This window comes from Daphnia pulicaria, chromosome 8, assembly GCF_021234035.1.
Source record: "Daphnia pulicaria isolate SC F1-1A chromosome 8, SC_F0-13Bv2, whole genome shotgun sequence".
Classification (NCBI taxonomy): domain Eukaryota; kingdom Metazoa; phylum Arthropoda; class Branchiopoda; order Diplostraca; family Daphniidae; genus Daphnia; species Daphnia pulicaria.
In genome coordinates, this window is record NC_060920.1 from 6,599,214 (window position 1) to 6,714,694 (window position 115,481).

Genomic DNA, 115,481 nt, shown 5'->3' on the forward strand with positions numbered 1-115,481 from the left:
TTTTTCTTTTGTGTTTGTGCGTCTGTGTCGTCTCTCCTTTCCATCTTTCCTTCTTCTTCTCTTCCATCCAGGCGGACTAATGAAGATTGAGACGACGCAACAATAACAGCAACAACAGAAAAACAACAAACATGAGAAACAAAGGAGGAGGAGGAGGGGAGAAAGATGAAGTCTTTTTGCGAGCTGGGGGGGGGGGGATTTTTTCTCGGATTTTCTCCATTATATTTATGTTTTATTCGCGTGAGCTGTTTTTTTTTTTTGACGAGAAGCATTCTCTCCCCCCTCTTTTTGAGTGGATTCCATGTAGTGGTGACTGGTTAGTGACAGGCAGGAAGGTAAAGTGTATTGGAAGCATCCGGTCCGGATTACAATCGCTTTCTTTTGTGGAGGCGGTTGTAATCCTCGTTGCATCTATTTTCTATTACTCTACTTGTTCCCCTATGTTCCGAGAAATGCAATGTTTCCTTTTTATTATTTTTTTTCGCTTACCTCATTTTGACCAGTTGTCAGAGGAGAGGAAGTGACCGGAAGTCACGGTCCGGTCACGTGCTAGTCACGAATTGTTCATCGTTTTCAAGTGGAATGTCGATTATCTGTCGAGTGTTATTCAAAAAAACGAGTCGCAGAAATCAAGATGTAGTTCAGCAGGCTTGCAAAAATTTCCTCACACACACACACTACACACAGAAACATACACATACACACACACTGTGAAGATTACAGCACACACGCGGAATGGGGATGATGAATAGGTAAAAAAATGTGAGGAGGATGGATCACGGTCGACGGATGGTGGGTGACCGCCTTCTGCCTTCGCCATCGACTTTGAACCGCCGTGTCTTTACCATCTCGTCGGTGCGGCGCCGGCGGGCACCGACGCGCGGGCTGCCCCTTTGTGCGCAGACTCGTTATTTCGCTTTTAGGTTTCGCTGTATATACGAAGTAGAGTATTGAGTATACCTTTGCTACGTTCCATATCTTTATCTGATTGCATTTTCCCCCTCCTCCTCCAGCTGCGATACCCAGCGCACATTTCGGTTCACCTTTTCGTTTCTTTTTCTATTTTTACTGCGATCCAATTGGCCATTTTATTCCGTGTCCGGAGGACGAGAGTTGCGTGACGAGAAATTTTTTTTCTTCTTCTTCTTTTTCCCTTTTTTTCCCCATCGATTTCTCTCTCTCTCGTCTTTTGAAGCCGATGATTCGCTTGGTAATTTCATTTATCAATAACTGGAAAGGGGCGCCAGCAGCAGCAACTCATCTGGCGGCCATGTCGTTGGGTTGTTGTCTCTTCCGTTCATTAGAGCGGAAACTGCGTCTGCCGTGTTAAGAAAAACAGCAGCGGACGAGCAAATCATAAGGAAAAGGTCAAACTGAAAAAGGGAAAACAATAAAACAAAATAGAAAAGAAAACGGAATAACTGTACAAACTTTTTGTTTCGACACTTTCGGCCATTGCTCCGCGATGCGCGAAATTGAGTTGGATCTTTTCTCTCTCATGCACCCCCGAGTTGTTGCAGATGATGATGATGATGGCCGCGCATCTATCTTGATCGTTTTTTATTCCCTTTATTCATTTCCCCCCTTTTTTCCCTCCTACATTCTTTCAATCCTCCGCAGCGCCAGCAACTTATTTTTTTCTTTCTTTTTTCCCTTTCATCTTATGCCCATATCCTTCATCTTCGCCCTGGTGATCCCCAAGGTGCCACTACACAAACTCGACTACTGGCACTACACACTCCCGCTCTGCGTGTGTTTCAAGGGAGTCTAGTAGTATAGTACGTAGTACCCCGACCCCGGGCCGAAATGACGGATGGTTTCTTCTTCCTGGTTGGCTGGGCCTCTATAAGCTATTACAACCTTCATCGTCCCGAAAACTATTTTATTTCCTCCTCCGCCCCGCTTTTTCTGCTTCTGGCGTTTTACTGCGGGCCTTCGATATTATAACGTGGAAGGGACTTCCATCTTTTTGTTGCCAATTTTTCTCTCCCTCCTCGTACACGTTGAATTGGGGGAGAGAGAGACACGAGAGTTGTACTGCTGTGCTATTTGGAATTATTGTTTCTTGTTCTCTCTTTTTTATTCACCAACCAGTCGCTTGGGGAAACAAACAGACAAGACGTACAATACGTAGTTGATATTAGATTGTGTCTGCCAGAGAGAGACGAAGGAAAAGGCTCTACGCGCGTGCCAGCCGCAGGGAAATGGAGGGAGGAGGAAAAACAAAACAAAACAAAAAAATGGTTCGACTGGCAATCGACCGATGTGTTTCTTTTACTTGATTATAACATTCGTGACGACTTGTCTGACTCTCATTCAGTTAAGACGATGAAGACAGCAGCAGTCGCGGATGAAATGAGGTTTACATCGGCTAGCAGCAGCGGCGGCGGGATGTTTATTGGCTTGTGGCCGGCTGTGTGTTTCGTGCAGCCCATCGACTAAACAAGCCGAGTGGCTCCTAGCCGTTGATGACTTGTAAGCACACGCCATTGTGGCCAGCAGGCAACATACGTTATATACCTTCTCGTTTGGCTCCTTGGTGCCGAGAGTTGGTCTCTCTCTCTCTCTCTCTCTCTCTGTGTGTGTGTTTATTCAGCCTGTGTGTGTGTGGAGAGAAAGAGTAGTAATCCTCGTTTATATTTATATATACCGAATAGCTTTTGGGCTCTTTCATCACTGGAAGAGAAAAAAGCAACCCCTCTTTCTTCTTCCCCTTATCGCCACTCCCTTAATGGGAGTGTTAACTCTGCCATCCGGGCCGTATAATATACTCTGCGCTATCTGGGGGAGCTAACAAGGTCGACAGGCGGAGATATTCCTCGTTAACAAGCGTGTAACGAACCGAATGGGACTCTTGCACACACTCAAATGAAGACTAAGAGGGAAGGGGAAGCGAAAGAATTTCCGTCTCTTCTCATTACGTGACGTTGTGTTAGACTCTACTCGTTTTCTCTTGTTCCTCCTCCTCTTCTATTTCTTCTTCCGCGAGATGCTCCAATCCATCCATAATTTCTGGCTCGTAATATATATTTATAAAAATGTCTCTCCCCCCTGCAGTGTGGGTGAGTGGGTGGGTTTTCGTGTTTTTCTCGGCTTGGTTATTAGGTGCCGCATACAATAATCAAAAGTGTATTTTCTTACTGGAATCCGATCAATGTCACACATACCTCAATCCTTTTCACTCCTCTGAATTCCAAATGGAATCTAATAGGCTCGCCTTTCGCAAAGAAATAACCGGTTTATGGCGAATATTAGATTTGTCGACCCTCGTTTGCCTTTGGTCAAATTCGTTCATTGAATTTGACCAGCCGACCAATTGGCAATGGCTATTCATTGCAAGTTTTTGGTCCGTCCGCATACACTTGAGTATATCCAAAATGTCAACTAGAATTTGCGATAAATGAACGACCCGACAGAGAAAGTGCGTTCATCCGCCGACGGTGTAATTTTTTTCTTTCTGGTTTCAAATGATTTTGTGCGGTTTCCTTGTTGTTCTCCGCAATTTTCTATATAGTCGATGGGTGTATGGACTGGAAACATAAATTCCCTCGAGAAATCATATGACTTTTGATTAGGCGCCAGGTCCTTTCATCCGCAAGCCATCCATTACGTCAGCGCTCTACACCCGTCGACGTATTACGCTCGTAGTAGCCGCCGGAGTCAAAGAAAAAAAAAAAAAAAAGGTTATCTTAAAAGTGGAAAGTACTTTTAGATTTGGTTTATCGCTTCTTGTTAAAGTAGGGTGTACAAGGCGTATAAATATAAAGCGACTTTATGTAACGCGAGGGAGGGGGGGGGGCTCAGTTCAGCGCATCAAAAGCAAATCAGCGCTCGCTGCTTCAGACCCATTTAGGTGCGGATGTTTTGACGCTTTGCATCCTCCCGCCCGCCCTTTCATCTTCTTTCATGGATCCCCACCACCACCACCTACCATTTTCACAAGTTCTTCTTCTCCCACCTCCCCCACCCTTTTTCTTGTATTTGTTTTTGTTTGACGTCGAGTGGAAAACTTTGCTGGTAACAAGCGAGCAAAAGGATTTTGCCAGGGATCCATCGCGAATAGAGTTACTCCATCTAGTCCCTCATCTCAAATTCCCCAATCTTTGTTGTTGTTATCCGAGTCTCGTCTCCGCCTAATGATGTGAGCTCCCTCACGAGTTACTCCTTTTCTTTTTCTTACCTTTTCCTTCGCTCGGTCGTTGCCCCCCTCTCCACCCTCACGAAAAAAGATACGTGATATGAGAAAGAAAAAAGAAGTTGTATAGTTTTCTGGGCTATTGTTGGTGCCTCCCCCGAAATGGGATCGTATTGCAAGGATCGACTGCTGTACGTCAGCAGGTAAAAATAAAATAAAATAAAAATAAAATAAAATAAGGAAAAGAGCAGGAACAAGTGGCGCTAGTTGCTGTACTACTGCTGCAGCTGAAAGAGGGAGGCAGCCCCCCCCCCTTGCCTAAATATCCATCGCACTCACGAACGACCCTAATTGATTGACGTCACGGCGTGGGCGCATAGCTCAAGGTTGGCTAAGCGAACGTTCGCATTTTTATTGATGCAACAATCATCATTTATTTTGTCTGCTGGTTTCAACCGGCCGACCGAGACTGTGGGCGTGACGCCATACATAAAAGACGCGTCGCGACAAGATAACGCGCGGAGAAATGTCCACGTGTGGGACACACAATGGCCATTACGGACGTGCCGATCTAACCAACTTACCGACGCCTGTAGGCCGTGCCGTAGGCTTTTATCGATTGGCAAGGAAACAAAATTTCTCTCCCCCCCCCTCTCCAAAAAAGAAGGTGGACCCCCAAAAGAGACATGGACGTGTACTACCAGCACGATTCTTCTATTCCACTTTTCCAGGAACGCAGTTGCACGCGGGCGGATCTAGTTGCGGGTCTCTCCAAAAACTGGCAACAAAATTAAACAGAGCGCACAGGATGGTATCAAACGAGACTTTGATGCTGCCGGGCTCCCCTATTGAGACGCAAAGGTATATGGCGCGCACAAAAGGTAACAGACTGAAGATATGGTACTCCAGGTAATCACGTCGGAGAAAGTCTGCGGGCCATTCAAATCATCTTTTTTCCGACGAACCGTTCGTTGCTCGTCGGCTAACGAAATTCAATGAACCCGAGAGACTCTTCTCTTGGCGAATAAAAAGACGCCGAATGTCGACAAATGAAATTAATCGCTCAAAGGGAAACATTTCTTCGTACAGATTATTTCATCACTACATAGCGACTACAACAAAAATTGCGTGCGCGTCAGGATCGACAAGAAAAGAACATCTCTTGGCTCCATTTCTCTCTGCGATTTCTCTGGAAATGTTTCCCATTTTCTCTTGATTCGTCGTCGTTCACCTTTTTGTTCTCGACTGCGTCGAATAAGTTTGTCGTTCACGTGCCGAAGGGGCCCACAACGAAAAGGGCATAGAATATTTAGGAATGTTGAACGAGACTTTATCACATAATCAATAGGAGCGTGCAGGTTCATTAAAACAGTTGCATGTATGTATATTAAGGTTAGCTGCCACGTCTCGTTTCATTTTCGATAATGAAAACAAACTGGGCGTATCTCCAGAGACCAGAGGGGGTACCGGGGGGTGCAAAGGGTTTGGGTCGAATTCTTTTCTCGATTCTCTCGTTTCTTTCTTTCGGATATGTAATAATCAACGGAATAATAAACAAGAATCAACGCGCTATACATGCGTGCTGCCCTCTCTCTTCCCTGGCCAGGATCATGTTCTTTATCGACCATGATCCCCCCCCCCCGCACACATTGTGCGAGAAAATGGGTGCAATGATTTTCTTTCCTGTCGATATCAAAAGGATACTTGGTGAATATGTCTGGCAAATGCTGAGTGGGCGAATCAGGGGGGAGGGGGGAGATTGTAGAGAGTAGGGAGTGAGAGGTAAGAAGAAGCAGCTTCCGGCCAAAAAGGAAATGATGTCGAAAGAAAAAAGAAGAAAAAAAGTCTTAAAAAGAGAGTCTGGGAACGGGTCCACAAGGCATTTTGGAATTCTCTTTCCGTCGTCGTCGTTAATATTCCCTTCTTCTGAAAGTGCTCCTTTGGGTCGCATTCATTCGGTTGGACTTGGGCTAATAGCGCCATCTTTTTCTTCTTCTTCTTTTTTTTTCTTTATGTTTTCTTCTGTTTCACGGCCCTCTTGTATCCGTGAGGACACGGGGGGCCGCGCAACCCCCGAAGAGCAGAAAAGAATCGAATAAAACAAAAATAGCGCACGCAGAAGAATGAGAGGGGAGTTCACGGAAATATCCTCCTTATATAAAAGTCCCCAAAGTATTTAAGTGTCCCGATTCGATTGGATGACTCTGGCTCGCCGTTTGTCCGGATCGTTGGATCACCCGGAACGCTGGCATAAACAGCAGGTGATTTGTTATTTGATACGCCGTGACACAGCAATCATGAGAAAAAAGGGGCTACTAGTCTACTGCTGCCGCTCTGTAACACCTTTGAAGGGACGAGTCAGTATAAACAAAAAGTGTGTGCAACGATGACGGATTTACGACAGGCGCAATACTACTACTAACTATATTGTCTGGTTTTATTCTTTTTTGAAAGAGATCCTTTTTATTTATCGCTGATCGAAACAACCAGTAGAAAAAGAAACTACGTGCCACCAATTCCATCGTTAGTTTTCACGATCAACTTCTTTCTTGTTTTTTGCTATCAAAATTGACTCTGAATTCGATTTGGATTGTGAAAATCGAGCTATGTCAAATGAGAAATTATTGCGTTTTTATGATGGAATTATACATAGAAATCGAAAGTAAATGTTGAAACGAGTCGATCCTCCACCCGCTAGATGTCATTGGCAATGTTTCTGTGTCTGGAAAAAAATTTTAGCTGCCGTGTTCTCGAGTTTATTTCCTTTATTTATAGTCTGGAATAAGATCAATTCAGCCACATATTTTTGTGTGAGCATACCTGGAATATTGGCTCAACCGTTTATAGTTTGATATTAATAGCTTTAATAGTTTAGACAAGGGGGGGGGGGGGATGTTTCCCGACCGACTTATCTATTTTCTCTCTCTCTCTCTTTCCCGAGGGGAGGAGCCCCCCCCCCCAAAAAAAGCAACGAATCCACAAGCGAAATCGAAACGGTAGCGCTAGTTTGCAATGCAGAGATTAACGTCAAATCCCCCTTCGCTCTGCCTCTTTTGCTTTGGAATAATAATGCAAAGAGGAACGCGTGAATTCCGTAGGAGGCGGTGGTTCCCGTTGGGACTACGACGACGACGACCGGTTCCTCTATAAGCTCGGCTCTGTGATTTTTTTTTCCTCCCTCGTCCTCGTCGTCGTCGTCTCTGTGTAACGGAAGATGAAAGAAGATTAGAGTCGAAAAGTGTGCGGCATACGTTGCTGTTTTCAAACGTCACGGCTAACAACTTGGACGTGGTTGATTCCCTTTTCCTTCTACTTCTCTCGGCCACCGTTAACGAGAAAGAAAGTCGGGCCACCCATTGGTTTTGCCGGTCTGCGATATGCCTTTCATTATTCATTTCATCCTCGTCTTAGCAAGTGGCCACTCTTGTTCGTCATGAATAAAAAATTCGTCATCACTAGGCCAAAACAACCAAAGAAAACATCACAAAAAAAACTTTGGTTTGTCATTTGGTTTTGACCGACAGTTGGCTAATTGTTTCTTCATGTTGACGGTAATGAAATTCTAATCCGGCAGTTTCACCGGAACCACTGTTGTTTAACCCTCATATACACACATCCTTTTATAATCTGTGGGGGGGGGGATTCGTATACGATCAACTGTTTCGTGTTTTTTCCTGTTTTCTTTTGATTGGTGTCGTCTTTAGAGATTCAGCGGCGCTTCCTCCCTCGGTGACGAATTAATGATATTTTCCGCGTTTTGTGTTTATTTTTTTGAATTTGCATTCATGGCGTGTCGCCTGTGGATTATAGACGAAGAGGGGCTACCCCTCTAATACTATCTGCTCTGTAAGGCGATTTCTTGGGGCTCGAAAAGGCGCACTTACTTCGAAGAACGGTTCAAATATTTGGGCCAAAAAAGTGTATTTGTTACATAGCACAGAATACAAACTGAGAGCAAGAAGGGTTTGACTTATAACTGTTGCCATAGGTAGTTGACGAGTGAGATGACTAGTCTGACTCTGGAGGCTACGACGGGAGTTTATATACTCCCGTGCGGCCTGTGCAACGGCTGAGTGTGTCAACCGTAGAAGCAGGTCATTAATGGCGGGTGAGAAATATGAGAGGTTATTAAGAAGAGTTTAGAATTGAGCATGGTCATAAAAGGGAGTCCAAAACTGAACACGGTTATTAAAAGTGAGATTTGGGAGTTGTACAGTACACCGGGTGCGGGGTGACTCAGTATGTGTATCACCAGTCGTAAGGTGACTCCGGTTGCGTACAGAGCTGCGCATTACATACCTCTTTCCTTTAAAAGAAATGTACTGGTGTCTATACCACATTGGTTAACAAAACATTGATACATACGCATACTTTTAAAATGAGAATGTCAGTACGTGGCTGGATAAGGGCATGAATTGTTTGGAACACAAAACAAGATCCATTAATCTACAATTCCAATTACTGCGTATCAATAATGCTTGAACACAATAAAAATTCAAGATACATATCCGTTGGCTTGGTTATTTATGAATGCGTTTCTATTCCCTATTAGTAATGATGTGTGCTTTCTCGTCGATCTTTTCATAAGTTGCCAAATGTTATATTGTTCTTGATGAATGCTCTGCGTGGAGATCGTCTTGTATTCAGGTGGCGGGTGTCCGTGGTTATCCACTGATAGGGAAGTACTGATAAGCGTTATACCGTTGTGGGTAGGCTGATTTTGTCTTCCTCTTCAATATTCGTACTGTAATATACGTACTCTCCCTTACAGGGAGAGCAACGCAGACTAGTCTGAAGTAACTGGTATTACGTCATAGTACAAGAGGAGATGGAACTGATAGGGAGAATGAGAGGAAGACAGAGAGAAAGAATGAGAGGGAGAATAAGAGGTAGAATATGAGGGAGAATAAGAGGGAGAATAGAATGGAGAATAAGAGGTAGAATAGGAGGGAGAATAAGAGGGAGAATAGGAGGGAGAATGAAAGGGAGAATTAGAGGGAGAACACACTGGGACCCTGCACGGGAGTCACATTCATGACGTCACTTTTATTTAGCAATCACTGGGGGCCATACTGAAGTGGGCATTGCAGCATTGCTGTATATCAGTTCATTTTTTTTTAAATTCCTTTCACGGGCCTATGAGTCTGTAACCAAAGTTAGTTAGACATAATGTGGGGGAGGACATCGGATAAAAGTGGTTTTGGATTGCTCTTTTACTTTTCTTTGATGGTGATCCACGAACGATTTTGTTTGATTTACCGTTTATAGTTCCAATGAAATCTACGTTAAATCCGTGCCGTTGTCTTTATAATTTCTTTACGGATTCCAGTACCAGTAGTCTGTCAGCTGATGTGTCGATTAAACTTTTTTCAAGCTAAGTGATTTAATCGTTGTCATTGAAGATGTCGTTAACTGAAAGATTCACTTTGTCGCTGTCTCAGGGGCTGTCATCGATTGCATTATCCTTAATCAACGTTTTTGTTTCATTATTCTTCTTCTTTGTAATTTCTAATATTTTGCGCGCGCATTAACAGTAGCTTAAAATTTTCCTCTTCATCTGCGAAGTTTATGATTGATAACGCGTTATTCACTGGCTGCTGCTCAGGTTGCGTTTTCAGTTTGTCGTTTGGATCTGGAATCCTGTAGAGTCCGTTAACTTTCAATTTGTTTTCCAGATTTTTAGCCAATGACAATATCACAAACTTAGGCATAAAGCCCATTTAGCAAATTTTGCATATTTTTCTTTGATTTCTTCATAAATTTATCAACGGCTTGCAGTTGCTCAATGCTTGATATTTTTCTAAGGGAAAACAGCTATACTACATGCACAATTGCGTAAGCTGCTCTGTAAATTTCTCGACATTTATCTGAACTGTTACGAAGTTATAAGCAATGGCAAAACAAATTTCATTTCACGCCCATTTGTGTGCGTTTGGCTTATTTAAACTGATACTACACCTTAATGATTGGCGCATCAATATGAATATGAATCTCTTGCGAAAAGATTCAGATAGCGTAAGATTGGTGGGCTGATCAGGTACTTCGTTAAATAACTGGGAAAATTTTTAATTTTAAATGTCGTTTGTTTGTTTTTATATCTCATCTTCGGGCTCTTAAACTACGGATTACTTTTCCGTGTCTTCTTGTTAGTGGTGAGAATTTTCAGCAAATTAAAAGGCTAGTCCGAGGAGACATATTTATTGGCTAATGGTTTTTCTTTTCTTGAATTTTCTTCTTTTTTTCACTTGGTTACTTCGTGTTTGAATATTTCATCTTTTTTTCTTTCTTGCACTTCCATTACTTGTGATCTTCGTTTCTAACTTTCTTCTCTGATGCAACTATTCTATTACAACGATTATATAGGAATGAATCATCATATATACTACGAGCTGTTGATGAATTTTTTCTTTTATTTAGTTTTCTGGTTTCTGTTGATTGACTGACATTGTTGATTTCTTCCGTCGTTTTCTGATTTTCTTTAGCTTCTAACATGGTAACAGAGGATAAGACTCTATTTTATGTTTTTTTTTTTCATTCCTGCAACTTTTTCACATTGATGATTCTACAGTTTCTGGATAGGTTTTTTCGTTTAAATGGGGCCTATTCCAGACTAGGTCTGCTATTTCCAGTTTTAGTCCGTTAAGCAATACGTCTTTCATTGTTTCATTAGTCATTACGCAGTGCTACTACGTCTGCGTGACGAATTGTTGCTGCGCCTACGCCGTATGCAATTCTGTAGGTGTCGTCGATTCTTATTTTAAAATTTTAGATTTGGGAGTTGTACACCGGGTGCGGGGCGACACAGTAATAATAATAATAATGTAATAACAATGTATTTGATTTATATAGCGCACTTTCCACAAACGTGAACGTAAACGTGCCAAAGTACAGGAATCAGTACTTCTGAGCTCGCGACTCGGAACAAGTTCAGCAAGATAGGAGTGATCAAGACCATGTACACAGCGATAAGTAAGAGCAGCTATCTTAAATTCAATTCGGTAGCGAACTGGTAGCCAATGAAGTGTTTTGAGGTGTAGAGTAACTGACTCATACCGACTAGGCGACTAGTATCTTTCCAAAAAAATTTCAATACAAAATATGTAACAATAATCACATCACATAGACAATAAGAACTAGTAAATTTTCGCCGTGGAGTATGTTAGCTATGTATAGCATGGCATGTGATTATAGCACTCGAATGGTGTCTCTATGTGCAATAAGGTTCCGAGTCCGATTCTGGTATCGGGCAACATTTTTAGCAATTAAAAGGGTCTTTCTCAGGTACCGCGAAAAAGGGGGGGGGGGGGTGATCCTCAAGGGACAAGGGGTGGGCTCAGGGGTGGGTTAGGGGGCGGCCAAGGACGCTACGGAAGCCCGGTAAACCAAAAACTTTAAAGTCGATTTACTCAGGGATGCGTTCATTTGCACAAACTTTCCCATACACCATTCGAATCGGCTTAACAAGCTCTATCGAATGGCGTTAAGTGATTTGATTGTGATTGTTGATTTGATTGGATATTCCGTGCCACTCTAAGCCACTGCCAAGTGGAAGAGGAAGGGGCTTCTTCGACGGATGCAGTACAGTATGCGTATCACCAGTTGCAAGGGGATTCCGGCTGCGTACAGAGCTGCGCATTACAGCTCTTTAGTCTTTGGACGAGTTGATTTGCTTGATGCTTGCCGCAGTCTGCGCGCCAGGACGCGGAAAATTGTCAGATTGATAGAAAGTGGACGGAAGAGGAGGGCGGCCCAGGGCCGGGACTGATCCGCATCCTCACCACGTCTAGATAGATGTTGTCTGCAAAGGGGCGGACTACGGAGGCCTACTTATACATGTCCCACTATCTTTCTCTCTCTGTGTGTGTCTGATGTGTGTATGTGTGTACACGCCTCACAACCAAAGTTGTCTAGATTTTCACTCAAAGGTACTTAACGGACGCATCCCAAAGTTGCCAGGACTTTGGATTTCCACTCGCTATATACTTGTGTGTGTGTGTGTGTGTGTGTGTGTGTGTGTGTGTATAACTGTGTCCGGACTCTGGTCCGCTATGCCCGGGGACGGGCGCACAGAAAAAGTTTTTCGTATGTAACCGGAACGACGACGACGTCGCCGGTTGTAAACGAACGAGAGATGGTCCAAGTCCGAGAGAAGAAGAAGAAAAAAGACAACTAAGATTTTTATTTTTTGTTTGTTTTTTTTTCCAGATTTCTTTGAATTTATTGACTCTTCGACGATATTTTCGGGTGTTGGTAGTGGATGGGGTGGGGCTTGAAGGGCGAGTGGTGGATGGGTGGGAGAGCTCGAAAGGAGCTCAGCTCAGCACAGTATACAAAGTAAATGAGTATATATATATATTTATATATCTAAGTGTGTATCGAAATAGACAGACAGAGGGGATGAGATAGAGAGAGAGAGAGAATATGTTGATGTTGTTTGTTGCTGATGTGTCGTGTCTCTTGTTTGGATTCGCTGACACATGACACCAGCGCACACACACAAATTGTGCTGCGCCGGTTCACGGAATTGCTGCTCTTGAGTGGGGGGAGTGCCAATCATCATAAGAGGGAAGAAAGGAAAACGATGGGAGAAATTTTTTGATGAGTATATAGAAGAACTCTTGTTGTTGGGTGTGTGTGTGTGTGTTATCGTAAATCTATATATGATTATTATTTTGTCGCTTGGCTCATTTTACTTTTTGTTTTTACTTTTTTCTCCGGGGGTTATAGGGGATTTAATTGATACAGCAAACGAGTGGTGGAGAGGTCGAAGGGAACACGGGGGGATTGACGAAATTCTGAGAAAATTAATATTTTTTTGTGTTTTAGGTTTTTTTTTAATCCTTTTGGTTTCAAAATTCTATCAAATAACATTTTTTTGTTGTTGTCGGTTATAGAAGAGATATATTATATACCGTCGGTGATTATCAAATGTTCTCATCGCGTTCTTGTTCTCCTTCAGTCGAGCCGTTTTTAAAAAGTGGTGGAAAATACCCTTTGATGATGTACATTATACAAAAGAGAGTTAAGGATAGTTAAAGAGGTAAGAGAGACAAGATAAGATCAGAGATCAGGGGCATGGAGGATGGACTAATAGGGAATGGCCGCAATGAAAAAGAAACAAAAAAACAAATTTTTTCTTGAGGAACAAAACTCATCCGTCCCCCGTCCTCTCGGGTATCTTTTTTGGTTTTTTTCCCCAACGTTAGATAAAGAAATTCTCTAAAAAAACAAATTGAATCAATCAAACAATCAGATATTATAGTCATATAAAATATCAGAAACGGAGCCTCAAACATGAATCGGATCCAATTTTGGGTTGACACATGATAAAGAGTTTTACACGACAGAACAATTTCAACAGAATGCGGCCAACATTTCACCGTCGTCGTCATTTTTTATTACATTCAAATGGGGCGATTGGAAGGGCAGAATCCAAATTTCTTGGGGGTTTTCACGACACATTTTAAAAAAATTGAACTTTTATTTTCATTCGCGAGTGTCAGAATTGCGACTGCTTGTTTGCCCGGTCAGAGCTTAATTTCTTCCAACGTCTGCCCCACCAGCAAATGCGGGAATCGGAAAATGATTCAACCGCAAAGAAGAAAACGGAAGATGCGTTTGCGACTATATAACTCGGACAGGACGTCTTTCCTTGTTAACTATTTATGTGACAGACAAAGTAAAACGGAGTCAGACTGTAGTCGGTCACACAACCAAACAATGACAAACCACAGTGACGTCGAAAAGAACGCAGAGAAGATGCAGCGTCAGTAACTAAGTCAAACAAGAGAGAGAGGGAGAGAGAGAGAGAGAGAGTAGGCTAGGCTAGGCTAGTAGACGATGTCCAGACCAATTGTACCCAATCCGATCGATTGTTTTTCGGGATATATAAATATACACTGTATATAATAATAAAGGATGTGTATACACGCTATACTGTTATGTACACTCATTTTTTGATAGGGAAATAATGCTTCCGGTGCTGTTTAACGGTCTGTTCTTTACGAGGAGGGGGGCCCGGCCCGGACCGGCTCCATGTGCTTGTGTTGTGCTGCACGAGAGATTTCACGAGGACAACAAGGCATGGCTCCGAATCAAAATGTTTCTTTCGCTTTTCTTCCTACCCAGTACCCACCCCCCACCTCTCATATAAAAGAAATATGACTATAGCACAGCAGCAGCAGCAGTTACTACTGCCATTTGGCACGAAATCTGCGACACACTTGAATGTCACCGTTCTTTATAAAAAAACGAAATAAAAAATCAAAATTCATCAAAAGTTTTCCCTCGTTCCTTTCTGTTGAGCCACTCCTCCTAGCAAACAAGCAACTAATTTGTGAAGACGTTTACAACCACAGCTGATCGTTACGGTCTATATTGTGTAGTGGTGGTGGTGGTGGATGTGGAGTTGTGGACACGCTGGCGCCTATTGGAATCAAAGTTTTTTCTTCTTCTTTTTTTTCTTTTGAAATTCAAACTTTTCTTTTTTTCGTCCAACGTTCCGCTCAATGCACAGCCATGCAAATTCGTGTGTGACGGCCTGGCGCGTGCAGATATGTCGACCTCCTTTCTTATTTCTTCCCATATACAGTTTGGTTGATTAAAAAAATAATAAAAATAATTTGAATCTGCGTGTTTGTTTTTTTTGTTGTTGTCTCCTTTTCTTTTCTTTTCCCGAGGACACGCACGCCATGTGAGAATTGAAAGTGCCAAAAAATAAATAAGCAACTAACGGATAACAAATGAATAAATGGATTGCTCGTGTCGGCGGGCCGATCCGTCTTGATTCGCCATTTGGACGGGGAAGCGCAACTCCATTTTTTAATTCTCCTTTTCAATGTGTCTTTGTGCGTGTGCGTGTGTAACAGCGGCCGGATCTGTTGGAAAGAGAACGGGCACAATAATAACAAGAAAAAAAAAAACAACAACAACAACGTTTGACATGGCCCGAATTCTTTCGATTGACAATCAACAAACAAAATGTGTCTCGTTTCGCCGTGGAAGCGCCAGGGGTTGGAAGTTTGGGCCTTTAACGCAACTCATCGCACTCGTACGGGAAGTCAGAAAAGAAGAAGAAGAAGAGTCGAATCGCCTTCAAAGGGGGACGTGATCAAATCTTACCGTCTGGATGGAGACGGGAGGCGTCTGGAGGAATTGACGAGACGTGAGGAAAAACAAAAAATAAATACCGGCAACGAAGGACACGCGTGTGGTTCGCTCGACTCTGTCAAACGCACACCTCCCTCCTTCTCTCTCCTTCTCTCTCTCAATTCTTGATTGTTTTGTTGCTGTTGTTTTTCACGTTCTGCCAAACTTCTTTTCACGGGAAAATGAAACAAAAAAATGACGCGTGTCTGAAAAATAAAATTAAAAAAAATGTGAAAATGCCTTTTCGCCCTCACTGGGGTTGGGCGACGTCGTACAAGTGCGCGAAACATTCATCGATGGACACAAGAGGGAAACAAGTTGGATGCCACTGAGAGGTCGAGAATTATCAGGAAAGAAATTTCGGGGCGGTGGGTTCACTTGTCCGTCCATTGACGGTTCTGAATTGAATCAACATTTTGATATAAAACGACGAAAACAACACGGTCATCAATATGACTGAGGGGGCATTCCAAAAAATGTGGAGCTCAAAAGGATTGATGTATAAGAAACAGGGCACATGACGGGATAATTGTTCACCTAAAAAAATGACGCAACTTTTTTTTTTGTTGTAAATTTCAATTTTTTGACACAATTTGTTTTTGTTTTTCCTAAATGAAAACGTGAAATTTTTGGGTTTATCTTGTCACTTTTTTTTACAGGGCGGAGATGTGGAGAATGGTTTGCCGAGTTTCTACCGGTGGTTGCTGCTGCTGCTGGCCGCCACCTCCTCCGCCGCCAATTTGGAATTCCAGCGGCCCTTCTCCTCCTCCACCACCACCCGCCTGTTGTTGCATCATCGGCGACGACGACGAGGACGAGGACGACGAAGTTTCGTTGTGCCTCCGTCGAATGGCTACGTTGCCGCTGCTGGTGGACGGAGCGAATCCTTGACTGATGGGCCCGTCCGAGCCAATTGACGCTCCCATCAGCACGTCGTCCATCTGCCACAGATCGAAAATTGGAGGACAAACGATAAACAGAGGGACAATTTATTAAACCAGGTTAGTTGCGAACACTTTCTCATTCTGTACAATGTCCGACTGGCACTTGTAGCCGAGAGGCCGTCCGTTTCTCTTTATTCCTGACCACTCACACGACGACGGTCAATATAGTAAGTCCCGTCTGCTCTTTTCTTATGATTATACGACCCGCTCTATTGCCTTGTATTACGACCGGCCTTGTTTTGTGTGTGCAGTCGTAACGTTTTAGCGAACGGGCACCGGTAGAAAAGAGGTAGACGGTTGGGGGGTCGGGGCATATGGTTTACACAGTGTGTGCAATCGATTTGTTTTTCCCGTCGATATCATTTCCCTCCTTTATTTGTTTTGGAGATAACGGCCTGTGGCGCATCATCGTAAGAAAAAAGTCGGAATGCGCCCTAGTCTCTTCTCGCTCTGGTCGTTACGGGAAGTACACGCGTACACGGACGGGACTTGGGGGTAGGATGATCGAAGACGACCATGTCCTAGATTTTGTGTATCGAACAGGATCGAGGAAAATTTCCCGTTTCTTTCTGGTCCTTTTTGAGGGAAATCGTGAGACACGCGGAAGGGAATTTGTGGCTCACGCGACTAGCCCATCGCTGGGAGATGGTCGTCAACCAGCCAATGACTTTACTTGTCCCCCCCCCCCCTCCTTCCTCCTCCCAAATAAAAAAAACAACAACAATAACAACAGCGGCGTCTATAGCACAGTCCGTCCGTCTTGCTTTCCCCCCCAATGTCCTCCTTTGGGCCTTTGTTAAATTCCCCACCCCCACCCAACCCGCTGGAAAAAGTTGGGACCCGACAATATCACAATGATGATGCAAGAGAACAACTTGTCCAAACCCAAATCAAGTCACGCCACTTTATCATCATCTTGACGGGCGGACAAGGTCTAGCTGTCCGTCGTCTTTTTGTTTTTATCGCCGGTTGTTGTTTTTGTTGTTTTTTGTTTTGTTTTGTTTACGAACGTACCGCCAGGTGAGCAACGCCACCGCTGGGCCCGAGGACGGGCGGTGGCGACGCCACGGGAGAGGTGCTCGACGACCGCTGGTGGAGTGGCAGGCAGGTCCAGCACGAACAGCAAGGGCACATGGCCGAATGTTGTTGTTGTTGTTGTGAGAGCCGATCGGGCGACAATGGCGAAGAGGCGGATGACCGTCCTCCTCCTCCTCTTCCTTGTGGCTTGTTCCGCACGTTGCCCGCAGGCGACACCAGAGAACCCTGGCCTCCGGTCGGCGACGTCGACCGCGATCCGCCCGACCTTTGCATCGATTGCGGTTGACCGTTGAACGGATTTTCCAGTTCGATGAATTCACGATCCTGTCGACAAACCGAGAAATCAATTGCCATTTTCTTTTTTCCAAACTAGATGACTAGAAATGGTACTGGTACAGTGCCTTGGGCCATGTATAGTCGTGCACTACCACACTATCAATGTGCATCAATTTCTATTCAATTAAATGAAATCCATTGGATAGATTGGACTGTGGGGCACGTCTGCACTGTCGCCTTCGTGTCTAAGCATCAGACCCTTCTAAGTCTAGGCTCTTTTGAAAAGTTTTTCTTTCCTTATTCCTTTTCCTTTTTAGCGACTTCATCTACTTGTGTGCTGCTGCTACACATGTTATTTTCAAATCTCATCGGAGCCACTCTGGCGGATGCTCCGATCGACACATCTTCGAATGGAGCAACTTTGATTCTGCTGCTGGCAGACTTTGAAGAAGAAGAAGAAGAAGGTCGAGAGACAACAAAAGTCTCTCTCTTCAGCTGATTGATTTTACACTCGAGTCTCCAAGTCGGTGGAGACCTAATCAGTAAAGAAGCTGCTGGTTTGGCACAAAAAAAAAAACGCGAAAAAGAAACGCAGGTCGAAGTGAAGTTCACTTCAAAGACTCTCCTTTTTTATTTGGAGGCAGGCAGGTAGGGCGGAATCAACCCCCTTCAAACTACTAGTTCTTGTTTTGTGCTTCTTGTTAGATTTTCCTGGTTTCGCGATCGACAAATAACGACGACGGTCATATCTCGTCAGATCTGATTTCGGTTGCTGACTTTTCAGTTCGATCGTCGAGAAAGAGAGAGAGTCGAATAACGGGTGCAACGAGTTTCGCGTCAGTTTCCTCGTCGCAGAGACAAGAACAAAAGAGAAAAAAGAGAAAGAGGCTCTCCTTTGATATGCCAACGCGAATTCGCATGTCTATAAATTGGGGGGCGCGCTCGGAGTTATTTTGTCTGGCTGCTGGGCTGGCATGCCCATTTCGTTGTTTTGCGGTGGCGTAACATTTGTCCTCTGTATATCGACTAATAGAGAAGATGCTCTTGACGGAAGAGAGACAAGAAAGACAAGAGAAAGAGAGACGGTGCACGTAATGCAGCCGATAGATTGCCAGCGCTGGCCTATTATAATGCCCTATCGATTTCCGAATGACAAGGGGGGAATAGAACAGCAGAGGCACAACATCCTCGGTGGCTGGCCTGACTGCCTTGCCTTGCCTTGCCCCTGCCTCGCCCCGGCTCGAGTCCAGTCGATGTGGCAGTATCACTACTACTCGTCGTCTCGTCAAGAGCATCGATTTTCTTTCAGGCTGCTACCCTCCTATTTAGATGTACTACACACTACACACACTAGACACACACAGTGCTATGGGCGAGAGAGCCCGAGCTATTTCGTTTCCTCTTTTCTTTTTTTCCCATCTTCTTCTTCTTCTTCTTCTTCTTCCTTTTCTTTTTATGTCGACGACGGAAAAGAAGGGCCGGACCAATATGACGCACAAACGCCACATCTATTCCAATATTATAAATCCATATGTTGTTTGTTGTTGTTGTTGTTGCGGGCGCTGGCTCCTATATCTTTTTCCCGACCCAACTAGGCTGGGGCTCCGGTTTAGTTGCTGCTCTTGTGTACGATCTAAGTAGGACGAGTGTGCGGTTGGTGTAACGGCCGCCCAGCCATAACGACCCAATAGACTGAATCGTTACCGTTGTGGTTTGCTTGATCAATCCCTATGTAGAAAGCCTTATTCCGCTTTGCTCTACTCTGCTCTTACATACTCTGCCTGCAGCCTTTACAATGTACGTAATATCGGCGGGTAGATACATATATACACACTGCTGTTCTCTATTTTTTTTCACCCGTTGGTGGTTAGCTGGCTGGCGGGGTTCGTCAAGTCTAACCTTTCCACTTGGATCTATAAGTTGCTCCTTTTTTCCCTTCCGCACCGCTCTGGCTCGTATACTATATCGCCAATTCACTGGCTGACGCTTTGATTGATAATCTCATGCAGATGTGCAACTTTAACACTTTGTGATGGGCCGGCCGGCTGGGGGGAAGATTGAAATGTCGTTAAATCGAAGAATAGGCAAAGGTTTCGCAGGGAACAAGGGAACAAGGGCAAACAATGGCCGGTCAAGAAGAAATAGAAGAGAAAATCCGGGCGGAGGAGGAAGAGGAAGAAGTTTGAAAGTGGCGGTCGTTGCCGAGGTCGACGCAGGAAGAATTGAAATGCAAGACAAATTGAAAGGGGTCCCGAGATCCCATTCGTCAACGTCTTACGTTGTCGGATGTGTGTCATGGATCCCCCACCCCCTTTTTTTCGGCAGCGGGTAGGAACTAAGAAGAAGAAAAAAGGGAAATAATAAAGAAGACCAAAAAGGGGAACCCTTTTGTCCTTCCTTTTTATGTTCTTCATCTGTCGGTAGGAAACGATTCGACGAACATTTCGCTGCGCTTCACTTTTGGGGTTTCATTTGGCGTGACGTGGGATCGTCGGCGGCCAAGAAAACGACAGGAGGGGGGGGGGGGGGTAGCCGAATGACCGAATCGGCGATAACAATTCGATGATTTCCAAATTTACTACTCGACTGTGTACACACACTCGTCGCTGGGCTGCTGCTGCTGTCGTGGGCTCATTATTGATCACCAGCCGAGCGGACCGAGACGACGTTGTTCCTCGAGGTTCACCAAATGATACGACCATTTCAGAAAATAACAAATAAAAGTTTATTCTCGGATATTCCCGGAAACTTCTTCTTCTTCTTCTTCTTCTTCTTCTTCTTTTAACGGCGCTTCGTTTGGCGAGGAGCAACATTTTCGTACGTGGGTTGGGTCTTCCACCTTCCCCCTTTGACCGACGTGGGTCGACTGGCTAAAATTCTTTTGAAAAGGGATCGAGTCCTGAGGAACACGAGTCAAGTCAGTCTAGTCTGATGATATTTCCTCCACGGCGCCCAATGTAAAGGGGGGCCGGGGGCGGTAAAACAAAAGAGCGGCGTGATGATGGAAATGGAGCGACTCTGTGCAGATGACGGAGCGAAACGGGACACGGTCAGATAGTTGAGAGAGAGAGAGGCAGAGGCAGGCGTAGTAGTAGACGAGTCGTGTAGTATTATGCACTACTATGTACATGTCGAGAGAGAGAGACTGGGCTTATAATCTAGTGGTGCTGTTATATAAGGCCGCACTGGCAGATCTTAGAGAGTCTAAAGGTCGATCGATCAACATCCAGCCGAGCAAACGGCGTTTCACTAGAAACGCGCCTAATGAGATTCGTCCGTGAACACTGGGCATTGGCAGCTTTGATGCTGTCGGTCGGTGACGCTTTTGCCATGCATGGGGTCGGCATCAGCTAGTCTCTACCCAAGAAAAAAGAAAAGAAAAATAGAGGAAAGAAGAAGAAGAAGAAAAGAGCTCTGGGAATTGAAACCCTCAGAATCTCTCGCAGGATTTGATATGCCTGACGACCGTGCTGTGCTGCCTGGTGCCTGCCGGGCTATAGCTGCTGCTGCCTGTCGTGTGTGGTGGTGGTTATATAGAATCAGCTGCTTCACTCTCTTCTCTCTCTCTCTCTTTTCTCGGTTGTTGTGTCGAGGCTGTTGCCCTTTTAGCCCGGGAAATGTGATATTACAGCAGCAGCCATCTAGGACTTTCTGCTCACCATGGCCCTCCCCTCTCTCCGCTTGATGATTCATTTAACACTATAGGCCGCCGCACTCGGAGATTATTGCCCCCCTCTGCTCATTTGATATTTTTTCCCCTTTTTTTGAACGACTGGGTTTCTTCGCTTTGTAGTTAACGTCGCGCCTCAAATTGGACTATTTATAATTGAAACGGATCGACTTTTGAATTTGTTTGCCAATTAATACGAACCGATTTGCCCTCGGCTTTTTAATTTGTAAATTATTTTTTTTTCTTAAAAAAAGGCGAGAAAAAAAAAGACAAAACAACCGAAAAGTTTTGACGCCCAGAGGCATCCGAATGCGAGTAACTATATATGTAGTGCGCAGAAGGAGGGTTGTATACGTGTCGGATTGAACGGAGCAACCAATTGGAAACGCTAATAATATTGATAGCGCCCCTTTGGGCACAGACTCATTACCCGGGCAAGGGATATGAGATGATGGAACGGGCAGGATCGATAAAGTTCATCCTCGTTTTTTTCTTTTGATTTCCCTTTTAATGAAAAAAAAAAATGGAAAATAATAATTCAAAGACTGACCGTGGCTTTCTCGAGGCAGCGTAGCAGATGATGATGCTGTAATTCGAATATGTCCTCCTCTCGTAGCCAATGCTGATCGTCGGCGCCTCCGGCCCCGTTTTCGCCGTCGAGACCCAGTCCGGACTCTTGGGCCAGGAGACGCGACTCGACTGCCCGTTTCTTGGACAGGAAGGCGGCGCCCGAAGTGGCTTTGGCCAGCCGGATGCGAGCCAGTCGCGCTTTCTGTTTGATTGAAAATGAAAGGAAATCCCGGCAAATCATTAGCGGACGTCTAAATATAAAAAAGGAAAAAGGGAAAAAGGAGAAAGAAAAGGGAAAAAAATCCAATCCCACCCAATCCAATCGAAAAGCCCTTAAGCCCCCTTTTCCAGCATTAACAACTCAATGGATCAAATGGGTGGATATGTCGCTGGATCATTGAGTGATCAATCGTCCCGGCGATGATAGGTCGTCGTTGAAGCGGGCTGGATTGCTCCTGGCGGTTAGAGGAGGGACGAAGACATTGACGAACGATCCGGCCCATCGCAGCCTCTCGCAGGTGTGTCCGCCCCAACGCCGGTGGTGAGAGAAAGCGGAAGAAAAAGACAAGAAAATCCAAATGGAGACGACAACTTGCCTTTTGAGCCTTGCGCTTATCGGCCCGCTGATTTTGGTGGTAAATTCGACTGAAGTTGGAGACGATGACGGGAACGGGCAGGGCAATGACGAGCACTCCGCTCAGCGAGCAGACGCCGCCCACCACTTTGCCGGCTATCGTTTTGGGAACCATGTCGCCGTACCTTTTTCAATGGACAAAACGAAACGGAATTGATTAAAGAAATGATTACTGGATTATTCCGGATAGCGACGTCACATCACGGCTGACGAGTGCAAAGATATTATAGATATTAGATATACTCCGCTGAAGGACACACTGGCGTGTAGAGATTATGTCAAAAATTGTAATGAAATGCGTGACTGGGCTTGCTGGATCAGCGCCGGAATCATTTTTAGAAAAGGGAAAATAGATCAGGGGCAACCCTTTTTCTTTTTTCTTTTTCCTTAGATTTATTTATTTATACATGTCGGATGGGAAAGTTGAGATTCCGCTTGGATTCCGGTGTGTGTGTGTGTGTGTGTGTGTGTGTGTGTGTCTGTTTCGTTTTTTGGATTCGCTCCATTTTTCTTCTTCTTCTTTTCCTGGTTGGAGGTTTTCGCCTTTTTTCCCACTTTCCGCCCTGTCGCCCATCGCACACAAACACAATCCCGCCCGCCCGCCCTCGGTTGATTGTGTTGTGCTCAATTTGGTCGTCGTCGTCGTCGTCGTCGAACCTCGCAATCTATAGGCGTCGTCTAAAACATGGCAATATGAGGTCGAGAGAGAGTGAGAGTGAGAGACGGCCGATGGATTTTTTTCCTCTTGGTGAGTGTGAGAGGAGAGAGAGACAAGGACACGACGGGCCCTTTGTCCAGGCCACGATCGAAGTTGAATGGATCTCTCCTGTCGAGTGAAAGAGAGAGTGAAACACTTACGTCAGAGCAAGTAGAGACTAGAGAGAGAGAGAGAGAGAGAGTTCAGACAACAATGTCTCCGTCTGTCTCCCTCCTCTCTGCTGTGTCACTCGCGATGCATTCACCTCCTCCATATATTCATCCACCCCCGTCACCTCACGTTGTTTCACCAGGAAACTTGGCCAATTCGCGACACAAAGGCGACGAAAGAAAGAACATTTCACACACACATACACACACACCCCCATATGTATACAGTATATACTCCGTACAGACCGAAAAGGAGGTTGTCGAAGAGTATCGATCGGCACATGATGAAGACACACACCAAAGTTTTTGCTGCGATGAATATAACTCGTCAGACTGTTGTTTCGCCACGATGACGTTGCCTGATTTTATCGTTTTGACTTTTCTTTTCATTGTCGATTTTCTCCGTAGCTTGGCATTTTTTTTTCCGCGTCCCAGGTTCGATCCGTTTCCAGCCATCCAGGACCCGAGAGTTACCTGGGCGTTATCGGCCCAGACGGATGGGGATGCGGAGGTTCCGAGAGCCCCGCAAGTCAAGTGGGTCCGTGTGATGATGGAGAGTTGGATTGACTGGGGGAGGGAAAGGTCACTCGAGAGGATGCAGCACCACTCGACGTCTACAACTTGAGAGAAGCAAATGTGTTTTTGTTTTTTTCTTTTTCGGTCGTTTAGACGTGCTGTTAACTTTGTATGTAAATTGGATTGGAATCAACTGGCGAGATATCTAGGCAACGAAATTTGCGGAGAATATCTGCCGTGTGTTTCTTGTTTGGCAAATAAGAGTTGAGAGCTGCTGGAGAACTAGAGTGGAGGTGGGAGAATGGGTATTGATTGGACGTCGTCATGGTAACCCTTCCTTTCTCTTGTAGTATAGTACCAGACACTCTTTTTCTCTTCTTCTTCGCTTCTTCTTTTTTTCTTTTCTTTTTTCTTCTTCTTCATCTTCTTCTGTGATGCCTCGCTGTGTTATCGTTCACTGGCCTTTTCTCTATAGCTCTCTCGCTCTCTCTCTTTTTTACTCTTAACCTTTTATGATTGTTCCGCTTCGCCCGGCTCGCCCTTCCTCCAATCACGAACTTGGACACGCAGGACCCATTGAAACAAGTCCCGCGTTTCTCCTTCTCCTCCTATTGCTCATCCGCGCCAATATATATCGAAAACTTTGGCCGATGAAACCATCGAGCCGAGTTGAGCCGAGCCGAGCCGAGCCGAGCCGCCAAAGTGTCCAATCGCTTCACGCTGCTGGCCAATGCCTAATAATACTTGCCCTCTTCTTCTTTCTTCTTCTTCTTCTTCATCTTCTTCCTTTTCTCCTTTATTATTATTTTTATCTAAGCTCGAGTGTGTTTGTGTATCAATTCTTTACGGCCAGCACCGACCACTTGACGTCAAAAAGTCAGAGCTTGGCTTGCTTCTGCTTGGGCTTGGCCATCATCGACGGCCGTCACATCACAACGGGTTTTACGTTATTTCTTTGCCAGCGGGATGAAAAGGGGCAGTCCCGTTCAACCTTTTTTGTCGCAGCTAATAGCTACGCACGAGAAACCAATTTAGGATTTGACCAGGACCCCTCCCTTTTGATAAAAATTTTCGAATGCCCTGGCCAGAAGAATTACTGCCAGCTGGGCAATATTGATCAGACGATTCACTTTTTGATTTTGATGAAAAAAGAAAAGAAAAAAGAAAAAATGTTTTTTTTTTCCTTTTTTATTGAAAAGGAGGAAAGTTAGGAGGCGGGCCGATCCATCGTCCACGGTTGTTATTTTGAGGAAAGATTTATTTTGTCTTTTTTTTTTTAGTTTAGTTTGTGCTTGTATAAGGAGCAGCCCGTTTGACAAATCGGTCAGAAATCATAACGCGCAGCCCCACTATAGCACCACTTTGGCAAGATGGATCGAGTTATATAGAGCCGCTGCAATGAAGGAAGGGACTTGGCATCGTCAGACTAAAAATATGAAAAGAATCTATTCGGGTGAGGAGGTTATTTTCCCTGGAAACATGTCGGGATTGGCTCCTCCGTCCTCGGTAACGGCAGAGAAATTCAACGTCACCCGTCTATTGCGCCAGACGCTGTACACTATCCACACACGGCCGTGTTGTAGACTCTGTGGGACGGGGGGAGATTTTTTTCATCATCAAGTTATTGATTGCGAGACTCTCTCTCTCTCTCTCCAGCTATGCCGGGCCCACATCTCTCTCTCTCTCTTTCGTCACACACACACACACACAAATCTTTGGCCCGGGTTGCGTCGCCCAGCTAGTATATAGACCTCGGCTGATATTAGGAGCTCTCTCTTTTTCTTCACGGTCGCCGTTGTGTTGTGCACCGTGCACTATACTCTGTGGAAATATCAGTATTATATATATGGATATATCCAAATGTATGACGAACTGCTTTTCGACTGGTGAGCTGCTCTTTTCATAACCTATCGATCGCACAACAGCGCACACACACACGTAGAAAGAGAGACTCGAGTTGCAGCACAAGCACAGAGCTGAGCTTTCCTATTGTGCGTATTACATTTCTATACCTTTTTCTTTTTTTCTTCCTTTCTTTCCCACTTTTTTTTATTTTTTTATTTTCTATTTTCGTATGAGGTTTTTTGCCTCTCTCGCCCATCCAGGCCATTCATCCATCCAACCAGTCATCCAACGGCTCGTGTGCTCTTACAATGTTTGGCCCGTTATTTTTGTGTTGTTCAATTTCTATCCCCTTTTCTCTCTTATTTCTCTTATTTCTCTTTTTCCTCTTATTTCTCGCTGTTTATTGAACAGCTGACGTCTGTCTACCTCACTCGATTCGATAAAGGTCGCAAACATTTGAAAGAGGGGGGGGGGGGGGAAAGGGAGGGGGAAACTCTTTATTTCATTATCAGGCCTCCAGCCTCCTCCCTGGCCTCGGCCGCTTTCTATTTGGGCAACTTTTCATTGGAATCTCGAGTCTCTCCACAGCAGCAGCAGCTTTTTAGGGGAGAAGGGGAAATTGATTTTTATCTCTTTTCGAGTGAATTGAATTGCTCCACCTATTATGCACGAATTCAATAAGGGTCCCACGTTACAAACCCGTGGAATCTTGTTTTGCTCTTTACAAAAATACGAAGTAATAACGACACTCTTAAGGGAGTAGAGGAAGAAAGAAAAAAGAAAAAAAAGATGACGACGTACCCGAGAGTTGTCATGGTGACGATGGTGTACCAGAAAGCGGCCGGAATGGAGGTGAAATTGGTTCCGTCGACGTTCTTCTCTGCGTAGAACATGACAGTGGCGAAGATGATGATGGCCATGGCCAGCGAGAAGACGAGGAAGCCCAGCTCGGAGGCGCAACTCTTGAGCGTGTAGCCCAGGATGCGGAGGCCTTGCGAATGCCGCGAAAATTTGAAAATGCGGAAGACGCGGAAGACTCGCAACGTCACAAACGCTCCTGTTTGTCCATCGCCGAGGCAATAAAATAGAAATTTGACATTAGATTAGATTTGATCGCAAGGGGTGAGTTAGAAAATGTCCAGAATAAATAAATAATGATAGACTAGACGTGTTTAAACTCATAGTCGTTATTTAGGCGATTGCCCGGCTGATGATGGAGCCCCGTGCTGGCTCATTGAACTTAACCATCACGCACTCACTCGGCTATGACTCATTTGCAATCGTGTCTTTCACTCCCGCGGCTGATAGTCCCGCTCCTTCATCCCTCCCCGTTGGACAAGGAGGGGAAAAAAATGATGACGAATCGATGGAATTGGACAGCAATTTGACGACCATGTATGTCCTCCCTTCCGTTTCCCTCCTCTTTTTGGGGGGGTTAGATGTGTGCGCGCCTTGTCCGTCTGTGTTAGAGACTATCATCAAGTCGTCGGGCGCATCATCGTCGTACATTCTGCGTGACTTAACACGCCCTCCCCTCCGTACACACACACACACACACAACCGAATTCTAAAAAAAGAAAAAGAAATGACAGATGGTCCGCTCAATTCGAAATATCACATGACCTGCGGCTCCGAGTCCTAATATTTCTTCTTGGTTACAAATGACCCCGGAGTATAAAAAGAAAATTCTCCTTCCTCCGCCCTTCAATTACGTTAATCGAAATGGATTCTAGGAAGTACAAAAGTTCTACCGCTGATTACGGAACGGAAGGCGGAGGCTGTCTCTTCCGAGTAAATCTAGTTTTGACGATATCTAGTTATATCATATTATTCGGTTTGATTCGATTTGTTTAGTTCTATATAGTTTTTTTTTATTTAGTTTTTTTACGAGACCAATTCAATAAAAAAAACTCGGTAATAAAAAAAATCGAGTCAATTTTCGACTTATTTTCGTAATGTGGCAAATGTAAAACCAAGCCATCCCAGATTGCAGACAATACAATTTAGCAAACGGCACCTGAATTCGTGAAATATTTTTTTTTTTGCATTATTATTTTTGAGAGTGTGATAAAATATACAAGAAATGATTAAATAACCTATAAAAGGAAATAGATTGCACACTTTACAACTACCGTACACATCTTCCTATTTGGGCAGGTGTGTTTGTCTTACTTTTGTAAACCAGAGCGTGAATTATTTTATAGAGTAAAATGCTGGCAGAGGCAGATACAGACAAAGCTTTCTTCTTCAGTCTGAGGCCACCAAGACTTAAAAGAAAATGATGAAAGCGTCATTTTAGGCATCTCAGTTTTCTTGTCAAACATCAACAATGTTGTTTAATTATTTAGTTTTATATTTAGCTTATAAAAACTAGATAAAAGTAAATCATAAACCGCGCATATTATCTGCAAAGTAAAACTTAGTTTATTTTATTACGTACATAGAAAAAAAAATATTCAATTTAGCCTAGTTTAAATGTATTTTATTTTCGTAGAACTAAATTTGCAACAGTACTGCCTTGTCTTTGTTTGTGCGTGAAGCAGATGATCAGCCGGTCGGAAGTTCACACGCTCTTGCCCAAATGCTAAACATATGCACCAGCGCCTCGGTATGAATACACGCATATAATTATTTTTCCTTTCCTTTTGGGTCTCTCTCTCTTCTTGTTCTTGTCCTTATACAAATGCGGCGGCGGCGTCGGCGGTTGGTGCAAAGTTTGGCGTGCGCTCGATTATTACGATTTGAATGATGCCAGAGATTGCGTGTGCTCTACTTTGCCCTGGCCGCCCAATCCCCTTTCGCCTGTGCGTGTAATATCCCAAAACGATACGCGGAGCACTACTACTACTACAGTACTCCTACTACTATAGAGTAGTAGTATTACTACACGGTACATCCTATACAACACCAAACTCTGTTTTTTTCTTCCCTCGTCGTCTCTCGCTCTTGTTCGGCTGCCAAGTCCGGCCAGAAACATTGGAAACTAGGCGAATCACACGGATTGCAATAATCCATTTTCTCGAGTTTTCTTTTTTATTTTATTTTACTTTTTATTTCATTTTATTTTTGCAACTTTTGACGTGGAGAAATGACTTGAAATAGATTCGGAATAAAACGGAAGGACTTTTCCCTCGTTGTCGATTTCCCTTTGATTCGAAATAACAAGAGTGGACATCTTTGATATTTTGGTAACTTTCTCGTTTGATCCCCTCTCAATTTTCCACAGAAATTGGAAGATAAAAAGGAATTTCTGCGGATCTTTCGTCTAGTGATGTAGTGAAGCAAATGTTTTTACCTTTACGCTAGCGTACGTATCCCTTGACGCATTGGAACTTTGAGGTGCTACTTGTAAACTAAAAGGTTCGGACTTCGGACATGTTCCAATACCTTACCCTGTGATGCCCAGCTACTAATAAACTCGACTTTTACCTAAATATCATGTTCTGCCTTTGTTCTTGTTCCTTTGATTTGCGCCTCTTTGTTATTCAACTCTGTGCACAACTCCCGAAAGAGAAATTTCTTATTTTCTCTCTCGGCAAAAAGGGGAAAATGCAAATGAGGAGTGACGGCCGTTACGAGAGTCGATGCCTTTTGGCCCAATTGTCAATTCAAAACAACGGGCCGACTGCTGATTATTTCCCGTCGAGAGAAATTAAAAAGAATACTGCTGCCACTAAAACTCTATTCCTCCATCGACTCGACTCCTCTCGAAAGAAAGGAGGAAAGAAAGAAAGAAGACCGTTTTGTTAGCGCAAAGTATATCGTCTAGGAGTTTCGGTATATATATAGGCCACGGGTGCGTGAGTCGACTGAATGCAAGCGAGAGCCGCAAATCCAAACAGTTATATAATCTATGTAGTAGTACTGTGTTCAATAGCAACAGCAGCAGCAGGAGGAGACGCATTTAGCCGTTAAACCAAAACAATAGAAGGGGCCAACGAATAGAAATGGAGGCTTGCTTTACTATATACTGGTACATGTATATATACGCCCAGAGATTTACCGTCACGGAAAATCCCCTTGCGTCGTCGTGACCCTTTTGGTTGTCTCCCTTTTCTCTTTTATTTATTCGTAACCACCCCCTGCTCCTCCCGGCGTACAGCCTAGCCTTTAGCTCTGGGTTCGAATTTTCAGTTGTTTTTTCTTTTCTTTTTTTTCCCCAACCAAACGCCAATCCCGAGCGAAACCTCTTCGTGTTGGGCGCTCAAGTGAAACGGCAGTCGGACGACGGGAGTCGGCGAGTTGAGCTTGGGCCCTTCAGCCTCTCGCCTTGTCTCTCTGTCCATTTCCTATAAATCAGTGGCTAAAGGCAGTCGAGGCGGAATGATCCTGTCCCGTACATAAAGTAGCGCCCAATGCTCTCCGACTCTCTGCAGTCACACGAAAAACAAAAAACAAACGGCAGCAGGCGGGCAAGAGAACCAATTGATTTCATTTGATATAACCGCCGCCAACCGGTTGCTCTTTTTTGGTGGTTTTGTGTGGTTTGTATTCTTCTTCTTTTTGGCTTGTCCGCCCTTGACTCGGAATTGTTATTATTGTTGTCGCCATCTTTCCATTATGCCCGCTTCATGCTGCCCGTTCGACCTTCCCTTTCTATAAGGTTAAAAGATCCCGCGGGATCTACCCTCCACCGCATCTGAACTGTTCCGAGCCAGCTGCCTGCTGTTGCTCTTGCTCCTGGTTAGACGAGTGGAGATAAATAATTCGACGGCAGAGATGGGCGCTGGGCTAAAGGGGATGGAGGGTGTTTGATTACACACTAGCGATCGACACTGGTTTACTAGCAGTAGCAGCCGGGCGACTATATACATCTGCGGGAGTATAGAAGGCGACACACGCGCGCGTCCCCTGTTGGATATTAGATTTGCGCTGCTGGCCGGGTGTATAGTCCATCAGCGGTGCGATGTGACGTGGGTCACAGACAACGGGAAACCGGACGGATCTAAATTATACAGTCACGAGGATATAAGAGGCGAGTAAGGTGATATCGATTGTGAGCCAAGCGGGCGCCAACCATCCGGAAAGACTGGGAGAGACAATCCCCTCATGAAAAAAGGGTTACACACGGAAGACGGCCAGGATTTTGCCGGGAGGGGAAGGCGGCAATTCCTTTTGGGCGGGAGTACGTGAGTGGAGCGTTTTCGCGGTGGCTTAATGAAAACGAGCGGGTAGACTTTTGGCTTTCCTGTGCAGATATTGACACACTTTAAAGAAGTAGTGCAGCGGGTGGGGGGGCTCTTAACTCTTGGCGTTCTACACACGTAATGGCACAGCTTGAACCTAGCGCCACTGCCGGAGTGGCGCTGGAAAGAAAAGTAGTCGACTCGTCTAGCGTCTAGTATAGTATTGGTTGAGCAATTGGTTTAGTCGTCGTCGGTCGACGGTTGAGTGGGTTATTTCAATTGCGTGCACTTTTGCGCTTTGCCCGGCAGCAGCACAGGAGAAAGACGAAAAGAACCCCTGGGGCCATGGTAGAGAAAGGAAATATGTGTGTATGTATGTATGTATCGAGTGTGTTGTCTGTGTCGTGAAAGGGAAAATCGACGACATGTAAAGAAACACAACAGAGGAGGAAACGGGACGAGAGAGGACGAAAGAAAAAAAAAGGTGAAACGAAAACAATAACCAGGAATCGCTCCATCAAACGGGGCGGAGGCTATCAAAAATAGGCGGGGAAGGAGGGGAAAGAAAATAAAGCAATCAAGGAGGGAAAATGAAGAAGAAGAAGAAGAAAAAACAAATCTCGTTTTGATTCTTTTCTATCGCCACCACTGGCAGGATCAGATGGATTTTATACACGGCGGAATAATCGAGGAAGAAGAAGAACAAGCCATTTCCCATTATAGCCCCCTGGCATATATATATATCTACCACTATACTACTATACCCGTATCAAATAGAGAGGAGAGAAAGTGCACTTGATATATAAACGGGACCGCGCCGGTTGGCGTTATCTACGAAGGGGGAGGGTTTTATTGTTATTGTTTTGATCATTCCCGAAGATGAAGCAGACGGAGATTGCCGATGGGGTGCGGGTATTATAGACGTAATGACCATGAAAAAGGGACATGAAAGATAATGGATAATGCCGCGGAGAAGAAGAGGAAGAAGCGCATAATCAACTCCCTTTTGATATTCTCCTCCCCTTCGCTTATTATTATTACGATCCTCCCGCAAATGCTGTACGGCATCACCCCAAAAATCGTTTCATTCGACTATTCGACTATACTTTTTGATGATTTCCTCCTTTTTTTATTTGGTTTGAAAAAAAAAAGGAAATTTGATTTACCTGAGACATCGTCGTTTTCAGTGGAGATGCCCAGGCCAATGTAGTAGGGCAAAATGGCCACCACGTCGATGATGGACATGACCGAGCGCATGAACTTGCACCGGTCGGGAGCGGCGAATAATCTGTTTTTGAAATTTTGGGAAAAACAAGAAGGTCAGGTTAGAGTGGTAGTATCCAGTACTAAAACAACCGTGGGTTGCACTGTTGAGACAAAACAAACAGGAACAGGAAGTGGCGGGGCGCTGCTCATATGATTGTGTATAGCCCCGTTGGTTTCGTTGGCCTTTCCCACGCAGCAGGAAGAGTCGTCGTCCGCATCCGTCTATGAATAACATCACTACCGCTTCGCCCTTTTGTCTATCTATTATAGCACGCATTATTACGTAGTTGCTGGATGCCCAGGGATATTATCATTCATGGCGACTGGCAGCAGGATGGAGGGAAATGAACAAGAGCCGAGCATTGCATGTACAAACACACAGCACACACCATATCCAACACGGTGGGGGAAAGAGAGATAATAATGATGAGAGTTGAGTGGATTAGATATGCTCGCACACCCTAGACGCAGACTCCCTTTTTGCAACTCCTAGATACATCCTTTAGGGCTAGACTAGACTCGAGAGCTACCTGTACGCAACTACTCGTTCTGTATATACCTTAACGTCATTTCGTAATAATAACAAGGTTCGATTCAAGGTACGATCCGCTCTTATGGAATATTTTACCAAAATTTTGATGAAGAAGCAGCTCATGCACAACGGCCGACACCTTTTTCTTTTTGGGTTTATTTGCCATTTTTAAATTTTTTTTTTTTTTTAATTTCATTTTTCATAATGAAATAGACTTTTTTTGAGAGGGGAACATCATCGTGTTTACTCTGATTATGATATCGATCGCCGGGATATTATATATATATTTTTTTTTGGGGGGGGGGGGGGAGACTATATATAATAACTCCGTTGTGCGTTTGCTTTCCCGTCTTTCTCCCCCTTGTTGGAGTTGCCATGGCAACTGCTGATCTTTTTTCTTTGCTCGACGACGATTTCTGGTCGCCTTGGAGGTGATGGTTCGCCTCTTGTGCTAACGTTGCGCAGTCTGATATTCATGTTGCCCCTGCGTCTTTTTATATATTTCCGGGAAATAATTGCCGCGCCGCTGTGAGCAACAATTACGTGCGTATACAAAAGACGGTAGGGGGGGTCCATCTCCATATCAATGTTTCAAAGAGAGAAGAATGACCTTTCAAGTTCTAAATGAGACTACACTCGCCTTGAGGCCGTCTATACGGAAGGCGAGCGATTATTATTGGATCGCCCAATTAGGTGGACGCATCTCAAATGCCCCACTCGATCGTTATAGCTGCCATCCAATGAAGGGGCAAAGTAGAGAAGAAAACGAGTCGGCGTCTAATGCAATTCGCTTCTTCTTCTTCTTCTTCTCCAAACTCTGTTGAGGACTCGCAATTAAGTTTCTTTAGTTCTTATAGAGACAAGGTGCTGCTGCTGCCAGGGCGGTGCGAGTCGTTGCGAGTGCAATCGAGTTTCTTTGCTCATTTGCAGCTTGTTAGAGTTGCCATTGTCGCATCATCATCACCGTCGAAATCTCCTCGTTATTGAAAGAGCTTAACGTCTAATGCCGGCCGACCCCCATTTGTTGGGTACGTTTCGTTCCGTTTAAGCGCATCTCTTCTTTTCTCTTTTTTTCCTTTTTCCTTTTTCCTCTCCGTGAGTTGATTAGTTTGCCTTGCATTTCGGCCATGATTACGTATTGATTATCGGTCCGTTTGTTAGTAGACAAGCACGAGGAATGATGGGGCTCGTTAACGTTTGATGATGAGAGAAGCAAAGAAATGCCCGGGCGGCGGATGGGAAATATCCAGCTCGGCTCTAATGGAAAGGGACGGGCGACGGATATAGTTTATATGTCTACGCAGGTAATAAATAACGTACAAAAAGAAAGAGATGACATTTCACTCTGTGAATGTCAACCATTGAATGTATATATGGCAATGGCTGGCATAGTCCACTCGACTCTTTTTTCCTCTTTTCCTCTTTTCCTCTTTTCCTCTTTTCCTCTTTTCCTCTTTTCCTCTTTTTGCCCTTTTTGTGTCTGGTGGACAAAAAAAGAAATTGGCAACTCAAACAGAACCACCAACCCTTTTGGAGGTTTCACCTCTTTTCCCTCCTACGACGCAACAACAACAACAACACAGGGAGGAGGACAAAACGGGGGAAAATATATATTTAGTTTTTAAATAATTTCAAGCTTCCGCAGAGCCTGCAACTATTTGTGTCGCTACACCTAATGGGCCCTAATGTTTAAGGAAATGGTGATGGACGCGAAGAAGTTATTTTGTTTTTCTCTCTTAGGGTGGGGGGACTGGGAGAAAAGAACAAAACAATAGAGCACGTGCTTTGCTGTTGTTGTTTTTGCTGTATACCGTTTCCTGTTAAATCCAATCTGACTAATGGATTTCCCCTTATTTTTTTTTACTTTTTTACTTTTTGCTCCGGTTCCTTTTCTTTTTATGATTTAGTTAATACGCGTATTAGAGCTTATGGCCCCGGAACCGGACCTTCCGGCCCTGATATCCCGGGAGTAGTTGGTATACGTACAGTAGCTATACGTTCTACATCGGCGTTCGCCCGTTTGTTAGTCTCCTATAGAAGAGCGGCTGGCTATATAGTTTAGTTGCTGTGCTACAGAACAGCTCAGCATATCAAATGTAAATAGAGTACACATACACACACACATATAAATATATACTGTGTAGTTGTTGTATAGTGTAGGTAATATTTATGAAACGGCCAGTTATCACGCCATCGGCATCGCCTATAACCCCCGGACGGGGTTCTCTCTCTCTCTATGTACCAGTTCTTTAGAGTTGTTGTTGTTGTTGTATGGCCCACCCACGCTAAAAGCTCTGCGCATATAATATTCTTTTATATCCGACATCCCTCCACTTTCCAGATATGTGTGTTTTGTACAGCTACAAACAAAAGGCTACGCTGGAAAAGAATAATGCCAGCCTTTTTTTTCTGTCTTTCCTTCTTTCTTTGACATGGCTCTTTTTCTGCGACTGGCTGTTGTTTTTTGGGGGGGAAATTTTTGTTGTTGTTGTCGTTTGTTTGTTCGTTTGCTGCTGCTGTTGTTCGGGGGTTTTTCGGGAGTCTCCCCTTGCAGCTGAACGAAGAATACCAATGCCTGAATCTGAATATACTCGACTGCGGGTAGACTCTATAACCAGCGGAAGCCAAATCAAACTATTAGCCTGGGAGTTGTTTTCTTTCTTCTTTCTAAAGGGAGGACCCAAAGTGAATTTCCTCATTCCTCGTGAAATCCCCATAAAAGATTTGGAGAGAGAGAGAAAAAGTTATGGCAAACAAAATAGGGGAAAGGCCAGGTAATTGATGCCGTTATTTCCCGTTCATGTGTAGGAGCAATACGGCACGTGTAAGGGTCAAAGCGGCAGAGAAGAAAAGGGTAAAAGGGAAAAAAAATGAAAAACACACGCCACCAATCAATAAATAAATAATAAATTGTCAAGACGACGTCTATATGCGTACATATAATAATAATAGCACTGGCGGTAACTGTTGTTAGTCTGCGCTATAGACAAAATTGTCGCTGCGTGCATCATGGATATATATATATATATAATACATGGATGGAGAGAGAGACACCCACACACGTCTCCGTGACTCTTATTTTTCTTTCGCTATCAAATTTTCTCCTTCGCTTTTCCTTTTTTTAACTTTTTCTTCCCTCCTTTTTTTTGCACAACGCACGAAACGCTTCGTGTGTCTCTCCCGTGTTGCGTAGTTACTGAAATTCATTTTTTTCCCTTTTGTTTTACAGTTTTTGATGGAAATGAATTGTAATGTTATATTCCACCCCCGCCGTTACGAGCCGTGAATTGCTGCTGCGTGTGGCCGATGGCGGCCGATGTCACAAAATCGTCGTCGTCGTTGGCTTTGCCTTTTTGATTTCGATGAGTTTTCAGACTCTCTCTTGATCAAGAGTCTCTTAATGAGTTTGAATAATGGAACAGGTCGGGAGCTGAGGCCCTGCAACACGTGATTGGATTGGGTCGAAAATTCCAGTTCATTTGCTCTCCTCTTCCGCGAGTCGAAAATTCTATTTGACGTTATCGCCGTGTCATGGTCTCACCGATACGAAGCACCGATTCGGCCGGAGGAAAATTAAAAGGCGATGGCCTGTGTGCGCTGAGTTGTGTTGTGTGGGGTCCGTCGCCGCTTGCCTGGGCGCTAATGTCCGTCGCTCCATTTGGTTTTCATGGCGCCCCAGCACCGGCGGCGATACACTCCAACTGACTATGTATGCCTCGTTGTGATGTGCTGCTACACGGAATAACCTTGCCCTCAATGACGCAACGGTCCGCACCATCAACCCAATCACACACACACATGCAGGCACACACCACTGGGCGCCGTTTATCAAGCCCAGTTGGCTTCCTCCCGTCTATAAATATACGCGGGAGTTTGGACAAGTCGCTGGGCCGTTACTTTGGGAGAGACAAGGTCGGCCATTCTGATTCATCTCTCCATGTTTTCCAGTACACACAGACGCACACACACAGTAACTGATTGCCGTGTCGAAACGGCCAAAAAGGAATGAAAAAAACCAAACAAAAAAACTCACGTTTTATTCAATGCACTGCTGAGAAACTGCTCTATAACGGAGCTGTTTGTTTCAAACGGAGCCGCCACCACTGGCAGTCAATAAAGGCGCCCAAACAACAGACAGACATCGAGTCCGTCTTCGTCGATTTCTGGCGCAAACAAGAAATGCTTTGCCGATCGCCAGTTTGTTTTGTTTTTGTTTTATTTCGTGCCGGTTGAGCTCGGCGTTGGCTATATGGACTGCGAGATTGGCCGGTCGCGGACGAGACACAAAGGGGACGCCGAGAGGAAACAAAAGATGAATTAAATGCCGGGTCGTGGGATCGATTGCCGAGAGTCAAACAAACAATCGGCACCGACGACGACGACGACGGCCGCCGCCGTTATTGATTGGCAAAAGTACTTTGAGGGTCTAATAATTCCGTCGCGGCCGGTGATGGAAGTCGATAGGATGGAACTTTGATCTATTCCTTGATGACGTTTCCCTCTCCTCTCCTCTCTCATCTCGTTTAGCCATTTCTCATTTTCCTCGCAGATGAACGCCAACGATGGGAAGGAGGAGGATCGGCCGAGGTGTGTGGGAGGACATGTTGAAGGGGCGCCAAAAGACGTCGGAGGAGGAGCTGAAGAAAAGATACGACCCGGAGTTGCGAGTTGGGTCGGATGGGCTGAGGGGGTTGGGGGGGGGGGGGGACGCGATGAAACGACAGCCCAAATAGATGGCCAGCGACGTCATCATCATCTCTGCTGGCAGCAGGTCAGTTTCTTTTTGTTGCTGCTTTTTTTTATTCTTAAGCAAACTTCCCTCCCCCCTCGTTGACATTTATTGTCTGCCGGCCAGTGGCGGGGTCGGGAGGGAAAAAAAAGCCCGAAAATGAAAGAGAGCGCTCGGCACTCGTGTATAAGATGATGGCTCCCGCGGGAAAGTCTGTAGACATCAGCCTTCATTTTCTCTCTCTCTCTCTCTTTCTCTCTCGCTCCTTGTTTCTCTTTCTGTCAAAACGGAGGAAGAATATAAGATATGAATCCGGCTTTGGCCCCGGGAATTTCATCTCCCCACCAACGATGATGATTGCCAGTCTATCTGCTTTTTATTCCAGTCAGCAGAGTCGGGACTCTTCTCTCTCTCTGCTCTCTCTATTCTCCCCTCATCGCCAGATGTAAAAGTCTCTTTCAAGTTCTTGCCTCTCTCAAATCGCCATGTCGTACAGCAGCCACTTCTTTGATCTGCTCGTCGACCAAACTCCAAACTTGGCTTTCTATCTCATCGGATTTGTTCACTCGCCCGCCAATGGCCGTTTTTTCCCCCTTTTTTTTCTTTTTTTTCTTCATCTTGTGTGCGCCACATAAAGAAGCGCATATCTATGAAAGATTTATAAATATGTAACGTCCTTCCGCCTTACCCCCCCCCCCTCCTTTTAGGCACCTCAACTTGAAGGCTGGATGCTTTGAGATGGATGATGCAACTTGACGTCCTAACGAACGTATACACGTTACACGAGAGTCCGTTTCCGCTTTGCTCCGCATCTCCTTCTCTCTCTCTCTGCTGTATGTTGTGTATGGCGTAGTGTGTGCGGGAGTCGTTGTCGGCTGTTATAACAAGTCGACATCTGATGATAACATCGCCGACATGGATGTATAATGCAGAGTATAGTGCCGGTGTGTAGGAGCGGAGGAGGTTTACGATCCATCCCAGCTGAGTGATACGAGCCGCTAACTATTTGCCTAACATGTTCTCTGCTCTGCTCGATCCGTCACGCGGGAAATGATGGACCAATAAAAGAAACGGCGTAGTGAGACGGGGGTCATAATCTATCGAGTTATATGGCCGGCCAGCTATAGCAATAGCGCTGCAACATATTACAAAGCGACATGGAAATGAAACGGGCCGAGCTAGCCTGTATAGTCTAGCTGCCGGCCGTTATAACGGGTCTCATCGACTTTTGAATATTTTATTTCTTTTCGGTAGATGAGGCTATAATAATCATAATAATTACCTGAGCAAGTATTCAGCAGTGAAGATCATGACGCAGGCCGTGTCTAGGCAGAAGAAGATGATTTTGTATCTCTCGCCGCATGGAATGGATTCGCTGTTCTTGGACAAGAGCCGGCCGTCGGCGGCCAGTGGCATGGCCATGCCCAGGGTGCACGGCACCGTCTCGACGACGTTGGCCATGACGCTGACGGCGATGAAGAAGCCGGTGACGTAATAGAAGACGAGGGCCGCCGTCGACGTGTGCGGGTTCTCAAAGGCCCGCCACATTTTCTCGCGGGTGTTGCGCAGGTCCTGGGCCGCTTGCGAATTCTGTTCGTTGTTCTCGCTCAGCTTGTCGTCCATGATGCGCTCGGCGTTCTCCCGCTTGCGGTCGCGGTAGTCCTCGTAGCAGCAGTCGCCGATGACGTCCGGCACGATGCCGAAAAAGGCCAGCTCCTCATCATAGCTGGTCAGGCACTCGTGCTTCGGGTAGTGCAGTTTGCCCGTCCGGTAGTAGTTGAGGATGTGCCGGAAGATGTCCGGGTCGCGGTCGAAGAAGTACTCTTTCGTCTCTTCGTCGTAGAAGAATTCACGCTCGTTGGAGCCCAGCAGCGTGTCCGGGTATTTTTCCAGCGTGTTTCGCCACGTCTCGAACCGCCGTCCTAATTTTTTATTTACACCCAAAGAAAAAGAGAAATGAATCCAAATTATTCTCTATTTATAATTTTTAAAGCGGACATGAAAATGATGGCCAAGGAATATTCCAATTAATCGTAGCCATCACTTTGAGACATTCACGCCAATCGGAACGGAACGGGGCCTGGGGCACGTACAAGATGGATGGATGGCAGCCGCTATTTTTCTTATCCGTCCTCGCTATAGTATATCCTATACTTAAAAACCCCGTGGCAACCCCCCTCCATCTCTTTCACTTGGTGGCTATAGCCTCTTCTATAGCTCCTTAAAAGAGATTATTCCTTCCCTCCTGCGCTCCCAATATTTCCATCCGTCAATGTCGCATTTCGCGATACCAGCGAATTCCCCAGCTAAACGGAATTTTTCTCCTTTTTCATTTGTTGACGCGCGCATTGCGCGAAGGCAGCCTGTGGCGTGTCCCGTGCGGAACGAAACGACCGTGAACGGAATGTTTCCGACCTTCTTTTTGAATCGAAAACAACTGGATCGTCGTCTTGACGTCCCAAGTCTCAAATTTTGCGCGAAACGTCCGATTATTATCTGTCGTATAGTCCGGGTAGTAAAGTAAAGAGTCGTCGTATGTATAGTCATCAATCAGGATCGCCTTTTGTGTCACGTCTTACATGTCCGCCCTGGCGTATATGTGTGTGTGTGTGTATGACAATCTTGTCTAACGCGCGCGCGTGTATGTGTGGGAGTTTGGACCAGCAGCTAGACTTTTGCTTGTTTTCTTTTCTCCTGTGGATCGGGGGGGATCCATCCATCCGTGCGATGTGTGTCCTGCGCGGCGCACAGCACAGCAAGAGACAGCGCGGCAGTTGGTGCGGGTAGGAGCAGTTCGGCGACGGCCTAGAGGCGAAATGATGTGAATGAAGAGACTGGAGGAGCCTTGATGATGACAGATCGGCCCGATTAGGAGCCGACTGCTGGACCAGAGAGAAACAAACACGGTAATGGTGGCCAATGGCGGAGAATCTATCTATCGAGGCCCAATGCGGAAATGGAAGGGTCTAGTCATCCGGAAGAGAGAGAGGAAATAAATAGGAGATAGGAGGAACCCCCTCGTGAATATGGAATCATCGTGAGAGAGAGAGAGAGAGACGCAACCGGACTGTCAAAAACTGGGCTGGAGGATAGGGGGGCTGTTGCCTAGGGAGGTTTGAGCCAAGTAAGACACATCTTGGGTGAGTTGATGACTTGGTTGTTCATCAGATTCGCCGTGTGTGCACACACACACACAGAGACAAGTTCATCCGGTGCGATGCTCTTCTTTGGAGCTCCTTGACGTTTACAGTTGGGGGACACATCAAAAGGGACTGGCGTGCCCCGTGTTTGGTCACCACTCCTATTGGCTCGTCACGCAGAGACTCGTTTCACGGTCAATTCGTCCGTCCGCTGGATCTTTGAAGCTCTTGATGTGTTGCCTGGCTGGCTGGTTGGCTGGATGTGTGTGTGCGTGTGTGCCAAGAAGAAAGAGACTCGGATCGCAGGGGGGAAATGAGAGTGGCTCAGTAAGGATTGGATTTCTCAGAAGCGAATGAATTCCTGTCAGCGGATGCAAACGGATCATCACATAATGGACGGTATAAATAGCTGCACGGTGGGGGATCGCGGATCGACCAGCAAAGGCGGGCGACACGGGCGAGTTTTTTTTTCTCCCTTTTTTAATTTTAACTAAGCTCCTTGTTAGCAGGAGGGAGCGAGTCTCTAATAATCGTAAGTGATTGCCGGTGTAGCAACAACAACAACAACAACAACAAACGCAAATTTCTCCCTCTTTTGTCGTTGAATAGATTCTCTCAATTTCTTCCCTGTGTGTGTGTGCTGTGTGTGCACTTTTGATCTTTGGCGTCGTGCATCTTCTTTGCTGCCTTTCATATCCCGCCCCTTTTGTAGCCCAGTCGATAAAGAAGATAAACTCCCGAGTCGGCAGCCACCACCCACAACGACGACGACGACGACGACGATGGAGGAGGAGGATGCCGGCGGAGTCCTTCCGGAGAAGGAAAAAAATAGAGAAAAAAGATGAACGATATCTTTTGAGCTCGCTGCATATTCTAGTCTCTGTGTGTGTGTGTGTGTGTGCACAATAGAGTGAGAATGGCGTGGAGTGAGAATGGCGCTGTTATGTACACAACAGCAACTCGAAACTCTCTTGCATGTGTGAGGCGCTTCGTCCTTTTGCTGCACAAGCGAACAAATAAGTCTTATTGCTCAAAGTGGTGGATGTTCACACTGTTCAGCCTCCGCTCATACCATGGATTCACCACGATGTAATCTTGGCCTATTTTTTCCTTTTTTTTTTCTTTTGATTTCTTTCGTGTGCGCCTCAGCCGCAGTTATAGGATATGTGTGTGTGGCCTAGTCTCTCTTGTCCTCGACATCCTTCAAGACGACGACGTCATTTTTGCTGAGCATCCAGTAGTAACGCAGTCGGAATGCAGAGGCAAATAACCAACAAAAGTTTCACCAATCCCCAACAGGCGAGATGGATGAAAAAAGTTGACGTTTCTTTTTCTTTCCAGGGGGATATTGATCAAAAGACCTGTTGTTATTTCGATGCTTTTATAACAGAAGAGAGAGAGAGAGTGGGTGGGCGGGATTGGGTTTTATTTGCAGCAGGTGGTTCCTCCTCTCCCTGTCCCTCCTCCCCTTATCCATCTGACTGTATACGATCGAGTGACTCGCTCTTTATTCGCCATGGTTAAAGAATCCTTTTCTGATTTTCTCCTGCGTGTGACAGTCTCGATCCTTTTTCTTTCCTGTGTTAGGAATATCCAACTGATGGGCTGCTGATGTATGGCCGTTCGTTTTTCGCTTGGCTCTTTGCCCCACCCACCTCCCGCAGCGTTCCTCCCACTCGACAAAGATGGGCATCGCCGACGAGAAGGATCGGGAAACGATAAGGAGCGCGGACGCAACGAGAAATAAAAAAAAAAAAAAATAGAAATTTCCTTATTTCACATGATTCCACATGATTCATATTTGTTGTGATCCTCTGCTGATGTCGTCGTGATTTAGCGCCCCATTTTGGCTGTCTGTTGCGTGCGTTGCACTTTGGAGACTCTCCCTCCCAAAGTCTAAATTTCCCGCGACAGGATCGGTAGATCATCAGTTGGATCATATCTCTCAATTAGTAGCAGCAGCAACAACAACGTTGGGCTGTTAATATTTTGGCTCCCCCCTCCGCTCTGCTCTGCTCTGCTCCATATCGCCTACAACGAGCAGAGATATTATCCCGTGAATGATGTACACGCATCGCGCCCGCCTATCGTCCGACTGTCACCGACGTGTCTCGCTCAATTCACAACGGCGCCGGGAAATATGAAAACATCTATTCTAATAAAAAACACGTCTTTCAGCGCTGCCGCCAAGTTGTTTTCTTTTTCCTTCAAAAAATAAACAAATAAACAAGTTTTTCCCTTTCTTTGTCGACAATGGGAGACAGCGGTGGCATTTACCACACAGACCGTGTGAGGATTGTCGTCGTCGTCGTGGCGGTGAAATATTTTTGCGCCCGGCTTTTGTCCTCTGCGTCGACAGGCCACTGAGCCGGCAGACTCTTCTTTAATTTAGTATGTGGCGAACGGAAGGAAACCCAAGCGGCTGCTGGGGGGCCGTGACACAATGGCCAACTTGGTCGTCGTCGTCCTCGTCTACCAGCGCACTACTACATAATGAAGATGAACAAGTGTGTACATCTAGCTAGACTAGATGTTCAGCAGTCAATCTTAGTAGATCTAGTACATTCACATGAATCACGACCGAATAATGCAACGTCTCCAGCGCTCGACAACGATGGCGCGATATTCGTTTTGACGATGCAATCATTTCTGATATCAGTGGGGGTTATCTATCGACTGGTGTACTATGTGCCCGGCCGTGTTGTCGTGGTATGTGTTCATCATGGGAGGATGAATTGTTTTTACGCCCGTTTTATTGGCGTTTGAACGTGAAGACGGTCGGCGAGAGATGAGAGAGAGTGAAGCTAGTAGGGGGCATGCGTGGTCTGATCACGCTCGGCCTGTCTTCTCTATTCCATCCGCCATCCATCTCTCATTTTGTCTTCTCTCTCTATCTCTTCTATCCCCTTTTCTTGCCCGTTTATTTCTTTCTTTTTCCCTCGGCAAAGAACCGACCTCCTCCTCCGTCACTCTGTGTGCCTCCCGCCAGACGACGCCGAGTATTGATCGCCTCTTTTCTATATACTCCTCGCCGTGTGTGTGTGTGTGTGTGTGGCTGTGGCTGTGCCTCGGCTCGTCGGCTTTCTCTCCTCCAGATGCGCACATGAAATTCCGTCAACTGAATTTTTCCGTCGTAAATCGAAACCGGAGCGCCGAGCCGATTTGGTGCCAGTTCGTGGGGATAGAATGGCACTGGCCACGCTGAATCGACGTCTAATTGGAAGACGGACAAGCCAGGTCTGCACGAAACTCTCTCTCTATCTTCCCCCGTCACTTTTTTTAAAACAGACATCAAGTGGAATGATGACGCAATATTTTTTTTTCTTCATTTTTTCATTTTTTCGAAAAATGAAATAAAAATTGAATTCACAATAGTTCGTTTCCCTATTTTTCTGTTGGCTCAGCTTCAAGACACTAAGAAAACAAAAGCACGCGCCTGCATCTCCAGCATCTGTTGAATTTGTTTTGTCGCTGCTGCTGCTGCATTAGTTTCCATGTTAAATAGTCAATAGCCAAAACGTTGCCAGCCTTCGAGCCAAAACGATGAAAAATGGGGGGGACCCAGGAGGAAAAAGTTTTTCGCAGTTGAGGACTTTTGAGAGCTCATCCATTGTGGAGTAGAGAAATGGCGTCTCGCAAGGCAAAGAAAAAGAAAATATGCGCTAAATAATTTTCATCAATAATCCATCAGTAGGAAATGAAAGAAGTCGAGAGTTTTGTGTGTTTATTTCCACTTTTAAAGTCACTGGAGAGAAAAGAGAGAGATGGATGGACGGATATAACCCCGCAATATATAAGCGGAGGTGGCACGGCCCATTATTATGGGACCCTGCGTAGATCGCGCTTCACTTATAATGCAACAGCTGGGAGGGAAGCAGCAACTGCCGCGCGCGCGATTAAAATTAAATTTGGATTGATAATGCCCTCTTTTTGCTCGCTCTACTATTTATGGGCAAAAACAAAAGGGATCCAACGTGGCACCGACAAAAACTTGTTGCTCACGCGGGCCAGCAAGATGCTCGTGCATTGTACAGATATGCGCTACACTTTATTTTATTTTTTTGCTGCTGCTACTGCTTTTCCCGCTGCCGTCATACATTTATTAAAAGCCTCTTTTTTCCTTCTTTTGACTTTTTCTTTGCCTTTCCAATCCAATTCGGGCACATGCGGATGCGGAGTTTGGTTTCCCTCCCCCCTTTTTTTGTCTGCGCGGCCCATCAGACAGTAAAAGCCCAAGAGGATCGTCGTCGTCGTTGTCGTTCCACTTTTTCCCCTATGAGGAAGCGAGGCAGAACACAGAAAAAATAAAATAAAAGATCATTTATTTGTGTTCGTTGTTTTCTAGTTTGGTGGTTTTCTTTTCTTCCAATGTATCCGCAAATGACACACAAGGAAGTTGGAGGGGAAGGGAGAGTCTTTGGGCTTTTAGTGACCGACGGGGTGGGAATTGTTGTCGCAAAAGAAGAAGAAGAGCAGCAGCAGCAGGCCATCATCTGTGTTGTTGCAAACAAGATTTGTCAAAAGTCTAAATGGGCCGCGCCATCAGCTGCGCGTCGTCGTCATCGTCGGCCGAAATTGTACAAGAGTCATTCCATCACATGTATGTGATGATCCCCGGGTAAAAGAAGGGGAGGAAAAAAAGGTGCTGCTGCTGCTGGCCGGCTGCTAGCTTCTTTTTATGCGCTCTCGTTCTCTCTCTCTCGGTGCGGATGTGAGGGGGGGAGGAGAGAAAATGTTTAAGGGGCGGCGCAGAAGGCGAATAAAAAGTGGGTCGTTATCCGCTCACTCTCAATAGAGCGGCGATGATGTAGTAAGTAGCGATGGCAATCATCACGACGGGACACGAAATGGCGAAACATTTTGACGAGTGACGAGCGGCAGTTAAGGCCCCCCCAGAATGGACTCGACGGCCGGGCAAAGGCAACTGGAAGGAGTTTTTCTCTTCTTTTTATATCGAGATCAATGCGCTGATGGATGTAAGCTCTTTCATCTTGCACGATAGAGAGGAGGGCGTGGCCTCGGCCCAATTCTCCCGGGGACACCATCAGGCCGTTACACTCCGCGATGATATCCTTGGCCCGCCGCCGCCCGCCCGCTCGTCCGCCCGCCGCCGTATCTTTTGCCAACGGCAGCGCCGCACGCGCGTGTCTACGACGACGACACGTTTGGACGTCGGATGATGGAAGAGGAGGTCCGCGTGCGGGAACCAAAAAAGTGGACGAGAAACTTTGTGTTGTCCTGCAAGAGCGGAACAAGATGAGGGCGTGGTAATCGTTTGTGTCCGTCATGTTGTGCCTCTATTCCGGGCACTGGATTTTTTTGTTCCCCCTTCCCCCGTCCTTTTCCTCCTAGGGCAACAAGTGCGTGTCATTCTAATCAACCTGATGCTGGACGACCTTTTCTTTCTCTCTCCATTCGTCCGCTTCTCTCTGGTTTCTCTCGCCGTTCCGCTCCTCTCCCGATCGATAACGGCAGAGACAACACGGCGGCAGCAGCCGAGCGGAGCCAATCTCGTTTCGGCTGGATGTTGTTGTACGAGAGAGTCGACAGTGTGTGTCGCTAGAGCGGACGACGGGACGACGGCCGAATGCCAGCACAGTTCGAAAAAGATAAGACCCCGAGATTCGGGGATTTCCAACAGTTAAGTGGTGCGGATTGGAAGGCAAGCGAATTGATGCCATGATTCCTCCAGCATATCTTGTCCACCATTCCGGCGAATATCCCAGCCGCCGAGTCCACGACTCGATCGACAGGCCGCCATTCGATCGTGTCTGATGATTTGCTGGACTTGATTTAAAAGACCTCAGCTGGAAATGAGAAAAATGTTTCATTCTCCCGTTGTGGAAATAAGGAGAAGGAAACTGAGAGATTGGCCCGTCAGTTGGGAGGGAAGGATCGATTTCTTTTTTTCCTTTTTTTCTTTTTTTTATTCTTTTTGTCACGTCAAATCACAACGTCGTTGGATGGTGGGAGGAGTGTCGAATAAATGTGTGTGTGTATAACTCTCTTTCCAGCAGCCGCCCATTCGCGATTTGGGTGGGAGGGATGAAAGCTTTGATCAATTAAGGCGCCACTCCCGCACAGAAATCTTCTCTTCCGGCCTGGCGCCCTTTTTTTCTTATTTTTCAAATTAAAAAGGAAATTCCCATCGCTCGATTTCTTCCGGGCTCCTAGTTTTTTAATAATCCATTATTTGTTTGCCTGTGAAACGGATCGGCAACTTGATTCAAAAATTCAACAGACGGAATGCCGACCGGCCTTATATGCCATGTCATCAGGGAAATGTGTGTGTGTGTGTGACTGACTGCGCAAATGAATAAATTATTTTGAAGATATTCTCCGCCATCGCGTTGAGTCACGCCAGCAGATCCGTTTCCCTCGATCAGACTCTTCTATCTCCAACGGAACCGGCGGATACACGAAAAAAAAGAATCGATCCATTGTGCAGAGACATTCAATTGTTATACATCTTATATACTCGGCTGCCTCTATTCTCCTGTACCAAATTCTTGCCGCTTTTTTTGTTTTTTTGTTAAACATTTCTAATTTCTCCCGCTGCAAGCGGCTCTTTTTCCAGAGAAAAGAGTATGCGTCTAATAATATGAGCCCCCGCAGGAGCAGCAGGAGGAGCAGCAGCACTTGTTGTCTGTCGCAACTTTGTTGATAAGATTTCGAATTGTTAGCGCGTCTCTAATGTTCGACGAGAATCAAATAGTCCGAGTGGGAGTCTCTCTCTCTCTCTCCCCTCTCTCGGCTGTTGCCAAGTTAAGAGAAGCGAATCAAAAGAAAAAGAAAAAGGTGGGAGGTGCGCACGGGCAAAGGGGGGAAAAAACAGGGAACGCTGTGCCAATAATAATTCTTCCCTGTTGCCCCTTTTGTGCTTTGTGATCAAAATTCATGGAATACAAATGCAATCATCGATCAGCCAAGATTCACGTCCCAGTAACTTTGTTCGCCCCTTGCCCCCCACTCGTCCCGCGTGGAAACTTATTGACTCGCCGTTTTTTCGAGGGCCACTTGTCACCGACAACTTTGCTCGCGCACAGGAAAATGTTTCAAATGTCTCGAGCGGAGCGCTCCTAATTGGCTCCTGCTGCCAAACTTGTGCAGTGGCAGTGGCAGCAGCCAGCCAGCACCGTATATAGACCCGTATAGCCGATATGCCCCCAATTAAATAATTGTTAATGAATCAGCCGTGAGAATGAAAAGAAAAGAAAACGAAAGGTAGCCGGTCGGTCATATTTTACCTGAGACGTTGACGATGAGTTTCTCGTCGTCCGGCCTGCGCCGCTCCTTGGCGATGGGCGGCGGAGGCAGAGGATTGTTGGCTATGGGCACCCATCCGATGGCTGCCGCTCGGGCGAAGGGCAACCAGGCGGCCACCGACGCCATATTGCCAGCAGCACCACCACCGTTTGCCACGCTAAGATCACCACTGCTGTGAGGCGCAATTTTGATTCGACCAATGCGACGACTGGCGCCTCGCTCGACTCTCCACTCCAACCGATTCGATTCGCCAAAGTCGCCCAAAAGTTATCGACTCTTTGTCGTCGACGCCGATCTACAGCAGAGGGGGAAATCTTCAGGTCCAGCTGCTCGTCGTCGTCGTCGTCGTCCCGTCTTGGTGCAACCACCACCGCCGACGATGCAGACGCGTCGTGAGATGCAGACGCATCCGCTCCTGACGGCTCGGCTTCCTTCCGTCCCGCACAGACACGGCGGCACTGACGCACATCCACGACACACGCCGACACACGAACAACACCGGGAGAACCAAACACCGCCGCTGGCGCACACACACACACACACAAACACAAATACACACACAACAAAAAGTAATGGCCCAATCAGATCGGCGAGAAATGATTCCGGCGTTTCCTTTTTGCTAAATCACAAAAGATCTCGTCACAAGTGGTTATACGTGGCTCGATTGGATTGGCCCAATGTCATCATCCTCATAATCTTCTCCGTTTTTCACTTCCTTCTTGGTTGGCTCTTTCAGACTCCGTTGATGTGTGTGTCGTGCACGAATGTTTTGCGGGCAATAGAATTCGGACGACAAGTCGACAAGTCTCCTATAGAATTTTCTTCTTTTTTTTAAATGGATTAAATTGGGAAGCTGGTCAAGAATCCTGGCGCGTTGAATTGCTTGTGGAAGCGGATGGATTGACAAAAGAATAACTGATATACTACATTGAGGTTTGTCACTTTTCTTTCTTTCTCCTTTCTTCTTGGTGGTTGGTGGTGTTGCTGTGCTGCCGTCGGTTGTGTTGTGTTTGGCCCGCAGCGGTCCTCGCCCGGCTGCGCTCGGTTGCGGCTAACCCAACCGGAAGAAGTGGTAACGGATGCGTCCCGCTTTATTGGCAATATCCGGAAGAAGCAGGCAAGCAAGGGCCCCTCCTTCTTTTCTTCTTCTTCTTTTTCTGGGGTGATTTTTCCTGTTGTTTTCCTCTTTATTCCCGGCTGCCCCTACAATAACTGGCCAAGTGACGTCACAGGTCGGATCCACCCAGAAATAGAATGAAAAAAGAGAGACAAGAAAATAGTTTGAGTTGTGCAAAGGGGACCGGGGGGGTTGGCGGGGAAATCGATTTTTTTCACAAATCAAAACATGACGCAATCTAACGCACACGCTACTCTACTACTCCACGTCGCCCGCGTTTTACTTTGGGCCAATCGATAAGGAAGAACAAGAGAGGGAGAAAAAAGGTGTTGCCAGGTTGGAATCGTCGGAAAAGAAAACGGGGAAAAAGAAAAAGGAGGAGGAAATGGTCGCGTTAGACACGAAGACCCTTTCTCGGTATATTCCGCCAACCCCGTCTAGGGTTGCCATGGCGACTTTGACACCCACTGTACATCTTTTCAGACTCAACAACTCTTTATCTCTCTGTCTCTCTATCTCTATAGGGATCTAATAATAATCATTTCCCCCCACCCACGTTATTTTTATTTTATTTTCTTATTTTATTTTTCCAATCCGACACGCACGCCGGTTTCTTTTTAATCGACGGAATTCGAACGGGTGTCCTTTCCTGTACGTCCCCACGCACAAGGCAGCGAGTGTCTGCCCGTTTGTCGTCCGTCCTCTTTAGATCTGTAAATATAAGCTGTTCAAACAGTTCGCTTGTCGATCCTCGTCGTCTGTAGCACCGGAGAACGCATAGTACAATATACTGTTGAACAAAGAGAGTTACTGTATACAGCTGCTGTCGTGTCGTCCAACTCTCAGTCAATATCTTTCTCTCTCGCCCTTCCCTACCCACCCCCCAAGGGCTATCCCAGGTAGATTGGGATGCGGACGGACAATTGGATTTTGAGTCGCCATCCACAACCCGAGTTTCACTTTCTTTCTCTTTTTTTATTCATTGCTGGTCTCTCTGTGTGTGTGTGTGTGTTGGAAATTACATCCTCGTGTGTCTGCAACAATTGAGTTTGGCCGGCAGCAACCCCTCTTGAGGACCGGAATACTTGCGTCGTGGTCGTGGTGGTAGTGGTTGGGTTTTTCAATCATTAGCCTCGGCGTGATCCGCATCCCTAAAAAGTCGGTCCAGCTCGCGAATAGATGCAGAGATGGAGAGAGAATAAAGAGAGAGACACTCCAAAACTAACAAGACGAACAGGTTCCAGCCGTTAACCGAAAATTCTCGCAGATCTCCAAGAAGATGCGGGAGGAGGCGCAATGGCGATAACGAAGGAAAAAGTATGCGGAATTCCCATACAGCCCCCTTTCGGATTTTTTTCCCTCCTCCTCCTCCTCTTCTCACGATCCTCCCTGGGCTCTTTGCTACACGTCCTGGACTCTCTGCTGTGAGCTGATGTCGGTCGGTTGTTCTATACTGTGTTGGGTGGATGTTCCACTAGTAACTCGCACGTCGTCCTTCGTCCTTGATGTCGTCTATTTATAACAACGTGAATTTCGCTCTCTCCCCTTCTCTTTTTCACTCTCGCCTCCTGCCACCCCCGAAAACTGATGGGGGCACAAGTATATAGGCAACGCCGAGAGAGAAAAGAGAAAAGAGAAAGAAAGAAAGAAGAAAACGAGCGTGAAAATGCGCTATAGACATTCCCCACACTGACGTCCTTCACAGTCCGTCAGGACGACGTTGGGACGGGATTGGGGGCTGCTGCTGCTGGGCCCTTTCATCCAATGTGTGTTTGGTTAGACTCGCCCGTTACATTTACTCCGAGACGTGGACGCCACACTTCGTAAAATTTTTGTTTTGTTTTCTGTTTGGTTGTTTTTGGGTTGTTGTTGTTTTGTTATTTTCCCAATCTCGCGCGACTAGTAGGTCGCGTCGTTAGCCCGTTCTGGTTGGCTGGCTGATGTAGTAGATCGGCACAAAATGACTGACGTTGTCGTCGACGTCGAGTTAACAAGGAAAAAAATAAAACACGACGCCTCCCCTTCCCCCTTCCTCCGATGACTGTGTGCTTACGACTTAGGTGATGTGCCAAAAACGTCGATTACGATCGACTCACACTTGAGATTTCCTGATCATTTCTGATGTAAATAATGAAGCGGAAAGGTTAGAGGCTCACGAAAGGCGGGACGAAAGAGAAACCGCAGCGAGAAAAAACACAACATCACGGACCGCACTTGTCTGGCAGCGGCTCTTTATATAGATGATTTATTTATAGCTCCCAATTGTGTTTGCCTGCTGTGGGTGGAGTGAAAATGAAATGTCGGCAGGAGCGGGAGGACGGGAGGACGAAAGAGAAAAGGAGGTAGAAAAGAAAGAAGGGAGAAAGGAAGAAGGTGAGGAAGAAATAAGACGGAAGGAAGAAAAGGATGAAACGGGCGGGATCTTTTGTCTGTGTATTTGTATTTACAAGTCCCGCGTGGGCAGTTTGTTGAGTAGAGACGCCGACCCGACCCGACCCCGAGCGACCCGCGCCAAGCCTCAGACAGGCCAATGCCATGAAGACATGTAACTGTTACAGCAGCAGCAGCAGCAGCGGCACACACTACTGCTGTATATATTGTCATAAATACAATAGGTCTATTCCTCCTCCTCCGCCTCCTCCCACCGTGATGGAATCAAGATGAGCAAGGAGGAGGAAATCTAGACGGCCCGAATAGTAAATAAGAAAAAGAAGAAGCAAAACTCACAATGACGAGGATCCCCAACGGATCCAGCGAGATGATGGGCTTTCGATCCTCCTTCTTATTCCTGGGCACACAAGAGAGAGATATGATAGAGATTGCGAGATTTCCTCCCACCCCCTTTTTTCTATCTGCTGGCCCAAAAAAACAAAAATCCACCGGACGAAAAAGACGGAAAAACAAATAAGAAACAAAAAGGAAAGAAATGGCAAATGCTCTGATGATGAATCGAAATTCATCATCCAAATGGGGAGGATATGACTACTCGTTAGTAGGTAGGTCGGTGGTAAAATTTACATTGTTTGCCCGTCTTGCGGTTGCTTTTGGGCGCTGGTCGTCTTGTCTTGTCTTGTTTGCACGCGGTCCCACTTCTCACGCCTTTGCTTGTTGGAGCCTGTGCGTCGGCGACTGGGGACCGGGCTGCATCCCGATTGAAACGGCCCTGCCAAAAGTCACTGGAGAGAGAAAAGGGGAAAAAAGAAGCCACCACACTTTTGTAGTCGTGAGTTTATCTGGTAGCCGAGCGGAACAAGTTGTTTCTCTCTCTGTCTCTCTCTGCCCGAGCGTCTGCTGGATGCTGGATCAAACACACAGACACAGACACACACACACGCGTTTGTTTGTCTTTTGCGGCACCCGGCACAAGAAGAAGTGGATTGCTGTCTCACGGCCGACTGCTGGACCAGCAGTGAGTGGATCAGGCGTCGACGGAGACGGTGCCTGAGATTGTTGCCATCGAGCAGGGCGTCGTGCAGCCAACTGATTCGAAAATGCCCTGGCCCTGTCGAGCTTATACTCCACCGCTGCTGCTGCTCCTGTTCTTGCTGCTCCTGCTGCCCGTCCGTCCGCCTGCTGGCTCTGGTTTCGGGTTTTGCGCCAAGAGTCTCTGCCAGCAAAGGTCCTGGTCGACTCCTACAGGAGTCGGCACGCAGGCACGCAGGCAGGCAGAGCCCCGGCCCCCTTCCACCCGAGAGAAACAGCGCGCGCGCCGTTCGCTCGTCTGCGCCCGGCGACCAAATCAGCCAAAAAGGAGTTTGCCTCTTTTATTCACCGGCGTGCTATTCATCCACTAATCAAATACGCGGGCGTGCATTTCAATTCTCTACCTTTTACCTGGCCCTCCTTTTTTCTTCTTCTTCTTCTTCTTCTTTTCGGTTATGGCCATCAGGCGCCCTTTTTCGTTTGAAATAAACGGCGTCGAGCGGCTTAATCGCGCCAAAAATCTTGACTGCCGGCGCACACGGACAAATGGAAGCTATTATAGGCCTATAGGTCCGTCTTGAACAGTGAGCTCCTTGTGTGTACTCTATATTCAGATCGGCTTTTATGTCATAATGAGCCAAATAAGGGCCAAAGGGTTGAAGGAAATTCTTCTTCTTCTTTTTCTTTCTTTCTTGACGGCGCAGGCGCGTCGTGAATGTCTTCGCAGTCGACAAAATCCAACCCTTATTATCATCGCCTTAATTCATCAGCAGCGAATTCTCTCATTAGATTTTTCTTTTTCTTTTTTTCTTTTTTTCTTTTGTGGTTATTTTCGGTTCTTGCTCATCATGCTATCCTCGTGTATTGTGCATAGACCCACAGTATATTTCAAGCCATTGTGATATTTATCGAAGAGGAGAATAAGGAGACTGCTGCCCTTTCCATTTATTGTTGATCCCGGGGAACTGTTGCGATGAACGAGTCCTCTTAGTGTACCAGATCTCCTTAATGCTATTAGAGAGCTTTCTTTCTCTTCTTCTTCCTTCTTCTTTTTCTGCCCAGCAGATAGTAGCCCCCCCAGCATATACTATTAGCCCAGGCCTATAGAAAACAAAACAAAAGGAGACTAAAAGCGACTCCCCAATTCCCAGCCGCTGGTCCGACATTGCGGCTGCGGCCAAACAACCACCCGAAAATACAATCAAGAACTCGAGACAAGTTCAGCCGTGGCCCTGCTGCCGGAGTCGTCGGCAGAGGTTAAACCGCCAGATATATCGAAGCGTTTCCTATATACGTGATTTCACCAGAGCCTCTCTCTCTATATATATACACTATTATAGTGCGTATGACGTCAGAATGTTTAAAGGACCAAAACTTGTTGAGAAAATTCTTCTTTCTTTTTTCAACTTTAGAAAAGTCGCTGGGGTGATCGGTCAGGCGTGGCTTTTCTCTTGTGTCGACGATGTGGCGCGGTGTGTGATGTGGTTCAAGTCGTTGTCGTCGCCTTTATTATTCTCCACCCACCCGTCTCTCCTTATATTCTCTCCTTCTCTTATCTCTTTCATGTCAAAATAATGGGCGAATAAGTAAATACGACAGGGAAATAATGAATGGACCTAGCATGTACTCGACTGCATACGCATGTGTGAATCAACCGGAGAGAGAGAGAAGGAGAGAAAGAGAATGAAGGGGTAGTGGGTGTAGTGCTGCTGCTGAAATATATCGGCCATTAATATACTCTGCTGTGCCACCGCTTAGACTGCTGCACACAGTATACTGCTGGCGCTATTATATAGTCTAGCTCTCTCTCTCTCGTCCCACAAGCTTTTGTGCGTGCTGCTCCTTCTCTCTCTCTGTGTGTGTGCGCTGCGTGTGTTTGCCGAGCAGCAGGAAGCAGGAGACTATAACCCGATCGATTGTGTGTGCGATGAAGAACTGCACCAGCAGCGTGGCGCTATCCAGCAGTGATTTATGAGTCGTATCACCAGCCGTTCGAGTGCAGTTCACCAGCAACTTGCCGTCGCTTCCATCTAATACTCGCAACGTCTACAATAATAGATAAATTGGACCAAACAAATAATAAAAAACAGGCCGGAAGAAACAAAAGACACGCCACTGCTGCTGATATAGCCGGCGACGAAAAAGCAACGGGTTGTTGTTGGCCAAAGCTCATCCGCCGGGCAACAACAACAACAACAATACGACAAACAAACAAACAAACAAACAAACACACAAACAGCAGATGAAATCAAATATAGATGCAGCAGCGGCGTCTCTGTTGCATTCGTAATCGCGAATATAATGGAGAGAGAGAGAGATGCGTGGCTCAGCACACCGTGAGCCGTTAATTGCTGATGAAGTTGCGCGGATCACGGTGGGCGTGAATAAATGGCGGAAAGAAAATAAAGAAACCGCCGTCTGTTGATGATGAAGGGCGCGCATCATTGCAAATGTCGCGATATTTTTGTAGATTCAACAGCCCCCCTCAGCATCAGCGTGAATATGACTTCATCTCGTTTCTTTTTTTGGGATTGTGGTCCCGCGTCGAGTTTTTCCTTCTGTCGCCGTCGCCCGCATTATTGATATTTATGCTTACAGTCTCTCTCTCTAGTGTACACACTGGGATCTAACGTGAAAAAACGGTGAGAATAACATGTCAGTCTCATTTATATATGGTCGCTATGGCGCGAAACTCTCACCGTGCATTCGACTGTCGTAACTTTTCTTCTTCTTTGGCACAAAAGTCCGTTACGTCCATACGTCAATAAAGGGCGGCGGCGTCTTTCTCTCTCGTATATTTATAACGCAAGTCGCTCTAGACGCAGTTTGACAAATACAAATGGATTCAGCGGGAGAACGAGACCGCACTCGACTCGACTCGACTCGACTCGTCGGGGGTTGCAACAACCGAAGAAATCCCCGTTTCTTTATTCGGCCCTGCTGCTCCTGGCTCCTGCCGCGTACTCGCTGCGCTGCAAAGATTCTATTCGAAGTAAATGTAGCCCTTGAGGAGTATAAAGGAAACACCCTTCCAAAAAGTCCCACATTGAAAGGAAAGAAAAAGGAGAAGAAGGAGCTAGGAGCTATAGGGTGGTGTTTCCGTACTTGACTTATAGCTCTGCCATTGAAACCATTTGTCGCGCCGCACTCGCGGCTCCTGTTTTTCCATCGGCATTCCATCACAGATTCCACCCAGTAGCTATATGTACAGCAGGAGGCCACACAGATATTATGGGCGATTGATGAATTCGACCTCTTGTTATGACCCGCCAAGTCAACAACAGTCAGCAACTTCAATCATTTCCATAGCAGGTCTATCCCGGTCTATTCCACTAGTATTTTTTAGAAAGCGGGTTGACATCGATTATCTGCTGTTTTGGCTTCAAGCTCAGGACGAGTGAAATTCTCGTTTCTAATAATCATCTTGACCGTCAAAATAGCGGCCAGGCCGTCCCAAGACCGAACCACTTTCGATTCGCCATCATACGCAATGAATAAACTGTACAACCCCAACCGTGTCGACGTCATAATTGTGATGGGATTTGGTTGGCTGCCTTATGCAAGTTTATGGCGGTCGTAATCAAAACAGATTGCCACCGCCCGTGAGGACCCAGCAGAAGCAGCAACAGCAAAGGGCGTGGATTTCAATTTAGCCAATGCTAAAAACGTGTCTCTCCTTTTTTCCTGGTTCCTGGCCGGCCCCTGTCATCGTGTCCAAAATTTATTTATTTTTTTAAATATTTTCCCGTTGCCTTTTTGGTGCGCGTTTCGTATCGATTCTCTTTTGTTTTTTTTCGTTTTTCCCCTGAAAAAAAAAAGAAAAAGAAAAGAACGGCAGCAGGAGCAGCAGGAGCAGCCTGTGTACAAGTTATTGTTGTTGTTGTATACGCTTGGCCGGCGGTGGTTTTCCGACTCTGTGTTTGATTCTGCCTTCAAGCGTGAGAGCGGTGAGAGCTTGCGGGTGGTGCGGATTCAATTTCGCATGGATGGATGGAGCGTCTTTCCCTGCCGCCGCAACCAGGCAAATGCTATAATAATAGATTTGCTGCCGACCGTAGCCTCCCCACCCCACCCCTCTCTATATAGTCTGCGGCACGTATCAAATTGTTTTTTTTTTTTTCTTATTATTTCCAAATGATTTCGATCGGCTGTTTTTCATCCGCCTTTATCCGACAGTCAATGCGAGAAAGAAGGAAAGAAGAAAACGGTATAGGCCGGAGCGATGGCGGACAGTGTGCGACGAGAGCAAAGCCCAGTGATGCCGGAAGGATTGTGAAAAGTCTGCGAGCCTAAGACGGGACGGGATGATTTTTGAGTCGTCGATCGGCAAAGGAAAGAAGGAAGGAAGGAAGGAAGTTGACGTAGTGGCGCAACGAGAGACTCTCCGACGGCGACTGAGCGCGGACCACCGCTCTCTGATTAGACTCGTCTCAGGTTTCGCCCATTTTCTTTTTCTCTCGGTTCCTTACAGCGGAGTCTCCTCTTTTTTTTCGTCGCCGGTGATGGATGATGGAACTCGTCTCTCCTTTGTGTTGGCTTTATTGACGATGAGCTTCCTCCACACGTGCTGTCCACACAGTGGAACACACACACACACACACACAAACAGTCGGTTCACTCGACTCGATCGTTTCTCTTTCTTTGCCCCCCACACACTGGAACGGCCTCCATCCCAGTTGCCCTATGCGCTGCGTCGTTATGGCATTCGCCGAGAGTTTTGGAAGCAAAAGGCCACGACGCTGCCAACATTTTGGACCCGACATCGTGGTTATTGGGGACGTCACACGCCAAAAAGGATACACGACGACGACGACGCTGCTGGTGACGTCAATCAAACAAAACCTGCAGGCAGCACACACAACATCGACGACCGGTAATAATAATGGGGCGTTATCTGATGGTCCAACAACATGACGAGTCACGCGTTCGCCAGGGCGGACCCATCCTTTTTCTTTCTGAGAAATTGAAGCTGAAACAAAAGACAGGAAAGAAAAAAACGAAACTTTTGGGTTGGTTTCCCGACTGGAATCGCAAAAGCTGACAGTGCATGTGTCCGGTCGACGCCTGGCAGAGCCCAGATTGAACAGCTCACAGGAAAAAAAAGAAAAGTGTTGAATGGGGCTAGTAGTAGGAATAGTAGGAGCATTGTATATAGTTTAGTTACACATAAGCAAAAGCACACACAAGACACACCTTCCATTTTCTCTCTCTGACTCTCGATCCCGCTCATCAAAAGGGAAATATTCGAATTTTTTAAATTCAAAGCGAAATTTTGTAAGTGCTCTTCTTGCTCGGCTGTGTGCCTGTCCAGGTCTACGTATCCATGGGGGCGTCCAACTTCAAGTGGAATTCGATGGCATTCGGCGAGGTCACGTCAGCCACGATCAACTGCGCACCATCTTTCAGTTCCAGTTCTAATACCAAATAAGAAAATATACATATAAATAAAAAGAAGGGGGAAATATGGAAATAGAAACACACGACGCGATATTGCTTGTTATTTATACGTCTCTACTACGCCTACGGGAGAAAAACAGGAGCCAAAAATCCTGTTTTTGGCCGACTTCTTTCCTTATTCTTTACCGACCTGCTCCATTTGTAAATTATAAATATAGTATACACCAAGTAAACGACGACGACGAAGACGACGACGCTGGCGACGTCCAAAGTGGATAATAAAACAAGGGGGGTGAGGGCCGCCGCCAGGAGCGAGACAAGAGGCTGCAGGGGCAACCACTACTTCTACTAGGACGGCGTCGTCGGCGTCGGGGCGACTATTAGTAGTACCTTTGAGTGTTTTCTTGAGATTAGGTCTTGTGCGTTCCTCGATGCTGCTAACGTTGGGCAAGTAAAGCGTGCGGTTGCGGCCTTGTTTGTCGGTGGTCGTCACGCCAGGGCTCTTCATCTGGTAGGTCGTCGATAGGTGTTCCATCACCTCGCTGAGTCGTGCGTTCTCGTGGAAGAACAAATCTTTGGGGATCTGAGAGCAGGCCACACAGCTCTCGTTCCTTTCCGCTGCGTACGTGTAGGTGTAAATCCCTGCGGATGTGACGAGCCAAAGGAAGGAAGGAGAGAAAATAAAAATACAAGAGATTGAGAAGAGCTGACGCAAAAGAAAGAGGAAGGAAAAGTCGAAAAATACCGAAGAAAAGGAAATCGAAAAAGGGGGAAAAAAAAAACCCGTGCTCAAGTGCGTCTGCGATTCGCTGCGATGCAACACACACACACTTGACTATAAATAACGTCGGCATTCGACTCCTTTGAAAAGAGATGGAGGGTGGAGAAATGGCAGAAAGGAGAGCAGCGAAAATGCAAGGAATTTGTAAAATGTCGCTAACCGTCGGTATCGTTGAAAACCATGTAGTTGTCCAATTTGGGGGCGCAAGTGGAGGCCAGCTTGAAAACTTCCAAGGCACAGGCCGCCGCCACGACGGCATTGGTCGACGCCACGGCCGGAATGATGTGCTTAACAACCCCTTGGGCCAAACGATACGTGACTCCGAGAATTCCTGAAGGGAAACGAGAAAGTCTAGAATCGATCAAGGAACACTACACACTACACACATACACAATAAAAGAAAAATAAACCAAATCTTCTTTTTTTTCTTCTTTTCGTTCTGCCGCCAAAATAAAAGCAAAACCTCATGAAAATTGTAAAAAAATAAAATAACATTTCAAGTAATATAACGCTTGAGCGATTGTGTGTCGTCAAACCCGAAAGAGAGGGGTGGTTGGGGGGGGGGGGGGGATCTATCGAGAGAGACTATATTACATACCGTATTCGCCGGCTCTCTGCAGGGCTTTCTCGTAAATCCAGGAAATCTTGCGACATGGAACACGGGAAAGAAAAAGCAAAAACAAAAAAACGGTGAATAAGAATCGTCAGTTGAGTGGAATACAGAATAAGAAAGGGTAAGCGGGACAGGAGAGGTGGGGGGGAATAGATCTAGCGATGAAATGAAATCACATGATTTGGATCGTCGCCATCGATCGCGACTTCCTCGCCGAATGGATTCTCTTTAGGCCACTGGAGAAGTCGAGCGTATTCGATGCAGTGCTCCGGCAACCGAGGTGTATGGGCTATGGTGCACAGCGGGAAGTTGATCTGTGGGCGTTTGTCGTGAGGGACAAGAAAAAAGAAAAAGGGAAATCACTAACCGAAAATGAGAGACAATCATCAAATGGATTCGTAAACAAATGCCATGAAATAAAGAAAAAAAGTGACGACTTTTGAAATGAGTCCAAAAGAAAAGCTATCAAGCGGAGGAGGAGAGTTTAATACTTGAGGTGGGAACAGATCCAAAGTGCACTCGATGCAAGCGTTCATTCCTGGCAATATCACTCGAACGTTGCCTTTGAATCCCTCAGTTCCGCCGTCCACCAACGGGGTAACGCTGGCATAAAAAGAAAAGAGAAGAAAAGCCGTCAAAACGAAATGGTCAGCATGAGAATACATCTGGCACGATATCCCCAGTAAAGACCAAGTCTATTATAGCCCAACCTCCCACAACCCCCCCCAATGAGATACGATAGTCGTTCAACCTTCCGGCGTTCATGGGGAGAATTCGAATCAAATCCTTGAATGGCCATTCAGTTTGCAGAGACATGACGGCCTAGTAGTAAATACCTAGAAGGGTCAAGTTCTCCATCCTCGTATGTGAGCAGGCTGATGAGCATCCCGTTGATCCAGCGGCGGGCGATAATCGAGTCAAGCCCGCAGACGACAACGTGGAAGCCAGAGTAGAAGTCCTGGTCGTAGTCCTGGATTTTGGCATAGTAACTGTAAGCGGACAAATGTTTGGCCAACCATAGTTAAGGATGACATAATCACAAGCAAGGACTGCAGTTAATCGAGCGAATATAATTTCAATCCGGAGGAAAAACCAAATTAAATGTGGCGACTTCTGGCCGGCAAACTAATTGGCCCCGACTCTGTTCGAAAAAAGATACGTACGCAGTGACGTTGGCCAGTGGGATGCGTTCGTTGATAAAGTTGGCAGCGACTTCAGCTTTCGGTCTGCCAACATCCGAGTGACGGAAAAGGAACTGCCGATTCAAATTAGAAACGTCGATAGTATCCATATCGATTACGTGGATGTTGCGGAAGCCCATTAAAGCTAAATTCTTGAGCAATTCACAGCCCAAGCCACCAGCCCCTACAACGAGAATCTAAAGAAGTAAAAAAAAAAAGTTAAATGGCACAAATTGTCACGAATAATTTTCTAACATTTGAATTTAGTTTTTTATTTTTATTTGATGCACTATTCTCACTGACCTTGCAAGTTTCCAACAGAAAATCAAGTGTTTCATTTGAGGCCTGAAAGTCTGGATGAGCCAATGGTCCACCTCGCTCCAAGACTTTTCTCAAGTGGAACCATCTGCCATTCCAGCTAGTGGTACTCATGTTGATCTACTTCCTTGGATGAAATAAAATTATGTGAAATATTGTATTTATAGATTCTTCATATCAAAGGCTAAGCAGACTACTGAAGCTTGTAGGCTATAACCTTCCTTCAACTACATAATTTCCAAGGAAAGATCAAAGTCTAGAAAAAGTAAGAAAGTACGAATCACAGTGAGATCTTACAAGTCTTGGAAGCACTTTACCACTATTTCTTCACTCGTACTTGAAATGTCTCCACTCGAAAATGAATCTTTGTACCTGCTCGATTAATTCGCTAATTATCCTTCGAAAGTATCTTTGAATATTATGAACGAGCAGACGACGGTTAACAATCGCAAATCTCTTCCGCCATCACCTAGTGTCGCTCTCAACAGTTTTCTCCTGCGCGCGCGGGAGTTTCGAGAAGTTCAAATTATAAAATTATAACCGAGGATTCTTTTTTTAAAAGAAGATTTAAAAAAAAACTACCATAGGAGCACCAAAATTATTGACCAAGGAAATTTGACTAATGATGAGGAGAATTAAAGTAAAATAAAGCTAAATTCTTGAGCAATTCACAGCCCAAGCCACCAGCCCCTACAACGAGAATCTAAAGAAGTAAAAAAAAAAAGTTAAATGGCACAAATTGTCACGAATAATTTTCTAACATTTGAATTTAGTTTTTTATTTTTATTTGATGCACTATTCTCACTGACCTTGCAAGTTTCCAACAGAAAATCAAGTGTTTCATTTGAGGCCTGAAAGTCTGGATGAGCCAATGGTCCACCTCGCTCCAAGACTTTTCTCAAGTGGAACCATCTGCCATTCCAGCTAGTGGTACTCATGTTGATCTACTTCCTTGGATGAAATAAAATTATGTGAAATATTGTATTTATAGATTCTTCATATCAAAGGCTAAGCAGACTACTGAAGCTTGTAGGCTATAACCTTCCTTCAACTACATAATTTCCAAGGAAAGATCAAAGTCTAGAAAAAGTAAGAAAGTACGAATCACAGTGAGATCTTACAAGTCTTGGAAGCACTTTACCACTATTTCTTCACTCGTACTTGAAATGTCTCCACTCGAAAATGAATCTTTGTACCTGCTCGATTAATTCGCTAATTATCCTTCGAAAGTATCTTTGAATATTATGAACGAGCAGACGACGGTTAACAATCGCAAATCTCTTCCGCCATCACCTAGTGTCGCTCTCAACAGTTTTCTCCTGCGCGCGCGGGAGTTTCGAGAAGTTCAAATTATAAAATTATAACCGAGGATTCTTTTTTTAAAAGAAGATTTAAAAAAAAACTACCATAGGAGCACCAAAATTATTGACCAAGGAAATTTGACTAATGATGAGGAGAATTAAAGTAAAATAATCAAGTTTACGAGTCGTAAACTTATTCTTATTTATGGAAAAGATTTTTGAATGCATGTAAACGCAACAGAATTGAATTATTTAGTAATTTACTAAAAATCTGTTTTTATAAATCTATAATTTTTGATAATTTAAGAATTTTATCTGGCAAATTGGCAATGCTAATTGGCAATGCCAACATAGCCAATATGGCAACACCGGCACCCAGGTAGCCATTTTTGTTTGATTCAATAAAATTTTCGAACTCTCAGCAGAAAGTAATTTAAAATTTTCTAGTTACTTGATCCTATACCTATTACCTGTTACTATTTTTGTGTTATTAGTTTATTGTTAAAGTGAAAAGGAGAAAGGAACAGTTTTAGAATTTTATCAAATATCAAGCAAAAAAGGAAGGAAAAGTATTAGTATAAATTAAACAAGCAGTTAGTGTTTGGTGCCACTTGTCATACTGTGTATAAGCATAAAAAATTGTTTTACCAAAAATATGACATAGTCTAACATGTCAGATGTACAGGTTTGGTATAGTTTTTGTAAGCTTCTCTAAGAAAATTGTACCACGCTGAACCAGGGAAAAATCAATACCACACTCAGGGTCATTGACAAATGTTTTCTTGTATAATTGTGCAGTATTCAATGAAAAAATATGTTTGGTAACATTTTCTTGAATTAGCCTAAAGTAGTAGGCTACATGTTTTTTTTTTTTTTAATTTTACCCAAAAATTGTTGAGGAAAATTGTTGAGGAAAATGTAAGGTAGAAGACCTTAGTGATCAGTGATAACTAGCCTTAAATGATGTGTATAACATTTAAGACATTATAACAATTAGTTGTGCACAGTGCACTAATATTTTTTGGGGTGTAAACAACATTATACACAACATGCATTTTCTGAACTTGACATACCTTTTCTTTTTAGGAAGGACACCTACACCTGCATCTTGTGTCTATATGAGACAACAAGGCGTGATTGTTAAAAGAAACTTGCGTCATTGGTACCCCAAAAAATAAAGACATCGATGCTGAGAAATCCACCGAGGAAATATTCCATCTTTACACGGTAGCACATTTCCATTTTTTATGATCATACGTAAAGTAAAATTGTTTACGTATTACATTTTTACCCCCCGTCCCATCTATCGGCTCATCTATCGAAAAATTCTAAGAGAAGAGATAAAAAGGCGGAACTCGGAAACAAAAGGCGTTAATATCCAATGTGTCGGTTAAAAAAGTACAGCATTAACGCCGATTTAACGAAGTAGATGAAACCGAAGGCTTCACCTGGGCGTTGAAATGAGCTTTAGTAGTAGACTAGTAGTTACGACAAATTTGCGGAGGAGGAACACATAAAAACTCTTTACAACTTGGAAGTGAACGACGTTCAGAATATTAGCTAAGACATTAAGCTAGGACGCAAACTGATTTAACTGAGCAAAGTCTTTCGCAAATTCTTTTCTAACGAAGGTTTAAACTAAATAATGAAATATTTACTAGTTTATTATTACCAGCCTGGTGGTAACGCAGTTTATCTAAAAAAAAAATATTTTTTTAAGTATATCGATTGCGTAAACCATTATTACAAAAATCTTCCATTAGTACCATAACAGAAAATAAGTTTTTGTTTTTTATTTATTGTCCAGTACGGGCATTCGTTAAAAATCATAGCCTAGCCATATATTACATTGGCAAAAATGTCCAGAGATTTTATCTTGTTAAGTAAGGTTGCGCTGGAGCTGTTTCTTTTGAATTGCCTATTTAGTTATTAATCTACCTGTTATATGAGTGTACGCACTCTCCTTTTCCGACAAAATCCATTCCCTACGGCGTTGCTTGATAAAGGTCATCTGACCCCTGATGTATAATTCGAACCCATACTCTGATACCCCTTGAATGCATTTGCTGGTGCCACTTGATCTTTAGGAACAAGGTCACATACCTCGGCTTGGGGTGGACTTTGGAGACAAAATGGGGGGAGTTTAAAATCGAAGATTCTCAAACGATCCCCTCAAGTCCTAGTGTCACTTGCCTTGTGAGTTCTGAGTGAGGTAGTGTTGTGATTCATCGATTGGAAGTGACTTTGATTTCAAGACTGGTTTATCTGAGCTCAAATGAGCATGCTAGAAGCTAACGATTCAATGTGACGTGTTTTTTTTATTTATCAGGAACTCTTTTCAGCTACCAACTCCTATATATGGTGAGCTACTTATTATATTGTTCTTTTTACCGATAAAGTAGTTGTGTAAAAAGTCTGTTTGAGCTGGTCATCAATGTTTATTGAGTCAGTGGTTTGACCACAGAGTGATAAACAACACTATTTGGGGAATTCCTTTATTGCTTAAACTTTATCCAGCAGTCGCGATGTACTTTTTGAAAGACGATCTTAAACCAGTTCCATCAAAGTAGATGTTGTGCGATTATAATTCTCACTGCAACTGCACTGCAAACTGTTAATTTTACTTCATTTCACTTCTGATATGAAATGAAAAGTAGTCATTGAAATCGCTAATTCTTGTAGACCATGGCCCAGCCCGATATATTAGTTGAAGTGGACATAAACGAAAAGCTGCAACCCATACAGAAAAAAGCATTTTTTTGTACACTATGCGACTACAGTACGGATTATCGCAGCAATTTGACAGTTCACCAGGTGAACATACACAATAAGAGAACCGGCACCCTCGAGTGTTGCGATATTCTTTTTTCGGACAAAGAAGCATATCAACAGCATGTGACAAAATTTCACCCTCGAAGGTACTTAAATTAACTTATGCGTTTTGGCCAACCGTGATTACCGTTAATCACAATTTATTTCTCTCTGCCTCCCTTCAGATATCGGTGCAAAATCTGTGATCAGAGATTTTTCAACTCCTCCAAGCTTCGACAGCACGAAAAATCATGTGCCAAAGTCAAGAATTTCACCTGCAACATTTGTGACTACACTACTTTAAGTCGAAAGGCGCTCCAGGAGCACAATCTAAAGGTTCACCAAACTGAGAGGAATCCGGATCTGAAGCCGTCCTCTTCTTCATTAAAAATTCCTTTCAAGATCAAATTGCACAAATGCACCGACTGTTCGTTCAAAACAAAATGGCCGAATAGTTTCAAACGGCACATGGACTCTGGGCACAAGATAATTTACAATTGTTGTGACAGTCGTTTTTCAAGCAAAAAGCTATTGTACCAGCACAAATTAGCTTTTCACGCGAAAAAGTAATAATCGAATAATATTCAATAATTTTGAAATGTTTCCCTACTAAGCACTTCAAATAATTTTCAGGTTCTCGTGTTCAAACTGCGCAAAAAAATTTAGCAGTCTTTTACTTCTGCAACGCCACCAGATCACACATTTTGATCAGCAGACATTCAAGTGCAATTTCTGCGATTACGTCAGCTTATGGAATTCAACTTTGAATTCACACATAGCAAAGAAACATCCAGACATCTCTACCTCATCGTTGTTGGAAGGCCAGCCAGACCAGCGCAGCCACTTGCCCGTCAACGATGATGTTTCTGATGAATGTGGTTCTTCTACAGAGAACGAAGCTGCTTCTGCTGTTTCATCGGTTCGATTGCTCCAGACGCCACGAAAGCAAGAGCCTGACAAAAAAGCTGAATTCAACAATGAAGATAAACTAGCTACGGCAAGTAGGAAGCAGTATAGTAGGAAGCGTAATTCTGCCAACTCCATTGACGGTAAGGTTCACTATCGAATTTCGGTTCACCTTGGTACATTTTATATTCTATTTTATAGGTAAAGAGAACTTGGATCTTAGTGAGATATGCGATGCTAGTAAGAACGACGGCGGTGCTGTAGTTGAAGAGCAGCTAAATTTTCAAAAAAGAATAATCTTCATAAGGAGAAAAAGCCCGAGGAAAAAGCAAATGGATGCGAAATGTCCATCGACTTCGAAAGCCGATTCATCCATCCCATCTTTGTTGGATCGGTCACCTTCTCTTACCGATCGTCATTCCATTGAGTCGGCTTCTCGCAACGGTACATCATATTTTTCAAATTTCATCAACATTTTGGAACAATTTTTTGTTTTTATACAGATTCCAATTGCGAAATTGTTGATAATTCCAACCGTCTGTTACTTTTGGATTCTGATTCCGATGAAGAAGCCAATCCTTCGGTTTTACAAACATCATCGGTAATTGTTTAGTTGATAAAAAACTATAAAAAGACGAGTAGATAACGCTAGAGGGGATGAAATTAACATATATTAATGTGAAACCCATTTTTGCTATGATGGTTATGTATTCCTCAATAGTTATTTCTATTTAAGCAATAGATTTTGCCCGCACTTGACTTCTTTTAAGTTAAGATGCGTTGCTCGTATAAATGTGTGTTTAATAAAAAACATTTAATTGTGGCATTCTGGTAGGTTATGAATGAATCTCAACCCCTTCAAGCTGATTTGAAAGGAGAGGAAGGGAATTCACCGAAGAAGGCTACTATATATTCCTGCACGCAGTGTCATTATACTACGATATGGCGCGCGTCTCTGAAGCGGCACATGAAGGTGCACAAAAGTGAAAAAATTAACAGTACACCAACAAAATTGTTGTTGACCCCGGCGCCCCAACCAAAATTATCATCTAAATCGGTACAAGGAACAATGATAAGTTGTTCTCTTTGTCCATACACCACGAAATGGCCAGGAAATCTACAATCGCACGTTGCCAAGATACACGGTGTAAAGAAGTAAATGAAAGCTTAGATTTTACCTATAAATTTTCTCTAATTGTACGTTTTGAATCCGTCTGCTATTTAGATTTAAATGTTCAGTCTGTCCTCAAGAATTTAACAGCCCATACATCCTCAGATATCACCAGGCTGTCCATTCTGAAAATGACCTATTCAGATGTAGCATTTGTGAATTTACCACTTCACGTAAAGGTTATCTCAAGATACACGTGGCTAAGAAACACAAACGCAAAGACCAGCATTCGCTGACATTGCCGATGGACCGGGATCCTATGGAGTCATCGATCCTCAAAAATTCTGTTGGCCAACTTCAACCTGCACTAAACTGGGTGGTAGATAACCTGCCGCTCAACCAGACTGAAAACGAAATAAGTCTGAATGGAGAAAGCTATGTTGATAGGTCTATTTTGGAATCCGGTCACTCTTTTTCACCTCAGTCCATTCCGTTACCACCGAGTGCAGTACGACGAAGTGGACGTCTGGGTATCGAGCAAGCAGCGTCTTCTAAGAAAGGTACAGTTTTAAACAATATACCTTTTGATAGTGACTAGACTTGTGAAATTATTATTTTTATTATTTATAGCTTCTAATTGCCAGCTATTCCCTCCTGGGTCGAAAATGGCGATAAGCCCAATCCATGACGAAGCCCGTCAATTAAGAGCACAAATATCGCTAGCAATGACCGTGTCGGCTGTACTGCCTCTTCTCCAACGTTTATTAGAAATGTCGTGTTACCTCGCAAACCTAATTCGTGAATCAACGGAGGCCGATTTCCGTTGTCACTCCATCGAATCCTTCGAATACGTATGGAACACTACCAAAATAGCTGTTGTCCGTTGGGAAGATCTGAAAGGCTTGACGAATCAAGACACTTCACTAAATGCTGTCCGGTACGCCTACGGAACACTCCCTCTGTTTAGCAACTGGGAGAAGCTTGATCACCTCGAAATGTTGGGAAACGTCATTCTCTTAATCATAAACACCGTGAAAAATTCGCAATCTCTATCGCCGAATAGTGAGTCACTATTAAATTGTTCTATACTAAATTTTTCGTATGGCTCATTGCCTAAAAACATTATTCAAGCTAAAAATAAATTAAAAATTTTTTAATGGGATTTTTTCGTTGTTTTAGATTCTGAGTTCAGATTTCTGAACACAAATTTATCCTTTCAAAGAACAACGAATGCTTCATGCCGATCATCTAACAATGAATCAACATCGACGAATCAAGTTGAGAAGCGAAATGTCGCTTCTGTGGCAGAAGGGATATTGACAAAGGCAGCAAATGTTTCGGCCGTCGATCCGTCGAAAGAGAATAATGTGGCCAATTTGAAAGAATTTTGTCGATTGGCCAACATAGCGATGTGGCAAAACACGAAATGCCGAACAAGAAATGGCTGTAGGGATGATAATGGTGACTACCATAGCATGTATCGTTATGGAATTGGGTAAAGCACTGTTTTTGTTTTGTTTTTTTAAGTTTATCAGCATTCGATTCATCATTATCATTTGTTCTTTGCTAATTAGGAAAATTCTTGGTCTTTATTGCCCAGCTGATGTAACACATCTCAAGTGCTGTGGGAAGGTGTTTGATCTCCGCGAAATGAAAACTCATGTGATTCAATACCATAAAACTGGCCAACCTGGACGAACGAAACCATCTATTTCGCCTGCCTAGATCCACGTTCTGCTAACTAATATTAACATACTGACTTAATTGTTTTATTTTTCCCGCGAAAGTGTGATTTTCATTCGTAATTTAATTTTAACCAGCATGAACATGAACCATGTCCATGTAGAATTACCATTTTAGAACGACCTCATCAATAAATTACTCCTCAGAATTTTTCTTATACTCTGTGGATTTATTTCTCTGAGCTTATGTTTTCAATTTTTTTAATTCAAAATTTCAATTTTCGAACCGGAAAATAATTTTTGCAATAATATTTATCAGGCAGTGCTGCATCTTGTTTATTTCTATTGAATATCGTCTGCTTGTTTTCAATACTCAATTCAAATAAAAAATTAAGCAAAAGAAGCAAGTGAAAATCTAGGCTTTATTTTGGTTGCCACCGTTACGGACTTTTCCTCTGCTAGACTGCGTCAACCCGTAACGATAGCAACCAGCGAAAGCCCAGATTTTCACAGACTTCGCTACTCTTCCGCCTCTGGTGGCAGAAAAAGGAACGAATCCTTCCCCTGAGGCAGATATCATCATCGCCTCAAAAATTTGCCCGACCAGCTCCTCCTCCATTCCTCCTTCATGTCGAAAGTGACTTACATATATTTATTAGAAGTTTAACGGTTTAACTCATAGCCTACGTAAGTCCCGGCCACTCAACGTACGTTCGCCCTGCAAAAGTTGGGGAAGTTTCCACCCACCCACCCAACCTAGCCAGAAGGCATGCTGTCCTTCTGACACAGCATTGCCAGTTTTGAAAGGGGATAGCCAAGGAAAGATTCGAATTCATACCTTAGCAATTTTTACAGGCTGAGTAAGCAATTAGTAGCCGAGTGGGTAGAGCGGTGGATTTCCATTAGAGAGGTATTAGGTTCAAACCTGTGCAGGTCTTTAATTTTAATTTTTAAGACTCTTTATCCATTTTTAATCATTTTTCCTTGTTTTTCCTATATTTTTAAAATGAAATGATGGAATGCCTAGATTCTGTAAAAAATGCGAGTTTTTTTTCATTTTAACCAAGGACTTTTCTTTGGCAAGGACTTAGAAAAAAAAAAAATTCAGATTGAGTTAAGTTCAAATTGTTATCATAATTTTTATTTGTTTTAACCTTTTTTTTTTAGGTACGCCAACTAAGTGTGACAAATGCCATTGCCACTGTGCTTGCAATTGTCATCGGATGTGTAAGGAATGCATCTGTGACTGTCACAGCCCTTAATTGAGGTAAGAATGTTTGGGTGTTTATTTAAAATTTTTATTAAATTTGTTTCCTGTTTTTCATTCAGGATATCAGCGACAGGGCGGGAAGGGGCCGGGCAAGAAAATTTTCAATTTTTTTCCCCTCATTGTTCCACTGCCCCCCCCCCTACATTTTTCAGTGTATTTTTACCTATGTTCAGCTTTCATGCCCCAACCGAATTAACAATAAACAAGATGAGTTCTTAATTTTAATCTTTAATTTAAAAAAAAAAATAGACGACATTCCGTCAAAATGGGGAAAAAATCTGTGAGAATAAAATGGCATCAAAGCTCTTTTAAATATATTTACCAAACCGTGAAATCAGTTGTTCATACAATTTTTTGCGAACTCTTGTTTTCATCACATTCTAAACATTACATAAATAAATTGAAACATGCAATACTTAATATCCAAACGCGTGTTACACTAATGTCGCCTTTAATTCAGCCATCCATCATTCGTGTTCCACATTTTGGTCCCCCAACTTCAGATGGCCAGGATTCCGAAGCATTCATCCTTTTGTAACTGCCACTGCGGTCATGAAACTCAGACGGCGTGTTACAAGAATCCTCTGACAATCAAATGTAAGTTACCCAAAGAAGTCACTCTACCCGGTTGCGGCCATAAAGTTGAAATCCACAATTGATAGCGACAATTGTTGAATTATTTTGACGAAATGTCGTCTATTTTTAAATAAATAAAAAATAACAATTAAGAAATTATCCTGTTTATTTTTGCGGCATGAAAGCCAAACCAAAGCCAAACATACTGAAAAACTGAAAAATGTAGGGGGGGGGGGGGGGCAGTGGAACGCTGAGGGAAAAACTGAAAAATTTCTGTCCCGGCCCTTCCCGCCCTGCCACTGGTCATCCCAGGAATTAAAAAAAGAAAACAAATGTAATAAAATTAAATAAAAAAACATTCTTACCTAAGGGCTGTGGCAGTCACAAATACACTCCATGCAAACGCGATGACAATTGCACACACATGCACATCCGCAACTGTCACATTTCTTAGCGGGAATCAAAAAAAAAGTTAAAACAAATAAACTCGAAAAAAAGTATAAAAACTTACACATTATTGGAGTCTTGCTTTGGTCAGGGGGTTTGGCAGCTTCATCATCCACCTCTTGTTGTTGTTGTGGCTCGGGAGCTTCCTCTTCATCTTCAGGCACGTTCAGTTGAACAAGAATTTCAACTTGTGGCTGTGGTCCTTGCTCTTCAATTGCACGTAGGACAGCATTAAAGATGACGCCAAAATTCAGCCTCGTGCCTCTTATCCCTCTCTTGTTGGACCTTCTACGTTGCAATTATTTAAGCACGAACAAATTTGACATTATAACATAACTAACTATCTACTATTATAACTACATTGACAGGATCACAGGAAGGACGCCACGCGAAAACAGCGTGTGGTGGTGATGGTAAGGAGGGGTAAGAAAGGAGAGAAGGAGAAAGGAAAACACAAAAGGTACAAAAAACAAACAAAAACAACAACAGAAATGAAAACAAACAAAACTCACCCTATTAGCGTGAATGTTTGTGTTTCAATTTACAGAGCGTTAAAAGGCTAAGGCGTGCGTGTGCACGTGAGCAAATCAAATCATTAGTGATGTTCCGTTAACGAACGAAGGTCAGAATTCGTCCAATTCGTCCCGAGTCCACACCATTTTCTGTGGTGCGGCGCCCCTCGGGGCTCCAGCAGCTTTGAAACTCCTGGAACGATTCAAAAATCCAATCAGCTTCCAAGAAGGTAAATAGAAATGGCAAAGATTAATTTAGTTTGAAAGGTGCTTACTAATTTTGTAAATCTTATAGCAAAACGACTGAACTGAAATGTCGCCCGGAGTGATGATGAGTCCACTGGGCAACAAGAAATTGGGCTCTTGCGGCGCGCTGTTTTCCAGAACTCAGGCCAAGGTGATGGACCTGGAAACTGGCGAGAGGGCCTTGGGTCCCTACGAGGACGGAGAACTTTTCGTCACTGGCCCGCAAGTTATGAAGGGCTACTACAAAAACCAAAAAGCCACCGACGAGATGATCGGAGCTGACGGATGGCTCCGCACTGGCGAGGTCGGCCACTACGACGAAGACGGTCACTTTTTCATCGTTGACCGGCTCAAGGAGCTCATCAAAGTGAAAGCCTTCCAGGTACATTAACAACGACGTTACCTATAAAATGTCCTATTCAATTGGTATTTACAATTAATATTGAAATTAGGTAGCTCCTGCTGGACTGGAAGAAATACTTACCACACATCCGGCTATCAAGGAGGCAGCTGTCATTAACCTATTTAGACAAATCATAAAGACTTCAACATGCTTACCAAGTCGTCAAATAGGAATGGCTAATTGACGATGACTTTTTTGTTGTAAAGATGATTGCAACAAAAGAGACAGGCGTGTGTCAATTACACACACATGGGAAAGCGCGTGACCCTAAAAATAGCAACAAGGAGCTACGTGACGAAAAGAAAGAGTAAAAATCGTCTTAGGGGATCCGTGCGCCGTATTTATAAAACAACAGATGATGTACACGCGTGAGCGCGCTTTCCGAGTACACGCGGTGACAAATAAAAATATAAAGAAAACCCTGAACCAGCTCATTGGCAAACAAAGTGATCATGTGACATTGTTTGAGCAAAAATCTTGACGCATAGCTATACTAAAGACAAGGGAGGGAAAGTTAGAAAACAGTTAGACCTTGTGCCGTCATGAAATCAACAGTCGGGCAGTTGGATTTAGTCCGTGAAGCAGCACCTCAAATAACCCGTGAACGTGAATTCAAATTTACATTTAAGAGTTAAAAGTGCATCTACATCATGAATCGGCCTGCAGTTGTTACCCAAATGGTCGACGCAATCAAAGAAGGATTTGAAACACTCGGACCCACTGATAACGATAAGTAATGATTAGTAAATTCGTCTAGTAAAATGCAGCTCTTTTTCACCTGGATTAACTCATTGAATTTTACAGATTCTTTGGCCAATACGTCGCCCTATTTCTTACCAATCATTCACTATTTATGAGCGAGACTGGGCTAAGTCAATCATACGAAATCGGAGAGGAATGTTTCTTACTCAACATTTTGGCGACGGAACAGCTGGAACGAAAAGTGTCCGTCTGTCGCCAATTACTCGCTGTGGCCAATATTATTGAGCCCAGGTCTGACTCGAATCAGAGGCGAGTTAAATCATCTAGCTACAGTTTTGATACAAACGCCCTGGTTCATTAAACCCACTAAATTTCCTTAAAATATCAGGAGTAACATTGTACGAAATGCACGCCCCGATGTTGCTGCTAGCAGAACGGACTTTCAAGGCCGGCCATTGCACATTTACTAATTTCAAAAAAAGGCTTGAAGCAGTTCGGACCATTTTGACTGAAGCAACAGAAATCTTTGCCCAGGTGGAAAATCATACTGCGACTGAGGAAGCCATGAGTGTGGCAGCTGATCAAGCTCTAGTGCAAATTCAGGGTTGGATTGCCTATGTATTTGATAACACCTGAATGTCAGGTGTCATGGCTGTTGAGCATGCTATACTTCAAAATGAGCTTATAATGAGATTGCCTTATGTTTTGTATGTCAAATATACTCAGCATTTGATTTTTTGGGCCTGTCTTTTGAAATTGAATTTCCGTTACTCAATTGGATTTACCTTTAACTTTAAAGCACTGGTGGTGTACATGCTGTTCATCCATCTGCTAATAGCGCCCTGGCAAGAATCAAATCAAAAATAAGAAAAATTTAGGTTTACAACAGAGAAAAACAAAAAATTATATGAACAGCATGGGGAAAAGATGACATAAATTAGAACGGAACAAGGTTGGGAAAACCCCTTCACTCCAGCGACCGCGTTGCTAAGCATTTTGGAGATTTGCATATTTAATCATCTATTTATGTTATAAACATAATAATTCAAAATACTGCGTGATATATTCATTATTGGTATTGGTATTGGTAGGATTAGGTACATCTGCTATTTAGCAGACATCTGGTCTTCAACTTTAGATGACCTTCTTGCACCGACGAGATATTTTTTTTTTTTTTTTTTTTTTTCTATTGATTTTTTGAGCGATGGCGTGAGTAGTGTAAGTGTTGTATTGTGCGGAAGAAGCCCAAGGGAGGGGGATGGAAGTACCATCATTGTGTACGTTTTTACTAGAGCTAAGCTAGTCCGGCTGCGGCTGTGTAGGAAGAGATCTGTATTGTATGTGTAGTGGTAGTGCCCGGGTATGGGAGCAACTATGCTCACCAGGAGAGTCGAACTCAGGTCTCCGGTGCCCCCGATCACCAAGCGACGCCTTATCCGACTCACCTACCCGCCCCCCATATATTCATTATTACCAATACCGAATCGTTTTGTTTACTTTTTTACCTACTTTGTTTTCAACGGAGCCTGACTTCACAATTGTAAAGGGACCGGAATGAGAAATTTAGTTGGACCGTTCCCTTCTTCTGAGTCTTTTCAATTTGATTTGATGACAAAGGTTTGAGTTGGACCGTTCCCATTGATTAGCTATAAAACACACATTTTCCTCCTTCATCCTTATTACCTTACAAAAATATCAATGTCTATGAACAAAAAACAGCAGTTAATATTTGTTATGGTTACAGGCTATATTTTTTATGCTGGAGGGGGATTGGCAACTTACTCTATTCAAGTCCTCCACTGGTTTCCCTTGAAATTTCAAATCAGCCGGGGCCAGAATTGCTGGGATTTCGGCTGCTAATGATGAAGGGAGGGCATTAGCCGCTAGATGGCGCGACAAAAAGCGTCATGGCCGCTTTAACACGGCAGTGTCCCATCTCCTTATCTCTGGTGGAGAGCGCGTGGTGTTGCTGATTAGCACTTGACCCCGGAATTTAAAGGGGATATAAGATGTTAAGAGACAACAACATTGAACTTCAAAATGTTCAAAGGAAAAAAGAGTTGATCTAAGATTTATTTACTGAGAATGAAATGGTTTCTGTAGGTTTGAGAACCGCATTTAATGAACATTTATTTGAAAAACCAGAACAAGATGCAAACACAGCTTTAACAGAGCTAGACAAAGGTAGTTAACATGTTTTAAACGGCTAGCTGACTATTTCCATGGTGAAATTTTATTTATATGTTAATGACAGCTTCCGATAATAATTATCCAAATCATTCACAAATTTTCAGGGTTACGCTCTGTGAGGCCATTATTTGTTTCCCTAGACTTTTTGAGAAGTACCCATTCCCGATTCTGATAAATTCTGCATTACTAAAGCTGGAAGAGGTCTTCAGGACAAGGTATGAATTTACGAGTGTTAATTTTTGTTTATCATTTCCAATCTATAAACCATTTGCCTTTCTTTAGAACAAATTTACCAAGACTGTGTTCTCATAGTCTGCCAGCAAAGTGAAAAGCATCTAGACAAGATCCTCAATGTGGATGAATTTGTAAAGAGAATATTCCCAGTTATTTATTCCAATTCAATTTCCAAGATCTAGTACTTTTGCAAATTATCATTGTTTTTTATTAATTAAATATTAATTCTGTTTTATGGTTAGATTGCAAGATCTCTGGACTCTGGCACTGAGAACTTCGGGAAGTATGGCAATTATCATTTCTGATCGGAAATCATTGCATTACAGCATTCGCGACAGTTTGGACAACACACAATATTCCCCTGTCGAGTTAGAGGCAGCCATCTACGCCGCATCCAAGTTTGCCGCACAGTCTCGAACCTTTTCCGTCAACATGTGCAGCAAAATTGTCGAGATGATTCAGGGACTGGTCACACCTGTAAATATCAAGCTCAAGCTCATCCCCATCTTGCAGTACATGCACCATGTTGCTCACTTGGCCGCCATGGTTCGACGTTTGTGCGCACAGCTCTTGCCCAGCTACCCTGCCCAATATTTCGTCTGTGTGACACTATACACACTGACGCTGCTGGCTAGTGAAACTCTGGTCAAAATCCCTCAGCAGCTACTCCTGCTTCTAGAATATTTGTGCGATTCCAGGACTGTCCAGGCTCAAGTTTTGTCTGACTTAAAATTTTGATTGTTAAAGGCGCTCATCCTCCATCATTGGCCTACTGCTAGATCAACCTCACCCCGAATTGCAGAGAAGAACGCTGGACTTTCTAGTAACCCGCTAGCCATGGCTGTTTTATCCTGCCAATTGTTTTATCCTCAAAGCTGGTAATTTAATTTTAAAATTCAAGATACCTTTTTGTCGATTTCACCCAGTATTTTGATTCCATAATTTTAGATACAAAGTTGCTCTTGATGGGGAATCAGTGTTGCTACAGTTGCGACCGGTCTGTTGCAGCGAAAGCAGTTCATCCAGCTACTTGTCCAACTATAGCAGTTATATCTAGCAAACAAGATTCTTGGTCGTCTTCAGTGCCCGATTTAAGCCAAGACGCTGCCCTAGCTGTCGAATCGCTCATATTGGGCCTCTGCTTGGCGGGAAAGACCGAAGAGAGGGAACTCAAGATTGCGTTGACATCAGCCGTCCAGCTGAGTCGTGTCGCCGGACCAGAAATCAGGGACACCATCATTGATTGCCTCACTCGCCTTTTGCTTCAATCTTCCGGTTCCACGTTAGTCCTGCTGTGCCAGGCCCTGGCTGCCATCGGAGACACCCAACCGTCCGTCATTGTACCAGCATTGGTTGACATCATGTCAATGCTCAAGAAACTCACCGTTCAAAGCGATCAAGAGTTGTTGGCAATTCCTTTGTTGTGCGTTCTCATGTTCCAGACGCACGCCTCTCATTGTTGGTCTCAACAGGCCAGCGAAGTGGTCCACGAAGTCATCTTTAGGGTCAACTTGTGGGTGGCTTTCCGAATCGCCCGCTCTGCCACAAGGTATAATTCCTTGCTTTAAATGTTTTCAATCCAGTCAATAATTAATTTCTTATTTGGTTCTTATAAGATACGGTCACCATTCCATTGCCCACAATATACTGGATCCCTTGCTGGGTCACATTTTGACAAAGCATCTCTACTTTTGGATTCAAGGATTGCGCGATTTCACCCTGGCCGAATCTCACCTGAGTTGCGGCACTGGATCCGATGCTGTAGCCGTTGAAAGATTAGTGTTGGCCTCGAAGCTTTATCTGCAAGGATTGTCTTCACTGAAGGCAGCCACCAGCCCCGTTCTTCAGTTTCAAGCCGAATTCGGCCGATTGCGAGTCGAATTCCTGTCGGCGTGCTCTCAACTTGTCCAGGCTTGTCGAACGCTTCAGACAGCCCCGCCGTCGGCCATCGCTCACGCCGTAGTGGCTGCCACCCGAGAGAGACGAACTGCAGCGCTGCGGTCGAATTACTCACCAGCTGAGGAAGTCGGTGTTGGTGCTCCGGCAGGTGGCCGAAGTCTGTCCAAGCTGGGACAGAGCGCCTTCGACGCCGACCAGGAGAGCCTCACGAATTTGCAGCTATAAAAACAGACGGCCTTGATCATGACCCAGACGGTCGAGTCCACCTACCTCCGGGCGTCTCAGCAAGGCGTTATGACTGTCGAAGACGATTTGCCCATGATCAACAAGACGGTGCAAGAAGATCACGTCGCTGTGCGGAGTATGGCCACTCGATGCGCTGAAGCTGTCCATCTCGTAAGACGTTTCCGCGATGGCAACCCTGATTTGAAACTTATTAATCACTTGGTATGATCCTTTTTCACATCCGTAACACTATTTAAAATCTAATTATTCTTCTTTAATCTGTTAGAACGTTGGATGCATCTTGGATTGCTTGAAGTTACTCATAGAAACACCTCTTTGCTTTCCGAGGTTCATGCTCCAGACTCTGCAGACCACTTCCATCAAGGTAAAGTGAATGATTTATAAGATTAGTGAATTGATAATTGAACTTCATTTTGTATATACCCTAAACAGTTGGCGGTGAGCCCTCAGCCGAGAGTAGCCGGAGAGGCGATAACGACAACCATTGGCTCGCAGTTGGCCGTTAAAGTGGTAGGTATTGTCCAGGTTACTTCCAGCCCGCGATATTTTGTACGGAGAGTACGTCCGAGTCGTTCAAGTGACAATACAATCGAATCCTACTACCCGACAGTCGGATCGGATGACAAGGTATAGAACCGGTTGCCACTCGCGCCAACGGGAGAAAAATAAAAATAACGAAACAACGCAACAACAACAACAACCCGCCAGGTGGCAGTTATCGGTCCGTGACCGAGCCCGAGTGAAATTTCTTTTCGGCGTGCACACATGGTAGAAACGGAATGAAAGAAATGGAAAAAGCCAAATAATAGAAAAGGGAACCAAATAAAACAAGATTAGGCGATTGAGTCAGCGAGGAGGAGAGAGAGAGAGAAATGTTACTCGCTGGCCGAGTTCATCGAGGAGTACGGCATTGTCAACGGCATTTATCGATTGTCGGGTCACCTCCAACATCCAAAAGCTCAGATGAATTGCCGTCAATTGCCTTTTCTTTCTGTTTTAACTTCCGGCTCCGTTTCGTTTTAACTAGCCTACCCCGCAATTTACCCATTTGGCGAGGAGGAGCGCCTCCAGATGGATTGTGTTTGCGGAGAGATTGGGCAGGGAGGGAAATCTCGACGGTGAAGAATGGTAAACATGTCCGATAAGAAAGAAACCTGTTTCTCGACATGCTGATGACCTGATAGCGTGTGACGCAAGTTCCTTTTTTGTTTGTCCCGCGAAAAATATTTCTCCATTTTGATTCCCCCCTTCCAATTTGTGTGACGTGTCAGCTCCCGTTTTGCACTCTCGACTGGCTGGAAAACTTTCTAAATTATTTTCCGTCCGTCATTCTGATTTGATTTTTCTTTTTTGGTTATCCACTTAGAAATGCTTTTGACGAGGACAGGGTGGGTGCCGGCTCTGGTGGAGGACGAGGCCATCCGACAGGATATGCACGCCGTTTCCTCGCTGCTCAAAATGTATTTCCGCGAGCTGCCCAAGCCGCTGTGCACCATCCAGCTCTACGACCAGTTCGTCAACGCCGTCCAGGGACCTGATCATGTCAGAGTGGTTTGAATGTTCGAGGTAAGGAACCTGAAACCAATCGAATAATAAGACCCATCGATTTTTGTTCACCTACAGTACATTTCCGCTGTTTTTATATCTTTGATCCGAAAATAAATTCGCCATTGCGCAGGTGGTCCAGCAACTGCCGCCGCCTCATTTTCGCACGCTCGAGTACTTGACTCGACATGTGGCGCGGGTGGCAGAAAATAATGCCTCGACGGGCATGACGGCCAAGAATGTGGCCATTGTATGGGCGCCGAATTTGCTGCGTTGCAAAGAACTGGAATTTGGTGGCTTCCAACCGCAACTCGTCGGCCGGCGAGTCCAGCCAACTGACGAGTCCAGCCGAAGCAGCGGCCCGTCACCGCTGAGGGATGGCGAAGATTTTGCTGTGCGATTTGCCGGCGACGGCGGTGACGAGTCGATTCAAGACGGGTCGCTGTCCCGCTGTCACAACCGCTCCGTCTCTCACGACTCGTACTTCCGCCTGCTCATGACCAGCCAGACGGGCAGCATACAAGTCGATCCGCTGGACGAGGAGGGCGACGGTCCAGAAGCCAGCGCACGTCAGCCAGGACAGACAAAAGACGCCATTTACGCTGAGATCTCAAAATCCGGAACCAAAAGTAAATTTATCTCTCCTTTCCATTTATGATTTGATTTAAGGACGCCCACCACCAATCCCTGTCGGACGATGTTATAAAATATTTGAATGGCAAATGAAATTTCAGATTCGTAAGAGGAGACCACACGAACGCGGGGCTCGCCGTCCGCCGAGTCGCCAGGTCTCGAATTCCGTTACAACATGAACCTGACGGCGGTGGAAGACCCCCATTCCGGCAGCTCCAAGATGTCATTGATCTATCTGAGCCATCTGGACGACAGTGAATTGAATATTATGAACAGCCGGGAAATGCTGGCCGTATACAAGAAGCTGTCTGACGATTCCAGCCGTCCGATTATCGGCGTCGGCAGTGGGAGCAGCAGCAGCAACAACCACAGCGAGGACGGTAGCTATGTGAGGAGGGCGCGGCCGGCCAGTGTAGATGATAGCGTCATTGACGACTCGGCCAGGGTCAGTTATATTCATTAAGGTCATTGCGTCGCAGTCGGGGCGGCCATACTAACCTTAATCCGCGCGCCTATTGATTCGTGCAGGGAATGCCCATGAACGCGGAGCAGATTGACGGAAAAGGAAATTGGGCGGCCAGCAATCCTGCCTACGAGCTCTTTTACATTCAGGCCGAAGTGGACCACCACCGCCACCACAGGATGGATGCTGCTGCCGGCGGCGGACGCTCACCTTCGCCCGACAACACCGACGCCCAGATGCCGGACATGCCCCGCGAAGTGGCCATTGACGGAGACAATGATTCCCTCGTCAATGTAAATTTCTTCTTTATTTTTTTCGCCTTGATTGAAATTCGTTGTTTTAATCACCTTTTTCATCGCTGGCAACAGGTCACCACGGAAGATTACAGCTCGACGGAAGTGCCCGTGGGCTCGGATGATCGCGAGAGCTTCACTTTGCACGGCCTCAATGACGTTTACGAGAACGACAACGTGGCTGACAACAGGACGGCCGTCGTCGAAAGGTAAATTCTTCCTTCTCCTTTTACCGGAAACCAATTCAAAATTCCGTTACTTTTTTGTAGCCTTCGACGGACGACTAGTTCACCGGCGGCGGTGGTGGCGTCGGCTGGGGCTGCCTTCGAGAATTTCGCCGATAATCACGCCTTCGCCATGGTGAGAGTCTCTTCGAGCCAAGACGCCACCTGCGAAAACGTCATCGATCCAGCCATCGTTGACGAAGAAGAATACGAGCCCATCGAGCCGCCGGTGGACCAGCCTGCCGAACCGGTGGGCGTGTCTTACGAGAACGTGGATCAGGCCAAATACGAGAACATTGAGCAGCAGCAGCAGCAGCAGCACGAGGCGGAGATGACGGCCCAGTCCAATTACGAGAATCTCGTTCAGCCCAGCTACGAAAACATCGACGAAGGAGGCGCTTCCGTTGCGGATGTCGGAGGCGAAAACGACACGATTGACGTCGACGGTGGCGAGACGTACGAAAACGTCGTTCTCAGGGCCACAGCGTCCGGCAACAAGTCCCTGAAAGCCTTGGAGATCGTCAACGTCTACGAGGACGTGATCCCGCTGCCTCCCAGGACGGATGAATCGGAAGAATTCATTTACTATCAGGTGAAAGTGCTGCGCCAATCGATCCAGGAAGTCAACGAGCTTTTGCGTGAAGATCCGACGGTTCTTCAGATCGCCATCGCTGATCTCGGCGACTATCCCGTCAGAAACAACTCGATGACGTCGTCTCCCGTCAAGATCCGCAGCAGCCCTGCCAAGGAAGCGTCCGAATCGACTGCGACGACGCCCGTTTCTTTGCACGAGCGGAAGGATGGCAACAGAACACCCGCAGCTAAAGATTCTCCTTCCTCGTGTGACGCCAGGTTGTCGGCCTTTATCATCAAGGACATTGCCGTCGACGACGCTCCCAAAGCCACCCCGCTCAAAGGCGTCCGTCTCTCGCTGTCGCCCAAGTTGTCGTCGAGTGACGATTCCGACAAACAGGCGGAGTCGAGCCGCAACGTCAAGGAGCAACAGCCGCAGCAGTACCACCTACCTCTATCCGTCTCGCTTCCGAGTTTGCTCAATACGAACAACAAAATGGCGTCGCAAAAGCTGCAGACGTCGTCTTCGTTGGCGTCGCCGCTTCACGTGAACACGAGTCTACCTCCCACTTCCACGCCGCTCTACAATCTCCATCCGGAAAGCGAGTCGGTGTCGAGTAAGCGCCGCTTCGAGTCGCTTCGAGTCGGAAATCGGCCGCGATTTACTCCGCGAGCACCGAATCCGCAACGAAATTGAAAATTCCCGCCGATCGGAGAGCAATCTCCTCCAGTCGTCCGAGCCAACTTCGCCGGCCAGGCGTCTGTCGACATCAGAATCGTCGTCTTCGTTGAAATCCGGTCACGAGGGCAAACCTGACGAAGAAGAAATTCAAAAAATATTCAGCAAACGCCAACGGAAATTCAAAAAGCAAAATCCCGAATCGACGGAAGAATTGACTGTTGCCCTGCAAGATGAGGTGCTGCGAATCAAATCCGTCCAGGCTTCCGGCAAAGTCAAAGCTATCGACGTCCACGTTTCTAACAAAGGAGAGCTCAGGTTGTTGGCATTGTTACGCGGCAATTCGTTCGAGATCCACGTTGTGGATACCAAAGTCTCCAACAAAAATGACGCAACTAAAGTCGGGGCTCTGTCCATCCCCGGACATCGCACAGATGTACGAGCCCTTTGTTTCAGCTCGGACAAGATTGCATTGGCATCAGCCAGTGGCGAGTCATTGAAAATCTGGAACCGAGGCTCCCAGAATTGTATCCGAACAATGGCGTGTGATTACGCCCTGTCGATTCTCTTCGCCACTGGCGACCGCAACGTGATCGTCGCCACGAAGACGGGCAAGCTTCAAATCTTCGACATTGCAGCCGGACGACTGCTGGAAGAAATTCGAGCTCACGAGGGCGAAGCCTGGACTGTGGCCATGAGCCCAGATCTTCGAGGAATAGCCAGTGGAGGCGCCGACAAGAGCGTGAAATTTTGGCAATTTGAATTGGTGGTGGACAAGGCAGTGGAGGAAGAAGATGAGGACGGTCAGATGAGAGGACACGGCGGTAAAAGAATGAGTCTGACCCACACGAAGACGTTACAGTTGGAAGAAGATGTCCTTTGCGTTCGATTTAGCCCCGACCAACGTCTCATTGCGGTTTCTCTGCTCGATTCGACCGTGAAAATTTTCTTTGCCGACACGCTCAAATTCTTTTTGTCACTCTACGGTCACAAGTTCCCCGTTCTCTGTATGGATATTTCTTACGATTCCACTACCATCATCACCGGTGGTGCCGACCGCAACATCAAAATTTGGGGGTCAGTTGGGACACAACAGATGATCAGCGATCTTAAAAATTAATCCCTATTGAATTCTATTAATAGGTTGGACTTTGGCGATTGTCATCGGTCCATTTTCGCTCACGAGGACAGCATCCTGGGACTGCAGTTCGTCTCCAAGACGCATCTCTTTTTCTCCTGCGGCAAGGACGGCAAGCTGAAGCAGTGGGACGCGGACAATTTCGAGAACATCACCACCTTATCGGGTCATCACGGACAAGTGTGGACGCTGGCCGTTAGTGAGGATGGCAAGTACGTCAGCACGGCTGGACACGATCGCTCTATTCGTTTATGGGAGCGCACCCAGGAACCGCTGGTGCTCGAGGATGAACGCGAGACTCAGCGTGAAGCTGAAGCCGACCAGGTTTTTCTTTCTTTCTTTTTGGTCTTGTTTTCTTTCTTTTCCCCTCCCGATTTGCCGCTAGAAAAAACTTGCTCCCATTCCACTTGAATTATTCCAATTGGCGTTTGGGGGCAACCTTCATTTTACAAATCGGTTAATAATATTCGCAACATTCCCCCATAGCCTCGAGCCTTTCAAATTGCACGAACCATAGAAACATTCAATTCCGCCTCTTCTTCTTGAACAACAACAACAACAAAAAAAGAAAGAAAATAATTGAGACCGAGGAGTTATTTTTGGCCCCGCCGGCAAAGAGAAAGGCTGGGCCATTGCTCTCGTGTTTCTTGTGAAATAACAAACTACCATCATGATTTCGCCCCCTATTTTCATTGATTTGTATTCATTTGTCCTTTTGTTATTTTAATCTGCGATTTTGTCAGGCATTGGCTCTTGGCGAGGATCGGGTGATGCCCGGCATCAAGGCGGGCGAGGAAGCCTCCCTGCCCGGCCGCAAAACGGTGGAAACTGAACGGGCAGCCGAGAGGATCATGGAAGCTGTCGAAGTTCACAAGGAAGTCTCGCAGCAGTTGGCCGAGTACCGTGAAAAAATCGATCTTCATCAGCAATCCGGCCGGAATGCCAGTGAAGCTCCCGCCGCTCCTCAACTCCATCCGCTGATGGTGGCGTACGACACGACCGATCCCGACAGGTATTTGTTGAAGGTGTTGCGCCAGGTGAAATCCAGCGAAGTGGAGGAAGCCCTTCTGGTGCTGCCCTTCCATTACGTCGGCAGCCTGTTGTCCCTGCTGGATCAGTTGCTAGAAAAAGGCTGGGAAACGGAATTGGTGATGAGGATCCTGCTCTTCCTCGTTCGTCTCCACCACGGCCCCCTGTCCAACACTCCTTCCCTGCTGCCGATCCTGAACCGACTGCAAGGAGTGGCCCGAAAACGCGTGGATCAAGTCCGCGATCGCATCGGTTTCAACTTGGCTGGACTTCAGTACCTGCACCGAGAACTGGAAGAACGCGAGGCCGTACAGTTATTCGCCGACGCTTCCGACCGTGTCAAGCAGAAACGCAAGCAACGCCGCAACAAAGACAAAGCCAAACAAAGGGCCATTCTGACACTGTAAAATTATGGAAAAGAAATAATGACAGAAAAAAAGAGAAAATTTCAATAAAAAAAAGTTAATGAAATGAAAAGAAATCATTTTTGTAGGGAAAAGTAACAGAAAAAGAAGGGGATGGAAAACATTAGTCATTTTGGGTCGGTTGGTAAGAAAAAGGGGAAAATTCCCTTGGAAAGAAACGATAAATTTAAGGCAACAAAAAACTGTCACGAAGAAATGTGTCAGCGACTTGGGAAAGAAAAAATAAAGTTGGAAATGTTAACGACCCGGTTGACGACGTCTATCGTCTTGATCAAGTCAAGAAAAATTTTGTCGAGTGTAAAATAATTGAATTGTTTTGTGACGATTCATTTGTGTTTCTCTGTTGAAAAAGTAGCGTTGGTTGCTCATCATTTTCATCATTAATGTGACTGACGACATCAAACTTTGTTTGTGTTTAACGAAGTGTGTAGCCAGCAGAGAGAGAGGAGAGAAGATGTGGGTCTTTTGCAGGTACTAACTAGGAGAAAACGTCCCAGAGACTGGGGGATTGAGAAAATGAGGCGGCGTCGACTGACCTGTTGACCTACTGAGACTTGAAATATCAAAAGGCAACCAGGAGAAGAGTAGTGGACAGACGGGATTGTAGCCCCGGATGTCTGCCTGCGCACTGCCCTATGCTTGCCTTTAACTTACATTTTATATCTCCCTCCTCTCTATATATACCGTATCTTCCTTGGTTTACGAATTGTAGTAGAACAGCTACTTTAGTTTGTCTTTTTATCTTGTTCTAACCCCCTAAAAAAAAGAAACTCGAGGTCTTCTGCGTCGTCGTGTCTTCTCTTTCCTTCCTTTCTCCCCCGTTTTTTTTCCCCTTTATTTGGTTTCGTTTTGTTTTCTCGTATTATTATTATTCCCTCTCTTTTGAGACTCGTTTCTTCGAAGGTAAAGGTGATTGGAGTTGTGTACGGTACGGCATTCCCGGAAATGAGCACACACACCGGTTCTTCTCGCGCTGCTAATAGGAAAAAGAGCTAGGTCGATAGGTACCAACATATAACTTTGTCAATGTTTTATTTTCGTGTTCAGATAAATTGTCGAATCATCTTTTCCTTCATGTGAGAAAAACAAATAATAAATCTTGGCCAGCCGAGAGAAAACCTGGTGGACCCGATACCGAATCAACAGCACAAGGTGTTGTAGACACACCAGGTAGAAGACAAAGAAATCACCGCTACACACAAGAAGAGTTAAGCAGCGCGTGTATTATATACAAAGGTAAGGTTACTACTAACAACCCAGTGCCCGGTGTTTCGATCCTCTTATGCACATTCAAGTCAGTTAGTCCATATATATATTTTTTATTTTAACAACCTTCTTTTTTACTTTTTCGTTTCCATGTGTTTGTATATGCTGACCACACGGACCACCTGTCTTTCTAGCTCTTGGGTTGTGCGCCAGCGTGTTCCCCTTTTCTCTTCCATCTCCTTTTTATTCTCTCTCTATCTCTCTCTCTCTCTCTCTTCATTCTCCTTCTCGTAGTGTAGTGGTGGTTTTCTTTTTTTCCGAGTTTTTCGCCCATCCATTCGGGGGTCCGTCCTGTTGGTTGGCGTACGCGCCCCTTAAACTATCTCGTCGACGAGTACCGCTCTGCCGACACTCAGTCCACGTTGAGCCGTGGGGCACTTCACAACTCCCCACAACCGCTCCTCTCTTCTCGTTTCCTTCCTCTCGACAACAATGATCCGCGGTGCGTGCGTTCCAGTCACCACCCGCCCCCTTTGTTTTGTAAACAAAAGGAAACACACACACACAAAAAAAAGCGACTTTTGACTCGAATCAAACCTTTTCTCCAGAAAAAGTTCAAAACGTGTTGCGATCTATTGAAAGTTGCTCGGGTTTCTGAAGAACGTTTTGCCCATCGCCTTTCTGGGTGCGTTCAGCCGATTGATTGCAAATGGCTGGCTAATATGCTTCCCGAAATTCAAGCTGGTGTTCGCGCCAGTATAATTTCACCCTCTGAAGATGCCAAAGAAAAACTGCCCAAGCTCCGCACAGTTGTTATCGATCCCCACAACGAATCCTACTCGATGGAAATCCGCCTAGAACCGACAGGATCGCTTTCAATGGAAGATCTCAAACAAGCTTTCCAGCTGCTGGATATGGCAGTGGACATATCTGTGGCGGATTGCAGTCACAATACGGAGGACTTGGTGGGTCAAACCAGACGAAACGTCGGACAAATCGAGCAACTTTCCGAAGTATTTGGTCTTCTTTTCGCTTCCGGATGCATCTCTTATACTTTCCGTAAGCGGATCGTCATTGAATTGGCTGATTTGGAAAAGGAGATTGATGGACTGAGTGCCAAGCTTGCAGAATGGAATCAACGGTGGAAGGAAATCGAAGAAATGTCTCTTTTAGCGCTCTTCTCTCGCGGTTACCTTCTCCAGTTGGCCGATTTGATTGGCCGGAACAGAATAGCAGATGTCCTCTCAATCTTGAGAATTCTACTGCCTTCGGCGACAGTAAAAATGGAAACACTAGTCAATCAACTGATTCAAGAAGCCCCTCGCATCAGCGACACAACGGGTTGGCTGTCAACCCGGCTCAGCTGTTTCAAATTCTTCGCGATCTACACCGACTTATTGAAGCCGAGTTCCACGAGAGAATTCACGATCTCGCCCTCCCGGCATTCCTCATCTCTTACGGTCGAACGTTAAAGTCTCATTTTATCGACAAATCAGTCGTCATCTTAAACGTTTCCCGAGAACTACTAGTCGGAAGTGCCTTGGCCGCCTACATCTTACTGACTCGCCAATCATTAGAGCCCAACCGAATCCTTTTCGTGACGACAAACACGGACAAGCTGGAAGTCGAACGATTCATGAAACTTTGGTCTGTAGCTAATGTTGATGACGATGACGATGATGATGTGACTATGTTGATGACTCAGGCCGATTTACACGCATTGCTTAAGAGTACGTCATTGAACTTGTGATTCTCCTGAAGAACTTGCTAAAGGCGAATACATTTTGGTTAGCAATCATTTTGAATGCTTTATTTGTTTGTTTTGTTCCCTTTTTTCTAATTGTTTTTTTTGCCTCGTCATTCGGCCAAGGCAAAGATGATCTACTCTGTAGAACCTTGGCATCCGCCCAATCCCGATTTAATCCGTCCGCTATTCTCTAGAAAAAAGGTAAACATAGCTTCGTTTCCTTTTCCACAGTAAGTTTGAAAATTGGTTGATAGGTGGCGTGGCGACTAGTTTATGGTTGGTATTGAAATTTCTCTGATTATCGATTATCGCTATGCCTTTAGTGTTTTAGGTGATTCCAGGTTCTACTTTGGACATTTATTATTTAAGTCCGAATAGTCATTATTAAATTAAAAAAACATTTAGGTAAATTTCTGTGTCTAACAATTATAACTTATTTTATTTATTGGGTTCTACTGTCCAGTGCTGCAGTCCTAGTGACGGTAATACTTGTTTAAGGTTCTACTGTCCTATCTTACAAATTAATAGTAAAAATTTATTTTTCATTTTTGTTTGCTTGCTGTCTTAAAAAATAGGTTTTAATTAATTTGTTCCAGTGCGAAAACAATTGAAATTACGTCATTCTGGCCGCCGTTCTACTGTCTTCTGGTAGCAGTGGCGATAACCGTTTCAAACGCATTTTTTTATGTATTGTATTTTAGTGTCCATTGTCCTGGTTATGGTGACGGTAATACTGACCCTAGGTATACTGACTTTCACTTCACAATTAAATACAAAAAATATTGTAAAATTTTGTTTTTGTGTCCATTATTTTTGTAATTTTTTTGTAAAGATGTTGCGTTTTGTAGGTTTCAAGCGTGCCATTCTACTGTCATTGTAGTGCACATGATTAGCATTCTGGTTCATAATACGTAAGCAAAATGTCAAAAAATAATTTCAGATTTTAATTGAATAATTCAGCTTAAATTTCCATACGGATTACCGTCTTCGCTGGAATGTGAACTGCTGCTGCTGGAAGAATTAGAGTTCCGCTTACTTTATGGTGCGCTTTTATTCTCTTCTTGGCCGATGGGGAATTCAAAAGCAGCATTCGTGTAGCCAGTCTAAATAATTAATTGATTTTAAATGGAAGTTGTCGTACGAGGACTTAAATTTAAAACCAAATCAATTCGGAAGAGGACAGCGACATGGTTTTGTTAAAAGGATTAATCCCCAATAAGAGGTTTTTAAACAATACTTAAATTTTTAAATAAATTAAATTTATACAAGAGATCCACTCCGCACATGACTACAGAAAACTGACTGTGACTTCACGGGATTTTAAATGTACGTATTTGTTCAAAATTTTGCAGAGGAAATCGTCGAAATTGATGTAGAAATCATGGCAGGCAAACAATTAACTTTTTACAGTCCCCTCCATAAGTATGGGATCACCCCGCGCCGTTCCATAAGGCGGCGTGTATTTTTCATATGGGTTTTTCGGGTGGCAAAAATCGAAAAAATGACATAAATTTACCAAACTTAGGATTTATGTCATTTTACGTTTTTTCTATTGTCTGAATTTTTTTCAGATTTTTTCCCCTATTTTTTATGCCTAGAAAAGTGGCGCACAAAGTATCGGATCACTCCGACGGCGTCCGTGTTGTCTTATGGTGCAAATGGGCTTTTCATATTGCTTTTTATACATTTAATTTTTAAGAAGGAATTTTTATATTCAAACCCTTTTTACATTTCCCTTTTATAAATTAACTGTAAGATTTCCATTATGATCGGAACCATTTCCGAATTTTCCCAGATTTATTAATTTCCCCAGTTGCTAAAATAAGAGACTACAGAAGAGTTCATTTAGGGTTTGCAACCTCTATCGCCTGCCGTAGGCCGGAAAATTAGTGTCGTTTCTATACGCCCCTTAAGTAAAAAAGGAAGCAGAGCGCCAGTGGTGTATAGAAACGACACTAATTTTCCGGCCTACGCCAGCTGATAGAGGTTGTAAACCCTAAATGAACTCTTCTGCAGTCTCTTATTTCAGAAACTCGGGAAACGAATAAATCTGGGAAAATTCGAAAATAATTCATATCATCATGAAAAACTGACAGTAAATTTATGAAAGGGTATAGTATACACGGTTTGAAAATAAAAATTCCTTCTAGAAAATTAATTATATAAAAAGCAATATGAAAAGCCCATTTGCGCCATAAGACAACACGGCCGCCGTCGGAGTGATCCGATACTTTGTGCGCCACTTTTCTAGGCATAAAAAATAGGGGAAAAAATCTGAAAAAAATTCAGACAATAGAAAAAACGTAAAATGACATAAATCCCAAGTTTGGTGAATTTATGTCATTTTTCCGATTTTTGCCACCCGAAAAACCCACATGAAAAATACACGCCGCCTTATGGAACGGCGCGGGGTGATCCCATACTTATGGAGGGGACTGTATGATGTCAAAATTCTGTCATAATTGTGAAAAAAGAATTCACAGAGGGTTTCAACATGGTGTGAAATAAAAGACCGAACATATTTCACAAGCAATTAACAGATAGGCTTCACAACAATAAATTTTTGAAAACAAGATAACGACACAAAACAAAAGGTATCAACATAAGACTTGGCTAACGTCCGAAGTTGCCAAATCAATTAAAGCGAAGAAAAAAATTGGACACGAACTGGGTAATCGTTTCTGCATGGCGGCTTATGGAGTTTCGCCGGTGTGATTAGGACTATTAGTATTATGTTTCCCATTTCAGTCGTCTTCAGTAGTTTCTTTTCAAAATTCGATAACTAAATTCCTTAGTTATCAGGTAATCTTTTATAAGTTTTATTTCCCATCGATGGTCATTGTAGTTTTTTTTTTATTATTTTTTTTGTAAACGTCCTACGTCCCTACTGTGTTTTTAAAAAAATATCGCCATTTCCTGTCTCAAGGGAAGAATGGAAAGAAGAGACGAAGGAATAAACTAAGAGAAGACAAAGGGGTGCGTGTTCTCTTTTCTCGGGGCAGGATATAGTCTTTGAAAACAAAAGGCCTTTTTCTTAAAATTTAATTAAAAAGCCGCCATGTTGAAACGATTACCCAGTTCGTGTCCAATTTTTTCTTCGCTTTAATTGACTTGGCAACTTTGGACGTTAGCAAAGTCTATCCTATTTTTTACAAACTGCGCCCAGCTCGCGTGTATTACTCTTGACCGGTAGGTGTCGTATCCACTCCACCCTCTCTCTGTAGACGAAGGCCTCACGGCAGTCTAGCGTACGCTTCTCAGGCGCGAGGTTCTCCTCTATGTGTGCAAAGAACGAAGCGGACACACAGTTCACTCGTTATCAAATATAAGCGAGGAATCCAGATCTAATGGAAATAAGTTTAACACATGATTCTACTAGTTACAGAATGTCGAACGTGACTCATCACCATCATCCTCTTATTGCCCTTCAATCCCTGTAAAGAAACGTGAAGAATTGAGTGAGGAAGATGCGCAACATCAAGCTATGAGTAGTCAATCTGATCAAATTTAAGAAGACGATGATCTTATGGTGATGTTGGAACATTCGACGAATTTCACTCAGTCTGGTATATCCCTTGATCAACATCAATCCAAACCTGTCGTGGAGCCGATTCCGACAAAACCAATACCGTAACAAAAACGACTAATAATTGTGTGTTAATATTTGCATGTTAAATTCATATGTTGAGATGTCCAATAATTTTGTGTTTTACTTCCAGATATTACTGCTGCTCTTCGCATTTCGTGGAAATTCCCTGAATCAAATCATGCGAAAATCGCTTCTTGCCGTGTTTTTATGTTGATTGAAAATAAGAACCGTTCTGTCAATAACGAACAAAATTGGTTTCCAATCGGCGGTGACACCTCTAGAATGTCGTGCACTATTTCTTTGGTAAACATATTTAAAAGAGCTTTGATTTAACTTAAGCCATTTTATTCTCACAGATGAGACAATTTTTTCCCTGTTTTGACGAAATTTCGTCTATTTTTTAATAAATGAAAAATTTAAATTAAGAACTTATCCTGTTTATTTATAATTTGGTTGCGGCATGAAAGCCGAACCAAAGCCGAATTAATTAAATAAATTAAATAAATTAATTAAATTAAGAAATTATCCTGTTTATCTTTGCGGCATGAAAGCCAAACCAAAGCCAAACATACTGAAAAACTGAAAAATGTAGGGGGGGGGGGGCAGTGGAACGCTGAGGGAAAAACTGAAAAATTTCTGTCCCGGCCCTTCCCGCCCTGCCACTGGTCATCCCAGGAATTAAAAAAAGAAAAAAAATGTAATAAAATTAAATAAAAAAACATTCTTACCTAAGGGCTGTGGCAGTCACAAATACACTCCATGCAAACGCGATGACAATTGCACACACATGCACATCCGCAACTGTCACATTTCTTAGCGGGAACCAAAAAAAAAGTTAAAACAAATAAACTCGAAAAAAAGTATAAAAACTTACACATTATTGGAGTCTTGCTTTGGTCAGGGGGTTTGGCAGCTTCATCATCCACCTCTTGTTGTTGTTGTGGCTCGGGAGCTTCCTCTTCATCTTCAGGCACGTTCAGTTGAACAAGAATTTCAACTTGTGGCTGTGGTCCTTGCTCTTCAATTGCACGTAGGACAGCATTAAAGATGACGCCAAAATTCAGCCTCAAGCCTCTTATCCCTCTCTTGTTGGACCTTCTACGTGGCATCTGAAAAAAAAATTAAAGTACAGTAATTATTTAAGTACGAACAAATTTGACATTATAACATAACTAACTATCTACTATTATAACTACATTGACAGGATCACAGGAAGGACGCCACGCGAAAACAGCGTGTGGTGGTGATGGTAAGGAGGGGTAAGAAAGGAGAGAAAGAGAAAGGAAAACACAAAAGGTACAAAAACAAACAAACAAAATCAACAGAAATGCAAACAAACAAAACTCACCTTAAATGCGTGAATGATTGTGTTTCAATTTATAGAACGTTAAAACGCAAAGGCGTGTCTGAGCACAAGAGCAAATCAAATCAATTAAATCAAATTGCAGTAAAAATTTCAAAGTATGATGACGTCTGCACAAAGGTTGTACGTAGGTGCCAAATTTAAGAATTAAGAATTAAATTACATAAGCTGATGAGATTATAAGTGGGGCTCGGCAGCTTCTATCCCATCTTGCTGCGGCAGGTTCAGCTCAACCGAAACTACAATTTGGGGTTGAGTGGGTTCGATGTCATCTTGTGGTTGGCCAATGAGCTGTTGGGCGGCTTGAAAAATGAGTCAAAAATTAATCCTCAGGCCTCTCAGGCTCCTCTTGTTACACCGCCTGTGTGGCATCTGAAAAAAAAAATTAAAGTACAGTTATGATTTAAGACCGGTTTACAAATTTTACATTATAACTAACTAAATCTACTATTATAACTACATTGACTATTTGACTAACTATTATGACAGGATCACAGGAAGGACGCATTCAGAAACCAGCATGTGGTAAAACTAAAGAGAGGTAAGAAAGGAGAGAAGGAGAAAGGAAAACACAAAAGGTACAAAAAAAACAACAACAGAAATGAAAACAAACAAAACTCACCCTATTATTGTGAATGTTTGTGTTTGAATTTACAGATTGGTTAAAGGCAAAGGCGTGCGTGTGCACGTGAGCAAATCAAATCATTTGTGATGTTTTGTTAACGATAATGCATAGGGTCTATGGGAAAATCGTTGACCATGTCAACAAGTTCTAATTCTTCTATGATCGAATAGTTGTTATGATGTTCTGGGTCATCGCGCTGTCGCTTGTCTCTTATTGGAGTTTCTAAACAAGAGAAAACGACACGGACCTTTGGACGGACCTGTCTCCTAAGTTCACTCGGCTTAAGCGCAGTAAATCCAACAATTGTGCATTTAGAACAGCTGTTCTTCCCAGAGTGATATTTTACCCCAGAAACAAAAGCTCCGGCAGGAGAATCGCAGACAAAAATAATACCTGTAAGGCTGTTACATTGAAAAGGCGTTCACAATGGAAAAATCCATGTTCTAAAACATGTTTAACATCGTTCACAAATGCCCTCAAAAATGTATTTGGACCTCCTGTAGGGTTTTCTAGACCAAAGTAAATGCCAATGATGAAATGATATTTTTCTAAGCCGTCAATCCCACGGATAATTCCCAAAATAATCCACAACTGTTTTGAGGTGCTATTACTAAATATGGGGAGCCCGTCAACGTTAATCAGGATTTCAATTTCAATTGAAATTGCATTGCGGATTCTTGGAAGACATTTTTTTATCAATTGCACCCTTCAGACCATTCAATAAATCTTAGTGATAATATTTACCTGGATGCATTGGGATTAAAGAAACGTTTCTTTTTTTTAGCAATGAGCGGGCATCAACAGGGAGATCGGAATGGCACGGATGGGATTTTTAAACAGATAATAGTTTGTTAATATGTACACGGGGAACCCCACAACTATAACAGCCCATGACGTTAATTGATCTTTTAACGAGTGTGGGGGTTGTTCTTTAATTTCAATAGCTATCAATGAATCATCAATGTAATCAAAATCCTCATTTGGTTCAGGATCACTCTCGCTCAAAGTTAAATCACGGTTGTTAACATCATTAAGGGAAAAGTCTACATGATTAGGTTCGTCTACATTATCACCATCAACATCATGAAATGATTCACATTCTACGAAAGGGAAATCATTTAAAACGAGTCCATTCTCCTCAGGTTCATAAATACTGTTGATGTCACGATCAACTTCCAATCCAAACCTCCACGTTTTGATTTGCCTCCCGACGCATTCTCCTTATGTGAGTCGAGAGATGTGAATCGAGAATAACAAAATAGAACATTGTGCTATTGTGGCTTCTTGATGCACTTGCCAGTGAAGCCCATTCCGTCACAAAACGTTTGAATATGTATCAACATATTTTTGTCACTAGATTTCGTGTTATTTTTTCCGTTGAAAAATACTGTTTCGACTCTTGTGCCAAAATGGAGGGATTGTGGGCACACAAATTTCGGATGATTTAAATAAATTTTTAGAATGTGATGGTAATTTAATCGAAAAGTTTCAAATACGCTCATAACACTTTTAACCTCCGGAAACAAATAAGTTGGATCAAAGTCACTGTTTTGAAATCGATACTCTATGTATTTGCTGGTTTCTTCCATCAAGGAACGCGTAAAGTTTTTAACAAATAACACCATTTCGTTATTCACACAGTTGGGAACATTTTCTTTAGCACGCAACGCAAATATTATGCGAGACATTTCTGATTTCAACTTGTTCTTCAATTCATTTAAAACACTTGTTTTTTAAAGGGCATTGATGTCATTGAGAGCAACATTAAGTTCTTCAGCATCGTCTTGATTCACGACGGAGTTTGACTGGTCTACAGAGCTAGATTCTTCTACTGAATTCGATTGCACGACGGAACTGCTGACTGTTGAAGTATTAAAATTTGTGAGATCAGTGTTTTCGAATATATGCTGCTCTCTAAGATGTCGAATGAAGCTCAAGACGCCTTTCAATTCCGTGTAGCAATCTCCTTGAACGCACTTTAAAACCGTTGGCAAAGTGCCGTACGAGTTGTGCTGTCTAATGAGATGCTCTCAGTTGAGCAATAGATGTGTAATCCAAACTTAGACAAACGGGAAATTTTATTTCTCTCATTGTTGTGACTTGTCTGGATTGCTGCTAAAGGATTTAATAACGGTTGGATAGTGGAATTACATTAGCTGTAAAGAGATAAGCTACCTGACAAAGGAAATTATTTTTTCTGAACCGATTCACTGTTCCTTTGACGATTGAATTTTTTTAGTCTTTTAAAAAGCAATGCCTTAAAAAACTTAGAATTATTTTCTAGTAGGCGTCATTCATCTATTGTAGTGAGAAAAAACACGCCGAATAGTAAATACTTTATTACACCCCTATTTCTAATGTTATTATTTCAAGTCGGGTCCCCAAGCGGGTTGGGACTTTCGCAAATATGTGAGTTACAAAAGTGCTGTCACTTCGTAAGCTTGTCTCAAGTTAGCTTTCCATCTTTTTTTTTGAAATATGCCACTTTGTGCGTTTTAAAAAGGCTTTTTTGAGGAAGTTATCCTTTCTTCAATTTCAAAGTACGTTATTTGTAGTTCCCTCCAGGAACTTATAAATAAAGCTGCCGTTGCATTCTCATTAACTGGGCCTTGCCAATTAGTCAACGAACGAGGAACCGTTATCGACTCTGATGAGGTCTTAATGTTTTTACAATCCACCAGCAAAGTTTCGTTTTATGTCCAAGAAAAAAAGGTGTCTAATCGAGTCAACCATATGAGTTGTGGCTCTCCAGTCACTAGTGATGACGTGAAAATTGTTAATTCTGTCGTGGTTCAAGAAGGTGATACGCCTCGAAAGACTCCAGACAATGACAGATGTGTCACTACAAACTAAATAATTGCAACTATTTCTTCTGATCAAGAAAGTGTCGAAGTTCTTTAACCGGAAACTGAGGATAACATTTCGTCTGACCCGGAAGACTCATCAACTCTTTGTTGGAAGCGGACATTCAGCCATCTAGCGGTCAACAGACAACTCCATCCATATATGAAAGGAGGAGGCTGTTTAGCCTCACCCGAGGCTTCTCTATGAAGCGTCTCTCTGTCTCGAAGCAACCACGTTGATTGTGATCAACCCTCGTTTATATTCACTGCAATTCTTAGGTAAATGTCGAGAAGTTTATCACTTATTATTTACTTGTATGCAACGCACATGTACACAAATACAGACCTCTATAAGAGGAATCAGAAACCCCAAGTAATACTGTCGTATTCATTCTAACAGGTTATGGGCCCAGCACCAGCCTTACAGAAAAGACAATTACTATGGAAGGAAATTTGACTCTTGACGCCATCAGGCACATAAAACGATTTGATGGGACACTATTCCAAAACTGGAAACATTCCATGGAAATTATGTTTGAATTCAAAGACATCAAAGAGATTGTCGAGGTAAGCCCAATTACCACTAAGTCAAAAGCCAAATTTTGTCAGTCGCAGACTTAACCATTCCTCCTATCATCCCACAGGGAGAACTATGTCCTGAACCAGCCTACCGAGAAATTGAAAATGAAAGAGTGTGCACTAACGAGGATGAAATTTATACATGGCGTAAGAGAGACTGTTATGCCAGACTGTTAATATTCAACAGCACAGATGAAGTTCGACAAAAAGCTCTGTTCAACTGCAGAACATCCCATGAGATGTGGGGTAGACTGAACACCCAATACTTGCAGAGGGCTGCAGATAACAAACACCTGTTACACAGAGAATTCTTGAATCTCAGGTAGAATATCTTCAGTTAAGCTATAACGAAATTATGATTTCAACCTTTACTTCTATTAATTTACAGTTATGTCGATGGTGACGACATCATGAACCATGTAACGGCTCTAGAATCTATGGCAGCACAACTCAATGACCTTGGCGTCAGTGTGACCGATCATGACATCATAACAAAAATTGTTTGTAGTCTACCAACGCGTTTCGACAACCTTGTATCATCATGGGATGGAATGCAGGATCAAGAGAAAACACTAGATGCCCTTCGAGCACGCCTAGTCTCAGAGGAACGGAAATTTACTCTTCGAAAAGCACAAGCCAGCGGATCGAGCACAGAAACTGCAACTGGATCACCCAACACCGCATTTTTTGGTCAAGGGATGAGCAATCACGGACGCTCACGACCAGATATCAAATACGGAAGAGGTGGAGGGAGCTTCAGAGGAAGTCAACGGCAATCCTCAGCCCAAGGAAGATCTAAGGACCAAGTGGCAAGAGACAACGCTTTCTGCTCATATTGCCATAAAACCAGGCACTACGCATTCGAATGTCGTAAACGAATTGAAGATGAAGGGGCGAGCCAGGGAAACAACAAGAAAGCCAACCTGGCAGATTCGAGCGGGGGAAAAGAAAGCGACCGAGACTTCTCCTTCGTATCGACGGAATGCCTCAGAGCGTCAGAGCCTGCCACATTCTATCTCGACTCCGGCTGCACTCAACATATGTCCGATCAGAGATCATTCTTCACCAACTTTCGACCAATTGCAGAACTGGAGCGGCCCATCGATGGAATCGGTGGCGCTAAACTGTACGCTCGCGGCATTGGCGACATTGCAGTAAGCCGATGGGCAAATGGAATCAAGATTGACGGGTGGCTCAGAGATGTACTGTACGTCCCCCAACTAACTGTTAACCTAGTCTCAATCGGTTGCATCACGGAAAATGGGTACATGGTCGTCTTCTCAAAAGACTCTGCCAAGATCATGCAAAAAGATGACACAGTGATGGAAGGTTCAAGAATCGGAAAAACCCTGTATAGACTCGACATATCGGCCAAAAGTCCACCCATCACGAGTTTAATAGCAAGTTCAAGCTCTGCAACACTCAACGTATGGCACGAACGACTCGCCCATGTAAGCCACGACATCGTCAAAAAGATGGCGACCAGCAACCACGTCACCGGAATGGATGTCGAACCCGTGAAGGAAGATCGAAACCTGTACTGTAATGGATGCAATCTGGGAAAAATGCACAAACTGCCTTTCTCCACGAGCACACGCATCACTACCCGAGTCGGGGAACTCATTCATACGGACTTGGTAGGTCCGATGCACATTTCGTCACCGAATGGAGCCAAATACTACGTAGTATTCAAAGACGACTACAGTCGCTACAAAGTAGTATACTTTCTCAAATTAAAGTCCGAATGTCCCGATTTATTCAAATTATTCTCTAAAAAGATCTTGTGTGAAACCGGAAAGCGGATTGCTACACTACGCTCCGACAATGGCGGGGAATTCATGGGCCATGAATTCCAAAGCTGGCTGACAGAAGAAAGAATTAAACAAGAAATGAGCGCACCACACACCCCCGAACAGAACGGAAAGACGGAAACTGGAGCCTAAGGCCATCAAAGGAATATATGTCGGTGAAAGCGAACAGCAAAAGGCCAGTCGCATATTCATCAAGGAGACAGGCAGAACCATCATTTGTCGCCACGTCAAGATTTACGAAACCGATATCGTCGACACAACCACCTCCAACAAAAGAGATGAAGAACCCGGCGCTGATATGTCGAAAAGTGAGAACGCGAGCACCACATCACCACCAGAAAATGTCACCCAATTGACGAAAGATACAACAGTATCCATCCCACAACCCATCCGACAGTCCACGCGACAACGTGTTCCAAAGAAATTATGGCCCATGGAGTCGTACGCAGCACTGATGTCGTCTGATGAAGCGATGACGAAGCACCCAATGTTCATCTTTTATGAACCGAAATCATTTAAAGAAGCCATGACTTCAACAGAACGTGATTTATGGAAGAAAGCGGCCGACGAAGAAATCCGATCTCATCAAGAGAACAACACATGGACTGTTATGCCTCTTCCACCCAACAGAGTGTCAATCCCCAGTGGGTGGAATTTTAAGATAAAAACCGACAAAGACGGCCAACCAAAACGGAGAAAAGCCCGATTTTTTGCAAAAGGATACCGCCAGATCAAGGGCATCGATTTTCAAGAATCGTTTGCCCCAGTAGTACGCTACGATTCACTTCGAGTGTTGATGGCCATCGCCGCTATGCAGGATCTCGAACTCGTTCAACTTGACGTCGCCACAGCATTTTTGAATGGGGACATTGATGAGGAGATGTACATCACGCAACCCGAAGGATACATCATCCCCGGTCGTGAAACAGAAGTATGCAAGCTCAACAAATCTCTGTATGGAATTCGGCAGGCGTCACGGATATGGAATTTAAAACTAAATTCAGTACTCATCGCGGCTGGCCTACGACAAAGTAACGCTGACCCATGCGTATACTTCCGCACAGACAACGAAGAAACCGTCATTGTTGCAGTATGGGTAGACGACGGCATCATAGCAGGAAATCGTATGGCCACCATAGACAAAATCGTGAACACTTTGAAAACCAGTTTCAAAATGACACACGGCCCAGCAGAACACTTCGTCGGCCTCGTTATTCAACGCGACCGAGCCAACAAACAGATTGTTCTATCGGCACCACAGTATGTAGAGAAGATACTTGCCAAGTTCCAAATGAACACATGCCATCCGATCTCAACTCCGACCGAAAAAGGAACACCAAAACTGTCTGCACTACCACCTAGATCCAACGATTCCGAAATAAAAGCTCCATTCCCCTACCGAGAAGCAGTGGGGAGCATAATGTATGCGGCGATTACCATTCGTCCTGACATTTCATTCATCGCTGGGCAACTCGCCCAACATTGTGAAAACCCGAGCCCCGACCATTGGAAAGGAGCAAAGCGTGTACTACGGTACCTTGCCGGGACCCGGGATCACGGGATATGCTTCGGCGGTAAAAGAACGGACCCTACCAGACTCAATGGATACTCTGACGCAGACTACGCTGGCGATCCAAACAGCAGGAGATCAACATCTGGATTCTTATTCACGTTAAATGGAGGACCGATCACCTGGTCAAGTCGACGCCAACCAATCGTAGCGCTGTCTACGATGGAAGCAGAGTATATCGCTGCAAGCGACGCATGCAGGGAAGCAACGTGGATAAGACTGATCTTGAGTGAACTAGGTGCTCACCAAAACAACCCCACAACGATATGGTGCGACAATGAGAGCGCGATATCACTAGCGAAAAATCCAGAGTCGCACAAACGGTCGAAACATATCGATGTGCGATACCATCATATCCGCGAGCAAATCAAGAAAGGAGTCGTCAACCTTTCATACGTGAATACGAAGAACCAACTTGCAGACATACTTACAAAAGGGTTAGATCTGCAGAGTCAGGAGAAGCTGATGAAGGAGATTGGAATCGTGAAACCTTAGCGCGCTAACTGAAACAGCGGCCATTCATTTTGTGAAATTATTTCAATTGTACTGTGTAGACGTTGCACACATTCGTGATGACATTTTTCCCTTCCACATGCTATGTTGAAATTCAGAATAATTATCTCGGTTTAAGTTCGCTACGGACGGCTGATTGAGGAGAAGTGTTGGAAGCGGACATTCAGCCATCTAGCGGTCAACAGACAACTCCATCCATATATGAAAGGAGGAGGCTGTTTAGCCTCACCCGAGGCTTCTCTATGAAGCGTCTCTCTGTCTCGAAGCAACCACGTTGATTGTGATCAACCCTCGTTTATATTCACTGCAATTCTTAGGTAAATGTCGAGAAGTTTATCACTTATTATTTACTTGTATGCAACGCACATGTACACAAATACAGACCTCTATAAGAGGAATCAGAAACCCCAAGTAATACTGTCGTATTCATTCTAACACTCTTGTAAAGTCAGACTCGGAAAAACTGTGGAATGGCGAAACTATTTTTGATCAAAAAAGAAATCGAAAGGTAATCAAACTTAATTGAGCTATTTATGCCCATTTTCTTATTATAGATATGCCAAATTTATTTAGGATTTGTACAGTTTGCCTGCAATAATTAAAGAAATGCGTAAAAGGAATTCGGGGTCTTCCTTCAGCTGAATTAATGAAACGAGTCCGTTTGGCAAAATATTTCCCGAAGGCTGATGCGGAGCTACATGCAGCGGAGAAGTGGTTGATTATGAACTGCAAAGAGTGAACTGCAAGAAATCAATTAAAAACCTCCTTCATATTTTTAATCAAATTATTGTCTAGGAAAGCAAAACACCCAAGAAACGAGGAATATTGGAAAATGGCAGAGTCAATCGCCGAATATTTTCCTATTTTAGGAAATCGAGGGACACCCTGAAGTAAGTTATTATTTCTGTTTTGTTCAAAATTGTTTGTAAAATTCTCCTGTTCAAAGGACATAATTTTTTACTATAAGACAAAAAAGGGAACTTTAGAACACTACGTTCGAAATAAAAGAAGCCGTGAAAAAAAGGCTGAGCAGGAAGACGAAGGTGACCCATCAAAGGATAATACTCCAAAAAAGAAGAAGTAAATGTATGGTTATATGATCAAATTTATTATTTAATTAAAAAAATAACTCTGTTTTTTTTTAAAGGAAGAGCATGAGTCTTTTGGATGATTTTTCCCATGAAGAAGTAGATGAGGCAGAGCGTTACATGCCATCAACGTTGGTAAACGAACGGAATCGTACCAAAATGCTGCAAGCCCTTACCACTACTCAAAAGAGCAGGCGTTCAATCATGCATTTGAGTGCACAGTATAATCTCTTTTTAAATAGTTCATTTACAAGTTCATTGATAATAACTATCAACTAGCCCCTCGTTTCAATAAAAAGGAACTTAAACAGAATATGAAGGATCTTGGCTACTATGGAACCTTGGAGGAGGCTACTCTTGTTTCGAGTAAGTATGTATTATAGTGTGTATCTTTTGACCAACAAATTTTAATTTGCTTTCCAAGCGTAGTCGGTGTAGTACAAACAGCTATTCAAATATCACAAATCACTGGACTTCTTAGCTGGCTCTGTGATCTTGTCCGAGTGTTAATGGCAGAACCAGAAGGCAAAGAATCACCAGAAAAATTAATTGGTTTTGGTATTTAAATTTTTCCAAACTTAATGTGAATACCTTTTTTTTATATGTTATGGTTTTACCTTGATTGGGTCAAGTTGTGCTTGGTTTATGGATGACAGTTTAAATTTGTCCGATGACATCCTCAGGTTATATGGTAAATTTACAAGAGCAGATTTTAATAAATTTTAAAATTATTGTTTATTGTAATATTTACATGGATTTATAGGGGAGAAGTTTCACGAAGAGGGCCGCGCAAAAATGCTTGAACAACAGATAAATCAAGTAAATGAGGAACTATGTGAGGCTATCCATGTAAAGAGTTCTCCGAATTTGATTAATTATTTTTTTATTTGTTGACTTTTTTTGGTTAGTTCTTTTTACTTAAATTTTTATATGTGTGTCTAGTTTCAGTACTTGGATGAAACTTTTTAGAAGCTGAGGAAAAGTTGAAAAAGATTTCTGTTGAAGAAACTAAGCTGCAACAGTGCTGCAAAGACCTTGTATCTAAAGAAATGTACCTTGTGCGTGGTATCAAACTTATCAGTTAGTTTCTATCCTCTGTTCCATTACTGCGGACTTAGAAATTATTAATGGAAAATTTAAAAACCCAGAAAAGAAAATCGTTCTGGAACAGAAACGACTAGCTGCTGTACAAACAAAGATTGCGATCATTTTGATGTGCCGGTTTATCACGGCTCAATTCAATTTGCTGATTTATTATCGATCAATATTTATGCTTCCATCCAAGAGCGATTGCAACCGATGATAAGTACATGTTATTATTGGAAAAAGAAATTCACATTTGTTGGTCGAAGGACAAAGTTTATTGGAACGGTTCCAGGCCCCCAACCCCAATCAAAAGTCGACAATTTTCTTTTTGTTTCTTTTTAAATAAAAAACAATGCCCTAAAGTTGTTTTTTGGTTTGCGCCGAACTCTCTCCAAGTGGTTTTGGCCATTAGTCCTCACTTCTCTCCTTTTTACTAGAGGGTCACCTGATGACACGGCTCCTAGTCACGCCAAAGTCGTTTATTTTTTCCCTAATAATCAATTGCGTTACGCACAAAAGTAGACCGTGACCATAATTTCACGATAAAAAACTCCAACGAAAATTTGGTTGCTACTCAAATTTAAAGGTGTAGACACACACATACTGTGGTATATTGATCCGAGTGTTACACAAAAGTGGCATAATATTTTGTTGTCGTAGCAGCTGGGTTTTATTTTATCGCTGACCCACCACGCCAACGGTTGGATATTCCTAGAAATTTCATTTGTTTCGTCGTCAGCAGCACAGCCAGTTTATTATATATTTGTTTGTTGCGAAATAAAATCATGAAAAATGGTTCAGACTGGTTATTGTGTTGGGTATAGTCCAGGTATTAAGCGATTTAAGCCCAAAAGTGTTCGTGTTTCCCATTTTCCTTTCTTGTTTTGTCTGCTGCCAAGTATATATTTCGCTACTTTGTCGAAAAATCTCATGTGCTACTACTAAGCTAAGCTACTACTGCTCTGATGGCATGTTATTACTTACATGGAACTTCATCTTTGCGGTCATAAATATCTTTCTCTTCTCTTACGAGCTGGGCTCTGTAACCTCTTTGTTTCTTTTTCAACGAGAAATCGCTTACCTAGTTTTTTCTGTGGTGGCCCTTTCCCCCCTCGTGATTATCGTGATTATGTTCCATTTGACACCAAACCAGTAGGGATCACAATTTCATCGAACTGGAAACTTCGGACGTTAGCCAACTCTATAGTGAGTCGTACCTGTCGCGTCACGAAAACATTTTCGTGGCAATAGATTTAACCCATAAGTAATGGCTTTGACAATGAATCTAAATAGTAAAAACTGTCTATTGCAAATTTCACGGAACTTGACAATGTTTTTAAATGAAAACCAGTTCTCTGAAACTGTGAGTCTGAAAGAAAATCAAAAACTTGACAAAGAATGTTTTGTGAAGTATTTTAATGTAACTATTGTATACATTATAATAACTGATTATAATTACTGCAAAGGATTCTCCAAGTCTTAAAATTATTCTTAACAGATACCCTTTGCTTGTTCGCATGAACAAAGCGGTGGGTTATGACATATTTTTTTTTCCTTAGTGGTGTATTTGTAACACAGAAACGTTTTCGGTCGATGAAGAATTGAAATTCGTAACTTGAAATTTCTACGGGATTTCAAAGACAACTGGACTAGATTGGAATTAAAGATTTTGGAGTAAGCTGGCTGCAAGCTGGATTCTGATGAGACTTAAATCTAACAACATCAGCCAAACTTGATGATGAGGAATTTAGTAAGTTTATGTTTTAGAAATTAAAGACATATAGTAAATTTAAAACGTGTTATAGGAATGCCTGACCCTACATGCAACGTATTTGAACTATTGCTTCATCTTCTTCCAAATAATAATAAAAAAGAAATGGCTAGAGGAATTTTAAACCCAAGAATGTCTTTCCTTATTTCTTCAAAAATTCGAGTTACTTATTTTTTATATTTTTGGAATTGTAAGTAAACAAAAAAGCATTGACGTTGTACATAAGAAAAGGGTACGAAAGGAAGGACAGGCAAAGAAGGGATGAATAGAGTGGGGAAGAAATGAGTCGGTCCCTCTTTTTCACTCTCCTTTGTATTTCCGTTCGGACACTTTCTTATGGACAATGTCAATGCTTTTAGTTTGAGGTTACACCAAACCGGGGGTAAAAACTAACAAAGATGGCAACCTCAAACCAGTCTATACGCAATAGAATGAATAAAAAGTAATTCTGAACGAAAAAATATGAAAAAATTGCCTAATGTAGAGAAATGCATGGGAATCACATCTATACTTTTATTTTAACTTAATTCTTCTATTTAAAAAATTGGCAGCGTAAAGAAAAAAAGTGTCCCAAATAGCCCCGGTCTCCCCTACATCTAATAACATACCCAAATCCAAAACAAGTTAATGTCTGAATCTGTTTTTATTCCAAATATATTTACATACGATGTACAGTAGCTACCAAAAGTTTTCGAACGCCCGAGAGAACCTTATATAAAAAGGAGACTTTCACGGCGTTCCCAAAAATCAAATTTTTGACGAGAGAAGACAAATTTTTATTTGAAATTAGCTTTTGGGGTTGGCTACTTGATTTTCTTTCAGATTTTTTTTGTTAACGGCAAGGCATCCATAAATGGATGTAAAAATTGCGAACACGCGAGACGAGGAGCTTATCAAAATCCGGCTACTTTGCCGGTCTATAAATAGGGAGTATTCTATATTCGTAAGTCGAAGATGTTGCGTTCAAACCGCCGAGCGTTGAAATCTTTTATAATTAATATTCGGCTTTAGAATGTACAATTTAAGTGAAATAACCTTAAAATTTTGTTGGAAAAAAACGAAAGTTTAGCTCGTTTTAGGCTAAATTTAGAAACAAAACTTGGATTAATTTTGTTTGAAGTCTTAAAACCGGCTTTGGTTCGATTTAAACCCAGAAAAAACGGACATATTTACCAGTTTGGGCCTCAAAAAAGCCCAAAGCCCTTGTCCTGTAGGTTTTTTAAAAATTAGTTTTTGCTCTAACTCCTCCGCTTTTTAGAAAAGCGATGTAAAACTCACCCCACTTTCTGACAAAATTAAAAAACCCAAACTTTACAGTCAAATAGCTCCTAAACGGGTGGGAATTTCGTCTTTCTGCAAACGCAGGTAAATCCACTATGCAGAGACAAACATGACTATAATTTTAAAATATTTTTAAGGTCTTTTTTGGATTTAGATCTGGAAAGCCGCTCCGGGATTTCGGTCTACTTTAGTCGTGGATCGCTTGTTAATAGGGGTTATGAATGAAAACTTTATAAATGTCATGTCCAAGTAATTAACTTGGAGGCAAACAGATGGAAAAAATTATTTTGATCCTATTGCTTTTTTTATAGTTTTTGGTATTAGTAGGATCGGCGAGGTGTTCCAGTTGGACACACAGACGCAATTTTCTGCCACTGGTCGCCAAAAATGCTGAAACAAACTTCTGAGAATCCCAGAGAACTGATCCTCGTCGATCCGCCGTGCATCTGACGAGTGTAGGAAACCCGTCGACCCAGCGCTCCGTTCTTCGTCACCGTGTAAGTGAAATCAGACTCGGAGTGATCTCCGGTAATGGACGGAAGTCCCCCCTGACCCCGGAGTGCCTTCTCCACATCCTCCCACCAAATAAGCCGAGACGTAAACCGTCAAGTTTTTGATTTCACGAAAAACGTCGAGACGGAAAATTCTAGCGAAACAGGCGAGAGCCCAGTCCGTGTAGAATAGAGTTGGCGAATTGAGTTCGACATCGATTTCCTGGCGGCTACCTTCCAGGAAGTGCAGTGGATGGGTCGATTGCAAGTGAGGCACCATGCATCTCCTGCTGGAAACTATCCCACGAACACAAAAAGGGAGACACTGGTAGCGACGGAAAGGGCAGGTCGACTCGTGGGTATTTCTGCCCGACAACAAAATTGAACTTGTACATCCAAGTCCAGCGTTCTTGCAAGGGAACTTGAGGTGCTGTGAAATTCTATCCACAGAAAAGATTCTCATTTCCTACAACGTGGCATATCATCACCGGTGTGGTTGAAATTTAAGCTCGCGAAATTGTCCTCTTCAACATGCAAGGAAGATGTTGGATGTTGATAATACAACGTGACTATAGAACGTCAATTACCCACGTTGGGGTGCAATTAATTTAGAAAAATTTTCACAATATAAGATTTTTTGATTTAGCTACTGTACAAACCTTGACGAGAATTCAAAAAAAAAGTTTTCTTGTACCAAAATGGGAAAATGCCAAAGTATTCTCTGATTTCCTTAAAAATCGCTCATCAAGTAAATTATCGCTCTTAAGCTCTGGGATTTGTTGTGCGACTGTGTCCTTATGTTATAAAGGTGGAAATTTATGTATTCAAAGGACTGGCAGATGGTAACTTACTAAGTTTGACATCTCTTGAAAATCTCTTTACTGTTATTATTAGTCCCTACTAACACAGTAGGGGAGAACGGGGTCATCATGGACACGGGTCATATTGGACAAGTGCCATAAATGCTTCAGTTTATTGGGTACAATTATATTTTTAAATTTTTATACGGATTTCATTTTATTACATCACAGAATATATTTTTATTACGATATCACTATTATTTTTTATGTAATCGCAAAATAAAAATAATCGACACATTTCATGTAATTTTCTTTTTCATTACGACTGTTAAAAAATAACTGAAAAACATTAAATATTATTAAAATAATTACTAACATCATTAGAGTATTCATTTCTTTAATGTTTCCCGTAAAAAAATATTTTAATGTCAATTACATTAAAAGATATAAGCAAAATCAGAGATAAGGAGATGGGCCACTCTGTGTAAAGTCCAGCAGTCGACATTTTGCCCCCTCCCCCTCCTCGGACGACGAATTCGACTGCGCTGCTCCTTTTGCCGAGCTCCGGAAGCTTTGCCCTACTTGGCAGAAGGGGTGGTCCTGAAGGGGGAGAACTACTGGGAAATGCTTCCGGAGCTCTCCAAAAGGAGCCGCGCAGTCGAATTTCTTATGGAGTTTCGCCGGTGTGATTAGGACTATTAGTTTTATGTTTCCCATTTCAGTCGTCCTCAGTTTCTATTCATAATTCGATAACTAAATTCCTTAGTTATCAGGTAATCTTTTAAGTTTTATTTCCTCTCGATGGTCATTGTAGTTTTTTTATAATTTTTTTTTGTAAACGTCCTACGTCCCTACCTTGTTTTAAAAAAATATCGCCATTTCCTGCCCCAAGGGAAGAATGGAAAGAAGAGACGAAGGAAGAAACTAAGAGAAGACAAAGGGGTGCGTGTTCTCTTTTCTCGGGGCAGGATATAGTCTTTGAAAACAAAAGTCCTTTTTCTTAAAAATTAATCAAAAAGCCGCCATGCAGAAACGATTACCCAGTTCGTGTCAAATTTTTTTCTTCGCTTTAATTGACTTGGCAACTTCGGACGTTAGCCAAGTCTATCCTATTTTTTATAAACTGCGCCCAGCTCCCGCGTATTACTCTTGACCGGTAGGTGTCGTATCCACTCCACTTTCTCTGTAGACGAAGTCAGCGTACGCTTCTCAGGCGTGAGGTTCCCCTCTATGTTTGCAAAGAACGAAGCAATACAACTGAACGATGAACGAAATAAAGTTAAAAAGGCGAATTAGATATAGTAAAAAAAAATGTTAACTGGATCGTCGGACGTGTTGGCTACATGTCGTAATGTATGATAATGTATGATAATGTATAAATATGGATTAAATTGAAATAACTTATAAAAATTGATTCGTCAATCGTTTCATCATCTTTCAGAGACACAATTTTCTTCATTGCATTTTCATCAAAAAATGTTTGCACGTTCTTTTCCATGTTTGAAAAACAGTGAATGTCCCTGAGATCTCTTGTCTCTTTTGATAAATTTATCATTTTGCCAGGTGTTGTATTTCTGTTTCTTTACATTTCTACGTCCTTTTTTTTTGGGGAACCCTTTTTCGTTTTGTAGAAAACCGAATCATACGCAAAAAATTTCTGGACCACCAACGCCCCATTTTAGGAAGATGTCCTATGATGTATTAAAGCCTAAAACGATTTCCTCTGCTCACGGCAGTCTAGCGTATGCTTCTGAGGCACGAGGTTCCCTTCTATGTGTGCAAAGAACGAAGCAAAACGACTGAACGATGAATGAAATAAAGTTAAAAAGGCGAATTAGATATAGTAAAAAAAAATTTAAAATGAATCGTCGTACGTGTTGGCTACATGTCGTAATCCGGGTAAGAATCCTAGAGAGACTCCTTTCAGTGCGATGGAGTCTTCAGTTTGGCTTTGGGGCAGTAGGTTTAGCCGATATTGCATTTTCCTTCTTCTTTTCGTTTACTAGCGGAATTTGGAACTCAGTATCATTTGGTTTCTTTAAGAGCTGGAGCCGGGGTAATGAGATAAAAAATCATAAAATTTCGCTTACAGAGTAATGGGACAAACTGAAGGTTCAATCGAATTAGATAAATTTTTGAAAAAAAGGCAGGGTTATTGTATTGGCAGGGTTAAAACGGTACGTTAAACCACATAGTTGCGACGGATAAAACCGCACCTGTTGGGCACTGGCATCCGACCCTTTCATCATTGCAAACCTCTCTAACGTGTATTTACTGGTGATTTAGAATCAAACATGTAGGGCCTTGCCTTGTGCGAAGTGGATCCGGATCATACTTTTGTTTCCGCAGTTTCTCCACCAAAACGTTAATCTAGATAGGGAAACGACGAAAAAAGTTAATAAATAAATTTATATGAAAACTTGATGAATCATGCAAACCTTTTTGTTGACAATTTAGTCGCCGTGACATAATGCGCCAATATATCTGATTTGATTAGACAGGTGTTTACACGAGGCTTGCTTGATGTTCACCGGTTAAGATTTTTTTCTCTCGAATAGACTGAGACGGACATCGAAGAACGCTTTAAAAATGTCATTAATTGAGTCATACATCTTCAGAAAGCCGTTTGGCTTGGTTTTGGAGGCAGACAGTTCAGCACTTTGAAACCGACAGCTTTAGAGGCAGGTGCCTTTCCAGGTTCAGCTTCTGCTTTCGGTTCTTCGCCCGCCTTCTTGCCTTTTTAAGGTGGAATTTGTTCTGGATTGTTATCCTGCTCAGATTGGTCATTCGAGCTAACATTTGAAGGAGCAACCACCTTCTTTTTCAATCTGGGTTTCTTTGCAGGTGTAAAGCAAACATTTCGTCATCCGAATCCTGGCGAGACAATATCGGAATCGTCTGAGTCGTTGGCACTGTCTGCTATTGGAGCAGGCGAGAGTGGCTGGTTGGTGTTTTGGGCCTCAATGGTACTAGTCCACAGGCCTTGCTTTTGCCTGACGATCCAATTGTACTGACAGGTGCGGTGACACATCTTAGCACTGGACGGAGTGTTTTCCCGTCTTTAAAGAGTAAAGGGGCAAATTCCGGCCGGGGAGCTTTCGCACCTTGGGTGGGTCTTGGTGATTTTCCTCGACCCTCGCGGCAGAATCTTTCGCTGTCCAACTGTTAAACCATCCATGATTGAATGTGCACAACGTCCATATTCAATGTTGGTGAACCGGACTAACTCTCTATGCACAAATTCGTAGTAACTGACTTGTTTTGTGTCTCTCCCATAAAGGTGGAGTTCCGGATTTTGTCTTTCACGGAGCTGCTAACACACCTTATTCCCGTAGGACTCCGGAGTTGCCGTATCTTCTTGTATTCTACGAGCTACTGTGCTCTTCTAGCTTGCTCCCCGAGTACGTCGCTTGGGAGCTTCTGTGGTTGTTTCTGGTGGTCCTTGATAGGGCTTGAAAGTCAAACTGACGACTTGAACAGAGTTAGAGATTAGCTTTTGATTTAGGGACTGCTCTAGGAGCTTACCCTGTGCTAAGCCAGATTGGACAGGACGTTTAACGGATATCCGGGCTAAGACTAACGGAGATATCCCATCTTGGACTGGGGCTTGCTGCCTTGGTTGTTGAGGCGGGTTCAGCGATCTGTTGAAGGGCTCCAATAACTCCTAGCGTTTGGTACAGTGCTGGTGGTAGGGACGGGGCTTCCCGATCTCTCCACTATCCCTCGTGGGGGCCGGTTGCTTGCGAACTAATACCTTGTTACAGTTCATGGCTTATCTTGACTACACTCGTATGATGCACAGCCTCGTATATGGGTGAAATATTATCCGTTTCAGCAGCTTGCTCATCGAAATGGAGATTTGGAAAGGGTTACCAGCATCTGAACCTCCCTGTGGGTTATAAATAAGAGGTTCCTACAGATTCTAAGTATTTTCATGTAAAATTAAACGAAATTATGTATCTGCAACCGAGTACAGAACTGGCCATTAGAACGGAGTAAGTTTATGTTGTTAGTACCGAGGAAGTCTTGAGCAAACCAATTATGGTTTTAATAAAATTTCCTTCACCGTAGTTGCAGAGCGAATGAGCAGCTATACGAGACCGGCGAGATGGGCTTCTGTTACTCCTTCCTTGCCAATGCTATGTTGATGCAAGTAAAGGTAATCTTTCGTTGTACAATTGTTATACCATCCATGATTGAATGTTTGCAACGTCTATATTCAATGTTGGGGAACCGGACTAACTCTCTTTATGCACAAATTCGTAGTAACTGACTTTTTTCTTTTGTGTCTCTCCCATAAGGTTGGAGTTCCGGATTTGGTATTTCACGGAGCTGCTTACACGACTTATTCCAAAAATCCAACCAGCCTTTGTGCCATGTTGAATATTCGTGGGCAGGGGAATATTCAGCCCGGAGAAATCCGGGGTGCAGCGAACTAGACCTAAAATGTTGGTGTCCAGCCGTAATTAAGATATTGGATTTATAAGACTACCTCCGCTGGAAAACTTGCCAACTACCATTACTTTGTCGGGGTATCTGGGACGGTTAAACTGACAAAAGCAACCAGGGCGATCAAATAGGGTAAAGAACCAAAAATTTTCACGAATAAAAATAAATTAAAACTCAGCCTTACTGGCGATCTGGCATCCCCTCCTTCTCTCGGGAAACAGATTCAATGAAATTTTATTTTTTCGAGTTCTTCCTACAATCCAGATAACGCATTTTTTAACACAATTTCAAGAAAGCAAAAAAAGTTTGGGAAAATCCAATCCTGTAAAATTATCTCTTTTCCAGAACTAAAGTAAAAATTGAAATGAAAAAATAACTTTGAATCGTTTGATATGTTCTAATCTTTAGAAATACCAGATAGTATACGGAAATTGGAGAAAATTTAGAAAACTCGGGACGGGGAAAAAAGTCAAAATAAGAAAAATAAGAAATATAAGAAAAATAAGGAAAATTGAGAAGAACATTAACGTCAGTTAAACGATAAATTTAAATACACTGTAGCAGTTTCTAATTGAATAAAATGCAAAGGTTATAGCAACAATAGTATTTAAGAATCAGGTCAGTGTGTTCTGTTTCATTCGTGATGCAAAACTGAAAACTAATATTAGGTTTTGTCCAGGATATTATTTGGCTTTAGAACAATAACAAATATGGACTAGGCTGTTTCATGACAAATGTCAGTTCTGTGCGTCGATATTTGGGGGGACGAGCTTGAATATTTTTATGCACACCTACACTGTTATTTATGCTCATGTCGGTAGAAGGAGTGGGGTTGCGTGGACATACTACCTTGTACGGTAGGCAATTAATTCGAGCTTGATATTTTTTGTTACTTTAGGGATCACTACGGGTATATTTTAGAATTGAAATTCAAATATATAGAAGAAACGCCAAGCGTAAAAGTTATCCTTGGTGGCCAACGATTTGGCTCACCCTTCCTCTGTTCATGTTCTTTGGACGAAAGCAACGTGCATCGAGAAATTAGCATTTGTTTGGGAATAATCAACCCTACCTAAGTACCAACGTCGTTGTATATAATTTTATTTTATTTTACATGGCAGATTTGCTTACTTCATTTTTGTTCTTATTGTTACATAATAATTAATTACCTTATGGAATTGGTAAACTTCAATATTTGTGCCTGGTTGGGACAACCGTGGTGTTATATACAAGGTAATAGTTTAAATGTTCCCAGAATACCAAGGATCAAATGAATTCGCCATCAAAACAGAGGAAACATACAGAGACGTCATCGTGCTCAAAGACGCTATCAACGACAACACAGGAGGCAGCTTAACCAAATTTATTGTGAAGATAAAACAGGAAAAAAGTGAGAAGATATACCATTAAAGAATTCACACATCACATAATTATAAAATTGTAGAGCTGTAACCGTTGAAGCCTGTGTTTGAACTTTAATCTTCACAAACTATTACGAAAAAAACTTCATTTTCATTTTTATAAAAACCCAAACACACACACAGACATGATGAATACATACACTATCAGTTTATTTTAATTAAAAAACCAATTATCAGCCAAAGTTGAGCACATGTGACAAGTTATCTGGATGTGAATCGACTGAATTGAAGAAGAAGAGAGCCAAAATATAAATCCATAGGGTACACAAACGACTAAGAGAACATTGTTCTGGCAAAAAATGGCTGACAGAGGATGCAATGACCTGCAATATGTGAGAAAGAAACCTTTTAGAATGAAACACACTCATAGAAATAACAGATACACACAATATACAGCAACAGAAACACTTACACAAACACACACAACACCGTAGTTTATTTGAATGTAAACACCGTTTATCGACCTTCTTTAACTGCCTAACTGGCTCTGAAAACAGGTTAAATGAAATTAAATTTGGACGAGTTTTTCCAAAAAACAAGGCATGTTAAACACAATGTCAAGGAAGCTGAAAATAAACGTACATTTTACTGCTGCTTTGGATCCCAATCAACACATTTGGCTCCAAAGGACCCTTTTGGTCCCTATAAATTTTTCCCCAGTCTGCTCTGTGAAGTTCCCAAGAAATTTATCTCAAAACCATATTTTTTGTTACCCGAAAGCTGATGCATGATAGCTTCCTAAGTTGGTCTTGGATGCTCTACAGGAAGATGTCAGAAACGCAAAAAATGAAAAATGTGATAATAGCTGATAATGTAAAAGAAATGATCCTTCATCCTCTCTCATACTAAGATATCCATATTCATACTTTGAAAACAACTTCTTATACCTTCCCTTTTGAAAAACATCTTAGGTACGTGACTGGCACACTCCAAACTAACGTTACCTCATTCGTTACATTTGCTTAATATTTTCTGAACACTTTTTACACTTTAAGTTACTTTCAGTATTATCTATAACATTCAATCATAAAATTCAATTCAATTTAAGATTTTCTTTTTTTACTTGGAAGATCATGATAATTACGTATTTCGAATTAACGTTGGTAAACAATGCGAAGGGACATTTCTACCAAGCCATTTGATCAGGGGACTCAACGCATTTTGGTCTTTCGTGTCAAATTTCACAAATGAATGCAATCTTCATCGAGAGATTCAAATCTGTTTGAGATCCCTTGATTCGACATATCAAACTGGCAGTTAATACAGGCTCATCAACAATTTCGTTATTAATAATACATACATTTTTTATTTGGTAGATTAACTTATTCCATTTTTAAGCTTATTGTTACACAGACTTGCCTTTACCTTTTTCCAGGAAACCAAAATATTTTGTCCTGGATAGCCCGATCGTCGTTTGAGAGACGGGGTTATTGATGAGTTGATCAGCACCAAGAGTGGTCGGTATAGAGGGGATTTACAATAACGTCATCAAGTAAAATGCCACCATTATAGATGAAACAGGTGACACTAAATTCAATTCATAAGTTTAAAGTGGTTCAATTGTACCTCTACTACACCTATCAACCTGTCAACGATCTATTACTCTGCTCGAAATCCGTCTTTTTACGCTAGCACCCCATCATACTCCATTACACCAGCAGTTGTATATTATTTCAATGACTTCGATGAATCTGTGTATGATCATTCATTGTGTACTAATTTATCGTTTTACAGCATCATCAAGTTGGTCATTGAATATATATTGTTTTCTGAACATTACTCTTCGAAATATTGCTTCCAATGGAATATCAAATCATTATGAGTCCATTGAATTCGATACAAGAATACGGACTTCTAGTTCTACATTGGCTTAGAGAACTTCAAAGAAACAAAAAAATTAAATAAATAATTGTTTTACTTTTTACGTATCGTGCATACTGTAGACGACTGTACCGGGCGTCGTCAAGCACTGCTACTTAGCCATGCACGCTCACCAGTCACGACGAATGTGAGTTTGACTTAGTGTGTTTTAACACGAGTGAAAGAAAGTTTAAAAGAACTTTTTTCTTTATTGTTTTTTCTATTACATCGAGCCTCCTGCGAACATCATTATAAAAAAATGATAGTGTAAAAAACGTTATTGCTGTTTTGTTCAAAAAACATTCTGCTTTTTGAAGAAACAATTGAGTTGTCGAAACCAGCGTTTTCGTGAAGTGCTGTTAAATATGAGTATAAAATGTTTGCCTGAAAACTGGGATGACATAATTGATGGCCAGATTAACAGATCCCAGAATCTAAAATGTGTCTGTTTTTTTTATCTTGATGATAAGTAATAACACTTTTTAACAGTAATAATTGAATCAAGGAGAAATGATAACTAATATTTGATGTAGTTGTGTACAAGATAAGATTCAGAGTTAATTTTATATTTGTATTATTTCTGTTCCAAATAGGTTTTTTGCATCAAACCTTGTGACTCACCATCAACAGGTGCCAGCTGCACTATTCTGGCCATACTGTGCCATGCATGAAGGGCATTGCATCCCATCCCCAAGTTTTGAGACAGAAATCCAGTGGAACCTAAATGAAACACACCTGCATATTAAGGTTTATGCTCGTGAACACCTTACCTCTCACACTAATCTTATTTCACAATCCCAGCCAATGTAAATGAAAGTGTTAGTTTTTTGGCACTGTAAGTTTGCTGTTGTTATTCTTCAGCATAGCTTATTTTTACGCATAGATTAACATTCTTTTTTGTTTGTTCCACTTGTTATTCATGTGGTCATGAGTCCAGGACAGCTTTTTTCCAATCGTAATTGATTAAATGGGCTTTATGGTGGAGCGTAAAACGAATACCATCAACAAGAATCGGGTATAAGGAAAAGTCATACAGGGAGGCTTGGTGTTATTCGTTCAACCTAGTTACACGATGACATCGCATATGGCCTTATTTGACTCGTAATACCCCAAAACGAGAAACTGAGAAATGTTTAAGGAATTTAGTTCTTGAATTGGTATTAAGGTAAACATACCAGTGACGTAATCACTGCATGAAATAGCCTACTTGTTCTAACCATGCAGTGATATTTGATTTTTAAAAACCGTATGCTCAAAGCTGCCTATCATACTGAAGTTGAAAAATTTGTTCGGTCAAAGCTACGCGTTCTTGGCCTTT

General features: G+C 43.5%; 12 protein-coding genes and 3 long non-coding RNA genes across 27 annotated transcripts in view; 11 read left to right on the forward strand and 4 right to left on the reverse strand.

The window, feature by feature from the left end:
* The window catches only part of LOC124311836 (heparan sulfate glucosamine 3-O-sulfotransferase 1-like), an 8,229-nt gene extending 7,234 nt beyond the window's left edge, over window positions 1-995 (reverse strand). Inside the window, exon 1 of the mRNA XM_046776210.1 lies at window positions 490-995. The gene's annotated coding sequence lies outside the window, so the exon portion shown is untranslated. The remainder of the gene's footprint in view (window positions 1-489) is intronic.
* Window positions 996-14,598: 13,603 nt separating this feature from the next.
* On the reverse strand, window positions 14,599-52,429 carry LOC124311826 (potassium voltage-gated channel protein Shal-like). 3 transcript variants are annotated; one of them, XM_046776189.1, is made up of 10 exons: window positions 51,838-52,427; window positions 51,547-51,607; window positions 47,684-48,914; window positions 38,579-39,218; window positions 31,936-32,057; window positions 26,445-26,700; window positions 22,378-22,540; window positions 21,762-21,983; window positions 17,242-17,589; window positions 14,599-16,224 (listed from the first exon to the last, which is right to left on the reverse strand). In XM_046776189.1, exons 3-10 carry the CDS (start codon window positions 47,826-47,828, stop codon window positions 15,937-15,939), a joined length of 2,184 nt encoding a protein of 727 aa, XP_046632145.1. In that variant the 5' UTR covers window positions 47,829-48,914; window positions 51,547-51,607; window positions 51,838-52,427; the 3' UTR covers window positions 14,599-15,936. The 3 variants fall into 3 exon arrangements, with proteins under 3 accessions (XP_046632145.1, XP_046632147.1, XP_046632146.1); XM_046776191.1 differs by lacking the exon at window positions 17,242-17,589 and having other exon boundaries at window positions 51,838-52,429; XM_046776190.1 differs by lacking the exon at window positions 51,547-51,607.
* Window positions 52,430-57,370: 4,941 nt separating this feature from the next.
* On the reverse strand, window positions 57,371-61,007 carry LOC124311834 (NEDD8-activating enzyme E1 catalytic subunit-like). 7 transcript variants are annotated; one of them, XM_046776205.1, is made up of 10 exons: window positions 60,905-61,007; window positions 60,518-60,659; window positions 60,197-60,411; window positions 59,870-60,022; window positions 59,525-59,636; window positions 59,210-59,347; window positions 59,019-59,064; window positions 58,581-58,751; window positions 58,030-58,281; window positions 57,371-57,656 (listed from the first exon to the last, which is right to left on the reverse strand). In XM_046776205.1, the coding sequence occupies exons 2-10, from the start codon at window positions 60,644-60,646 to the stop codon at window positions 57,556-57,558; spliced, it is 1,317 nt and encodes a 438-aa protein (XP_046632161.1). In that variant the 5' UTR covers window positions 60,647-60,659; window positions 60,905-61,007; the 3' UTR covers window positions 57,371-57,555. The 7 variants fall into 7 exon arrangements, with proteins under 7 accessions (XP_046632161.1, XP_046632164.1, XP_046632160.1 ...); XM_046776208.1 differs by having other exon boundaries at window positions 60,518-60,655; window positions 60,850-60,985; XM_046776204.1 differs by having other exon boundaries at window positions 60,850-60,985.
* A 171-nt stretch (window positions 61,008-61,178) lies between these two features.
* LOC124311848 lies at window positions 61,179-61,821 on the reverse strand. The gene is made up of 3 exons (XR_006910264.1): window positions 61,654-61,821; window positions 61,342-61,483; window positions 61,179-61,235 (listed from the first exon to the last, which is right to left on the reverse strand). It is a non-coding gene; the product is annotated as an uncharacterized LOC124311848 (long non-coding RNA).
* Window positions 61,822-62,176: 355 nt separating this feature from the next.
* LOC124311822 (zinc finger protein 91-like) lies at window positions 62,177-68,552 on the forward strand. 3 transcript variants are annotated; one of them, XM_046776182.1, is made up of 13 exons: window positions 62,177-62,261; window positions 62,920-63,060; window positions 64,163-64,194; window positions 64,516-64,751; window positions 64,830-65,210; window positions 65,278-65,693; window positions 65,752-65,994; window positions 66,054-66,151; window positions 66,386-66,705; window positions 66,776-67,221; window positions 67,292-67,723; window positions 67,841-68,156; window positions 68,236-68,552. In XM_046776182.1, exons 3-13 carry the CDS (start codon window positions 64,192-64,194, stop codon window positions 68,384-68,386), a joined length of 3,042 nt encoding a protein of 1,013 aa, XP_046632138.1. In that variant the 5' UTR covers window positions 62,177-62,261; window positions 62,920-63,060; window positions 64,163-64,191; the 3' UTR covers window positions 68,387-68,552. The 3 variants fall into 3 exon arrangements, with proteins under 3 accessions (XP_046632138.1, XP_046632137.1, XP_046632140.1); XM_046776181.1 differs by lacking the exon at window positions 62,177-62,261 and adding an exon at window positions 62,306-62,518; XM_046776184.1 differs by lacking the exons at window positions 62,177-62,261; window positions 64,163-64,194 and adding an exon at window positions 62,306-62,518.
* Window positions 68,553-71,262: 2,710 nt separating this feature from the next.
* LOC124311907 (probable 4-coumarate--CoA ligase 3) lies at window positions 71,263-71,981 on the forward strand. Its single transcript, XM_046776275.1, has 3 exons — window positions 71,263-71,378; window positions 71,444-71,776; window positions 71,847-71,981. The coding sequence occupies exons 2-3, from the start codon at window positions 71,462-71,464 to the stop codon at window positions 71,979-71,981; spliced, it is 450 nt and encodes a 149-aa protein (XP_046632231.1). The 5' UTR covers window positions 71,263-71,378; window positions 71,444-71,461.
* Window positions 71,919-73,224, forward strand: LOC124311845. The gene is made up of 3 exons (XM_046776223.1): window positions 71,919-72,530; window positions 72,602-72,808; window positions 72,888-73,224. Exons 1-3 carry the CDS (start codon window positions 72,448-72,450, stop codon window positions 72,967-72,969), a joined length of 372 nt encoding a protein of 123 aa, XP_046632179.1. The 5' UTR covers window positions 71,919-72,447; the 3' UTR covers window positions 72,970-73,224.
* Window positions 73,225-75,073: 1,849 nt separating this feature from the next.
* Window positions 75,074-75,781, forward strand: LOC124311843 (integrator complex subunit 7-like). The gene has a single exon (XM_046776221.1). It carries the CDS (start codon window positions 75,158-75,160, stop codon window positions 75,659-75,661), a length of 504 nt encoding a protein of 167 aa, XP_046632177.1. The 5' UTR covers window positions 75,074-75,157; the 3' UTR covers window positions 75,662-75,781.
* On the forward strand, window positions 75,761-77,047 carry LOC124311908 (integrator complex subunit 7-like). Its single transcript, XM_046776276.1, has 3 exons — window positions 75,761-75,801; window positions 75,912-76,472; window positions 76,540-77,047. The coding sequence occupies exons 1-3, from the start codon at window positions 75,761-75,763 to the stop codon at window positions 77,045-77,047; spliced, it is 1,110 nt and encodes a 369-aa protein (XP_046632232.1).
* Window positions 76,721-77,826, forward strand: LOC124311842 (integrator complex subunit 7-like). The gene is made up of 3 exons (XM_046776220.1): window positions 76,721-77,269; window positions 77,334-77,432; window positions 77,501-77,826. The coding sequence occupies exons 1-3, from the start codon at window positions 77,066-77,068 to the stop codon at window positions 77,699-77,701; spliced, it is 504 nt and encodes a 167-aa protein (XP_046632176.1). The 5' UTR covers window positions 76,721-77,065; the 3' UTR covers window positions 77,702-77,826.
* A 507-nt stretch (window positions 77,827-78,333) lies between these two features.
* LOC124311830 lies at window positions 78,334-81,496 on the forward strand. Its single transcript, XM_046776195.1, has 6 exons — window positions 78,334-78,634; window positions 78,747-79,242; window positions 79,348-79,691; window positions 79,775-80,002; window positions 80,078-80,211; window positions 80,272-81,496. The coding sequence occupies exons 3-6, from the start codon at window positions 79,422-79,424 to the stop codon at window positions 81,494-81,496; spliced, it is 1,857 nt and encodes a 618-aa protein (XP_046632151.1). The 5' UTR covers window positions 78,334-78,634; window positions 78,747-79,242; window positions 79,348-79,421.
* Window positions 81,493-84,111, forward strand: LOC124311833 (WD repeat-containing protein 3-like). Its single transcript, XM_046776201.1, has 3 exons — window positions 81,493-82,555; window positions 82,622-82,940; window positions 83,360-84,111. Exons 1-3 carry the CDS (start codon window positions 82,017-82,019, stop codon window positions 84,050-84,052), a joined length of 1,551 nt encoding a protein of 516 aa, XP_046632157.1. The 5' UTR covers window positions 81,493-82,016; the 3' UTR covers window positions 84,053-84,111.
* Window positions 84,112-84,192: 81 nt separating this feature from the next.
* LOC124311838 lies at window positions 84,193-87,796 on the forward strand. 3 transcript variants are annotated; one of them, XR_006910240.1, is made up of 3 exons: window positions 84,193-85,306; window positions 85,471-87,063; window positions 87,147-87,796. XR_006910240.1 is itself a non-coding variant. In XM_046776212.1 (2 exons), the coding sequence occupies exon 2, from the start codon at window positions 85,999-86,001 to the stop codon at window positions 86,746-86,748; it is 750 nt and encodes a 249-aa protein (XP_046632168.1). In that variant the 5' UTR covers window positions 84,193-85,306; window positions 85,471-85,998; the 3' UTR covers window positions 86,749-87,072. The 3 variants fall into 3 exon arrangements, 1 of the variants encoding a protein (XP_046632168.1); XR_006910241.1 differs by having other exon boundaries at window positions 87,153-87,796; XM_046776212.1 differs by lacking the exon at window positions 87,147-87,796 and having other exon boundaries at window positions 85,471-87,072.
* Window positions 87,797-90,261: 2,465 nt separating this feature from the next.
* On the forward strand, window positions 90,262-90,862 carry LOC124311853. Its single transcript, XR_006910273.1, has 2 exons — window positions 90,262-90,675; window positions 90,743-90,862. It is a non-coding gene; the product is annotated as an uncharacterized LOC124311853 (long non-coding RNA).
* Window positions 90,863-95,559: 4,697 nt separating this feature from the next.
* Window positions 95,560-96,112, forward strand: LOC124311858. Its single transcript, XR_006910277.1, has 3 exons — window positions 95,560-95,722; window positions 95,844-96,010; window positions 96,088-96,112. It is a non-coding gene; the product is annotated as an uncharacterized LOC124311858 (long non-coding RNA).
* Window positions 96,113-115,481: the final 19,369 nt, after the last annotated feature.

What these genes read in the sequence shown, in the direction of transcription:
- LOC124311826 (XM_046776190.1), bottom strand. Translation starts at nt 47,828, where the DNA reads ATGGCGTCGGTGGCCGCCTGGTTGCCCTTCGCCCGAGCGGCAGCCATC. An exon ending in ACTCATCGTCAACGTCTCAG is followed by an intron (nt 39,219 to 47,683) that starts GTAAAATATGAC and finishes ATAAAAAATTAG; the next exon opens with GACGGCGGTTCGAGACGTGG. An exon ending in GTCACCATGACAACTCTCGG is followed by an intron (nt 22,541 to 26,444) that starts GTACGTCGTCAT and finishes CCATTGAAAAAG; the next exon opens with GTACGGCGACATGGTTCCCA.
- LOC124311834 (XM_046776205.1), bottom strand. Translation starts at nt 60,646, where the DNA reads ATGAGTACCACTAGCTGGAATGGCAGATGGTTCCACTTGAGAAAAGTC. An exon ending in TTCTGTTGGAAACTTGCAAG is followed by an intron (nt 60,412 to 60,517) that starts GTCAGTGAGAAT and finishes TTACTTCTTTAG; the next exon opens with ATTCTCGTTGTAGGGGCTGG. An exon ending in GGAGAACTTGACCCTTCTAG is followed by an intron (nt 59,637 to 59,869) that starts GTATTTACTACT and finishes TTTTTATGCCAG; the next exon opens with CGTTACCCCGTTGGTGGACG.
- LOC124311822 (XM_046776182.1), top strand. An exon ending in CGGTTTTACAAACATCATCG is followed by an intron (nt 66,152 to 66,385) that starts GTAATTGTTTAG and finishes GCATTCTGGTAG; the next exon opens with GTTATGAATGAATCTCAACC. An exon ending in GCAATCTCTATCGCCGAATA is followed by an intron (nt 67,724 to 67,840) that starts GTGAGTCACTAT and finishes TCGTTGTTTTAG; the next exon opens with ATTCTGAGTTCAGATTTCTG.
- LOC124311907 (XM_046776275.1), top strand. Translation starts at nt 71,462, where the DNA reads ATGTCGCCCGGAGTGATGATGAGTCCACTGGGCAACAAGAAATTGGGC. An exon ending in TCAAAGTGAAAGCCTTCCAG is followed by an intron (nt 71,777 to 71,846) that starts GTACATTAACAA and finishes TATTGAAATTAG; the next exon opens with GTAGCTCCTGCTGGACTGGA.
- LOC124311845 (XM_046776223.1), top strand. Translation starts at nt 72,448, where the DNA reads ATGAATCGGCCTGCAGTTGTTACCCAAATGGTCGACGCAATCAAAGAA. An exon ending in GGACCCACTGATAACGATAA is followed by an intron (nt 72,531 to 72,601) that starts GTAATGATTAGT and finishes TGAATTTTACAG; the next exon opens with ATTCTTTGGCCAATACGTCG. An exon ending in AGGTCTGACTCGAATCAGAG is followed by an intron (nt 72,809 to 72,887) that starts GCGAGTTAAATC and finishes TTAAAATATCAG; the next exon opens with GAGTAACATTGTACGAAATG.
- LOC124311843 (XM_046776221.1), top strand. Translation starts at nt 75,158, where the DNA reads ATGGTTAGATTGCAAGATCTCTGGACTCTGGCACTGAGAACTTCGGGA.
- LOC124311908 (XM_046776276.1), top strand. Translation starts at nt 75,761, where the DNA reads ATGGCTGTTTTATCCTGCCAATTGTTTTATCCTCAAAGCTG. An exon ending in TTGTTTTATCCTCAAAGCTG is followed by an intron (nt 75,802 to 75,911) that starts GTAATTTAATTT and finishes GTGTTGCTACAG; the next exon opens with TTGCGACCGGTCTGTTGCAG. An exon ending in ATCGCCCGCTCTGCCACAAG is followed by an intron (nt 76,473 to 76,539) that starts GTATAATTCCTT and finishes GGTTCTTATAAG; the next exon opens with ATACGGTCACCATTCCATTG.
- LOC124311842 (XM_046776220.1), top strand. Translation starts at nt 77,066, where the DNA reads ATGACCCAGACGGTCGAGTCCACCTACCTCCGGGCGTCTCAGCAAGGC. An exon ending in TGAAACTTATTAATCACTTG is followed by an intron (nt 77,270 to 77,333) that starts GTATGATCCTTT and finishes TTAATCTGTTAG; the next exon opens with AACGTTGGATGCATCTTGGA. An exon ending in TGCAGACCACTTCCATCAAG is followed by an intron (nt 77,433 to 77,500) that starts GTAAAGTGAATG and finishes TACCCTAAACAG; the next exon opens with TTGGCGGTGAGCCCTCAGCC.
- LOC124311830 (XM_046776195.1), top strand. Translation starts at nt 79,422, where the DNA reads ATGAACCTGACGGCGGTGGAAGACCCCCATTCCGGCAGCTCCAAGATG. An exon ending in ACAATGATTCCCTCGTCAAT is followed by an intron (nt 80,003 to 80,077) that starts GTAAATTTCTTC and finishes CGCTGGCAACAG; the next exon opens with GTCACCACGGAAGATTACAG. An exon ending in AGGACGGCCGTCGTCGAAAG is followed by an intron (nt 80,212 to 80,271) that starts GTAAATTCTTCC and finishes ACTTTTTTGTAG; the next exon opens with CCTTCGACGGACGACTAGTT.
- LOC124311833 (XM_046776201.1), top strand. Translation starts at nt 82,017, where the DNA reads ATGGCGTGTGATTACGCCCTGTCGATTCTCTTCGCCACTGGCGACCGC. An exon ending in CGCAACATCAAAATTTGGGG is followed by an intron (nt 82,556 to 82,621) that starts GTCAGTTGGGAC and finishes TTCTATTAATAG; the next exon opens with GTTGGACTTTGGCGATTGTC. An exon ending in GTGAAGCTGAAGCCGACCAG is followed by an intron (nt 82,941 to 83,359) that starts GTTTTTCTTTCT and finishes CGATTTTGTCAG; the next exon opens with GCATTGGCTCTTGGCGAGGA.
- LOC124311838 (XM_046776212.1), top strand. Translation starts at nt 85,999, where the DNA reads ATGCTTCCCGAAATTCAAGCTGGTGTTCGCGCCAGTATAATTTCACCC.